Source organism: Chlorocebus sabaeus, chromosome 16, assembly GCF_047675955.1.
Source record: "Chlorocebus sabaeus isolate Y175 chromosome 16, mChlSab1.0.hap1, whole genome shotgun sequence".
NCBI lineage: Eukaryota > Metazoa > Chordata > Mammalia > Primates > Cercopithecidae > Chlorocebus > Chlorocebus sabaeus.
The window spans coordinates 19,145,110-19,287,406 of NC_132919.1; the positions used below are offsets into that span (position 1 = coordinate 19,145,110).

The 142,297-nt window shown below is 47.2% G+C and overlaps 3 protein-coding genes and 1 non-coding gene across 13 annotated transcripts; 2 read left to right on the forward strand and 2 right to left on the reverse strand.

The window, feature by feature from the left end:
• The first annotated feature begins 41,828 nt into the window (after positions 1-41,828).
• Positions 41,829-69,622, forward strand: ALDH3A2 (aldehyde dehydrogenase 3 family member A2). Of its 8 annotated transcripts, none has more exons than XM_008010628.3 (12): positions 41,829-41,942; positions 42,075-42,236; positions 44,359-44,590; positions 45,359-45,444; positions 47,976-48,184; positions 49,464-49,581; positions 52,834-52,975; positions 55,018-55,184; positions 56,615-56,714; positions 63,488-63,723; positions 65,270-65,394; positions 67,613-69,622. In XM_008010628.3, the coding sequence occupies exons 2-11, from the start codon at positions 42,084-42,086 to the stop codon at positions 65,351-65,353; spliced, it is 1,527 nt and encodes a 508-aa protein (XP_008008819.1). In that variant the 5' UTR covers positions 41,829-41,942; positions 42,075-42,083; the 3' UTR covers positions 65,354-65,394; positions 67,613-69,622. The 8 variants fall into 8 exon arrangements, with proteins under 8 accessions (XP_008008819.1, XP_072860862.1, XP_037843140.1 ...); XM_037987212.2 differs by having other exon boundaries at positions 41,841-41,942; positions 42,047-42,236; XM_037987213.2 differs by having other exon boundaries at positions 41,846-41,942; positions 42,065-42,236.
• LOC119620369 (small nucleolar RNA SNORA31) lies at positions 53,712-53,802 on the forward strand. The gene has a single exon (XR_005236902.2). It is a non-coding gene; the product is annotated as a small nucleolar RNA SNORA31 (small nucleolar RNA).
• On the reverse strand, positions 68,834-109,333 carry SLC47A2 (solute carrier family 47 member 2). Of its 3 annotated transcripts, none has more exons than XM_008010625.3 (17): positions 108,999-109,333; positions 107,371-107,472; positions 106,973-107,041; positions 106,078-106,226; positions 104,974-105,016; positions 102,801-102,845; positions 102,391-102,488; positions 101,837-101,934; positions 100,712-100,825; positions 99,543-99,610; positions 98,165-98,273; positions 97,198-97,273; positions 96,736-96,805; positions 73,277-73,409; positions 73,105-73,199; positions 71,990-72,080; positions 68,834-70,968 (listed from the first exon to the last, which is right to left on the reverse strand). In XM_008010625.3, the coding sequence occupies exons 1-17, from the start codon at positions 109,119-109,121 to the stop codon at positions 70,748-70,750; spliced, it is 1,704 nt and encodes a 567-aa protein (XP_008008816.3). In that variant the 5' UTR covers positions 109,122-109,333; the 3' UTR covers positions 68,834-70,747. The 3 variants fall into 3 exon arrangements, with proteins under 3 accessions (XP_008008816.3, XP_008008814.3, XP_072860855.1); XM_008010623.3 differs by lacking the exon at positions 108,999-109,333 and adding an exon at positions 107,590-108,980; XM_073004754.1 differs by lacking the exons at positions 106,973-107,041; positions 108,999-109,333 and adding an exon at positions 107,590-108,981.
• A 22,117-nt stretch (positions 109,334-131,450) lies between these two features.
• Positions 131,451-141,809, reverse strand: ALDH3A1 (aldehyde dehydrogenase 3 family member A1). The gene is made up of 11 exons (XM_008010632.3): positions 141,701-141,809; positions 138,350-138,516; positions 136,723-136,954; positions 136,038-136,123; positions 135,505-135,713; positions 134,594-134,711; positions 133,827-133,968; positions 132,999-133,165; positions 132,487-132,586; positions 131,794-131,924; positions 131,451-131,701 (listed from the first exon to the last, which is right to left on the reverse strand). Exons 2-11 carry the CDS (start codon positions 138,509-138,511, stop codon positions 131,687-131,689), a joined length of 1,362 nt encoding a protein of 453 aa, XP_008008823.1. The 5' UTR covers positions 138,512-138,516; positions 141,701-141,809; the 3' UTR covers positions 131,451-131,686.
• Between the last annotated feature and the right edge of the window lie 488 nt (positions 141,810-142,297).

The window sequence follows — 142,297 nt, forward strand, 5'->3', positions numbered from 1 at the left end:
AAAAAAAAAAAAAAAGGAAAGAAAAAATCAATTTGAATTGTATCATGTCTTATGCATCTTCGTTTACAGGTCTGGGACTGACCTGTGGCTTACCAATACCTGATTAGATTTGGAAGGAGCTTGTGTCAGTACTTAGAAAAGTGTAAAACTGAAAAACCTGCACTTTTTTCTATTATGAAATTAAATCAGCAGACTTTTAGGTAATTTAGGCTGTTTGCCATTAATTGGATTACACAGTGCATTCAGCTCCTACCCTTTTACCCTTGTGGAAAAGCCTCTCCCTTGGGTTGAAATCACGCCTCCTGGGACGTCTCATCCAGGCTTTCAGAGAACGTGGGAAACACTTCTGCTGGTGATGGTAGGCGGCTTTCCCCAGTCTCGGAAAATGTCCCCTGTGTCCCCGTGAGGTGGGAACACACCCTAAGAACACGGAGGGCCACCGGAGCTTCTCATTTGGCTTCATGGTAGAGAAGACCTTGCCAGGTGAAATCAGTCACATTTTATTTACAGGCCTGTTATTTGGTGAGCTAATTGGGTTAAGGGACATTTTTGCCTCCTTGGAAACTTTAGACTGGGGGTCTAGGAAGAGGCGCGAAGGCAGAGGAGATTCATATACATGGCTGGTGGGGACATTTCCTGCTGTGTCCCCGCAGGACCCAGGATTGGGGTCCAACTTTTCTGATCACTGCTTGCCAACCATCACTGCGCCCAGGGCGCTCCCTGGGTTCACTTCTGAGCCGTCTGTCACTCCTCCCTGTGGATGACGTCTAATGGCCAGCCAGCTGCCTCGTTCAAGAGGACTCAGCACCTGGGTGTCCATTCTTCTCCTCTCCCCGCCTCTGCTGTCATCCCTGGGGCGTGGGCCCGACCCTGTGGCCCACAGTTACAGCTTTCATTTTTGAAACGGTTCAAGACCATGTAATTGGCTGAAAATGTCCACATAGGTACAATGACCAGATAGCCACCTACACTTAACCTAGGATTGAGAAACTGGGGACTTCACCTGGAGACTTCGGGGTCTTGTTTTAAGAGCAGGAGGATGCGCTCGGTGTTGACGCAGTCGGCCCAGCAGGAAAAGCAGCACAGCATGAGGATGAGGACTCCTCTGCATATGATCCCCACGCACTTGAGGTTCTTGCCTCCAAAGGACTTGAGGAAACAAATGCGCTGCTAACAGCATATGCGGGGCAGGCCGAGGCTGGGGGCCCGCCCCACAAGCAGCCCCTCCCAGGGGTGCCCGCCTGCCGCCCCGGCAGCCCCGTTTCCCACCATCTGCTCCCGCCCTCCCCACCAACAGCTGACAGCATTGGGGGAGCTTTTGAGCCAGGGACAACCAGTGAGCCAGCTGGCCCCTGTGGCATTTGACACGTGTCCTGGGACAATGTGTCCCTGCTCCCAGGAGCTGGGACTGTTAGCATGGAGGGTATAGGCAGCAGAAACTGAAGATTAAAAGACAGTTTTCGACATTGGGGGAGACAGATGCTGCAGAAGAGCGTGTGCCGTGGTAGAAGGTGAAGTTGTAGGGGACTCTGAGGGCCAAGGATACTTGGGGGAGGGTGCAGAGGAAGAAAAGCACACACTGTAGGCTGAGAAGGGCGGCTAGGGAGGCCTCACGAATTATTTTGGGGGTTGGGAGGTCATGGAGGCCAAGGCAGTGCTCTAGAAAGCAGGGATGGCCAAGTGGATTAAGGACGGCCAAGGGCTCACCTGAGGATTTTGTCACAGGAGGCTGGGAAGAGGCCAGGCCCAGTGGGCTGGGCAGGAACAAACAAGGCATCAATGGGAGCTGAGTCAGGAGTGCAGGCCAGGCCTGAGTGCAAAGAACACCTTCAAGAAGCTTGGCTTGAAGGAGGCCAGCAGGGAAGGAGGGATGGTGGTGAGGGAGGGCGATTTTAGGGTATGGGAGACCAGTCTGGGAGGGAGGAACAAAGGACAAAATGCCCTTGAGCAGGTGGCCCCAGAGGACAGCACTAGTCAAGCTGACTCTGCTGTTTTTTTGTTTTTGTTTTTTTTTTTTTTTTGAGATAAGTCTCGCTCTGTCGCCCAGGCTGCAGTGGTGAGATCTTGGCTCACTGCAACCTCTGCCTCCCAGATTCAAGCGATTCTCCCAATGCAGCCTCCTGAAGAGCTGGGATTACAGGCGCCCACCACCATGCCTGGCTAAGTTTTGTATTTTTAGTAGAGACGGGGTTTCACCATGTTGGCCAAAATTGTCTCGACAACTTAGTTGAAATACCACCGCCCTTGGTCAAAGGCGGAGGAGTGCAGAGCCCCTTATACGGAATGGGCTACAGAAATTCCTGTGGTTAGGCTGGGCACAGTGGCTCACATCTGTAATCCCAGCACTTTGGGAGGTTGAGGCGGGCAGATCACCTGAAGTCAGGAGTTCGAGACCAGCCTGACCAACATGGCGAAACCCCGTCTCTACTAAAAATACAAAAATTAGCCGGGCGTGGTGGTGGGTGCCTGTAATCCCAACTACTTGTGAGGCTGAGGCAGGAGAATCTCTTGAACCCGATAGGCAGAGGTTGCAGTGAGATATTGTAGGCAGAGAATAGACTAATTTTTAAGATAACTGTGAAAACAAAATTTTTTACCTTTAGACAAATGTTCATAATATAAAAGGATTAACAAAAGTGTTTTTTTTTTAAATAAAAGAACATTTATTTATATTCCACCTTGTTCCACAAATAATTTGAACTAGTTTACACAAATACTTCCCTAAAAGAAGGATAAATAAATAGGTGTTAGAATTGGGTCAAAGAAACATGGGTGGAAAAGCCTGGAGCCGGGGGTGAGTTGGCATGGGATAGCCTGGAAATCGTGCTGAGGTTTTTTTTTTTTTTTTTTTTGAGACGGAGTCTCACTCTGTCGCCCAGCCTGGAGTGCAGTGGCCGGATCTCAGCTCACTGCAAGCTCCGCCTCCTGGGTTCACGCCATTCTCCTGCCTCAGCCTCCCGAGTAGCTGGGACTACAGGCGCCCGCCACCTCGCCCGGCTAGTTTTTTGTATTTTTTTTTTTTAGTAGAGACGGGGTTTCACCGTGTTAGCCACGATGGTCTCGATCTCCTGACCTCGTGATCCGCCCGTCTCGGCCTCTCAAAGTGCTGGGATTACAGGCTTGAGCCACCGCGCCTGGCCCGTGCTGAGGTTTGATGGAAGCCTTGATTCGGGGGAAGGGCAGGCCTGGGTACTGAGCCTCAGCCACATTCCCCTTGACCCTCAGAAGGCAGACACCACGACACGGAGCGTGGTATTCTGGGCAGCTTGCCGCCAGAGACAGAGTAGCAATTTTTGTTCCATCTTTTATAAAGTTATGTGTTGTAAGCAAGAGGTCTAACGTCAGAGCTCAGTTTGATAAAAGCTTGTGACAGCGGAAGCCGCAGGGCCCAAGGCCGTGGTCCTCCTTACATGGTTAGACTGAGTCCTGGGGGAGAGTAACACATTTCTCATTTCTTTGTGTTGGGAGTATTCAATATCTTCTTTTCTTTTATTTCTTTCTCTTTTTTTTTTTTTTTTTTTTTTTTTGAGACAGGATCTTGCTCTGTCACCCAGACTGGAGTGCAGTGGCGCAATCACAGCTCACTGCAGCCTCAAACTCCTGGGCTCAAGTGATTGTCCCACCTCAGCCTTCTAAGTAGCTAGAACCACAGTTGTGTGCTACCATGTCCAGCTAATTTTTTTTTTTTTTTTTTAAAGACAGAGTCTTGCTCTGTTATCGAGGCTGGAGTGCAGTGACTCACTGCAACCGCCATCTCCCGGATTCAAATGATTCTCCTGCCTCAGCCTCCTGAGTAGCTGGGACTACAGGCATGTGCCAACACACCCTGCTAATTTTTGTATTTTTAGTAGAGACAGGGTTTCACCGTATTGGCCAGGCTGGTCTCGAACTCCTGACCTCAGATGATCCACCTGCCTCGGCTTCCCAGAGTGCTGGGATTACAGGTGTGAGCCACAACACCCGGCCAATGTCCAGCTCATTTTTAAAAGTTTTGTAGAGATGGGGTCTGGTCATGTTGCTCAGGCTTCAGTATCCTTCCAGCTATTTGAAGCTATCTGTGATTGTTCACTGCAATCATCTTGCAGTGTGGTGAACACAGGCCTATTCCTTCTGTTTAACTGTAACTTTGTATCCTTTAACACATCTCTTCCTATCCCCTCCATCCCCCTTACCCTCCTATGTGACTTTTTTTTTTTTTATTGAGACAGAGTCTTGCTCTGTTGCCCAGGCTGGAGTGCAGGGGCACTGTCTCGGCTCACTGCAACCCCTGCCTCCCAGGTTCAAACAATTCTTGTGCCTCAGCTTCCTGAGTAGCTGGGACTACAGGTGCGTACCACCACTCCCAGCTAATTTTTGTAGTTTTAGTAGAGATGGGTTTTGCCATGTTGACTGGGCTGCTCTTGAATGCCTGGCCTCAAGTGATCTGCCCACCTCGGCTTCCCAAAGTGCTAGGATTACAGATGTGAGCCACTGTGCCCAGCTCTGTGTGACTTTTTAAAACACAAAACTTTTCATAAATGGGCATGCTTTACCTTTCTGTTTTCCTGGCAGTCTAAGGGGTTTGGGAGCTTTAGTCATGCCCCTCTCCCCTGGCTGGAATTCAGTGTCGCAGTGTGGGTGTATCCTCATTGTGCCACAGCCCTCCTGGGGCACGGTTAGATGGAGACCCTGGTCTCGTGGGGTCCCGCTGGGCAGTGTGTGTGTGGCCTGTCAGTTACATGGTGGGGGCTGGAGTTTGTGTTCACCAGGCCAGAGTTGTGGTCAGTGAAGAAGCTAACTCACATCACCACTAACCGTGAGACCCAGGACGCAAGCGAGGGTCTTTCAGCCCCTCACCCTGCGTGCCTCTTGTGCCCTACTTGCAGGCTACGCTATGTGGCATTGATTGTCAGGGACTGGGTGAAGTCTGGTCAAGAGGGTGACACAACTAATCCTGTTCCTCACTGGAGGACTAAAGCTTGGGATCCGGAACCAGACTTCCCAGACTCAGGTCACCATCTGAGTAACTTGGGCAAGGGACATACATACACTTTGTGTAACTCAGGGTACCCAAAACAAAAAATGAGATGAGTAGTCCTAGCACCATGTGCATGAGGGGCTTAGGGCAGTGCCTGGCACATAGTATGTGCTCAATAAAAGTTTGCTGTTATTATTACTAAATGCACATCCTACTGGCAGATCGGGGCATCAGCTTTAGATGTTAACCACAACCTAACTTTATTTATTTTTTATGTCTCACTCTGTCACCCAGGTTAGAGTGCAATGGCATGATCTTAGCTCACTGCAACCTTCACCTCCTGGGTTCAAGCGATTCTCCTGCTGCAGCTTCCCGAGTAACTGGGATTACAGGTGCCTGCCATCATGCCCAGCCAATTTTGTATTTTTAGTAGAGATGGGGTTTCACCATGTTGGTCAGGCTGGTCTCAAACTCCTGACCACAAGTGATCTACCTGCCTCGGCCTCCCAAAGTGCTGGGATTACAGGCATGAGCCACCGTACCCCGCCCACAACTTAACTGTAAATATAGAAATTATAATGTGCTATACTGTTTAAGAAAAACTAGGTTTCATATTTCCCCAGTTGACACAAGGTGGTTATCGTCCTTTAGTCAGAAGGTACATTTTTGTTCAATAATCAATAAGGATAGATGTAGACACCCATTTGATCTAAAATACAGCATACATTTAAAATACAGCCTTGGCCTCCATGACCTCCCGCCCCCCGAAGTTCTTTAGAGACAAGCTTGTTGAGGTTCCTCCATGAAGAGGGAGCTGTCTGATGTGACCCTGAACTGGCGTCGTCTCCAGAACATGGGCCACACCGGCTCTGTTGTTGCAGGTGGCGAAGGTTACTGGGATTGCAGTTGGCATCGGCCTAGCCTCAGCTCGTGACACCTTCACGTCTCAGGTGAGGACCACCCTCCCCCACATACCGTTTTTTGGCAGTTACCTTTCATAATAGAGACTTTCTAGGACCTTCCACCCTATGGGTTTTGTTGCATTTTATTTGTCAAATACAGATGGTCTCCGACTTCGATTTTTCAGCTTCACGATGGTACAACAGCGACACGCATTCAGTAGCCGCACTTCAAGCCCCATACAACCATTTTGCTTTCCACTTTCAGTACCCTCCAGTAGATTCCATGAGAGAGTCAACACTGTATCACAAATAGGCTTTATCTAAGATGATTTTACTCAGCTGTGGGCCAATGTAAGCGTTCTGAGCACGTTTAAAGTGGGCCAGTGATGTTTGGTAGGTTAGATGCATTCAATGCATTTTCAACTCATGATATTTCTAATTTACAGTTGTGAGGTAGCTAGGTAGCCCATTGTAAGTCATGGAGCATCTTTTTAAAACATTTTATTTTATTTTATTTTTTTTGAGATGGAGTCTCGCTCTGTTGCCCAGGCTGGAGTGCAGTGGCCGGATCTCAGCTCACTGCAAGTTCCGCCTCCCGGGTTCACGCCATTCTCCTGCCTCAGCCTCCCGAGTAGCTGGGACTACAGGCGCTCGCCACCTCGCCCGGCTAGATTTTTGTATTTTTTAGTAGAGACGGGGTTTCACCGGGTTAGCCAGGATGGTCTGGATCTCCTGACCTTGTGATCCACCCGTCTCGGCCTCCCAAAGTGCTGGGATTACAGGCTTGAGCCACCGCGCCTGGCCTAAAACATTTTATTTCTATTTTTGGAGGCAAGGTCTCCCTATGTTGCCCAGGCAGGTTGGACTTGAACTCCTGGGCTCAAGAGATCCTCCTGCCTCAGCCTCCCATGTAGCTGGGACTACTGGAGCAAACATCTGTTCCTGGCTGCAAATGACTGGAAATACAACCAGGGTTGGCCGGGTGCAGTGGCTCATGCCTGTAACCCCAGCCCTTTGGGATGCCGAGGTAGGCATATCTAACCTGAGTTCAGAAGTTCGAGACCAGCCTGGCCAACATGATGAAACTCCATCTCTACTAAAAATACAATGGTGGTGGGCGCCTGTAATCCCAGCTACTCAGGAGGCTGAGGTTGGAGAATCACTTGAATCTGGGAGGTGGAGGTTGCAGTGAGCCAAGATCGTGCCATTGCACTCCCTCCTGGGCAACAACAGAGAAACTCTGCCTCAGATAAATAAATAAATAAATAAATAAATAATTATTACCACTTACAACTTAGCTAAATTCCTTTAAATATTTTAACATGCATCTGTATGTTTAATAGATTAGGTTTGTTGTTGTTTTTCTTTTTCTTTTTTTTTTTTTTTTTGAGGCAGAGTCTCGCTCTGTGGCCCAGGCTGGAGTGCAGTGGCCAGATCTCAGCTCACTGCAAGCTCCGTCTCCCGGATTTACGCCATTCTCCTGCCTCAGCCTCCCGAGTAGCTGGGACTACAGGCGCCCGCCACCTCGCCCAGCTAGTTTTTTGTATTTTTTAGTAGAGACGGGGTTTCACCGTGTTAGCCAGGATGGTCTCGATCTCCTGACCTCGTGATCCGCCCGTCTCGGCCTCCCAAAGTGCTGGGATTACAGGCTGGAGCCACCGCGCCCGGCCTTGTTGTTGTTTTTCTATTTGTTCCAGCTTTATTGAGGTATAATTGACAATTAAAACTTGTATATATTTAAAGTGTACAACATGATGGGTTTTTGTTTTTTTCTTGAGTCATTTAGCTTCTGACAACATGTTGTTTTGATATGTGTGTACATTCTGAAATGATTACCACTATTAAGCTAATTAACATATCCATCACCTTGCATAGTTCCCCCCCCCTTTTTTTTTGAGATGGAGTCTTGCACTCTTGCCCAGGCTGGAGTTAAATGGCGTGATCTCGGCTCACTGCAACTTCTGCCTCGTGGGTTCAAGGAATTCTCCTGCCTCAGCCTCCCGAGTAGCTGGGATTACAGGTGCCCACCACCACACCTGGCTAATTTTTTGTAGTTTTAGTAGAGACAGGGTTTCATTATGTTGGCCAGGCAGGTCTTGAACTCCTGACCTCATGATCCGCCCGCCTCGGCCTCCCAAAGTGCTGGGATTACAGGTGTGAGCCACTGCACCCGACCTAGTTCCCCTTTCTTTGCACATGGTAAGAATACTTAAGATCTACTCCCTGAGCAAATTTCAAGTATCCAATACATTATCATTAATTGTGCTCACCGTGTTGTACATTAGTTCCCCAGAACTTATTCATCTTATAGCTGAAAGTTTGTACCCTTTGATTGACATGTCCGCATTTCTCCCACCCCCTAAGATAAGTGAGATCATACAGTATTTGTGTTTCTGAGCCTGCCTTATTTCACTTAGCATGATGGCTTCCAGGTTCTTCCATGTTGTTGCAAATGACAGGATTTCATTACTTTTTATGGCTGGATAATATTCCATTGTCTGCGTGCATGCGTGTGTGCACGCACATGCATGTGTGCACCACATTCTCTTTATTCCACTGGCCATGGACACTTAGGTCATTTCCTTATCTTGGCTAATGTGAATAATGCTGCAATGAACACAGGAGTGCAGCTCTCTCTTTGAGAAAGTAATTTCCTTTTGATATATGCCCAGAAGGATTACTGGATCATATGATTGTTATATTGTTACATTTTTGAGGAACCGCCATACTTTTTTCTATACTGGCTATACCAATTTACATTACTACCAAAATTTTACAAAAGTCCTCTTTTCTTCATACGTTTGTCAACACCTTCTTTTTGGTAATGGCTGTGCTAAGAGGTGTGAGGTGATAGATATCTCAGTGTGGTTTGGATTTCTATTTCTCTGATAATTTGTAATGTTGAACACCTTTTCATAGACCTGTTGGTCATTCGTATATCTTTTTTTTTTTTGAGACAGAGTCTTGCTCCGTCACCAGGTTGGAGTGCAGGCACAATCTTGGCTCACTACAACCTCTGCCTCCTGGGTTCAAGCGATTCTCCTGCCTCAGCCTCCCGTGTAGCTGGGATTACAGGCGCGCACCACCACACCCGGTTGTATTTTTACTAGAGACGGGGTTTCACCATGTTGACCAGGATGGTCTCGATCTCTTGACCTTGTGATCTGCCCGCCTTGGCCCCCCAAAGTGCTGGGATTACAGGCGTGAGCCACTGTGCCCGGCCTTTTTCCTTTAAGAGATAAGGTCTCGCTATGTCGCCTAGGCTGAGTGCAGTGGTGCAATCATAGCTCATTGCTGCCTTGACCTCCTGAGCTCAAGGGATCCTCCTGCTTCAGCTTCCCGAGTAGCTGGGACTACAGGCGTGCACCATGGCACCTGGCCCTGTATGCCTTCTTTTGATAAATGACTATTTAAAGCCTTTGTACATGGGTTGTTTTTTTTTTTTTTGCTGTTGAGTTGTATGAGTTCCTTATTTATTTTGGATATCAGCACATTATTGGATAAATGGTTTGCACATATCTTCTTCCATTCTGTACTTTACCTTTTAATTTTATTGACGATTTCCTTTGCTCTGCAGAAACGCTTTAGTTTTATGTAGTCCTACTTGTTATTTCTGTCTTTGTTGCCTATGCATTTGGTGTCATAGAAAAAAAGCATTGCCAAGACCGATGTCATGGAGCTTTTCCCCTGTTTTCTCTGGGAGTTTTATGGTTTCTGGTCATGTTTAAGTCTTTAATCCATTTTGAGTTGATTTTTGTGTATGATGTAAGAGTCCAATTTCTTTTCTTAATTTTTTTTCCAGCATGTGAATTTCTAGTTTTCTAACACCATCTGTTGAAGAGACTACTCCTCCCCAATTGTGTATTCTTGGAGCATTTGGTGATGATTCGTTGACTACGTATGTCTGGGTTTATTTCTGGGCTCTCTATTCTGTTCCATTGGTCTGTGTGCCTTCCATTGCTAGTACCATACTGTTTTTTGTTTTAAGAGATGGAGTCTCACTCTGTCACACAGGCTGGAGTATAGTGGTGCCATCATAGCTCATTGCAGCCTTGAACTCCTCAGCTCAAGTGATCCTCCTTCCTCAGCCTTCTAAGTAGCTGGGACTACAGGTGTGTACCACCATGCCTGGGTAATTTTTTAAAAATTTTTTGTAGAGATAGGATCTTGCTGTGTTGCCCAGGCTGGTCTCAAACTCCTGAGCTCAAGTGATCCTTCTGCCTCAGCCTCCCAAAATGTTGGGATTATAGGCATGAGCCACCACACCCAGCCACCATGCTGTTTTCATTATGATTATGATATAATTTGAAATCAGAATATGTGATGCTTCCAGCTTTTTCAATATTGCTTTGGCTAGTCGAGATCTTTTGTGGTCCTATGCTAATTTTTAGAATTGTTTTTCTATTCTGTAAAAAAAGTCTCTTGGAATTTTGATAAACATTGCATTGAATCTGTAGATCACTTTGGTAGTGTGAACATTTTGACAGTGTTGATTCTTTTGATTCATAAACGTGGGATATCTTTTCATTCATTTGTGTCTTCGATTTTTTTCATCAATGCTTTGTAGTTTTAAATATAAAGATCTCTCACCTGTTTGGTTACATTTTTTTCTAAGTATTTTATTCTTTTTGATTTAATTGTAAATGGATTTTTTTTTTTTCTTTTGGGACAGGGTCTCACTGTGTCGCCCAGGCTGGAGTGCAGTGGTGCTGGAGTGGAGTTGGCTCACTGCAACTTCTGCCTCCCAGGCTCAAGGGATCCTCTCACCTCAGCTTCCTGAGTAGCTGGGACTACAGGTGTGCACCACCATGCCCAGCTAATTTTTCAAATTTTTTTGTAGAGACGGGTTTTCACCATGTTGCCCAGGCTAGGGAATTGTTTTCTTAATTTTTTTTTTTCGGATTGTTCATTGTTACTATAAAGAAAAATAAACTATTTTTGTATATTGATTTTATATCTTGAAATGTCACTGAATTTTTAAATTAGTTCTAATAATTTTTTGGTGGAGTCTATAGGGTTTTCTCTATATACCATCATGACATCTGCAAACACAACATTTTACTTCTTTCTCTCTGATTTAGATGCCTTGTATTTCTTTTTCTTGCCTAACTGCTGTGGCTAGGACTTCTAGTACTATGGTGAAAAAAAGTAGTGAGAGTGAGCATTCCTTGTCTTTTTCCTGATCTTAGAGGAAAAGCTTTTACCTTTTTTTTTTTTTTTTTTTTTTTTTTTTTTTGAGACGGAGTCTCGCTCTGTCGCCCAGGCTGGAGTGCAGTGGCCAAGCTTTTACCTTTTTACCACTGAGTATGATGCTAGCTGTAGGCTTGTGATATATGGCCTTTATTGTGTTGCAGTACATTCCTTCTACACCTTACTTGTTGAGAGGAGTTTTGTTTGTTTGTTTTTGAGACAGGGTCTCGCTCTTCACCCAGGCTGGAGTGCAGACCTCCTAGGCCCTAGCAATCCTCCGACCCCAGCCTCCCAAGTAGCTCAGACTACAGGCACATGCCACCAAACCTGGCTAATTTTTTTTTTTTTTTTTAATTTTCTGAAGAGACAGGGTCTCACTTTTTTCCTCAAGCTGGTCTCAAACTCCTGGAGTCAAGCAGTCCTCCTTCCTCAGCCTCCCAAAGCGCTGAGATTACAGGTGTGAGCCACTGCTCCCAGCCTGCTCTCTTGAATGTTTCTCTTGAATATTGCTGGGTATAGAAATCTAAATGAAGCCCAGTGTGGTGGCTCACATCTGCAATCCCAACACTTTTATTTATATTTAAAACAGTTTATAATTTGAATAATTATATTTTTTGGTCTAAGATTTTACTCAGTTCTTTTCTCTCTCTCTTATTTTGAGACAGGGCCTCACTCTGTTGCCCAGGCTGGAGTACAGTGGTGTGATCTTGGCTCACTGCAACCTCCACCTCCCAGGCTCAAGCGATCCTCCCACCTCAGCCTCCCAAGTAGCTGGGACTACAAGTGTGTGCCACCACACCCAGCTAATTTTTGTATTTTTTTTGTAGAGATGGGGTCTTGCCATGTTGCCTAGGCTGATCTTGAACTCCTGACCTCAGGCAATCTACCAGCCTCAGCCTTCCAAAGTGTTGGGATTACAGGCCTGAGACACCATGCCCAGCCCCTTGGTTCTTTTTCATATCAGTTGATTCTTATTTCAAAACCTCCTGCCTTTGAACATTTTAAGAATGCTTATTTAAACATTTTTTTTCAGATTATCCTATTATTCCTACCTCACTGGGTATGAAATCTTTTGTGTGCTGGTTTTGTGAAGTTTCTTTCCTGGTATCAGATTCAATATCTGTTTATGTCTTGAGTCATGGAACGTACCTATACCTGTATTTGTTGATTCTAAGACTCGTAATTTTTCCATTTTAATGTCTTTAAAATTGGAATTCATCTTTCAATTGATGTCTTAAGATCTTATGTCACAGTTTAATTGTCAAACTCTTTTCGGCACATAATGACCTCATTGACATGATGAAATACAGTATTCGAGTTTACTCAGCAGTGTCAGATGGATGTCTGCCACCTGAGACTGTAGTTTTGACTGACTTCCTTATGGCTTTGTCTGTGCCCTTCTCTTTCGAGGGGGTTGTGTTCCTGTGTGTCGCATGTGTGCCCTGTCCGTTTTTTTAGGGTTGTATCTGCTCAGGTCTTGTGAAATATCCTTGCTCTAGAACCAGTGTCTTAGTTCAGGGTTTCCTCACTGTGACTGTGCTCTGGCTTCAGGCCTCTGTCCTGTGCACAGTGACCCTTTTGCTAGTGGCTTGGGATAGGCAGCGCGCTTGTGCCATGACTGCAGGCTGGCAGGCAGGTTTTCTGGTCCTCGTTTACACAAGGATGGGGGACACCGCTCTCCTGGCTCCTAAGTCCCTGCTCACTGGGACCTATGCTTTCCCTCGCTCTCATCTTCTCACCATTCGTAGCCATCACAGTGCATGTAGCTCATTCTCTATTGTTCTTCATGTTGTTCTTCCCTCAAACCTTCACTTCCAAGTCTGCAGTTATGGGGTGAGGGCCGGCTCTTCTTCTTTCCTAGAGCAGACCATATTGCTTCCCAATAAGGTAAGTTGCCGATTGGCTCTTGGTGCCTTCTTTGCTTTTATGTTGCAGAAATTCTCGGTGTTTTTCAATGCCTGACTCCTCCCTTCTCCCTCTCCCCCTCCAGTCCTGAACCTCAGATGCAAAGCACTGAATTTCTCATACTCACATTCATGGCATGCTGATGTCATCATTCTTTCCATTATCCCTGCGCCATTTTACCATTTTAGGGTATTTCTACCTTCATTTCAAAGTTCCCATTCTCCTCCCTCAAGGTACTCTGTGTTTTTATATATATATATTTATATATATATACACATACACATACATACACACACACACACACACACACACACATACACACGCACATTTTTTTGAGACAGGGTCTCGCTCTGTGGCCCAGGCTGGAGTGCAGTGGCACAATCTTGCTTCACTGAACTCTCCATATCCCAGGCTCAGGTGATTCTCCCACCTCAGCTGCCTGAGTAGCTAGGACTACAGGTGTGCACCACCACACCAGGATCATTTTTCTATTTTTAGTAGAGACAGGGTTTCACTATGTTGCCCCAGCTGGTCTTGAACTCCTGGCCTCGACTGATCCTCCTGCCTAAGCCTCCCAAAGTGCTGGGATTATAGGCATGAGCCACTGTGCCCAGCCAGTGACATATATCTTTTAATATGTATCTTTCAAAAATATGTTTTTTTTGTCTGTATATATATGTTTATATTTACCTAATATAGTGTTATAGTTTAGACTTCTTTTCCCTCCCCTCCCCTCCTTTCCCCTCCTCTTCTCTTCTTTTCTTTAGATTCTCGCTCTGTTGCCCAGGATGGAGTGTGGTGGCGTGATCTCAGTTCAATGCCACCTCCGCCTCCCAAGTTCAAGTGATTCTCCTGCCTCAGCCTCCAGAGTAGCTGGGATTACAGGCGTCCACTACCATGTCTGGCTAATTTTTGTATTTTTAGTACAGATGGGGTTTCCCCATGGCGGCCAGGCTGGTCTTGAACTCCTGGCCTCAAGTGATCTGTCCGCCTCAGCCTCCCAAAGTACTGGGATTACAGGCGTGAGCCACCACACTTGGCTAGACTTCTTTCTTTTTTTGTAAACCTTTTCACTTAGCACAGATGTTGGCAAACCCATGAACTTGCAGCCTGTTTTTCTTAAATAAAGTTTTACTGAAACACAGCCATGTGTAATCACTTACATGTTGCCCATGGCTGTTCTTAGGCTGCTAGAGCAAAGTTGAGTGGTTGCCACAGAGACCATTTGGCCTGCAAAGTAGAAAATATTTGCCATCTGGCCCTTTACAGAAAAAGTTTGTTAACCCCTGACTTTGCACATTGTTTTCTTTTTATATTTTTTCTAATTGTGGTAAAATATGCCTAACACAAAATTTATCATTTTAACCATTCTTATGTGTATGGTCGGTGGCATGAAGTCCATTCACATTGTTGTAAAGCCATCACCACCTCCCATCTCTAGAACTTTTGCAGTTTGCAAACCTGAAACTATGTGCTCATTATACAACTCCCCATTCCTCCCTGCCCCTGAACCCCTGGCAGCCACCATTTTACTTTTTGTTCTTATGAGTGTAACTATTCTTGATTCATCATATAATTGAAGGTCATACGGTATTTGTCGTTTTGTTACCCACCCACTCAGCATAATGTTCTCAAGATTCATCCCTGTTTAACACATTTCAGAATTCCCTTCCTTTTTAAGGCTGAATCGTATTCCATTGTATGTAGACACCACCTTTGTTTTATCCATTCATGCACTGATAGACACAAGGGTTGCTCCCAACCTATTGGTTTTTGTGAATAGTACTGCTTTGAACATGGGTGTTCAAATATCTCTTCAAGACCTTTCTTTTGATTCTTTGGAGCATATACTCAGAAGTGGAATTACTGGATCATATGGGGATTCTATTTTTAATTTTTTGAGGAATTATCATACTGTTTTTCCACATCAGCTGCACCATTCCCACCAACGGTGCACAAGGGGTCTAGTGCTCCACATCCTCACCAACAGTTGTTATTTTCTGGGTTTTTTGATAGTGGCCATCCTAATGGGTATGATGTGATGTCTCACTTGGGTTTTCATTTGCATTTCCTTCAGATTACTGATGTTGAGCATTTTTTCATATATTTGTTGACCATTTATATATCATCTTTGGAGAAATGTCTCTTCAAGTCTGTTGCCCTCCCTTTCTTAAACCAGGTTACTTCTTTTTTTGTTGTTGAGTGTAGGAATTTTGTTGCTGATGTTGTTGTTGTTTTTGTTTTGAGATGGAGTCCCGCTCTGTTGCCCAGGCTGGAGTGCAGTAGCGCGATTTCAGTTCACTGCAACCTCCACCTCCCATATTCAGGCGATTCTCCTGCCTCAGCCTCCTGAGTAGCTGGGATCACAGGCGCCCACTACCATGCCTGGCTAATTTTCTGTATTTTTAGTAGAGACAGGGCTTCACCATGTTGGCCAAGCTGGTCTTGAACTCCTGACTTCAGGTGATTCACCCGCCTTGGCCTCCCAAAGTGCTGGGATTACAGGCATGAGCCACTGCGCCTGGCCATAGAAATTTTTTTATGTATTCTGGACATTATGATATCCAGATGTCCTTATATGATTTGCAAATATTTTCTCCCATTCCATGGGTTGCCCTTTCACTCTGCTGATTGTGTCCTTTGATACACACACGTTTTTTATTTTGATGTAGTCCAATTTATCTATGTTTACTTTTGTTGCCTGTGAGCACTATATCCACATTGCTATATATACATCAATTTTGCTTTTTTTTTTTTGTTTGTTTTTTTTTTTTTTTTAGTAGAGACGGGGTTTCACCGTGTTAGCCAGGATGGTCTCCATCTCCTGACCTCGTGATCCGCCCGTCTCTGCCTCCCAAAGTGCTGGGATTACAGGCTTGAGCCATAATGTACATCGTATTTTACTCCTCTAGTTCCGTGTTGTCTCCCACACCCCTCAACTAACGTCTGCCACAGTGAATATTTTACATGTCTTTTTTTTTTTTTTTGAGAGGAGTTTCACCCTGTTGCCCAGGCTGGAATGCAGTGGTGCGATCTCAGCTCACTGAAACCTCCGCCTCCCGAGTTCAAGCGATTCTCCTGCCTCAGCCTCCTGAGTAGCTGGGATTTACAGGCGTGTGCCACCACACCCGGCTAATTTTTTGTATCTTTAGTATAGACGGGGTTTCACCATGTTGGCCAGGCTGGTCTTGAACTCCTGACCTTGTGATCCACCCACCTTGGCCTCCCAAAGTGCTGGGATTACAGGCGTGAGCCACCACGCCTGGCTTTCTACATGTCTTTTTACAGAGGTCTACAAAAATCCCTCTGCCATTCATACCCAGGAGTAGAATGTGTGGGTGAAAGGGCATCTACTGAGTCTTGCCAGCTTAGGGCCTGCCATCTCAACCCGTTTGGCATCTTTATACTTTGCTGGAGAACTGAGGTTGCACCTAGTCTCTGGCCATTTGCGGGGTATGGGTATGTGAAACAGAATTGTTGGTGCCAGAGACTGTTGAACAGCAAACGCGTTTTCTTTCCTGTTCCCTAGGTTGGACAAGGGAGTGCTTCCAGGAGTGGGGCTCCCACATCTGCCTGGTTATTTCCAGTATGTTCATGGTGTGCACTGAGCGGTGGACATTTGAGATCGGAAACTTCCTTGCAGGTTTGTCAGCAGTGCAGCCAAAAGCTGTCCTCAGCCCGGCCAGTCAGGTCTCCAGAGATTCCCAGGAAGCTCCAGCTTTGCTGCTTTGTCCTGCCTCATTTCATTAGGCTCTCATGGAGGTTTTCAATATAGGTTTAAGCCCTCATCCCATCGTTAGCAGACTCAGGTTGGGTGGGGTTTTGGCTCTACTGCAGCACCCGTCATTTTGTAAGTGAGGAAAGGGAAGCTGCTGGTCAGAGGTTTGCCAGAGGTCACGAACTGAAGGAACAAAAGCCGGACCCCAGGCCTCATGAAGTAGCTTGTGCCTCAGCTGACTTTGGCCAGGCATCAAGCCAAATTGCTTTTTAATTTTAATTTTAATTAATTAATTTTTTTGAGACAGAGACTAGCGCTGTCACCCAGGCTGGAGTACAGTGGCGTGATCTTGGCTCACTGCACCCTCCGCCTCCCTGGTTCAAATGATTCTCCTGCCTTAGCCTCCCAAGTAGCTGAGACTACAGGCATGCACTACCATGCCTGGCTAATTTTTGTATTTTTGGTAGAGATGGGGTTTCACCATGTTTGCCAGGCTGGTGTGGAACTCCTGACCTCGAGTGATCCACCTGCCTTGGCCTCCCAAAGTGCTGGGATTACAGGCATGAGCCGCCGCACCAGCCCAAGCCAAATTTCTAAGAGTTGTATGTACACACGGCGACTGATTCAGCCCTGTTTTAGCCACGGCCTGTGTTTCTGTTGGAACTGTAATCGTTTTTGCCGTAGATGTTTACCTTAGCCATTTCGTTATTAGTATAGTAACAAACAGTCGATGCAGAGGGTGACAGTGACGACGTTGCCATTTCTATGGACACTCGCACACATCAACAGTCCCATCAGCTATCTGTAGAGTTCTGCAGCCTCCGCCTCCCCTCCCACCATGTGACCCCAGGTCTCTCTAGGGAGTGACTTGCAACTCTAACAGCCTCACTTTCTTTTGCTTTTTTGGGGGTGGGGGTAGGGTCTCAGTCTGTCACCCAAGCTGGAGTGCAGTGGTGCCATCAGGGCTCACTACAGCCTTGACCTTCTGGGCTCAAGTGATCCTCCGGCCTCAGCCTCCTGAGTAGCTGGGACTACAGGAGTGTGCCACCATGCCCAGCTAATTTTTTGGGATTTTTTTTTTTTTTTGTAGAGATGGGGTTCTCACTATGTTGCTCAGGCTGGTCTCAAACTCCTGGGCTCAGGTGATCCTGCCACCTCAGCCTCCCAAAGTACTGGGATGACAGGTGTGAGCCACTGCACCTGGCCATTCTTTTTTCTACTTTGAACCTAATGTTTTGTTCCCTAGTGGAGTAGGGATTTGTAGAATGAGCCTGTGTTACATCTGAGCTGCCTGAGATCATGGTCATGGCAACTGCTCACGGCAGGATGTCTGGGCTTCTCAGCACACGTGGTGAATTCTGCCACCAGGTTATGCTTCTTGAGGGCATTCTTGGGTTCTCTTAAAATAAGTTCTAGTTTCATAAGGAAAATGTTTATATACTTTTTGAAATGTGTTTTGTGTGTGCTGACATTTCAGGACTGATTGACGTGATGAAGCTCGGCACCCAGGGCATCATCTATGAGCTGGCATTGGTGGCCTACATGGTAAGAACTCGGGTGAGACTTGGGACGAGACCTAGCACCTTCTCTGCTTAAACCTGCTGCGCCACTGTCATTGCGTTCACTCAGCAGATGTGCACCATGGGAAGGGAGGAACCAGGCAGCACAAGCGAGAGAGGACAGTGCAGTGGGGACAGCATAGACGGGGGCCAGACACACGGAACTGTCCTGGCCATGTCGTTCCCCAACTGTGTGACCTGGGCTTGTTACTTAACTTTTCCAAGCTTTAGTTTCCTCATATACAAAATGGGGGGTGGGGGGATAAAAAAACAACCTACTTTGCAGGTGAAGACTGAATGAGAATGCATATGCAACACTCACCACGACGCCTGGCACATATGTTCACGCGACGTGGAGTTGGTGCTAGGATGCAGTGGGGTGTGAGATGGGGTCAGCTCCTGCCCTCTGTGGCTCATGGCCCAATAGGGAGACAGAGACGAAGCAAGTACACGGATGAGTGAGAGCGTCGTAAATGTATGCGATAGGTAACATTTAAAAGCAAAAGCAGGGCCAGGTGCGGTGGCTCATGACTGTAATCCCAGCACTTTGGGAGGCTGAGGAGGGCAGATCACCTGAGGTCAGGAGTTCAAGACCAGCTGGACCAACATGGTGAAACCCTGTCTCTATTAAAAATACAAAAATTAGCTGGGTGTGGTGGTGCGCGCCTGTAATCCCAGCTACTCAGGAGTCTCGGCAGGAGAACTGCTTGAACCTGGGAAGTGGAGGTTGCAGTGAGCTGAGAGTGCGCCACTGCCCTCCAGCCTGGGTGACAAAAGTGAAACTCCATCTGAAAACAAAAACAAAAACAAAGCAAAAGTAGAACTGAGATGCATGAAAACCGAGATGACACCTTTTTGGCTTGGGTAGTCAGGAACAGTCTTTCTTCATTGCTGTTTAAGCTGAGACTTGAAGGATGAGAGGAGCCAGCTTGGGAGTCTGTGTGCAGGAGCCAACGGCTCAGCCTGGGCCAAGGCTCTGCAATGGGTCCAAGCACCTGGTGTGGAAGAGGTGAAGGGTTAGTGAGGAGGGTAAAGGGAGGCTGGAGGCAGCATGCAGGGCCTGTGGGCTCCAGAAGGAAACAGCCATTCTTGGTGCCACGTAGAAGTGGGCTTAGAGGGGCACAGGTGTGGGTGGGAGTTGGGAGGGCAGAAGGAGGCTGTGGGAATCGTCCAGGGGAACAAGCAGGAGGCTGCTGGTGGGGGAGGAGAGAAGGGGGTGGATCAGTTATGTGTAGAGGCAGAATCGACAGGTTATGATCAGGGTTTGGTTGTGGAATGCAAGACAGTGAAGGAGAAGGGTCACACACTGCAGAGTTTCTGGCCTGAGCAACTGTAGCAGTAATGCCTGTTTGCCTTTTGATGCTTTTTGAATGTCCCAACCCAGTGCAGATATCCCCTTTGTTTTGTTTGTTTCTTGTTTGTTTTGTTTTTAAAAGATCAACTGAGGCCATCTCAGCAGTAGAATTATGGGCCATTTTTGTGTGTGTGTGTGTATATATATGTATATGTACACATATATATGCTATATATACTATTATTGGCTATACAACAAAACCTAATCCATATGAATATTGATCCGTACTTTCTATTAAGAAATTTCTTTCTTAATATTGCATAGTGCATATATTCGTTCATTGGACATGGCATATTTCAGTCAAGAAATCCCTTGTCAACATGGATATCCCTGCCAGGTTTTGGTCTCTTAATCTACCAGCCTCCGAGAAATCATCATCCCGCTTGGGAGCGCTACCCTCCTCATTCCAGGCCCATAACACTTGGGGGCGACTGTCCTGAAACTATACCTGGCATCTGGTTCTTACTTCAGGGCCATAAAACTAAGATCGCCCACATGTTCCCCTTAAATAAGACATCTCGATGGACTAATGATTACCACCCTATTAACCAGTCACGGGAGCGCTGTCATGCATTTGGTATTTTTAACTTTGGGGGATGCTGTCACTCACCATTGCGTAAGGCCTAGTCCCCTCCGAATCCGCCATAGATGAACTTGGATTTGATTCCTGCTAAATCAATTGTAGAAGCTGAGCTTATATTGAATATTCCAGGCTGGTATAATAACCATAAGGTATCAATTAATTCATGCTTGAAAGACATAACAATTAATCAATAGGCATGTATGCTCATGCATGTCCACTCACTTTCAAGAACGATTTCCATTAAATCCGCAAAAACAAGAGACTAAAATGCAACCCAGTCAGAGCCCAGAAATCATATTTTAACCATGAATACCCCAACAGCCACCCCTCGATGGATGTCATTTTCCTAAAAATCTTAAGACCCTCCTACTAAATTAAGCCTCCATTTTATATAACAAATACAATAACTAAATTTCCACCCTAATACTGATATAATACCTCGAGCGTACCCCTCTGAAAGTGCTACCCCATACACCATACCCTAAATCAATTATGTCCGAATTATGAGTGGTCCTCTCAGCCAAACCTCTGCTAACTCAACTTTAAAGACCCTGAATTCCCAGAACTGTAAACGACTATTTATACTTACTTCTTTCCTTCTCATATTTTAATTTTACATAAGTATTTATGCAGTTAATGTAGCTTAATTATTCCAAGCAAGATACTGAAAATGTCTAGATGGGCCTGCACAACCCCATAAACACATAGGTTTGGTCCTGGCCTTTCTATTAGCTTTTAGTAAGATTACACATGCAAGCACCCACGCCCCAGTGAAAATGCCTTCTAGATCACCCAGAACAAAAGAAGCAGGTATCAAGCACGCATAAATGGAGCTCAAAACACTTTGCTCAACCACACTCCCATGGGAAACAGCAATGATAAATCATTACTAATAAGTGAAAGTTTATGCTGATATCTAGGGTTGGTCAATTTCATGCCAGCCACCGTGGCCATACGATTAACCCAAGTTAATAGAACTCTGCGAAAAGAGTGTTTAAGGTCTGGCCTCAATAAAGCTAAACTCCATCTAAGTTGTAAAAAACTCCAGCTGAAATAAAATATACTAGGAAAGTGGCTTTAATACCCTGAAGATACAATAGCTAAGACCCATGCTGGGATTAGATATCCCACTATGCTTAGCCCTAAACTCTAATAGTTACATTAACAAAACCATTCGCCAGAATACTACAAGCAACAGCTTAAAACTCAAAGGACTTGGTGGTGCTTTATATCCCTCTAGAGGAGCCTGTTCTATAATGGATAAACCCTGATACACCTCACCACTTCTTGCCCCCAGTCTGTATACCGCCATCTTGAGCAAACCCTAAAAAGGCTGTAGAGTAGGCCGGGCACGGTGGCTCACGCCTGTAATCCCAGCACTTTGGGAGGCCGAGATGGGCGGATCACGAGGTCAGGAGACCAAGACCATCCTGGGTAACATGGTGAAAGCCCGTCTCTACTAAAAATATAAAAAATTAGCCGGGCGTGCTGGCGAGTGCCTGTAGTCCCAGCTACTAGGGAGGCCGAGGCAGGAGAATGGCGTGAACCCAGGAGGCGGAGATTGCAGTGAGCTGAGATCCGGCCACTGCACACCAGCCTGGGCGACAGAGCGAGACTCCGTCTCAAAAAATAATAATAATAATAAAAATAAAAAATAAATAAATAAATAATACGAGCTTCTGACTTCTCCGCATCTCTTTCCTACTCTTACTTGCATCCTCAACAGTAGAAGCCAGTGCTGGAACTGGCTGAACAGTTGATCCCCTTTTAGCAGGAAACCTAACACATGCAGGAGACTCTGTAGATCTAACCATCATCTCATTCCACTTGGCAGGTGTTTCTTCTGTTTTAGGGGCCATTAATAGTAGATGTATGATAGTTAATTAAGGAATTTTCAGTATGTGCTTATATGTATGTGGACGACATACATATAATAGCCAGCCACCATGCCTGGCTAACTTGTGTATTTTTTTGTAGAGATGGGTTTCACCATGTTGCCCAGGCTGGTCTTGAACTCCTGAGCTCAAGTGATCCTCCCACTTCAGCCTCCCAAAGTGCTGGGATTACAGGCATGAGCCACTGCACTCGGCTTCCTTAACATTTTTTTTTTTTTTTTTTTGAGACAGAGTCTTGCTCTGTCTCCCAGGCCAGACTGCAGTGGTGTGATTTGGCTCACTGCAGCCTCTGCCTCCTGGGCTCAAGCAATTCTTCTGCTTCAGCCTCCCAAGTAGTTTGGATTACAGGCGCCTGCCACCACGCCCAGCTACTTTTTGTATATTTAGTAGAGATAGGGTTTTGCCATGTTGGCTAGACTGGTCTCAAACTCCTGACATCAGATGATCCACCTGCCTCGGCTTCCCAAAGTGCTGGGATTAAAGGCATGAGCCACCGTGCCTTGCCTCCTTAATCTTTTTTTTTTTTTTTTTTTTTTTTTGAGATGGAGTTTCGCTCTTGTTGCCCAGGCTGGAGTGCAATGGTGTGATCTCAGTTCACCGCAACCTCTACTTTCCGGGTTCAAGCAATTTTCCTGCGTCAGCCTCCCGAGTAGCTGGGATTACAAGCATGCACCACCACGCCTGGCTAATTTTGTATTTTTAGCAGAGACAGGGTTTCTCCATGTTGGTCAAGCTGGTCTCAAACTCCCGACCTCAGGCGATTCGCCCACTTCAACCTCCCAAAGTGCTGGGATTACAGGAGTGAGCCACGGCACCTGGCCTCCTCCTTAATCATTTTTAAGAGTACAGTTCAGTAGTGGTAACTGTATTCACATTGTTGTGCAACCAGTCTCCAGAACTTTTCATCTTGCAAAACTGAAATCGTGTACTCATTAAACAACTCTCATCTTCCTTCCCCAGACCCTGGTAACCACCTTCTACTTTCTGTTTCTTGTCACAGGCTGTTTTGTTAGAGACAGTGAGGCAACAATTCTTCATTATTCCCTAACACTAACAGCAACACCACTAACAGCTAAACAAGCCCTGTTAGTGGTGAGCTTACAGTAAAAATTAGAAAATGTAAAGAAGTAATCCACCATGAACAAGAGTCAACACATACAACTAACAGGAAAATTAAAGTTCAGAATTTGCAATAATGGTATCATAACCAGAAAGAGAATAGAAAATTATGTTTAAAATCATTAGACATAAAGGCTGGGCATGATGGCTCACGCCTGTAATCCCAGCAGTTTGGGAGGCTGAGGTGGGTGGATCACGAGGTCAGGAGTTCGAGACAAGCCTGACCAATATGAAACCCCATTTCTACCAAAAATACAAAAATTAGCCAGGCATGGTGGCAAGCGCCTGTAATCCCAGCTACCTGGGAGGCTGAGACAGGAGAATCCCTTGAACCCCAGAGATGGAGGTTGCAGCGAGCTGAGATCATGCCATTGCATTCCAGCCTGGGCAACAAAAGCAAAACTCATCTCAAAAAAAAAAAAAAAGAAAAAAATCATTAGACATAAAAGAAGGAATTGAAACCGAAAGAACAATAATGGAAAAAGGACCACAGAGAACCCAGAAGTAAAAAATATATCCATTGACATCTAATACTTGGTAGACTAAACTGCAGATTAGTTATAACCAAAAGAGTAAATAATGAACTTGACAGATTCGTGGAAATTCCCCAGAATAAAAGATATGTAAAGAGATGGAATGTATGCAGGATCTAGGTGTTTTCTTGTTGTTATTTATTTATTTATTTATTTTGAGACAGAGTTTCACTCTGTCGTCTAGGCTGAAGTGCAGTGGCGCAATCTTGGCTCACTGCAACTTCCGCCTCCCAGGATTAAGCAATTCTCCTGCCTCAGCCTCCTGAGTAGCTGGGATTACAGGCACCTGCCATCACTCCCAGCTAATTTTTGTATTTTTAATAGAGATGAAGTTTCACCATGTTGGCCAGGCTGGTCTCGAACGCCTGACCTCGGGTGGTCGCCCGCCTCAGCCTCCCAAAGTGCTGGGACTACAGGCATGAGTCACTGCACCCGACCTAGGTCATTATTTATCTGATAGAAATTCCAAGGAAAAGAGTAGGAAACTGGTGGAGATGTAGTATTCAGATATTTGACAAAAGACACTTGAAGTAAGGCATGAATCTTAATATTCACAGATCTAATGAGCATTGTACTGGAGATTCTATCCTGGGTGATTAGACAAGAAAAAGAAAGAAAAGACATCCAGCTTGTAAGGGAAGAAGTTAATCTATCCTATTTGAGTGTGACATGATCGTTCAATTATAAAACCCTAAGGAATCCATACATACTTACACAAAACTGAAACTACTAGAGCTAATAAATGAGTTCCGCAGGGTTGTAAGATACAAGATCAATACACAAAAATCAGTTGAATTTCTATCCACTAGCAATAGACAACCTGGAAATGAAATTAAGAAAACACTTCCATTCACAAAAGTATCAAAAAGAATAAAATACTTAGGAATAAATTCAACCAAAGGAGTGCAAGACTTGTCAGTATTAAAAGACATTAAAAACATAAATAAAGATTTCCCATGGTAGTGGACTGGAAGCTTTAAAATTGTTAAATATACCCTAAATTGATCTACAGATTCAGGGCAAGCCCTATCAAACTTTAAATAGGCCCCCTTCTTGCGGATTGGAAAATACATCCTAAAACTCATATGGAGATGCAAGGGACCCAGGATAGTCGGAACAATCTTGTGAAAGAAGAAAGTTGGAGGATTCACACATCAACAACAACAATAAAAACCAGAAGACAGTGAAATAATATCATCAAAATGCTGAGAGAATAATGTTACTCCTCATCCAGCTACACTATTGTTCTCAAAAGCGGGCACATTAAAAGACATTTTCCAGCAAATACTGAGAGGCATCACCATTTATTTATAGAGCATTCATGGAAAAAAAAACAAAAAACAAACACTGATGTCCAAATAATGGCAACGAAATTGGTAAATATGGATATATTGAAACTCGCTTTGAATTTAAATTTTAAAAAATAATAGGATAATTCACACAGTACAAAAATAAAGTAGAAATAAAATATGTACAGCAATAAAAGGTAAGATTGGGAGAAGGTTCTCTTAGTTAAAGCCATCTAGATATTATCAGGGAAGAGGGTAGGATATAGTGATTGACAAAGTTTTTAAGTTATGTATGCATGTTGCCATTTTAAGGGAATAACCAAAAGGGAAGAAATAGAATACATAATTTATAAATCAGTAGAAATCAAAAGGAAACTAAGAAAACAATCTAACATAAAGCAGTGAAAATGAAGATAAAAAGTAAAAAGAAGGCATTATAATAATACAAAATAAGACAGTAGAATTGAATCTCAAATATGTATAATCACACTAAAGGAAAATACACAAAATTTCCCAAAGATAGACTCTCAAATCTCCCCACCCTCACTTCCAATCTCTTTGCAGTGCTTGTTTTTGTCTCAGCTGTGTTCTGTTTTTTTACTTAACATTACCACACAAACATGTTTCTTATGTTTATAAAGGCACTTCCTGAAAATAATGTTAAAATCCAATTGTCTCTGTATAATCAGTACCTGATTGTCACACTGTTCACCTAATTACTTCATTGTCATTGGACTTTTCATGTGTCTAGTTTTTCACTATCACCTATAATTGATTCACTGAATATCTTTACACAGAATTTGATCCTTGAGACTAGAATCCTAAATCAGAAACAAGTATTTCAAAAAATCTTTGCTAGCTCAGTATATGAAAAATGAGTACTTAATTTCAATTTTTTTTATTAGTGAGGTTGACTATATTTGACTAGTTTTTCTTTTAATTATCTTTTATCTGTTTATATCTGTTGCCTGTTTATCAGTCTGGGGTTTATTTTTCTTTTCAATTTATATGAGTTCTTTATAACTAGAAGTTTATTAGTTTTCTATCAGTTGTGACTGTGACAAATTTTTCCATTTTATTTTAAAATTTTATGTATTCTTAAAAATGTTTTATTATAAAAGTTCTGTTCTTTGATACAGAACTTAACTGTATCAAAGCTCAAGTGTATTTAAAATAGTACAAGAATATGTAGTACCCAACAAAGTAAAATCACAATGTCTGGCATACAATTAATAATTACCAGGCATACAAAGAAACAACAAACTAAGATCCATAATAAAGAGAAACATCAATCAATAGAAACTGACCCAGAAATGAACAGATAGAATTACTACTCAGGAATATTAAATGGTTTCTATAATTTTGTTTAATCTTTAAGAAAACAGAGAATAACATGGAGTATGTTAAAATGAGACATCAAATTTACAAAAAGAAACCAAATTGAATTGCCAGAGATGAAACAAAAAGTCTGAGATGAAAATACATTGGTTGACATTAACAGCAGATTAGACACTCTAGAAGAAAAGATTAGTGAATTTAAAGATACAGCAATGGTAAACATCCTAAATAAAATGTAGAGAGAAAAAAGACTGAAAAAAATGAAAATGAGCAATCTGTGAGTGGCCTAAAAAGCATATAATCGTAGTTCCCAAAGCAGAGGAGAAAGAAGAGGGGCAGAATAATTTTTTTAAAAGAAATAATGACAAAAAACTTTCCACATTTAATAAAATCTTCATTATTAAAGGGGTCTAAAAGAGTATTTGATGTAATCACCAATCTGACCTTGGGATTTCTCCAGAACATCCTTGCCAGGCTGTCCAGTTTATACTTAATTACCTCACTGATGAGGAACTTGCTACCTCCCAATGCAGCTTTGATTCTCAGAACACTTTTCTTTTGAACTGAAACCTACCTTTCCTACCCATAACTTTCACCCACTGATACCAGCTGTTGGGCTTATGATCCTGTAGGAGAGTCTGTCCGTTTTTCAGTTACTGCCCTACAGGTGCTTTTATGATGGCTCATGCTCCACAGGATCTTCATGGTAAACATTTGTAATTTCTTCAGTCATTTTTCATGGAATGTGATTTCGAGTCTCTACTCTCTTCATCTTGAATTCACGCAAGCATGAAGGCAGTGTCCATAGTACAAACAGAACCACTTAGAGCAGAACCATTTCCATTAGAGCAGAACCTGTTAGACTTTTAGGGAAGTACTAAGTTTTTGATGGCTATACCACATGACCTGGCAGTGTGTCACTGACCAGCCACAGCATCACCACCCTCCCTTTGTGTGGTTGTCCTCCTGAGCCCAAGTGCAGGATTCTACATTTGGACCCATTGTTTTTTTCTTATTTTTCAGTCATCTTAATATTTTTGGTGTCTAATTTTTCCAGTGACAGTATTTCCTATCCTTTCCAGCTAGTGGCCCCTGTACATGTGATATACACTTTTATATCTTCATTTCCTCCTCTCTTATGTAAAACTCTAGCACCTTCATACAGTCTTTCTAACCCCAAGTCTTACCAGCACCCTGTGTGAACTCAGCATCCATAGAGATGAAGACATTCAATGCCCCAGTCCCTCACCTCAATTCCCCAGTCCTCACTCCAGTAACTTTCTCTGCCCTACCTCAGGCACACACTCCATAATCATACTTTGGGCTTTTTCATTGCATATAACTGTTCTACCTTCAGCCCTTTAACTGGCCACATCTCTAATCCTTCCAGCATACTTTCATTGCTGTATCTACTTAAGAGATTTCTTCAATCACTTGGGCCTCCCAGTCAGTTGACAACTCTTTCTCAATCCACTACATTCCTGCCTTTACTTCCTTCCTTATGTAGCTTCGTCAGTATGTTTCATCATTTTAGTAACTCTTTTGCTAGTACCTGAATTCTTTTGACCCTTCTACATGACAGAACTCCATCCTGGAGGAACCCAGTTGCACATTTTCTGTACTAATAGCTGATCACTTCATATTGGTTACACTAGAAACTTATGACCATTAACCATAATTAAACCCTCAGCACCCTGCCCTGCCTTTGTTTAGTCATGTCACTGTCCATCTCTGCAACCCATGTTAAACCTTCTCCACTCTTTTTTTTTTTTTTTTTTTTTTGAGACGGAGTCTCGCTCTGTGCCCCAGGCTGGAGTGCAGTGGCGCGACTGTGGCTCACTGCAAGCTCTGCCTCCCAGGTTCATGCCATTCTCCTGCCTCAGCCTCCCGAGTAGCTGGGACTACAGGCGCCCACCACCACGCCCGGCTAATTTTTTTGTGCTTTTAGTAGAGACGGGGTTTCACCGTGTTAGCCAGGATGGTCTTGATCTCCTAATCTCGTGATCCGCCCGCCTTGGCCTCCCTAAGTGCTGGGATTACAGGCTTGAGCCACCTCGCCCAGCTCTCCACTCTTTTAAAACCACTGACCCCTCCCTACCACCTTCCACCATCACAGTCAGCAAATGACCTTGTCCCTCCTCAAATTCACCCTACTTGGTGTTTGTTGGGCTTCTTGAATATGTAGATTCATGTCTTTCATCAAATTTGGGACGTTTTCAGTTATTCTTTCTTCAAATATTTTTATGTTTTTTTCTTTCTCTCCTCACCTCTGAGACTTCCATTATTTGTATGTTGGTATACTTGATTGTGTTTCCTAGGTCCCTACATCTGTATTCACTTTTCTTACCTTTTTTTTCTGTTCCTCAGACTAATCTCAATTATCCTATCTTTAAGTTTGCTGATTCTTTCTTTTGCCAGCTCAAATCTACTCTTGAGCCCTCTAGTGAATTTTTTCACTTCAGTTATGGTACTTTTCAACTCCATAGGGTTTTTTTTTTTTTTTTTTTTTTTTGAGACACAGTCTGGCTCTGTCACCCAGGCTGAAGTGCAGTGGCACGATCTCAGTTCACTGCAACTTCCGCCTCCTGGGTTCAAGCAATTCTCCTGCCTCAGCCTCCTGAGTAGCTGGGACTACAGGTGTGTGCCACCATGCCCGGCTCATTTTTGTATTTTTAGTAGAGACGGGGTTTCACCATGTTGGTCAGGCTGGTCTTGAACTCCTGACCTCGTGATCCGCCCACCTCAGCCTCCCAAAGTGCTGGGATTACAGGTGTGAGCTACCGCGCCCGGCCTGTGATTCCTCTATGTTGCAGCATGTCTCTCAAAACTTGATTCCTTTTCCTGGCTGAATAGTTTATTGTGTGATATGCCACATGGTGTTTACTAATTAGTTGATAGACTTTTAGATTGTTTCTACTTTTTGGCTATTGCGAATAATGCTGCAGTAAATACTCATGTACAAGTTTTTGTTTGAACACCTGTTTTCACTTCTTTTCAGTCTATACCTAGGAGTGGAATTACTGGGTTATATGATAATTCTGTTTTTTTTTTGAGGAACTGCCAAAATGTTTCCCATGGTGGCTGCACCATTCTTCATTGCCACCAGCAGTGTATGAGGTTTCCAGTTTCTCCACATCCTTGCTAACGCTTGGGATTTTCTTTTTGTTTTTAGTTATACCATAGTTGTGGGTGGGAAGTGGTGTCTCATTGTGGTTACTAGAGATCACATACTACTAATGATGCCACATCTATTTTCTGAAATACTTCAGAAACTCAGATACACATAAAGAAAGGAATTATGTATTAGTAAAGGAATAAATGAAGGTAAAATATTTTATCTTTCTTATTTTTAATTGATAAAAATTACATGAAAATAATAGCCACAATGTATTTGGTTACTACAGTTTGTGCATAGCTAAAATGAATGACAGCAGTGTTATAAGGGTCAAGAGGGAGGAACTGAGAATATTCTAAGGCACTTGCACTACCCATGAAGAAGGACAGTGTTATTCAAAAGTGGAATTAGGTTAGTTGTAAATGTATATTGCAAACTCTAGGGCAACAAATGGAAAAGCTTTTAAAAACTAATATAATCAATATACTAAGAGAAGAAAGAAAATAGAATCTCATAAAATGCTCAGTTAAAGCCACAATGGAAGAAAAAAAAAAGCAAGGACATCAAATAGAAAAGGTAACATATATAGATACTAATCTCGCTATACCAAAATTGATACCTTTTCTTTGAAAAATAAAAACACTTAATAAAGTGAGAATAGAAAGAAAGTTCCTCAAAATGATAAAAGCCATATATGACAAACCTCCAGCTAAGATCATACTTAATGATGAAAGACTAAAAGCTTTTCCCCTAAGATCAGGAACAAGACAAAAATGTCTGCTTTCCCCACTTATATTCACAATACTATTGAAAGTTTAAGATGGTGCAATTAGGCAACAAAAAGAATAAAAGGTATTTACATTGGAAAGGAAGGAGTAAAATTACCTGTGTTCAAAAATAACATGATCTTATATGTATAAAACCCATGACATTCCCAAAACCATTATGCCCAATTAACAAATTCAGAAGTCACAGGATGCAAATCACAACACAGAAAATGAGTTGCATTTCTATACACTAGCAATGAATGATCCCAAAAAGAAATTAAGAAAACAATTCCATTTTTAATAGCATCAAAAAGAATCAAACGCACAGGAATAAATTTACCAAGGAGGCAACAGACTTGTACACTAAAAACTATAAAACATCATTGAAAGAAATTAAAGAAGACATAAATAAACGGAAAGACAACCCACTCTCACGCATATGAAGACTTAATACTGTTAAGATAACAATATTACCAAAAGTGATTTAAAGATTCAGTGCAATCTCTATCAAAATCCCTAAGACATATTGCAGAAATAGAAAAATCCACCCTAAAATACATACGGAATCTTAATGGGCCCCAATAGCCAAAAATGTCTCGACAAAGAAGAACAAAGTGGAAGGACTCAGACTGCTTGATTCCAAAACAAACTACAAAGCTACATAATCAAAACAGTGTGGTATTGGCATAAAGACACGCCTATGGACAGAATTGGGAATGCAGAAATGAACTCTTGCATATATGGTCAAATGACTTCAACAAGGGTGCCAATACCATTAAATGGGAAAAGGAAAGTCTTTTCATCAAATTGTGCTGGGAAAACTGGATATCCACATAGAAAGAATGAAGTTGATCCCCTATTTATCATATAAAATATTAACTCAAAAGTGATCAGTCTGGGTACAGTGGCTCACACCTATAATCCCAGCACTTCGGAAGGCCAAGGTGGGCTGACTGCTTGAGCCCAGGAGTTCAAGACCAGCCTGAGCAATATGGCAAAACCCTGTCTCTACAAAAAATACACACACACACACACACACACACACAGTGTGGTGATGTGTGCCTGTAGACCCAGCTACTCAGGAGGCTGAGGTGGGAGGATCACCTGAGCCTGGGAGGTGAAGGCTGCAGCAAGCTCTGATTGCACCACTGTACTCCAGGGTGACCGAGTGAGACCCTAGCTCAAAAAAAAAAAAAAAAAAAAAAAAGTGATCAAAGACCTAAACGTAAGAGCAAACACTAAGCCTTCCAGAAGAAAACATAAGGGGAAATCTGGATTTGGCAGTGACTACTTAGATATGCACAAGCAACAACAACAAAACAGATAAATAGGACTTCAGTGAAATTAGAAATTTTGTGCATAAAAGAACACTATCAATAATATAAACAGGTAACCTTCTGAATGGCAAAAGGCATTTGCATAGCATATATCTGATAAGTGATTTATGTTCTGGACATAAATTCTTAACAACTCAGCAACAACAAAATATACAAACAGCCTAATTCAAAACTAGGCATATCGCTGGGCATGGTGGCTCACGCCTGTAATCCCAGCACTTTGGGAGGCCGAGGCAGGTGGATCACTTGAGGTCAGGAGTTCAAGACCAGCCTGGCCAACATGGTGAAACCCATCTCTATTAAAAATATAAAAATTAGCTCGGCATGGTGGCAGGCAGCCTCAGGAGGCTGAGGCAGGGGAATCACTTAAACCTGAGAGGCAGAGGTTGCAGTGAGCCAAGATCACGCCACTGCACTCCAGCCTGGGTGACAGAGTGAGACTCTGTCTCAAAAAAAAAAACAAAAAAAACAAAAACTAGGCATAGAACTTGAACAGACATTTCTCCGAAGAAGATAAATAGCTATTCAGGGCATGAAAACATTCTCTCTACATCACTAGTCATCAGGGAAATGCAAATAAAAACCACAATGAGACATCACTTTATACCTATTACAGGGGTCATTACAGAAAGAAAACAGAAAGCAAGTTTTAGTGAGAATGTGGAGAAATTGGAACTATTGTACATTGCTGCTGGGAATGTAAAATGGTGCAACCACTATAGAAAATGGTATGTGAGATCTTTAACAAATATAGAATTACGATATGCTGCAGGGACTCAAACAGATATTTGTATACCAGTGTTCACAGCAGCATTATTCACAATAGCCAAAAGGTAGAGTCAACCCAAATGTCCATTCTATAAATGGATAAACAAAATGTGGTATACTTACAATGGGATATTATTCAACCTTAAAAAGAAACGAAATTCTGATATATGCTATAACATGGATGAACCTTAAAAACATTGTGCTAGGGCTGGTGGTGTTGTGGCTCTTGCCTATAATCCCAGAACTTTGGGAGACGGAGGCAGGAGGATCCCTTGAACTCAGGAGTTTGAGACCAACCTGGGCAAAATGGCGAGACCCTGTCTCTACAAAAAAAATTAAAATTAGCTGCGTATGGTGGCACATGCTTGTGGTCCCAGCTACTCAGGAGGCTGAGGTGGGAAGATCACTTGTGCCTGGGAGGTTGAGGCTGCAGTAAGCCATGTTTATGCCACTGCGCTCCAGCCAGGGCAACAGAGCAAGACCCTGTTTCCCCCTAAAAAGAAAACATTGTGCTAAGGAAAATAAGCCATATGTAGGCCTATTATACAAGGACGCTTGTACAAGTATGCAAGGACACATATTGTATGATTACACTTATGTGAGGTACCTAGAATAGTCAAAATCATATAGTAATAGAGGTTATTAGGCAACTGAAAGAGGACAAGAGGGGAATTATTATTTATGGGTACAATTTCTGTTTGGGATGATGAAAATGTTCTAAAAGTGAATGATATTGATGGTTGTTGCAGAATGTTGTGCATGTACTTAATGTCACTGAATTGTGCATCTTAATGGTTAAAATAGTAAGTTTTATTTATCTATTTTATTTCAAGAATAAAAATGCCTCACTTGGATCACAAACATCTACAAAATTCTACAGATAACATATTAGTCAAAAGAAGCTGCATGCCTTCCTGCTAATATTAGGAAGAAAGCAAGGATGTCCCCTCTCACCACTGATTTTCAACATTGTAACTGGTTTTAGCTAATGTAATAAGACAAATAAAGGAAATGTATACATATTAGGAAGAAAGAAATTAAGCTGACTTTGTTCACAGATAACATGATTATCTAGGTAGAACATCCCGAATAATCAACAAAAAAGGTTTCTGGAACTAGTAAGTGATTATAGCATAGTATCAGGATGAAAGTTACTAGACAAAAGTCAATTATTTTACTATACAATAGCAATGAACACCTTGGATTTGAAATTAAAATTAAAAACACCACTTACATTAGCACCAAAGACGGGGGGAAATACTTATATATAAATCTAAATACATACAAGACCTATATGAGGAAAACTACAAAAGTCTGATGTAAGAAACCAAAGGAGATGTAAATAATAAATGAAGAGACAGTCTATGCTCATGGAAATGAAGAGTTGAAGTTGAAAAGATGCCAGTTCTTCTCAACTTGATCCATGGATTAAACACTCCCAATCAAAATCTAGCAGGTTATTTTGTGGATATTGACAAACTTAATTCTAAAGACGACATGGAAAAGCAAAAATCCAGAATAGCCAACACAATGTTGAAGAACAAAGTTGGTAGACTGACACTACCAACTACAGGATTTACCATAAAGGTGGAGTAAACACAATAATGTGGCACCGATGACTGAATACACAAATAAATCAATAGAATAGAATACAAAACTGAAAAATGGATTCACACTAATACAGTCAACTGAGGTTTGCCAAAGAAACAAAAGCAATTCAATGGAGAAAGGACAGCCTGTTTGACAAATGGTACTGAAACAACTAGACATCCACATGCCAGAAAACAAAACAAAACCAGAACCTAGAGAAAGATCTTAGACCTTTCTTTTCTTCCTGACATGCATCACTATAAAACTCCTAGGATAACATAGGAGAACATCTAGGTGGCCTTGAGTTTGGCAATGACTTTTCAGATACAAAACCAAAAGCACAATTCATGAAAGAAAAAATTCATAAATTGGACTTCATTAAAATTTAAAACTTGCTCTGTAAAAACACACTGTTAATAGAATGAAAAGACGAGCCAAGAATTATGAGAAAAATCTTTGTAAAAACATACCTGATATAAAGGCTATTTATCTAAAATACACAAGTAACTCTTTAAACTCAACAATAAAAAAGCAACCCAATTAAAAATGGTCTAAACAGATACGTCACTGAAGAATCTATACAGATGGCAAATAAAGATGTGTAAAGATACTCAACATTATGTGTCATCAGGGAATTGGCAATAAAACAATGAGTTACCACTACCCACCTATGAGAATGGCTAAAACCCAAAGCACTTACACCACCAAATGCTGGCAAGGATGTGGCGCAGCAGGAACTCTCATATATTGGTAGGAACGCATGATGAATGGTACAGTCACTTTGGAAGAGTTTTGCAGTTTCTTACAAAGCTAAGCATAGCTCTCCAATAAGCACACACCAGCTCTTTACCCGAATGAGTTGAAAACTGACATCCACATGTTTTATGCATTTTTTTGTATCTTTTATGTATATTTTACCATTTTAATCATTTTAAAGTGAACAATTCAGTGGCATTAAGTACATTCACAATGTTGTGCAGTATTCACCTCCAGAACTTTCTCATCATTCCAAATGGAAACTCTGTCTCCATCAAGCAGTAGCTCCGTTACCGTAACCGCTTCCCTTGCCCCCTGCCCCAGCCCTGAGTAACCATGGTTCTACTTTTTGTTTCTATGAATTTGACTACTCTAAGTATACCATGTAAGTGGAATCATTTGTCTCTTCATTTTATGTAATTTTGTCAAACTGCTCTTTTTGTCTCTCTTACCTTTTGTTCTCATGTGACTTTCATCTCTATCAAGGTGTGCTTTTCTCTTCTCTTTGTTTCCTGAGTTTCAGTTTGAGTTTACCCTCTCCTATTTTCTTATAATCTATTATGTAATCCCCCACAGCCTTCCTTTGGGCTAACTCTTCCGCTCCCGCCCCCAAAGACCATGTTTCAGTGTCTTAATAGATTGTGAGAATTACACATCAGAATGCTTCATCTTTTGTAAAGGTATCTCCTTTTTCCTTAGAGTCATATGCACGTGTGCACGTGTGTAGTGTCTATGGACCTGTGTTTGTTCTTTTCTATTACTGATCTTGAACACAAGCATTTATATTGGCATTTGCTGAAGAAGAGTGTGTTGAAAGTTAGGAAAGGTGTCCAAGGCAGTCTGAGGCTTCAGTTCAGGTCTGCTATCTTAAACACCTTTCATAAAATCTGCTATTCCTAGCTATGGAAATATGTGCAAATAGTCAATACACATGAAAAGGTGCCCATCATGATTAGTCACTAGGGAAATGCAAGTCAACATCACCAGGAGTTATCACTACAAGCTGGGTGCAGTGGCTCACACCTGTAACCCCAGCACTTTGGGAGGCCAAGGTGGGTGGATCTCTTGAGCTCAGGAGTTCGAGATCAGCCTGGGCAACATGGCAAAACCCTGTCTCTACTAAAAATATAAAAATTAGCCAGGCATGGTGGCATGCACCTGTAATGCGAGCAACTAGGGAGGCTAAAGTGAGAGGATCCCTTGAGCCCAGGAAGCAGAGGTTGCTGTGAGCTGAGATGACACCACTGCACTCCTTTTTTTTTTTGAGACTCTGTCAAAAAAAAAAAAAAAAAAAAAAAAAAAATCACTATGCATCCACCAGAATGGGTAATTTTTTTAAAATCCAGTTTTAGAAAGGAGCTGCTAGACGGTGTCGCACATCACTGGCGGGGAATATAAATTGGTATAAACACGCTGAAAAATTATTTGGCCTCTGAAGTTAAACATGTATTTACTTTCACCCAGAAGTTCTGTAGTGGTGACTGGGTAGGGGCCTAAGAGGAATGCTGGTAATGTTCTGGGTCGTAGACCCAGGTAAGTAGACTCTGTAATAATTTACTGTAGGCACTGTTTTGTATTTATGTAGTATCCAATGAAAATGTAATGAAATTTGGGCCAGAAGGCAGAAAAAACTCCTGGGTACACACTCATTACCTCAGTCCTCCTGAGGTTTAAATAATTAAAAGTGTCTGTTTCATCCCTGCCTTTAAGAAAACTCTCTCTGCCGACAACTGAGGAGATCAAAGATCTAAAGGTTGTGGTGGACAAGGGTCATGGAGTAGATAACCCACAATAAAAACAAAAACAAAAACTCGTTTTTTTAAGCTGAAAAAAGAGGATGGAAAAGTATAATGGGCAGGCATACTAAAATCACTACAGTCTAGTGCATTCCTGAAAGGAGTAGCCTGTGAGGACTCACCCCTTACCCCTATATCCCGTTGTGGTGATTTCATTACCCATAGCTACTTAAATCAATGAGTGTATTATATTCAAAAGCTGAAGGGAGAATATTTCAGCTTGGGAGTGTAGTAAAAGAATTCCCAGTCCTCTCTTTGGTTCCATAAATGTATCTCCTCGTTCTGTTAAAGCACTTGGATGTGATTTTTAAATATGCCCAACAAAATGCCATCAGTTGATTTTTCTAACTAATAAAGAAAATGTTCAAGAGTTGGTAGAAACTCTTGGTGATTATGCCATTAAAATCAGAGTACCTCGTTTGTAAGACATCCTCCGCCGGGTATAGTGGCTCATTCCTGCAATCCCAGCACTTTGGGAGGCTGAGGTGGTGGATCATGAGATCAGGAGTTTGAGACCAGCCTGACCAACGTGGTGAAACCTCACCTCTACTAAAAATACGAAAGTTAGCTGGGCATGGTGGCGGGCGCCTGTAATCCAGCTACTCAGGAGCTTGAGGCAGGAGAATCGCTTGAACCCGGGAGGCGGAGGTTGCAGTGAGCTGAGATTGCACCACTGCACTCCAGCCTGGGCAACAGAGTGAGACAAAGAGAAGACGGGAGGGGAGGGGAGGGGAGGGGAGGGAAGGGAGGGGAGGGGAGGGGAGGGGAAGGGAGGGGAGGGGAAGGGAGAGAAGACAAGGGAATAAATTCTCACATCTTATCCTCAGCAAAAGCAGCAGCTCTTTGCTACTCAGTGATTAATTTGCCCTAGGTAAAGCCGATTCCTGTTCTAATTCCACACTGGAATTCTGTTCATTATTTACCTTTTTTTTTTTTTTTTTTTGAGATGGAATTTCGCTCTTTTTGCCCAGGCTGGAGTGGAATGGTGTGATCTCGGCTCAGCGCAACCTCCGCCTCCTGGCTTCAAGCGATTCCCCTGCCTCAGCCTCCTGAGTAGCTGGGACTACAGGTATGCGCCACCACCCCGGCTAATTTTGTATTTTTAGTAGAGATGGGGTTTCTCCATATTGGTCAGGCCGGTCTTGAACTCCCGACCTCAGGTGATCCACCTGCCTTGGCCTCCCAAAGTGCTGGGATTACAGGCGTGAGCCACTGCACCCAGCCCATTATTTACATTTTTTTAAAAATGGAAGCATGATTTATATCTCAATTTACCTAGTTCCTTACACAATATTTATTATCTCAGCATTTAGAACCGGTTACTCTTTCAGATCAGATAAACAAGGATTATTGGGTACACTCTGTGGCAGACTTTGAGCTGATTTAAACATTGCTGCTACACGGTTCTAGATACTGATATTGGTTGGCTGGCTTCCTATATACAAGCACTCCTGAGTTATTTACATAATTGAATTAAACACTCTGCATATGTTGGAGGCTACTGCTTTTCTTTGTTATGTAAGCCTGCTTGCCTTCTCATCTACTGTCTCCCAACTTTAACCATGGTATTTCCAGATGGGCTGGATTTTTTTGTATTTGTCCAAAGCAGGCAAGTGAGAAGTAGAAGTGAAGAGTTTGATGGTCTTGCTAATTTCCTTGCTTTATCATGAATCTCCTTAAGCTTCGAGTTACAGGCTGTTGAGAAAGCCGCAAAAGTAAACAGTGCCAAGACACTAAGACTAGAGTACGTAAGAGTGTAGCATGCATTCATTCATTCATTCAGTAAACACTTACTGAGCACCTACTGTGGGCCAGATTCTATTCAAGGTACTAACATTACAATGAACATGAACAACAAAGACCCTGACTTTACAAGACATTCCAGTGAGGAAGACACATTAAAAAAAAACAAACAAATAAATACATTTATATTAAGAAAAATAAAACAGGGTCAGGGACAGAAAGTAGCAGAGACTGATATTTTCGACATGGTGGTCAGGGAAGGCTTCTTTAGGGAGGTAATATTGAAGCAGCAATTGAATGAAGTGAGAATGATAGCTGGACACTACAGGCAAAGGAAACGGAATGCAAAAGCCCTGGGCTAGGAACGTGTTTAGAGTGCTCAGTAGTGTACAGCAAGGGAGGCACTCTGGCTGGAACTAAGTGGGAGAATCCTACAAAAAGAGGATGAAGATGTAGTCAGGGGCCAGGGCATTTAGGCCTTGTAGAATATGTATAGAAAATTCACGTTCTGAATTTTATTCTAAACATGAGGGGAGGCTGTTGGAAAGTTTTCAGCAGTGAATTAACATGATCAGGGTACCTTCGGACACCAACGCTAGGTGGAAAACAGCCTACAGCAAAGTGTTATCAGAGTCCAGTCATGAAAGAGAAACTAGTTAATTCATGCAGAGGGAATTTTAAGAGTAATAGATGTCAAAAAGAATAATGGGGTGACATTATAGATTAAAAAAAAAAGCAGCTGAAAATACCCTTAGCTGGAACCCATGGAACTGCACCAGCTACTGTGCCATTTGGAGACACTATCACTTTCATCCTCTGTCTACTAGAGAGGTGCCACCTTGACCATGGAAGGAATTTCTAAAGAATAATCCCTCCTCCACTTTCACTATAGAAATGGGCAGCAATTGCCACACGATTGAATCCAGAAGCAGTAAGTTACTATCTCCTGCCTTCTGATTTCCTTGTAGTGCCCCTACTGGCAGAAGCCAGCTGGCATGAGAGCCTGGGAAATGGGGTTCACACACTCTAGGCCCCCACAGTAGAGTATAAAAGGGCAAGTGTAGAACTGAAAAATAACCACCTCAAGAGTCAAGGGTAGAAGCAGGGGGCTGGCGAGGTGGCTCACATCTGTAATTCCAGCACTTCGGGAGATTGAGGGAGGTGGATCGCTTGAGCCCAGGAGTCGGAGACCAGCCTGGGCAACATAGCAAGTCCCCATCCCTACAAAAAATACAAAAAAATTTAGCCAGGCGTGGTGGCACATACCTGTAGTCCCGACTACTTGGGAAGCTGAGGTGGGATGATCACTTGAGCCTGGGAGTTGGAGGCTGCAGTGAGTCATGATCATGGCCACTGCACTCCAGCCTGGGTGACAAGAGTGACACATAGTCTTAAAACAAACAAACAAAAAAACCCAAAAGGGTAGGAGCAGGGAAACCATGAGGATGCCCAGCCTGTTTTTTCTTTTTCTTTTTTTCCCCCTCATCTGTGGTAATTTAGCCAATTCAAAGGCCTTATTCTCCATAATTTCAACTTTCCTTCAGATTTGACCAAGTCAGGTATAGCTGGTCAAGCCCAATGGGAAAAAGACCAAAACAACAACAGAAACAAACAAACTGTTAAGCAAAATAAACAATCGCACAATTTGTATTATTGAGCGCTCTAATGGTAAGGAGAAATTAAGACCAGTTGGTTGTTAATGTTAACTTTAGTCACTAAGGTGAGTTTCCAAGACAAAACTCCAATTCAGGTGCTTACCTAGGAATAGGGCCCAGGCTCAAGACTGCTCTTTACCATTTTAGAAGGAGGAAAACAACTCAGACTCACCTTCCCTGCTGGAAGCCAGATGAAATTCCAGAAAGGAGTTGCCTGCTCTCCATCGTCCTGGAAGCAGGCAACTCGCCCTCCTTGTTGGGAGTTAAATACAACTGCAGAAAAGAGGTGTACAGCAAAAGAAACCATATATCTCAACCAAATTTTGGGAGATCAGGGATTCTCTGGAGTGCGGAGCTCCCAGATGTCAGCAAATTGTCGTGTTCGAGTAATAAAAATAGCCCAAGCTGGTATCAAGCACTGATAGATTTGTCAAAGGTCAGGGCTACCTCCACTCCGAGTCACTTCCTTTGGCTGCCAGTTTGTAAACCAAAACCAGCTCTCAATCAGTTTGGAAGTTCATTTTGCCAAGGTAAAGGACATGCTTGGGAGGGAGGTCTATGCCTTTATGTAAATATGATTTTGAGGGCTTCAATATTTAAAAGGGAGGAACGGGCTGGAGGGGAAAGGGGGAGAACATGGTCATTACTGAATCCACACATTGCACAAATAGAAAAAGGAACAGGCAGGGGAATAGTCAATTACATATTTGCCTCCCGCTCTGTAAATCAGCACTTCACTAAGGTGAGGACAGAGCAGCGACCTGTGGGGACATTTAACCTTTTATCTGTGGCTATCTACTTTGGAACAAACAGAAAGGCAGTTTCTTGCATGACTCAGCTTTCTGCTTAATTTTTTCCTTCTGGCATAGTGAATTGGGCTCCCACGGTTTTTGTTGTTTTGTGTATAAGTGGGGAGTTCATTTGGGCCAGGGCCCGGAGTTATTTTCTGTTCACAAATATACCCTCTGGAGTTCAGAGGAAAGGCTGGGATTAGAACTTTCTGTGAGCACCATCCATGGGATTACACGAGGAAGTGGCTGTGAAAAGATAAGACGACCTCGTACTAAGTCCTGGGCACCCGAACACCTAAGAGGTCAGGAAGGGGAGAAAAATCCAGCAAAGGAAAACCCAGAGGACCCGGCCAGTGAGCTAAAAAGAAAAGTGCAGAAGAGTGCAGGAAAATGGTAAAGAAAAGAAAGCTTTCCACAAGACAGGACCGATCAGCTGAGCCAACTGCTGCTGAGTAGTGATAAGAGCTGAAGTCTCTCGCCCGAAAGGCAGTAAGGCGGGAGGGGGAAACCGGAGGGCGCGGGTTCTCTCTCGGGAGCAGGTACATGGAAGGGTGTGCAGCGGGGCAAATGCAGCCCGGGGAGCTCTGAGTAACCGACGTGCGAGGATGATGCTTGTGCACGAAGGAAATGACCGCTGTCCGGGCTCCGCGGGAGATGAACCCGGGCTTCCCGCCCTCAGGGACTAGCTCTCCAGGGAACCCGGACGGTCAGTGCCGGTCAAGTCGAGGCAGCTCCTCGCTGAAGGAAGGAGCACGGGACAGGGAAGCAGAAAAGGGAGCGCTAGGCCTCCAACTCCGTCCCTCTGGCCACGTTTGAAGATCCACAAAATGGAGGAGGGAACCCCTCTGAGCGTGCCGGAGCGGAGACGGCTCTCCGTTGCAGTCCGGACGCTTCCGGCCGGGCGCCCACTGCCAGCCGCGCGCCCTCCGCCTGCTCCTCCAGGATTCCTCTTAGCCCCCTCTGGGGCCGCCCCGGGGCGCTCTCAGCAGGATGGCCAACACTTTCCCTCCATCCCTACACCCCTCCGCTCCCGGGCCCGTGGCAGCGCTCCGCTCCCGCACTGCGCACTCCACCACCTACATCCTAGCCAGCTGCCAGAACCCGGGAGAGAGCGGGGGCCGCGTGGGCGAGGCCGGCGTCCGGCCGGCGGCTGTCACGTGGGCCTCCCGGACCAATAGGCGCGAGGCTTTGGGTCAAGCTCAGTCAGCCCCGCGGCAACTGGGTCTGGCAGTGGGACTAGGTGGGCCCGGAGGCCGCGGCTGAGGGAGCGAGCCCTCGGCAAGTGAGTTGTGGCTGCGGGTCGGCGGTGGGGACAACCCCCGGAGGGAGGCGGAGAGAGGGGAGGCAAGGCCCGCACCTGCCTGCATCCCGCTTTCCACGCCCCAGCGCCCTCCGACCGTGCAGTTCTCGGCAGGACCAGGCCATGGAGCGCGAAGTACAGCGGGCCCGCCAGGCATTCCTGTCCGGACGGTCGCGACCCCTGCGGTTTCGGCTGCAGCAGCTGGAGGCCCTGCGGAGGATGGTGCAGGAGCGCGAGAAGGACATCCTGGCGGCCATCGCTGCCGACCTGTGCAAGGTACGCACGCGAGCGGCGGAGCGCGGGGAAGCTGGCCCCAGCAGCGCACTTGCGGGCCGGAGCTTCTGCTGGGTTTTGTTTTTGCTTTTACATTTCGGATTACTCCAGCGCTGGAAGTATGATCTCCAGCAATACAGATAAAGCCAAAGTTCCCTCTGACTTTCCCTGTCCTCTAGCACTCAGAAGGGCATATGTTGTTACCTGGCTTCTGTGGTTCCTTTTCTGCCTTTTCTATTGTTGTCCATTTTTCTGTGACATTTGTGATTCTTTTCCTTATGATGTGTAGGAACTCTTTGTATATTCTGAATTTCAGTAATTTGTCAGTTTACCGTATTGTAGATACTTTCTTTGGGTTTCTTTCTTTCTTTTAAAGCCAGTAAAATTTAGCAGTGGGAGAGTTGTATACCAACTTTAGTGACAGTAATATTTAATAAGTTCTGAATAATCCATTACCCTCAGACCAGTCTCTGGGTCTATTTCTTGCCTTTTAGCTTTGTTTATGGTTTCTTTTGTAGACAGAGTTTTGTTTTTAAGTTATAGTTGCACTCAAATTTTTCTTCATCACTTTGTGTGTTATTAGGTCAGTTCTACTCAAATTTTAATGCACTAACAGACACCTGGGGATCTTGTTAAAATGCAAATTATTGTTCAGTACGTCGGGGTGGGATCTGAGATTCCAAGTTTCTAACAAGGTCCCCAGTGATATCATATGCCTCTTTTGGAAACACGCTTTGTGTAGCAAAGTTTTTATTGTTTTGATGTGTGTGTGTGTGTGTGTTTGTATGTTTGCTTGTTGTTTTGTTTCGCTTTTAAGACAGAGTCTCACTGTGTCTCCCAGGCGTGAGTGCAGTAGTGCGATCTCGGCTCACTGCAACCTCCACCTCTCCGGTTCAAGCGATTCTCTTGCCTTGGCCTCCTCAGTAGCTGGGATTACAGGCGTGCGCCACCATGCCTGGCTAATTTTTGTATTTTTAGTAGAGATGGAGTTTCACCTGTTGACCAAGCTGGTCCTGAACTCCTGGCCTCAAGTGATCCGCCTGCCTGGGCCTGCCAAAGTGCTAGGAATACAGGTGTGAGCCACCTGTATATACCCCTGGCCTGTGGTAGCAGAGTTTTAAGTAATGTTTTAGGGTGTAAGTATATTCCTCTATGTTTTCTGATAATAGTTACTTTTTTTTTTTTTTTTTTAAAGAGACGAGGTCTCCTTTTGTTACCCAGGCTGAAGTGCAGTGACTCAATCATAACTCACTGCAGCCTCCAGCTCCTAGGCTCAAGCAGTCCTCCTGCCCCAGCCTCCCAGATACTAGGACTACAGGCATGAGGCCGTCATCTTGTTTTTACTTTTTATCTGCATTACATGTGTAGCAGAGCTTTACTCTAGGTTTGTGATTTTTCCCTTCCCCACAATCCCCTCAAAGGTTATTTTAATAAGTCATAACAGTAGTAGTACTAGTAGCAACTATAAAATTTAGAGTACTTTTGGTGGAAAGGGGCTGTGATATTAAATAAACAAGATGGGATAATTAAGATTCCAAAAAGACTGTGTCATTTAATCATTCTTGAAGAACTAAATGTTTGTGTGAGTATGTGTATATATAGGATGACTCAAGAAATACAATAAGTTCCCTGTCCCCAAGAGTTTTAAACTTGGTTGGGAAACAGAGCATACACAGATAAAATGTGAGTAATAGTTATAAACCAGTGCGTTAAGGGTAAAATATTAAGATGCAGGTCAATGTCAATAGCATAATTACTGTGATATAGAAAGTTTGATCACAGCAGACCTTTATTACTCAAGGAAATCTTCCTGAAAGAGGTAATATTTAAGCCTGGCTTTTAAAGGGTGTGGATTAGTAAAGAAGGATTTACTAGTGGTACTACTACTACTACTAGTGTTACTACTCCCTGAAATAATCTTTGATTTTTTTTTTTAATATATTAGAGAATTAGCAAGCCCTTATCAAGGGCGTGAAGGGTACAAAAGGAGTCTGGATGGCAAACCAGCCAGTCTGATAATGCCAGTTGTTGTCACTGCATGTGTACCTGGCTTGAGTGTTTTGACATTCAGGGCGAAGTGTATCATACTTACTCTGCAAGATTAACTGTGATTCTCTTATACCAGAGTGAACTCAATGCGTACAGTCAGGAAGTCATTACTGTCCTTGGGGAAATTGATTTTATGCTTGAGAATCTTCCTGAATGGGTTACTGCTAAACCAGTTAAGAAGAACCTGCTCACCATGATGGATGAGGCCTATATTCAGCCACAGCCTCTGGGAGTGGTGCTGATAATCGGAGCTTGGAACTACCCCTTTGTTCTCATCATTCAGCCACTGATAGGAGCCATCGCTGCAGGTCTGGTGCCAGCTTATGTCTATATACCTTTTTAGGGAGGCTTATTTTGTCATATTCATTGTAAATTAAGGATAGTGGCTAATTAAATGCATTTACTTTGGTGGTTTGCCTTTGTTTACACCACCAGTGTACTGAGAATTCATACATATCATACATATTTTTCAATGAGCTGCTGAGGAGATTTGTGTGGCTATGTTTTGAAGCACGTGGAATGAACCTGTGGGAGTGTAAAGGTGTCTGAGTCAATAGACCCAGGAGTTTGGAGTCAGGCATCTGTATTCTAATATGGTTTCAGTTGCTGGCTCTGGCTTTGGATGAACCATTTGATTCTGTCTGACCAGTTTCTTCATTCAAATAAAGGCTATGAGAGTGATGCTAGCCTGGGTATATAGCAAATGCCAGGAGATTAATTTCTCACTTTGCAGGATCCAGATAGAGATCTGTATGTTGAAATCGCTCATTTGCCCAATAATTCCCCGGGCAGAGAGGACAATCTAGGGGCAGAAGTGGGAGAAAAGTGATAGAAAGTTGGAGGAGTGGGAAAGGCTGATGGAACCCATTGACAGTGACCTGAAGATGATGACAGCTAAGGAGTTAGCCTTTGAAGAGAAAGTGAGGTGAGCTCTTATGCTCATTTTGAGGATGTGCAGCATTGAGAGCTGCAGAAATAATTGGGAGTACCTAGCCTGTACCTCCCACTGAGCGCCATTTTGGTAGCTATTACAGTTAAGTTTTAGATGATACTGTTCTACTTTTTACTTTGTTTAGGAAATGCTGTGATTATCAAGCCTTCTGAACTGAGTGAAAATACAGCCAAGATCGTAGCTAAGCTTCTCCCTCAGTATTTGGACCAGGTAAGAATTTCTTGACCCATCTTCAACATACGTGTTTACTGTGGAAAACACACATTTGATTTTCTTGCTATTGCATGTTATTGCTGGCCAGGGACCCGATTGCAGTTTCTTTAAGCCTTCAGCAATTGGCTTAGTAAAAGGAGTTCAGTTCCAAAGTACATTGTGGAGTCACCTGGCTGTGGAGGTTACACAATATATGTAGGCCCATGACTTCATGTGTATGTACTACTGCTGTTGACAGATTGTCTCTGTTTGGCATTTTGGAATAATCTTTATTTGAGCTAACGTGATTTTAGGTGTTTTCATTTAATGGATTATTTAATGAGGGACTGGTACTGTGCTGGGTGCTAACATATTTCTGTTACTAATAATTTCTTTTGTTCTAACAAAATGTACTTTTATATGATTGTATAAGAGTACTCTTTTTTGTTGTTTTTTGAGATGGAATCTTGCTTTCTCACCCAGGCTGTAGTGCTGTGGTGGGATCTCGGCTCACTGCAACCTCCGCCTCCTGGGTCCAAGTGATTCTCCTGCCTCAGCCTCCCAAGTAGCTGGGATTACAGACATGTGCCACCACGCCCAGCCAGTTTTTGTATTTTTGGTAGAGATGGGGTTTCACCATGTTGGCCAGGCTGGTCTTGAGCTCCTGACCTCAGGTGATCCGTCCACCTTGGCCTCCCAAAGTGCTGGGATTACAGGTGTGAGCCACTGCACCCAGCCTATAAGAGTACTTCTGCTTTCAAAAAAGACATGTCGGCCGGGCGCGGTGGCTCAAGCCTGTAATCCCAGCACTTTGGGAGGCTGAGACGGGCGGATCACAAGGTCAGGAGATCGAGACCATCCTGGCTAACACGGTGAAACCCCGTCTCCACTAAAAAAAATACAAAAAACTAGCCGGGCGATGTGGCGGGCGCCTGTAGTCCCAGCTACTCGGGAGGCTGAGGCAGGAGAATGGCGTAAACCCGGGAGGCGGAGCTTGCAGTGAGCTGAGATCCGGCCACTGCACTCCAACCTGGGTGACAGAGCGAGACTCCGTCTCAAAAAAAAAAAAAAAAAAAAAAGACATGTCTATGGCATGAAAACATGCCACACACACACACAAAAAGTGCCCTCCTGAATTAGAGGATGTATCTTCACACTGACTTAACATGCTGGCATTTAAGAACATCAAGAACTGAATAAAGAAAATGATCTGCTCAACTGCGGGGTAGTTCATCTGTCTGAGTCAGAGGTTCTTATGCCCTCCTGGGAAGTTAATGATGCCACGAAGAAATGGGCACTGCTGAGTTCTACATGAGTTGCTGCAGAGAGGAGTCTTCATTTAGCTTTCATTGAAAGACAGCTTAAAAATATCTTAACCTGTATTCTGTACATCAACTTGTAATGGCTTGAGGCCAGTTCTGGTTCTTGGAATGCTATTGTTCTCTTTGTTAGAACCATTTTGTTCTAATAGCTGTAATGATCCAATCAAGAAAGATGAAATGGAAGACAGTGAGATGTCAAGGATTGAATAGGACTTAGAACCAGAAGATGGAGGTTGAAGGTACTGCTTTGCCCCTGACCAGGGGTAAATTATTCAATAACTGACTGTCCGGATAAGGAGGATAATAATGCCCTACGAGCTTCAGTTACTGTGTTACGGGGTTAATAATATATGCTATATAGATTAAGTCATAGAAAAGTTAAAGCTTGAAACATTTGTTGGGCAGCTGAACTATGAAGTGAATGAAACTAATTCGCCTTCAGAACAGGAGATCAAGTGGAAACATGAGATCCACAAGCCAACTTTTACTTCACACTTCCACCTTGGAGTCTTGAATACCTCTCTGTCTTGCTTGGTTGCCATCTGTTCTCTTACTTTTCATGCTGTTATTGTCTAAGGTGTTATCTCTTAGAACAGCTGGTAATGATAGCACAATGCGTACGTAGATGGGCTCAGTCCACAGAAGCTACGTGAATTCTCCCAGTGCCAGATGAGGAAATTGAGGCTCAGAGGTGTTCGGTAGCTTGCCTAAAGTCAAATAAGCTGGTGAGTGGCAGAGCCCAGATTCAAACCAGATACACTTCAAAAGCAAGCGCGCTCAGCTACTGTGCCGGGTATACCATTCAGAAGAGCATGGGCTGAGCCTACTCTGTTGTGAGACAGAGAACATTCAGACTAAGATATGCAGCTGGGACCTGTCCTGTGGGAGCCATTCTTCACCAGAGTCACTTCTGCATACACCCACATCTCATGCATTTTCCCTGATCAAGTTCAACCATTTGTTCTCCTTAGTGTCTTTGTTGCTGAGCTCATGTAAAAAACCGAGTCTCCAGGTTGGTTCTATGTGGGTTCATGCTTCCCAGATGCCAGCGAACTGTGTGTTCTCCTCTTGTCCTTGGTCAGCGCCCTCTCCCATCCCTCACAGGGACTGGTCTTGACACTCTCTGGGTTTTACTGAGTGTTACATGTTTATGTTGAAGAGATTGCTGATGTTAAGATGTTAGGATTAATTTGGCAGTACAAGAGTTTGTGTTTCTCTTTCTTTGAGGACCTCTATATTGTTATTAATGGTGGTGTTGAGGAAACCACGGAGCTCCTGAAGCAGCGATTTGACCACGTTTTCTATACGGGAAACACTGCGGTTGGCAAAATTGTCATGGAAGCTGCTGCCAAGCATCTGACCCCTGTGACTCTTGAACTGGGAGGGAAAAGTCCATGTTATATTGATAAAGATTGTGACCTGGACATTGCTTGCAGGTGAGTCTGGCTGTCTGATTTTCTGCGGTTTTCCCAGCACAGTGGAGACTTTTCCTGACAATGTTACTCTGCATTTGAACCCCATACCTTATGGCTCCAAGATATATCGTTAAACTTTGGTGGTCGATGTCATCAAGAGTAACAGGAGTCTTTCACTGTCTCTTGGTGACACTGTCAAAAATGGTGAGCTGTAAGTCCTGACATTGTGTGGTTGTCCTTAGGAATTTTGAAAAAGTTATTTCTGTCCTCAAGATTACAGCTAGATCTAGCAAGAAATTTAATGTTCTTTTGGCCCGTGATCTGTGAAGTACATAATCCAAAGTATTGTGTGCGCCAAATAAAATCTTTAAATTCCCATTTGAGAGGGTATTATGCTGATCTCTTAACTGAGATCCTTTGTGGACAAAACGAGTGTTCCTCATTTTTTAACTGTGAATAACATCTTGCATTTGAACATCAGAAAATAAGAGGTTTCAGGTTCTCTCTGCTAAATCCGGTTTAGCTACTAAGAAGTGCCAAATCATAGAACTGACTCTGCTCTGGGTGGCGTGGCTTTCTCTCCCCTTCTTGACTCTGTGCCCAGGGTGGCGTGGCTTTCTCTCCCCTTCATGACTCTGTGCCCGGGGTGGCGTGGCTTTCTCTCCCCTTCATGACTCTGTGCCCTGGGTAGCGTGGCTTTCTCTCCCCTTCAGAGATGCCAGGTCAGGGTTCCAGGTTGGCTTCCTAAGTAGAAATCTTGTTGCCAAAATCGGACACCCTCAGTTAGTGAATGTTCAGGGCGTGGGTTTCTGTCCATGCATGGGAAAGGTCTTCCCAAGTGGGGCAGGGCTCCACAAAGAGGAGGGTGGCCTTGAAGTCTGGCTGCCATCCTGCTTTATACCTGAACATCTTGCCAGCAGATCCAAAAGCCACAACCAGGAGAGTCTGTACCAAACTCCTGTCATCCAGGACTTTCCTTTGGCTGGACTGGGAGAGGGGAAAGGACATTGGGAGGCTGTTTCTCCTCTTTTCCTGCTGCAGGCAATGGCATCACTGTTTACCAAGTACTGTTTCCCATGAGCTGGCGTGAGAATTCCCTGCTATGTAAAATATTCTACCTCATTTGGAAAATACATTCTAAATTCCAACCAACTGATTTAGAAATGAGTTTTTAACTTTTTAATAAAAATTGCCAGATAAATATATGAATCTATTTTAGTTGCAAAACATTCGAACAACACAATGTAACAATTGAAAATTTGACTGAATTATATAGCTGTTCTGGATTTTTTCCTCTCAGACGCATAACCTGGGGAAAATACATGAATTGTGGCCAAACCTGCATTGCACCTGATTATATTCTCTGTGAAGCATCCCTCCAAAGTCAAATTGTGTGGAAGATTAAGGAAACGGTGAAGGTTTGTATTTAAAACATCTGATTCCACTGATTTTAATAAGATAAAGAGTCAAATTAACTATTCACAGGCAGCATCCCCATTTGTTTCTCCCTTCAGGAAAATTTTAAAAGCGTATGTGATTCAATGAGCTTTCTGACTAATATGAAAATGCTCTGTGTACCTTTCATAGGATATCTGCTGGGAGCAAGGTTGCCTTGGTGTTAAATCTACTTAAGTTGTCTAGTTGATTTGTTGATGATTAGTTGTGTCATATACTTTTTTAAAAAAAGTTAAATAATTGTGTGTCCATAGTTTTGAGGGAATGTTGCCAACCCTTTAGGTATAATCAGAGAGACCCTGTGGCATATTGGCCATTACTGATGAAGGTTATCAGTTTTTGTGTATGTAGAGGGCCTAGAGTGGCCAGTAGTTTGGAGGAGTGACTTAATTAAATAACTACTTACAGTGTACCCTTTGTATAGTTAGCAATCTTTCAGGGTGTTTAAAGTAAATATCTACAGTGAGGGAACCAAGGAAGACTGCATGGTAGAGTCCCAAGCCAAGACTTGAAGGAAATGTAGAATTTAGGTTGGTAGAAAGGAATGGGGGCTGGGCATGGTGGCTCATGCCTGTAATCCCAGCACTTTGGGGGGCCGAGGTGGGCAGATCACTTGAGGTCAGAAGTTCAAGACTAGCCTGGCCAATGTGATGAAACCCCATCTCTACTAATTAGCCAGGGGTGGTAGCGCATGTCTGTAATTCCAGCTACTCAGGAGGCTAAGGCACGAGATTCACTTGAACCCTGACGAGAATTGCTTGAACCCGGGAGGCAAAGGTTGCAGTGAGCCAGGATCATGCCACTGCACTCCTGGGTGACAGAGCAAGATTCTGTCTTAAATAAATAATAAGAGTGGGATGACCAGTGTGACTGAGTTCAGCAGTGGGTGAGGGTCATTAACCCCTCAGATGAAAGAAATTATTGGAGTAGTCAGTGTTTACTCGACAGATGTTAATTGGCACTAAAAGGAAGGATCAGAAACACCAAAGAGTAGTGCATGTGATCTGAAAATGAGAGTTGTTGGCCGGACATGGTGGCTCACGCCTGCAATCCCAGCACTTTGGGAGGCCGAGGCAGGTTGATCACTTGAGGTGAGGAGTTGCAGACCTGCTTGGCCAACATGGCAAAACCCATCTCTACTAAAAATACAAAAATTAGCCGGGCATGGTGGCATGCACCTATAATTCTAGCTATTTGGGAGGCTGAGGCACAAGAATTGCTTGAACCCAGGAGGTGGGGGTTACAGTGAGCCAAGTTCATGCTACCGCACTCCAGCCTGGGTAATGGTATGAGATTTTGTCTCAAAAAATTTAAAAAAAAAAGAAAATGAAAATTGTTGCCGGTTGCAGTGGCTCAGTCCTGTAATCCGAGCACTTTGGGAGGCTAAGGCAGGAAGATCGCTTGAGCCCAGGAGTTCAAAACCAGCCTGGTCAACATAACGAGACCATGTCTCTACAAAAGAGAAAAAGGTTAGCTGCGCATGGTAGCACATGCCTATAGTCCCAGCTACTCAGGAGACTGCAGCCAAAAGGATCACTTGAGCCCAGGAGTTCAAGGCTGCGATGAGCCATTATAGCACTACTGTGCTCCGGCCTGAGTGACAACGTATGATTCTGTCTCAAAAAAAAAAAAAAGAAAGAGAAAGAAAATTGCCTGGGCACGGTGGCTCACTCCTGTAATCCCAGCACTTTGGAAGGTCAAGGCAGACAGATTGCTTGAGGCCAGGAATTCAAGACCAGCTGGGCAACGTAGCAAAATCTTGTCTCTACAAGAAATACAAAAATTATCCAGGTGTAGTGGCTTGTACCTGTGGTCCCAGCTACTTGGCAGGCTGAGGGAGGAGGATCGCTTGATCCTCCTGGGAGGCGGAGGCTGCAGTGAGCCAAGAGTGTGCCGCTGTACTCCAGCCTAGGTGACAGAGTGAGACCCTGTCTCAAAAAAAGAAAAAAAGAAAGAAAATTGTGTACCAGGAAGTTCAGGGCAATAGTTCACCATGTGTTCCAGGCAGAGTAACTTCGGGGATGAGGTGCTAGGGCCTTGATATGGGTATTGGACTATCATTTTTAGTGATAGGACTAAAAATGGATCCAGATGAGCACGTGAAGGAAGAGTTGCCCAGATTCAGGGTACGTGGGCAGAGAGAGTGGTTAAAAGATACTTGTGAGATTGAAAATATTTGGGAATTGGAGAAATGCTTAGTTGAGTGTGGTGATGAATTCAATTTCAAAGGAATAAGGGCCTCTGCCTCCCTTTGAGGCATTTATACTCTTAACACAGTGGTTCTCAAGCTACATGTTAGAACCATTAGGGAACCATTTAAAAACAAGTTTGCAAGCCTTACCCTCCAAAGATTCAGCTTGTCTGAGGCCTCCAGGTAATTCTGTGATGCACTCAGCACTGAAAGCTACTGTTGGTGACTCTGGAGTCAGAGCTGAGGCACATGCATTTTAGCAAGCTGCACCAGGGATTCCAACCACCCAGACTTGAGAGTTGCTCTTGGTAGAGGTTGGATGAACAATGTTCATTTTGATTTGGGATTAAATTGAGAACTCTCCCAAGGCTTTGAAGTGATGCAGCAATTCAGTGATTTTGTTTTACAAAGTAAGTGTTGATTGCATGATTATTGAGGTTCTTTTACCTTGGTAATTTCCCAAAGCTGTATGTTGATCCTTCGAGTGGTTTCACCATCACGTGTAAGTGGTGGAAATACCAGTTCAAAGAAGACCAAAACAGCAAAATGGAGCAAAGATTGGCAACTGTTTTCTGTAAAGGGCTAGGTGGCAAATATTTCAGACTCTGCAGATCTTTGGGTCTCTGCTGTAACTACCGAACTTACTGTAGGGGGAGAGCAGGCACAGCCAATGTGTGAACACATAGGCAACCCTGATGCAGAACAAGACTTACCCCAGCCTGCTCCCACTGTCAGCCGCAGGAGGTGAAGGCCCGTGGGTGGGCTGTAAGATCCGTAAGAGCCTTTGGAACTATGGACAGTGATAGATGTCTTCTGTGTGTGCGCGCTCTTTATTTTCTAGTCCTCGACCTGCCAGAAAGCTGAAATGTACTATCGTACTACTGTCAAATTACTTGAGGGGTGGGGAGTTAGCTTCTGTGAGGGTATAAAACCAGATTGATTTTGGGCATGGCTGGATTTTGTACTCACTGAAATTGAATTGTGGGTCTTTGTGACATTTATATACTCCTGTTGTTTTAAATAGGAATTTTATGGAGAAAATATAAAAGAGTCTCCTGATTATGAAAGGATCATCAATCTTCGTCATTTTAAGAGGATACTAAGTTTGCTTGAAGGACAAAAGATAGCTTTTGGTGGGGAGACTGATGAGGCCACACGCTACATAGGTAATGGAAATTCTCCCTTCCTATGGGAAGATGGCAATTTGGCAGTTTTTGCTGGCACTACTTATTAACACTAAATAAACTATTAAATATATAGCTTTTAATTGTTGAAGTACTAAATCCTGCTTTCTGGTATACTGTAGCTTTTGTTATAAACTATTTAAAATGTCTACGTTTCTGTGTATTGAATGATGCCACCAGCATTGTTCCAGTTCATATTTACATGTAACTACTTTTTTCTTCATAACAGTCCTGAGAAGCAGAATAGAACTTGATGTAATTATCTTTAGTTCATGGATGGGAAAACAGCACAAAGAAGGAAATAGCTTGGTCACTATTCCACAATTAACCAGTGACGGTACCATCCCAGAAATAATGTTTTGGTCCACCAGTGATGGTACCTTATTATTTGTGTACCTTCTTTGTGCTTTTTCTTCTTTGCCTTGAATATATATTACTTTGAATGTTAAGCACATTTTTCTAAATTAACATATAAGGTGACAGAAAAATTAGACACGTTTGGACTTGGCTGGCAAAGAAGCTGTACCACGTAGCTTTACTTATCCCCTTTATCAGATAAGATGCTACAAGTTACCAAAAAAAAAAAAAAAAAATCAACTTTAAAAAAACAAAATTTAAAAATGAAATAATAAGCAGAAATTGATTCTCTTGTAATTAGCAGTCCCGAGGTTCTGCTGAGCTGTATAATTCAGTGGCTTCATGATACCATCAAAAAACCCTGATTCTTTGTACTAGGATGCAAAAGAAAACAATCCTTGTGCCTTCTGTCTCTCTTGGTGGCGGCCCAGATCGAACTGGGGAATACATCTGTAGAAAAAAGAGAAAACGGACTCTACTTCTTTCACCTCTCTGTTCTCCCATCCTCAGCGTGTCCACATTGCCCGTTTCTAGGCTAATGAATGGCAAAGGGAAGGGGCTATCCTGATTAGTTGATAGACTAATTAGGACTTTCCCCTGACTTCGAGCTGGGATCATTTTACCTGAGCGCGGCTATGCAGAGGAAGTAGACACTCAGCCCAAATTGGTTCTCTGACCTGAGGAAGATGTGGGCAATGGATTTGGGATCTGGAAGTGGTGCTGCAAGAAGCTGTCCACAGCCACATTGCCAAGATAATCTATTAGAAACTAGGGGTAAAGGAAAAGCGCCGACTTGTTATTGTCAGATGACTTCTCTTTTGGATGACGATCCAGTTTCTTATTTACAGAGTCTTCTGGAGTACTGCTCGTTGGTGACTTACATTGGCAGCAGATGCTGGGACACTTTGCATAGCCTCCCCAGCATCTGTTTCACCCTCCTTTTTTGTGCCTCTTCCCTGTGGTAGATGGGACACTGAACTAAGGCTTAGGGAATTTTGACCATTTAACTCTGTTTTCTTAATCTGTCTAACAGAGTTGTAATAAAGGTTAATGAGATAATATATATGAAAGCTCTCGAGTTAAGAAAAAATAGTATTGATTTGATTCATGGTTGAGCTGTCTTTGCTCCTAGAAAGACCTGTCCGTTCAAGACCAGCCTGACCAACATGGAGAAACCCCATCTCTACTAAAAATACAAAAGTTAGCTGGGCGTGGTGGTGTGTGCCTATAATCCCAGCTACTCGGGAGGCTGAGACAGGAGAATCACTTGAACTCGGGAGGCGGAGGTTGCGGTGAGCTGAGATGGCACCGTTGCACTCCAGCCTGGGCAACAAGGGCGGAACTCCGTCTCAAAAAAAAAAAAAAAACACTGTGCACAGAAAAATGTTAAATATAATCTACAGTTAAATGTATGCATGGCTGTGAACAGAGTTCAATGTGAAAAAGATAGATTTGCACAAGTGTCCACAGGCTTGTGATTCACAGGCTTTGGAGACATTGAGTATTTGCACAGCTCATCCACCTGCTCAGGATTTTTCAATAGATATGACTTGCGGGGGAGAGGGAAAGGGAGGGATAGGTGACCCAAGGAAAGAGATACAAGATGAGAGTTGTACATTTTTGTCTAATAAGTATTTTCATTTTCATTTTGTTTATTTTCTTTTTAGCCCCAACAGTACTTACTGATGTTGATCCTAAAACCAAGGTGATGCAAGAAGAAATTTTTGGACCAGTTCTTCCAATAGTGCCTGTGAAAAATGTCGATGAGGCCATAGATTTCATAAATGAACGTGAAAAGCCTCTGGCTCTCTATGTATTTTCGCATAACCATAAGGTAAGCTTTAGTGAGAACAGCTCACTAGCATAAGCGACTATCAAGAGTTATGTGCCTTCTTTGCTGTAAAACAATGCGGAAAACAATGTGAAACAATGATGGTTTCTTCTGTCATATCAGAGTCCACTAAGTGAAGTTGTGTTCCTAGGTTGCTCTCTTGGTTTATGAGGCTCTGGGGTTATCACAGCATCCGTTTCCCTCCTCCCTCAGGTTAGATCTGAGTCTGCAGGGTTGAGCGTCGCAAGGTTTTTGATTCACAAACACCTCCTGTATAATTGGAAGACTTATATGTGCCAGCATTAAGTGCTTTTCTGATGTTAATCCACAGGGCATTGTCGAGTAAGAGCCTGCACAAAATGGCATTCGCACCCACTGTGTGGGACGGAGACCCCGACACTGTCACATAAATGGTTGTGATATGATGGATTTTAGTTTCTCACATGACGCTAGCTTCTTGTTAGAGTGGTGGAACCGCATCACCTGGTTGAGCAGTTCTGCCACTTTCTGCATGGCTCACTCATCCATGTCACTAGGGGACTAGCTGCTACTAAGAGACAGTGGCCCAGATGTTTTCGGGAGAACTTCTGATGGTAACGTGTAGATAGTCATGTGACAGCTTTTGGAGCTTGTGAGGCTATTGAGATACAGATAGCTACAGGTATTTGAAGTGAGACCAAATGTGTGGGGCTCAGTAAAGACTGGGTTATTAACAAAACAATGGTTTGACATTTAAAACCATGGATAACGTGGGCAGGAAGGAACCCTGAAGCCAAAAGTTGGCTGGCCGGGGTCAAGTCAGGTGTGGAGCACTTCCCAGCAGTGGGTCACCTGAGGTCACTACAGTCCAGACATGAAGAACTGTCAAGGGCTTGCTGGCACCCAAGGGAAATGATATTTACTAGTCAAGTGTTCTTGTGCTTTTCTGGGCCTTAGGCCAAACAACCATTTATTTCTTAAAAAATAGGATGCTAAATCTAAAGTCTTAAATATTTTTACATTTCATAAAGACTAAATAATACCTATTAATCATGTGTTATAATGTAGAGCAGAGATAAGAAAGAAATAATAACAGTGTTTAAAGCTGGAATATAGTCTAAGCTGTTCCCTTACAAAGAGCCTTTTGCTGCTGTGTTGGGGAGTACACCTCTAGGTTGTGGCTGAGTCGGCCCAGAGGTTTGGAGCTGCCTCCCTTTGTGCACTGGATGTGTCTGAGAGGTTGGGTATCAGTCACTTTGCTAAATTAACCACAGTTGAGATTGTTTGTCTATCTGGCATGGTGTCCCCAAACTCAAGAATTTTCACTGACACAAAGCCAGAATGTGCATGCTTTGAACTCGTAACTCTGAGCACACAGCCCTCTGTGTGGTGGGGCCATGAGTGTTCCCTGAGGGGCAACTTCACTGACCTGGATGCCTTTGGTCTGTCCTTAGCTCATCAAACGGATGATTGATGAGACATCCAGCGGAGGTGTCACAGGCAATGACGTCATTATGCACTTCACGCTCAACTCTTTCCCCTTTGGAGGAGTGGGTGAGTCTTATTTTCTCCTGCTCATAGTAGATACTTCTTTTTTTTTTTTTTTTTTTTTTTTCCATAGTAGATATTTCAAAAGCACCACCATTTCATGAGTGGATTGTGCGGGCTGTTGAATTAGCCAGCTGTTGCATACCCTGAGTGTCCTGTCCTGAGGGAGGCCTTTCCTGGTCACCCAGTTGACTGGTTTTCCTGCTTCCCTACCCACCCCTGCAGCACAGGGTGAATGTCCTGTCACTCTTTCTGTCAGCAGCACTGACTGACCGCAGCTGTAATCATTACTTTGTTCACTTCATTGATTTTGTTTATTGTCCTGCCACATTTAGGAGATTTGGGAACCAAGAGTCAGGTCTCAAATTAAGAAGGTCTCTCTTTGTGTTTTTTTTTTTTAAATGCGATAACTAATGAAAGGTTCGGAATACCAGAAACAGACAGAAGGTAGAAGGTTTTCTAATGCGCCCTTGTTTTCTGCTCAGTTCTTACCTGCATTTGTTCCCTGGCCCTTTGTTTGGAAGAGCAGCCTCTCCTGGAATTGTTTTGTGATTTGAGTAAAATGAGACTCCCCCTGTTCTAGAGAGGATGGGCAGAAAGAAATTCATTCCAAGGGAAGCTTTGTGGACATAGCCTGATCCTTGCTGTTCCCTTTAGAACGTGACCTGCCTCCCTCTCCCACACGTGAGATGACCGACTCAGTGTTTTATTTCTCCTTTGGGACCTAGGCTAGGTGGGCTTTTCTACTATTTTCTACTATCTGATAGAGATATTACAAAATAGCCAATGTGTAAACATTCTCATAACAAAAACCCAACCATAAAAGCCACTGTCTTAAAGCCCCGTTCTATCCTCTCCCTTTGTAATACCGGAAGTCAGTTGCTCCATGGGATGCGATGGCCCAGCTAGGCAGGACCGTCTGTTTCTGGTTAAGGAAACCTTGTCCTATGACCAAGGAGCCTTGACCTGCAGCCACAGGTCCTTGTCTAGGAGGTAAATATATTGCCAGCACCCAGCACAGTGACTGACATGGGTGAGGGACAGGCGGGAAGAGGCCAAATCGGTAGGTATTGCCAGATCCAAATTGGAAATGGTGGTGGCTTGTAGAGGGTGGTGGCAGGGGAGGTAGTGGAAAGGGAAGGGGTTATTTTTGGGATCAAGCAGCAGGATTTGCTGATGGAGTGAATGCTGGAGGAGGGGGTGAATGAAAGAGGATGACTCCTGGGATTTTGGCTGGAGTAACCAATAGTTTTGTAGCCCAGATGCTTAAAAGATTGGACTCCATTGTCTCTAGTTCCTCAGCTCACCGCATAGGATCCTGGCATCCACTGTGCTAGTGCAGTAATCAACTCGGTAATTGTTCCATATGGTGTCTCCAGTGCCTTCTAATTGCAAATCTAAGTGACTTGGGTTCAGTCCCTGTCCCTACTTGACCAGGTAGCCTGTGGCATCATTGACTATACCATCTTATTTAAAACAAAACATAACTGGGCGCAGTGGCTCATGCCTGTAATCCCAGCACTTTGGGAGGCCGAAGTGGGCAGATCACTTGAGGTCAGGAGTTCCAGACCAGCCTGGCCAACATGGTGAAACCCTGTCTCTACTAAAAATACAAATGTTAACTAGGTGTGGTGGCATGTGCCTGTAGTCCGAGCTACTAGGGAGGCTGAGGCAGGAGAATCGCTTGAACCCGGGAGACGGAGGTTGCAGTGAGCCGCAGTTGCGCCACTGCACTCCAACCTGGGTGACAGAGCAAGACTTCATCTAAAAAAAAAAAAAAAAAAAGGGTAGGCATGGTGGCTCATGCCTGTAATCCCAACACTTTGGGAGGCCGAGGTAGGAGAATCATAAGGTCACAAGATCAAGACCATCCTGGCCAAAAAGGTGAAACCCTGTCTCTACTGAAAATACAAAAATTAGCTGGGTGTGCTGGCACACACCTGTAGTCCCAGCTACTCAGGAGGCTGAGGCAGGAGAATCGCTTGAACCCGGGAGGCGGAGATTGCAGTGAGCTAAGATTGCACCACTGCACTCCAGCCAGATGACAGAGCAAGACTCTGTCTCAAAAAATAAAATAAAATAAGTAAATAAATAACAAAATAAAATAAGCAACCTAGTATATACCCACAAAAGTTAAAAATGCAAAAAGAAGATGCAAAAGGAAAAAAAACAGGTTTACTGTCTTAGCAAATTTCAGGCATATAATACATTATTATAGTGGCCATGCTGTAAAAAAATAAAAATAAGACAAGCCTTGACCCCCAAATGTAAAAGGAATACAGGCTTTTTGAGAAAAGTTGGAAAAGATAGAAGAGCCCAAAGAATAAACATTTACATTACCCATAACCCCACTATGTAAAGATAACTGGTATATGTCTTGCACATATATGCACACGTATGTACACAGACACCTGAATATTCTATTCAAAAAGGTATCATACATTGTTCTCTACCCTGTATGTGACAGGATGGTGTGACACTTTTCCTATGTCGATATTCTTGCATGTGATAATTTTAGTAACTGCATACTTTTCCATCATATGAATGTGGCATATTTATGTAACCAGTTCCCAGTATTAGATTTTTGTGATTTCAATTTTTTTGGGATTATGATTCTTGTATAATGTATCTTTAGGCACTCTCTGATTAGTTCTTTAGGAAAAATGTCTACAAGTGTAATTACTCTGTTAAAAGGGCTTATACAATTTTCCAAATTGAAAAAAATGTCTTTTTCTTCTAATTCTCAAAGTAATACAGACACAGCGGCAAAAAGTCTAAACAGTCAGACTTTAAGGAAAAATGTAATAATCTCCCAGGCATAAATACTATTAATATTTTGGCATATAGTTTAGATTTTTCTTTTTCTTTTTTCTTTTTTTTTTTTTGAAACTAAGTCTCCCTCTGTCACCTAAGCTGGAGTGCGGTGGTGTGATCTCAGCTCATTGCAACTACAGGTGTGTGCCACCATGCCCAGCTAATTTTTGTATTTTTGGTAGAGACAGGGTTTTGCCGTGTTAGCCAGCCTGGTCTCAAACTTCTGGGCTCAAGAGATCCACTTGCCTTGGCCTCCCACAGTGCTGGGATTACAGGCGTGAGCCATCGCACCCAGCTTAGGTTTTTCTTTAGAAGTGCTTACCTTTAAGGCTTTTGATACATATTTCAAGTGTCTTTGCAGATTTCTGCCACTTTATATTCCCATGAACATTATATGAGTGTTTACTTCCTTATATCCCCAGTTCTGGATTATTCCATTATTAAATTTCTAGACAGAAAGCGTCTCATTTCAATTTGTACTCCTTTGATTATTAGTGAGTTTGAATTTTTTTTAGCACTCCCATTAATTTTCTGTTTATGTCCTTTGATATTTTTGCTGTGTTCACATCTTCCTTATTAGCCTTTAAATAGCCTTTTTTATAAGTAAGAAAATCCTCAGTCCTATCTGTAACACATATCCCTTTCCAGATTTTAATTTTTCTTTTAATTTTATCTATGATTTGAAGCATTTATTTATTTAGAGACGGAGTCTCACTCTGTCACCCAGGCTGGAGTGCAGTGGCGCGATCTTGGTTCACTGTAACCTCTGCCTCCTCGCTTCAAGCAATTCTCCTGCCCCAGCCTCCCAAGTAGCTGGGATTACAGGCACCAAACACCACTCCTGCCTAATTTTTGTATTTTTAGTAGAGATTGGGTCTCACCGTGTTGGCCAGACTGGTCCCCAACTCCTGGTCTCAGGTAATCCACCTGCCTCAGCCTCCCAAAGTGCTGGGATTACAGGCGTGAGCCGCCACGCCTCGCCTAAGCCTGTGTGGCTTTTTGGTTTTTGGTTTCTGATTTGGAAAGTAGGCTTAGAAAAGCTTTCCCTATTTCAGTATTACATAAATATCATCTGCAGGCTGGGCGCAACGGCACACACCTGTAATCCCAGTACTTTGGGAGGCCAAGGCATCTGGCTAACATGGTGAAACCCTGTCTCTACTAAAAATACAAAAAATTAGCCGGGTTTTGCGGCACCATCTGTAATCCCAGCTCCTCAGGAGGCTGAGGCAGGAGAATCACTTGAACCCTGGAGGCAGAGGTTGCAGTGAGCAGAGATTGCACCACTGCACTCCAGCTTGGGCAACAGAGCGAGACTCTGTCTCAAAAAAATAAGAATAAAATAAATAAATAAATAAATAAATAAATAAATATCTGTAGTTTCCCTCCCTCCCTCCCTCCCTTCCGTCCTTCCTTCCTTTTAACCGTGGAGTTGGCCAGTCGTGGTGGCTAACACCTATAATCGCAGCATTTTGGGAGGCCCAGGCAGGGGGATCACTTGAGGTCAGAATCTTGAGACCAGCCTGGCCAAACGTGGTGAAAACCCATCTCCACTAAAAATACAAAAAAAATTAGCTGGGCATTGTGGCATGCACGTGTAGTCCCAGCTGCTTGGGAGGCTGAGGCAGTAGAATCGTTTGAACCTGGGAGGCAGAGGCTTCAGTGAGCCAAGATCATGCCACTGCACTCCAGCCTGGGCAACAGAGTGAGACACTGTCTCAAAACAAAAACAAAAACACACCATGGATTTCACTTTAGAATGCCGCATGATGTAATAATTTGCCTTTTTTTTTTTTTTCAAAGAGTAAACTAGTTATGCTGGCACCATTTTTTGAAATTATCATCCTCATACCATCAGTACTCAATAAAAACACGTTTAGGTCATTCTTAGGGTTTTTTCATTGGTTGCATTATCTTTCTGGTTTGTTTTTTCTGTGGGCCAGTACCACAGTTTCAATTACAGTAGTTGTACAGTCAGCTTTACAAGTGACATTTAGTAAGTGCTTATTATATGCCAGGTACTGCGGTTGAATCCATGCCTTTTCTTTTCTTTTTTGAGATGGGGTCTTTGAAATGTCATCCAGGCTAGTACAGTGGTACAATCACGGCTCACTGCAGCCTCAACCTCTTGGGCTCAAACAATCTTCCCGCCCTAGCCTACTGAGTAGCTGGGACTACAGGGGTGAACCACCATGCCTGGCTAATTAAATTTTTTTGTATAGAGACTGGGTCTCACTATGTTGCCCAGGCTGGTCTTGAATTCCTGGGCTCAAGCAGTCCTCCCACCTCAGCCTCCCAGTGTGCTGGGATTACGGGTGTGAGCCACTGCGACTGGCCAAATGCACGCATTTTAGAGACAGACAGCTAATAAGTAGTAAGCCAAGAAATGAGCCAAAGTTGTCTGGCTCCAGAACCCACATATTCAATCCAGTAGCTTGCTTTTTAGGACACAGTACTATTTCAAAATCTAAAAGTAAAAGCTCCTCATTTTTATTGCTTTTCAGTGTTTTCTTGCTTGTTCTTATCTAAATTTATTTTTCCAGATCTTTGGAATCACTACCTCCTCCTACTTAAAAAAAACAAAAACAAAACATAACAAAAACAAAACAACCTTCTGAAATCCCCTGAGATTTTGATTAAAATTGATTTAAACTTAAATTATTTTGGGAAGAATTTATATCTTTAAAATGTGGAGTCTTCATGGGAATATGTTATATCATCTCTTCATTTATATAACCCTTTTATATCTTTGGATAAAACTACCTTGGTTATGTCTTTGGCTCACCCCTCCCTCATTCTTTTTTTTTTTTTTTTTGAGGCGGAGTCTCGCTCTCACCCAAGTTGGAGTGCAGTGGCGCGACCTCAGCTCACTGCCACCTCCACCTCCTGGGTTCAAGCAATTCTCCTGCCTTAGCTTCCAAAGTAGCTGGGACTACAGGCGTGTACCACCATGTCTAACTAATTTTTGTATTTTTAGTAGAGACAGGATTTCACCATGTTGGCCAGGATGGTCTCGATCTCTTAACCTTGTGATCCGCCCACCTTGGCCTCCCAAAGTGCTGGGATTACAGGCGTGAGCCACTGCGCCCAGTCCCCTCCCTCATTCTTTACCCTCCCTCAGTGTCAGGTTTTCTCAAGGTCTTGTCCTTGGGTCTCTTCTCACGCCAGGCCTGCTTCATGAATGATTCTTTCCTGCATCCTGGCCTTGGTAAACTGCTCCCTGGCCTCTGGTCACCTGTGTCTTACATCACACATGCCATTCCCTCTGCCCAGCTCACACTGCTCCCCTTTGTGCCTGTCAGTCTGTTGTACACACAGAGTTAGAGAAATGAAAACTGTCACAGAGCATGGCTTCGTGGAGGGCAGAGATTTACACTTGCTTGTTATCACCCAGCTGTGCAACCCTGCCGCCCTGTCTTACTTTCTACAGCCTTAGAGAAAGCAAGTGGATGAGTGGGGCCATGGATGACTGAAGCCATGTGAAGGGATGCTGGGAATGAAGGGATGGTGGGAAGAGAGCACATGTAGCATTTAGAGTCTGATCCAGGTTCGGGTTCTGGCTTTGCCACTTACCAGCCATGTGACCCTGGGCAGGTTAACTGACCCCGTAAGCTTCCTTTCCCTCTCTGGAAATGAGGCTGCTGATAATTCAGCAGGTGGGATTGTGGTGAGAATTATCTTAAGAGAATGATTTAAACTCTTAGCACAGTCCCTGGCATAAATGAGAGCCACAGCTCTAGAAGAGGTGCAAGTCCTTGTCTTGCTTGTGGAAAGCATCCTGTTTGACAAGGACATTGACTTTTCCAGGGAAGTTGGTAAGGACTTCCTGAAAAGAGATACTTCGGCTGGCAGAGTTCAGTGGGGGCTCCCAGGCAGCAGGGAGTGCACGTGAGCTTTGGCTGTTAGACAGAAGTAGCTTGCATCATCTACAATGAAGCTTGTTTTGTCTGTTCCCTTTATCTCAGGTTCCAGTGGGATGGGAGCTTATCACGGAAAACATAGTTTCGATACTTTTTCTCATCAGCGTCCCTGTTTATTAAAAAGTTTGAAGAGAGAAGGTGCTAACAAACTCAGATATCCTCCCAACAGCCAGTCAAAGGTGGATTGGGGAAAATTTTTTCTCTTGAAACGGTTCAACAAAGAAAAACTCGGTCTCCTGTTGTTCACTTTCCTGGGCATTGTAGCCGCCGTGCTGGTCAAGGTGAGTCCCTATTACCCATGAGTGCCATTCTGTCTGGTCCTGGCCCAATGGCTGCCAGATGCGTATTCTAGCAGGACTCTACATTAACTTGTAGAGTGTAAGACAGGGTCAGTGAACCACAGCCTGCTGGCCAGCTACCTCTTTTTGTCACTAAAGTTATTAGAACACAGCCACACCCACTTGTTTACTAATCATCCACAGCTGCTTTCATGGGATGGTGACAGAGCTGAGTAGTTGCAACAGAGGCTGAAAGGCCCTTAAAGCCTAAATTATTACAGAAAAGTTTGCTAATCTCTGGTCTAAGAGGTTAAAACAGTGTAGAACTTGATTGCAGAATTCTGAGCTATCTGATCAAAGGGTTAGCCCTTTGATCCTTCTGGTATTGGACTTCCCTTGTCACTTACAGCTTTGTTCTTTTTTTTTTTTTTTTTTCCCCTTTGAGGAGTCTCACTCTTTTGCCCAGGCTGGAGTGCAATGGTGCAATCTTGGCTCACTGCAACCTCTGCCTCCCGGGTTCAAGCAATTCTCCTGCCTCAGCTTGCTAAGTAGTGGGGACTACAGGTGCCTGCCAGCCTCAGCTTCCCTAGTAGCTGGGAGTACAGGCGCCAGCCACCACGCCCAACTAATTTTTGTATTTTTAGTAAAGACGGAGTTTCACTACACTGGCCAGGCTGGTCTCGAACTCCTGACCTCAGGTGATCCACTTGGGCCTCCCAAAGTGCTGGGATTACAGGCATGAGCCACCACGCCTGGCCAGCTTTGTTCTTGAATGTGCATGAAATCAGCTTGCCACGGAGATGGAGGCAAGAACTCTGGTGCAACAGCTTTGGTGAGGGATATTTTATTAGGCTTGAGTGTTTTTCCTCCAAAGTTGACTACCTGATAAAGTTTATCTTTTGTGATTAATCATTATAGAGATGGGCTTGCAAAGAGGCCCTCATGATAGCTGCCTTCTCAAAGCAGTTTGCATATTTTGAGGTGAAAGAGGAAATCCATAATTAAAGTTAAGATGGAATGACGAACACAGTTGTGTCTGTGGCGCCCTCAGCCGTTCAGCTGAGGATGTAACGTTGAAAATATTGACCATATCAGGGAAGAATGGGCTTGGAAAAGGCAATGGTAATAGCTGTGTTTATATTTTGTTTAAAATTTGAAAGGGGACTGGGTGCAGTGGCTCACGCCTGTAATCCCAACACTTCAGGAGGCTGAGGCGGGTGAATCATGAGGTCAGCAGTTCAAGACCAGCCTGACCAATATGGTGAAACCCCGTCTCTGCCAAAAATACAAAAAATTAGCCGGGCACGGTGGTGCGCAACTGTAGTCCCAGCTACTTGGGAGGCTGAGGCAGGAGAATCACTTGAACCTGGGAGGCGGAGGTTGCAGTGAGCCGAGATAGCGTCACTGCACTCCAGCCTGGGTGACAGAGCGAGACTCCATCCCAAAAAAAAAAAAAAAATTTGAAAGGGGATTGGCTCGTCTTACAGTATCCTAGCTTTAGTGGAGTTGGAGATACCAGTTGCATTTGAAATCGTTTGGGTTTTCTCAGAAATACCAAGCTGTGCTGAGGAGAAAGGCCCTGTTGATTTTTCTGGTAGTTCACAGACTGCGTTGGTCCAGTAAGCAGAGATGAACACCAGATTTCAAAACCCAGCCCTGTCTGTTAAGAGTGAGGTAGGAACTTTTTGTTTTCTTTCTATATGTAAGGTGGGCCAAGTTGGGGTATGTTTTCTAGGGTTTTTTTTGTTTTGTTTTGTTTTTTGCTACAGTTGGAGGCTTAGGGGTTATTGAAAAAAGAATGGGCCGGATGCAGTGGCTCACGCCTGTAATCCTAGCACTTTGGGAGGCCGAGGCCTGAGTTTAGGAGTTTGAGAACAGTCTGGCAACACAGTGAAACCCCGTCTCTACTTAAAAAAATTAGTTGGGCATGGCGGCGTGCGCTTGTAGTCCCAGCTACTCGGGAGGCTGAGGCAGGAGAATTGCTTGAACCCAGGAGGCGGAGATTGCAGTGAGCCAAGATTGTGCCACTGCACTCCACCCTGGGTGACAGAGCGAGACTCCGTCTCCAAAAAAAAAAAAGAGAGAGGAATGTTTAACTTACTTATCTCTAGACATTTTGGACCTGGGCTCAGAGTGTCAGGGTGTTAAAACTCCACTTATCCACAGTTTTAAAAGGGCGAGGCAACTTGCTAGGAATCTAAGATAAATGTGCAGAGGCAATGGCTTAGCTGCGTCCGGGTGAAGCATACATCATCTCTAGGAAAAGGGCAGCCAAGTGTGAGCCTCATTTCTCTTCCCCTTCTACTCAGCTCTCCTGGGGGAAGTGCCAGCTGACTAATTCAGACTTGTCACCATCTAGGCGCTGAACTCTTTGTGTCATAATTTAAGAATATTTTTTAAATCAAGTGTAGTTGTGATTTGTTTTCATTTTTAAAAAAGGTTTGACTTTGGAATTCATGGCAGCAAATGTCGTGAAATCAAGGTGTAGTATACAATTTAGGGGCTGCTTTCTTCTCTGCCTTCCTGAGGCTGGAGGTGTGGTCGGAAGCTTACTTGGGTCTCTGGTCAATATCTGCCTCTTTTGTTCTTTTCCCAAGACCTTGGTTCCTCAGCCTGATAATGCGACTTGGTTGGGATAGAATATTTTAGCCTCATGGAAAATACGGAGGCCCAGGCTGAGTCTGCATTCTCCACGCTTACCAAACCCCCAAGAAGCCTCCCTCAGGTGCAGTGCACTCTGCCAGGCAGGTTCGAGTTCCCAAAGGGTTTCTCTGTGAGGATCTAGAGAAGCAGCAATATATAAAAGAAGCAGCAATATATAAAATCTTTAGCAGGAACAAGAAAATGTGATTTGATTCTTGGCTTAATGACCTTGAGCAAGGCCTTTTCTGAGCTCTTCCTTTGGCCTCAGCTTGCTCATCTACAGGATGAGGGAGTAGGTGTCAGTGATTCTCCAGGCCACTTTCAACCCTCCCTCTCAATTCTCATTACTATTAGTTGTTAATATTTCTTCGGATTCAATCTGGAACTAGGTAGAGATTTGGTTTTCTTTTCTGCTTTGCTGCTTTTCTGCTCCTCTCTGAGCTTTTAATCCTCTTTTTATCAAATTGCCTTTTATTTTAAATAAATGACTTTGAATCTGTACTGTATATTTACCTGAAGAGTCTATTTATTGTAATTACATTTTTCTGAAATGGTTTTTATGTACTTAATAGTTTCCTTATTTTGTTTCACCCTTGGATTTTATTTTATTAACTACCTTACTGGAATTAGAAGGGATTTAGAGCGTAAGTACTGTACACAAAGTAAAGTTCCAATAAAGCTTATAAGCTACAGAAGGCATTATGGGAGATGTGAGTTTTAAAAGATTGAGAAACATAGGAGGTTAATATTGATAAATTTCATTAGGCCTTTGACAACTAAATATGACATTTGAACCTTGAGATTGCAGCAGCCCTTCCTCAGTCTTCAATAGGAAGGATTAAATTCAGTACCACTTTTGAATTTTAGAAACAAAATTGTTTACCAGTTTTTGAATTCCATGTAGAGACTTTAGCTTCCTACTGAAAATGCCGGGATAGGAAGTTAGTACTCTCATCTTCTGTCTCTACTCTAACATTAGCTAATTGACAGTGGACAGAATATAGCCTCCATTATCACGTAGTCTCGCTATTATTGTTATTTTTGTTTTTTGAGGAAGGGCGTAATCCTTTAGCCCAAACCACGCTTCCTAGGCTTCCTAGGGATATGCAGTCATTTTTTGTACAATGCCTGTAGAGTCTCTTCAGACAGGAGGTATCTGAGTCCCAGTGCTGAGCTTGTGTTGCAAGGCTGATTGTGGGTAGGTTTTTAAAGCAGCTGAGTAAACTGGATCCCTTTTTCCTCTCTCCAGGCTGGATATTACTGAAGAATGATCCTGTTCAACCTCCTAGTGCCTCTACTGAATTATTCCTCTTTTAAATGGTTAATGAACCAATAATTTTTAAATCCTACCAAAAATAGTAAGAAAATATGCAAACACACTGTGATCAAACTCAAAAGTCATTGCCATTCATCATTAATAAAACTTGCCATTTCAACCAAATCCCAACATTCCCTAATAGGGTATTCAGGGAACCTGCCTTAAATTGTGAGTATCTAAATCTTGGAGCTTTGAGCTAGGGGAGGACTAAATACAAACTTTAAGGAAGTCTCAGAACCTACTCAGTGAATCCTTCCCTCCAGTTAATGGCACTGCCCACCTCCTGCCCCTGCTACCACCATCACTGTATGAAGCTTTCAAGAGCCTGGTGCTTCCCAGGGCTACCAGCAGTCCTCTGTAGTCAGAGAGGTGAGGTCAGATGGTCTCGGTTCCCTGTGAGATTTCAGGCACTAAAACCCTATGTGGGGGAGGGAGGGGTTACTCTTCCTCCAATGGGACTCAAGGACTTGACCTCCAGGAGTCAGGCCCCTGGTCAGAAGTGCCATCTCACCAGTGGTCTTCATTCTCCCTCATTCATGCTCCATCATCCTGTGTTCTGTTTAGTTGCAACAATCTCTTGTGACTAATATCACTCAAAGCATCTTGTAAATCCTAGGGCTTCCTGGAAGTTAGTTGCCAAAGTCATACAAGCATCACCTGTCATTCTTGTGTTGGAGTTATAGAATTCTACATCTTATAAAACCTAACTGGCATTTTAAAAATACTGTAGCCGGACATGGTGGCTCATGCCTGTAATCCCAGCACTTTGGGAGGCCGAGGCGGGAGGATTGCTTGAGTCCAGGAATTTGAGACCTGCCTGGACCACATAGTGAGACCTCATCTCTACCAAAAAGTAAAAATAAGCTAGATGTGGTGGCATGAGCCTGTGCTCAGGAGGCTGAAGCATGAGGATCGATTGAGCCTGCGAGGCCAAGGCTGCGGTGGGCTGTGATTGCACCACTGCACTTCAGCTTGGGCAACAGAGCAAGACCCTGTCTCCCAAACAAACAAAAAAATACTGTAATAAAAGTACTTATACTAATCCTCTCTCAGGACCCTAAGGTTGCAGGTTAGTAGGCCTTCAAGGACAAATCTGTAAGTTTCTTATTTCTGTAGCACAATGCAAGTAAAATTTCACTTTTTTAAACTACAGAGAGATCCCTTTCTGAATAGCCTGCAGAACTGAAAGTGAGGGAGCCATTGCCTCTCGCAGACAAAGAGGCCTTGGATATTAGGACTTTGGGGTTTGAGAGCTTCATGGGGCAGACAGTTGGTGGATGGTCTGGACATGAAGTGAGTAAGCCACTGCAATTGGTCATACTGAAGGGGATGGATGGCAAAAGGATCCCCTGAGCAAGTGAGAAGTTACTCTCATCAGTCGTCCATGGCCACAGCCTGAGGTACTCAGCTGAGTGGGCAAGGCTGAAGAAGAGGCCTGTCGAACGCAGCGTTACCTGCTGGACAGGGCAGGGCAGGCAGTGCTATGCCTTGGAGCTCCTGACTGCAGAGACTCCGTCCCCACACTCAAAAAGACTCAGCTCACTCAATGAGAGAATGTAATTTACTTTATAGAATGTATAATCAACTTTGTTGAATAATTTGTTCTATTAAGGCTGTCTAAAGTATGTGATGTCTTCATCATAGTATGAAGTGTCGAGAATTAATAACTAGCCCAGTTTAGGAAAAAGCTGCTTAAAACTGGCTCTAAGAGAGTAATCATAAAATACCTTAGATAAAATCGCATTATGGAATTTTCATTGAGTATGTTTACATTACTGGCTTGTCTACTAATATATATCTGCTTCAAAATGAACATCTTTCATAAAATTGGCATCAATTTTAATGACGTTCCTGGTGTGGAACCTCAGATGTTCCCTATTGGAGATAATCCTTGGGTTATAAATTCTCCCCAACTATAAATCTTTTTATGTCTTTATCATAGATGGTGTTTGTCAACTTTTTTTGTCATGCTTTCTCATTTTAAAATTCTTAGCCGAGAAGATTTTCTCAAACTTCATGGTTCTGCTGTGTGTGTTGGGGGTGGTGGTTAGTAGCTGTAGTAAATAGATTTTTCCAATGGTGTCCTCTTACCCCCAGTTGCTGATCTAGAACAAGTGTTTCTGTAAGCATATTTGTAGAACACTAATCCCGCAAGATTTTACACACAAAAATGATCCTGCCGCAGGTCCTGTATACCACTGGCTTGTAAAGCACGTCAGCAAACTAAAGGACACAGGTCCTTCGGAACCTCTGAAGTGCTAGTGTGTGCAGTTCCCAGACTTCCTTGACCGTGGAGCCGTTTACCTTAACCCCTGTTAACCGTGAACCACACTTGGGCAAACAGTGCCTTAGAGTCTGGAATTGCTTCCATGATGACTTTGCTGTGCTCTGTTCCTACTTGTTTTCTGCCCTTATTTATATCACGTCACTACTAGAAGAAAAAGTACAGTAAGAACAAGTGTTTCTTAATGTCTGTGATAAATGAAAACACTGATGGAATGAAAGAACTGGAGAAAAGGGGAAGAAGGGTATATGGACAGCCACCGCCCTGGTCAGGGTCTCACAGCACCTGTATCAGCTGGTTTATCTGTATCACCTGTATCTGCTGGGGGCACACAGGAGTTGCCTGGACAGAACCCACTGGCCCCGTTCTCAGAGCTTCACAGAGGCTTTATGACAGACTTGAGCAGCAGGCTGTGCCTAGGAAATGTGTCATCTATTATTAATGTAACAGTGGTTTTGGTGATTGTATCTGTAGTCTCCCATTTGAAGCCATTTACATTATTAATAATAGTGGCAGTCCCTGGACTCTGACTCGTGCAGTTGGCTGATGTCTTCTGTGGAGCAATCCAGGCCAGAGAAGAAAACTCCAGCTTGACCAGAACAGAATAGTGAAGTGTGCTCTGTTCAGACTCCTCTGAGTGTCACCGCCAAAGTCGTTTTTTTGAGGAGTCGTTCAAAGTGTCCTCCTGCACTGGACCCCATTGGTGCTTTTGCAGGGCAGACCGTGGTGTGTTTGGGTACCGGGGACAGCCACTCCTGGCTTTCTGTTTCCAAGCTGCTTTGCTAGTGCCTGGTGGCTAGGATCCTGACCGCGAGCCCCACCAGCAGTGTGGCTGACGCCGCCCCCAGGGCAGCCCCACGGCGGATGACCAGCTGTTTCACTGACAGTCTGCTGGCAGGAGCTGAAAGGGTGTGGGCCTCCTCTGGAGTCCTGAAGAGGTCCACGTGGCAATCAGACCTTGAATACGTTGTCAGGGTAATGCCAGGGGAACTCCCTGTAGCCACTGTGGAAGCAAACAGGAGCAAACTCAGCAGGTCAGTGGTCAGAGGGAGAGCTTTGGCCTTGGAATCGGGAAACCTAGATTAACCATCTGGCTGTGTTTGTTAACACCTCACAAGGGACAATGCCTATACAATAGAAAAATACCTGCTTTATCTGCTTTACAAGCAAGATCAGAGGAGGGGATATGCAGGCAAGCGTCTTAAACGGAATTTCACATGCAGATAATGCTTACTACTGAGATCTGGTGAGGAGTGTTCTTGTCGGCGCTTGGCCCTGTGATGATCTGTGGCTTCAGAAGCACATGGGAAACACAATCGTGTCTTACTGTATTCTCTCATGACACCTGACACTCCCAGAGTTTTAGCTGCCTCACTACTGCCCTGATCAAGGATTAGCCCAGGATGGATGAGGTCACGGAGACATCATCTTCCTGAGCTTTGGGCCATTTGCACACACGCCTGGCACTCAGGACCAGCCCTGGGGCAGAGCTGGGGCCATCACTTCATGACATGGACATTGGGCGTAAACCAGAGAGAGGCTTGTCTGCCTGAGGGGGTGGAGAGCGGTAGGTAGCAGGTGCCCCCCAAAGCTGGTGAGTCAGCCGGACTCCCCGGAGGTTAAAAGCTGGCTTTCCATCTTGAGCAGAGTTCAGTGGGGGAGATCATGAGCTTTAAGAGTCCGACAGGTTGATGCTCAGATCTTACGTCTGGCCTTTACAAGTTGTGGGATGAGGGAGGAAATACCTGAGTTCTTTCAGCCTCACTTCCTCATCTGAAAATGGGCATACATCTAGTTGCCTCTCAAGGCCAAAGACTTGACGTAGGGCCTGGTACTTGCATGCCTGCTAGACAATAAATGATGATGTTGTCTTCCTGGTGCTTAGGACATCATTTTCATGATGGAAGAAAAATAGCTTTGGCTTGTACAGTTTCCAGTTGCATGAGGCACAGAGGGCAGACAGGAGCAACATGCCACTGACATTTCTGTGTGTACCAAAGTAGCAGCAGCCGTGACAGCATTACCTGAAGATAGGACTGCTTTCTCAGGCCCAGGTCTGGGTGCAGTGCTCTCTGCTCTCTGCTGCTGCTGCTGCTGGCCTGAGTGTTTCTTCGCCTAAAGGAGAAAGAACTCGCCTGGGTCAACTGCCAGCTCAGCAGTTCACGCCTTCACCGCTGGCCTCGCATTCACTGTTTTTAAAGCATTGCAAGCTGAAGCAGCACATGTGCATGTATTCATAGTTGGTGGGGCTTTTAGAAAGTATCATTTTAAGGCTGGGCGTGGTGGCTCACACCTGTAATCCCAGCACTTTGGGAGGCCGAGGCGGTGGATCGCTTGAGCTCAGGAGTTCAAGGCCAGCCTGGGCAATATAGTGAAACCTGTCTCTACCAAAAATACTAAAAAAGTAGCTGTGTGTGGTGGCGCATGTCTGTAGTCCTAGCTACTCAGGAGGCTGAGGCAGGAGAATCTCAGCCCTGAGAGGCAGAGGTTGCATTGAGCCGAGATCGCACCACTGCACTCCATCCTGGGCAACAGAGCGATACTCCGTCTCAAATAAATACATGTATCATTTTAAATATCTGTTTATCCAGCATCTTAAGTGTCAGGATGACCTTTTCTGTGCACAAAGGCAATCCACATGCTGATGGTATTCAGGGTCTTTGAGAGAACACTGCTTCCGTGCTCTGCTTGCAGACTGAGTTGTGCCTTCGCTGTGCCTGAGATGCAAAGGCTGCCCTGCCCTGTTTAAAAAGGACATCAAAGAGGATGGTGGGTAGGGTGGTTTTATTACCCCTTCCAAAGTCAAGGCACACGCTCGGGGGTTCATCCGGGTTCAGACTAGTTTGAATTCTTTGTGTGTGTTTGGTTTTCCACAGATGGGGCCGTCTAAGGAAGGTTTTTGGTTTTGTTTCTGTGTATAACCGCAGCGCGTGCTGCTTATCCTGGCCAACTACAGTGACAGGAGCCACTGTTGAGGCTCAGGTGGCCCCTGTGTAATCCCCCACAAAACACCTGCAGCTTATACCACACTGCTGCCAAGTTCTCGTGTGTTCTGGGCATTTCTGACTGAGTAGTCACTCTACCTGCTGGGGTCAGGTGCAGGATGTGTCCTGTGGCCAGGGGCAGCCGACCCACTCACCTCCTCTGCGGCAAGCTTCCAGTCCAGCTGGGCAGTATAGGCAACAAAGGCAGCAGTTGCCAGGAAGACACAGGCCAGCATGCCCAGCCAGAGGCCTGGAGGAGACAAGCGATGATGGCAACAGGGTCCGACCGACCACCCAGGCCCCTCCCGACTTCCTCACACCACATACCCATGATTCTCATTCTGACCAGAAAGGTCAGAAGGATGCCCAGTGGTAGGCCGATGATGTAGTAGGTGATGGCATTCACAGCGGCACCAAAGGCCTGCTTCCCAGTTCCTCTTAGGACTCCGCCATAGACACACTAGGAGGGGAGACAGAAATGGGCAAGAGGGTCGTGATGATGCGACTTTAAGAGCAGATGTCATGCAGCAGGCACTCTGCTAAGCCGTTCGCATGGCATTGCTTCACTGAGTTCTCAGCGCTGGATGGGCGCCCTTATCTCCCTTTCTTCGCCGAGGGTGGCTGTCCAAGACGGGTCGGATCACTTGTCCGTGTTACACAGAAGTAGCTGTGTTTTGAACACAACCCCACAGCACCCAGGCTTCACCACCATACCATATGGCTTCCCTAGAAAATAAAGGTAGAATTGGTGGCCAGCAACCAGTTGGTCTGGGAGACTGGACTACACATGGTATAGGGGTGGTGTGTTGGTTTCCTGTGGCTATGTAGCAAATTACTGCAAACGTAGTGGCTTAAAGTAACATAAATTTGGGTCGGGCACGGTGGCTCATGCCTGTAATCCCAGCACTTTAGGAGGCCGAGGAGGGCAGATCACTTGAGGTCAGGAGTTCAAGACCAGCCTGGCCAACATGGTGAAACCCCGTCTCTAAAAATACAAAAATTAGCCAGGCAAGGTGGCGCTGTAATCTCAGCTACTTGGGAGGCTGAGGCATGAGAACTGCTTGAACCTAGGATGTGCCACTGCACTCTAGCCTAGGGGACAGAGCGAGACTTGGTCACACACACACACACACACACACACACACGCAAATTTATTCTTTTACAGTTCTGGAGGTTAGAAGTTTGAATTGGGTCTCACTGTGCCAAAATCAAGAGCTGGTTCCTTCCGAAGGCCCTAGCTGAGAATGTTTCTCTGCTTTTTCTAGCTTCTAGAATTCCTTCTGTATTCATTGGCTGGTGGTCCCACATCACTCCAACGTCTGCTTCCAGCCTCACATCTCCTCTGACCCTCCTGCCTCCCTCTTCTAAGGACCCTTGTATTTACATTGGGCCCACTTGGATGACCCCGGATAATCCCCCATCTCCAGATTCTTAATCGCACCTGCAAAGTCCCATTTGCCGTGAAACACTCACAGGTTCTGGGGATTATGATGTGGACTTTGAAACTTGGGGGCCATTATTTTGCCTAGCACGCATGGCAGACAGTGGTGGTTAGCTCATTCCATATGAGACAAGCAGCCCTCACAAACTGCAGTCTGTGATTATGTCTCATCTGGAAGATGAGAACTGCTCTGGAAAAGGTACTGTTTATTTCATTAGTCTCATTTTCCCAACATGATTCCAGATCTTCTGAACTACAGGCACAGCTCATCCTCAGTCAGGATTATTGGCCAATAGATACTTAGTTATCTTAATTTTGTTCCCATGAGAGGTGCGGAGTATTTTGTGGTTTGTACATATTTGAACAAAGAGGTAATGCACTGGCGTTAGGAGATGTATGCCTCTTTACTTTGAAATATGGTATGTTTATTTCTGGTTATTATATGTCATGGCGTGATCTTTTTTGGCTAAAGAAAGACTTCTCCCAAATTATGACTGATGTACCCTGGACCAGTGTTTCTCAAATGGGGATGGCAATTTCTGGGATGTCTTTGTTGTAACAACTCTGGGGGTGTGGTGGGGGGAAAGGTTACCGTATCTAGTGGGTAGAGACCAGGGATGCTGCTAAACCTCCTGCAATGCTCAGGGGACCGCCCCCCCCCACCCCCCAAACAAAGAATTATCTGGTCTAAAGTGCCAGTAGTGCTGAGGTTGAGAAACTCTGATTTACAGCACTGGGAATTGAAGTGGCAATTTCAGTGGCAGGAAGGGCCAGTGGCTTTGCTAGCCTGAGGTTGTGGGCCTGTTTGGGAGAAACCATCAACCAGTGGACTAGGCAGGGATTTAAGAGGGAGTTTGATGAGATAAAACAGCCAAGGGAGTGGGGAGGTACTGATAAGGTCTCTACATATCCCAAGCCGACCAGAGGCTGTGCATACGGCATAGCAGAGACCAAGCCTCCCACATGTTCCCGGACAGTGGAGCCTGCCCACACGGGTGAAGAGACCAAGAGTACCCAGAAGAAAGGACTCACTTGAAAACAGCTGGAACTCTGAATGTGTCTCTAGCCCACACATGTATCTGTCAGCAGAGAATGGAAGCCTTGCTAGCTATCAGAGGTGTTGAGCACAATCTCTGACCAGTAATTGGCTTGAACACTGACCTCTGCAGACATTTTTAAGCCTAGAAAGATAGAACATTTTAAACTAGAGAGCTAGTCTTAAAAATAAGAACAAGGGGAAAAAACTGGGCAAGAAAGATCAGCAGCTGTACATTGTAGAGGAGACGGGAGTCACAGAATTAGTCTGTGCAAGTTACTTAACCAACACAATGACATTCCTTGGGTGTAAATCCCAAGGAATGCAGCATTCTCCAGGATAGACCTGTGGTAGGCCACCAAACAAGTCTCAGTAAACTAAAACAAATTTTTTTAAGAGATGGAGTCTTGCTATGTTACCCTGGCTGGTCTTGAACTCCTAGGCTCAAGCAATGCTCTCATCTCAGGCTCCTGAGTACCTGGGACTACAGGCACATGCCATCGTGCCTAGCAAATTTTGAAAGACTGAATTCATACAAAGTATGTTCTCTGGCCACAACAGAATTAAATTAGAGATGCTGATCAGAAATAAAACCCCAAATATTTGGAAATTAAATGCACTTCTAAACCATAAGTCAAAGAATAAATCACAAGAGAAATTTTAAAAGATTTTGAACTTGAAAGTTTTAATGAACATCAAAATTTATTAGATGCAACTAAGGCAACGCTTAGAGGGAAATGTACAGCTTCAAATGCCTGTATCAGAAAAGGAGAAAGGTCTCAAATCAATGACCTAATATTCTACCCTAAGAAGCTAGTAAAGAAGAAAAACTATACCTAAATAAAGTCAAAGGATAAGAATATAAAAGATTAGTGTGGGCCAGGCATGGTGGCTCACACGTGTAATCCCAGCACTTTGGGAAGCCAAGACAGAAGGATTGCTTGAGGCCAGGCGTTAAGAGACCAGCTTGGGCGATATAGCAATACTGTGTCTCTTTAAAAAAAAAAAAAAAAAAAAAAAAGTTAAAAAATAAATAGACAAAAGATTAGCATGAAATCATTGAAATAAACAACAGAAGACTAAAAGATGCATCTGTTTAAAAAACTACTTTTCAAGACAGTGTAAGATATAAATAGAAACAACAAAGTTAAGAAACAGCAGGGGATGAAGTTAAAGTTTTAATTTATTTTATCTGCTTGTTTTTGCAATCAGTATTTAGTTGTCATTAGTTTAAAAGTAATGGATTATTAGCCAGGCACAGTGGCTCAGGTCTATAATCCCAGCACTTTGGGAGGCCAAAGCTGGTGGCTCACCTGAGGTCAGGAGTTCAAGACCAGCTTAGCCAACATGGTGAAACCCGTCTCTACTAATAATACAAAAATTAGCCAGGCATGGTGGCGAGCACCTGTAGTCCCAGCTACTTGGGAGGCTGAGATAGCAGAATAGCATGAACCGGGAGACGGAGCTTGCAGTGAGCCGAGATCACACCATTGCATTCCAGCCTGGGCTACAAGAGCAAGACCCTGTCTCAAATAAATAATATTGCAAGCCTCATGGTAACCTCAAAAACCTACAAAAGATACACAAAAAATAAAAAGTATACCACCAGAGAAAACCACCTTCACAAAAAGGAAGACAGGAAGGAAGGAAGAGAAGACCACCAAACCAGAAAATAAATAACAAAATGGCAGGACTAAGTCCTAACTTATCAATAATCACATTGAATGTAAATGAACTAAACTCTCTAGTTAAAAGACATAGAATGGCTCAGTGGATAAAAAACAAAACCCAATGTTCTGTTGCCTACAAGAAGCACACTTCACCTACAGAGACACACATGGACTGAAAATAAAGAAATGGAAAAAGATACTGCATACAAATTGAAACCAGAAGGGATCAGGAGTAGCTTATACTTAGACAAAATAGATTTCAAGACAAAAACTATAAAAAGGGACAAGATCATTAGATAATGATAAAGGGGTCAATTCAGCAAGAGATTATAACATTTATAAATATATATGTACCTAACACTGGAGCACCCAGATATATAAAGCAGATGTTATTAGAACTAAAGAGAGAGAGATATTTCAATACAATAATAGCTAGAGATTTCAACATCCCACTTGCAGCACTGGACAGATCATCCAGACAGAAAGTCAACAAAGAAACATTGGACCTAATCTGCCCTATAGACCACATAGACCTAATAGATATTTACAAAAGATTTCGTTCAAGTGCTGCAGATACACATTCTTCTCCTCAGCATAGGGATCATTCTCAAGGACAGACCACATTTGAGTCACAAAACAAGTCTTAAAAATTTCAGAAAAAATTGAAATCATATCAGGTATTTTCTCTGGCCACAGTGAAATAAAACTAGAAATCAATAAAAAGGAACTTTGGAAACTATACAAAAACATGGAAATTAATATGTTCCTGAATGATCAGTGGGTCAATGAAGAAATTAAGGAAATTTTTAAAATTTCTTGAAACAAATCATAATGGAAACAACATATCAAAACCTATGTGATACAATGAAAGCAGTACTAAGAGAGTTTATAGGAATAAGCACCTACATCAAAAAGTGGAAAAACATCAAATAAATAACCTAATGATGCATCTTAAAGAACTAGAAAAGCAAGAGCAAACCAAACCCAAAATTAGCAGGAGAAAAGAAAGAATAAAGGTCAGAGCAGAAATAAGTTAAATTGAAACAAACAGATCAAAAAAATACAAAAGATCAATGAAATGAAAAGTGGTTGTTTTGAAAAAATAAAATAGGCAAACCTTTAGCCAAAGGAAAAAAAGAGAAAAGATCAAAAATAAATAAAATCAGAAGGGAAAAAGGAGACATAACTAATACCAAGAAATGCAAAGGATCATTAAAGACTACTATGAGCAACTATATACCAATACATTGGAAAACCTAGAAGAAATGGATAAATTCCTAAACACATACAACCCACCAAAATGCTACCGTGAACAAATCTGAAACCTGAACAGACCAATAACAAATCATGAGATTGAAGCTGTAATGATAAGTCTCCTATCGCTTCTTGGCCTTTTGGCTAAGATCAAGTGTAATAGTAAGTCTCCTAGCAAAAAAAGGCCCAGAACCCAATGACGTCACTGCTGAATTTTACTAAACATAGGACCAATACCAGTCCTATTCAAATACAGGAGGGAGGACTATTTCCAAACTCATTCTATAATGAGGCCAGTATTCATACCAAAACTGGACAAAAACACATCAAAAAAAGAAAACTACAGACCAGTATCCCTGATAAACATTGATATAAAAATCCTCAACAAAAATACTAGCGTACCGAATTCATCATGACCAGGTGGGATTTATCTCTGGGATGTAAAGATGGTTCATCACATGCAAACCAATCAATACGATATATCATAACAAGAGAATGAAGGACAAAAACCATATGATCATTTCAATTGCTGAAAAGCATTTGATGAAATTCAACATCACTTCATGGTAAGAAAGAAAAAAAAAACCCTCAAAAAAACTGGGTATAGGAGGAACATTAACACAATAAAAGCCTTATACAACGGACCCACAGCTAGTATCATACCAAACGGGAAAATTGGAAACCTTTCCTCCTAAGATCTGGAACAGGACAAGGATACTCACTTTCACCACTGTTATTCAAAATAGTACTGGAAGTCCTAGCTAGAGAAATAAAGTGCATCCAGATTGAAAAGGAAATCAAATTATCCTTGTTTGCAGGTGATACCATCCTTTTTTTTTTTTTGAGACGGAGTTTCACTCTGTTGCCCAACCTGGAGGGTTCAGGCACTTCTCCTCTGTCTCAGCCTCCCAAGTAGCTGGGATCACAGGCCTGCACCACAAAGCCCAGCTAATTTTTGTATCTTTTTAGTAGAAACGGGGTTTCACCATGTTGACCAGGCTAGTCTTGAACTCCTGACTTCAAATGATCTGCCCACCTCGGCCTCCCCAAAATGTTGGGATTACAGGCAGGAGTCACTGTGCCCAGCTGGTGATATCACCTTTTAATTTATTTATTTTAAGAGACAGGGTCTCGCTGTGTCATCCAGGCTGGAGTGCAGTGGTGCATTCACAGCTCACTGCAGCAGCCTTGACCTCTTGAGCTCAAGCAATCCTCCCACCTTAGCCTCTCAAGTAGTTAGGACTACAGGCGTGCACCACCACACCCGGTTACTTTTTTATTTTAGTAGAGATGTACCACCATTCCTGGCTAAGGGTTCTCACTATGTTGCCCAGGCTGGTCTCAAACTCTTGGCCTCAAACAGTCCTCTTGCCTCAGCCTCCCAAAATGCTGGGATTACAGTTGTGAGCTACCATGTCTGGCCCAGATGATAGGATCTTATCTTTGGAAAAACCTGAAGACCTCCACCAAACAACTGTTAGAACTGGTAAATCCAATAGTTACAGTCAACATACAAAAATAAGTGGCATTTCTATATGCCAACAGTGAACGATCTGAAAAATCAAGAAAGTATTCTCATTTACAATAGCTACAAGTAAAATACTGAGGAACAAACTTAACCAAAGAAATGAAAGATGACCAGGCACAGTGGCAGCTTATGCCTGTAATCCTAGCACTTTGGGAGTCCAAGGTGAGTGGATCTCTTGAGGTTAGGAGTTCAAGACCAGCCTGGGCAATATGGCAAAACCCTATCGCTACAAAATACATAAAAATTAGCTGGGTGTGGTGGCGTGCATCCGTAGTCCCAGCTACTTGGGAGGCTGAAGTGAGAGGATCACCTGAGCCCAAAAAGAACAAAACTGTCACACCTGTAATCCCAGCACTTTGGGAGGCCAAGGTGGGCGGATCACAAAGTCGGGAGATCAAGACCATTCTGGCTAACAGGGTGAAACCCTGTCTCTACTTAAAAAAAAAAAAGCCAGGCGCCTGGCGGCCTGTGGTGCCAGACACCTGTAGTCCCAGATACTCAGGAGGCTGAGGCAGGAGAATGGCGTGAGCCTGGGAGGCGGAGCTTGCAGTGAGCCGAGATCACACCACTGCACTCCAGCCTGGGTGACAGAGCAAGACTCCATCTCAAAAAAAAAAAAAAAAAAAGAACAAAACTGGAGGAATCACATTACCTAACTTCAATTTATACTACAGAGCTGTAGTAACCAAAACAGCATAGTACTAGCATAAAAACAGACAGACTAATGGAATGAAATAGAGAACCCAGAAGTAAATCCATGCATCTACAGTGAACTCATTTTTGACAAAGGTGCCAAGAGCATACATGGGGGAAAAGGACAGTCTCTTCAATAAATAGTGCCAGGAAAACTGGATATTCATATGTAGAAGAATGAAGCTAGACCCCTCTCTCTCACCATATACAAAAATCAATTCAAAATGGACTAAAGACTTGAACTGAAGACCTCAAACCATGAAACTACTAGAAGAACAACTTTGGGAAAACTCCCCAGGAAATTGATCTGGGCCAAGATTTCTTGAATAATATCCTCAAAGCACAGGCAGCCAAGGCAAAAATGGACAAATGAGATCACATCAAGTTAGAAAGCTTCTGTACAGCAAAGGAAACAATCAACAAAGTGAACAGACAACCCACAGAATGGGAGAAGTTATTTTTTCATCTATCAATCTGATGAGAGATTAATAGCCAGAATATATAAGGAGCTCAAACGAATATATAAGGAGCTCAAACAACTCTATAGAAAAAAATCTAATCCAATTTAAAAATGGACAGAAATAGAAAAAATAATCCCAAAATGTATAAGATCTGAATAGACATTTCTCAAAAGAAGACATGCAAATGGCAAACAGATATATGAAAATATGCCCAACATCACTGATCATTAGAGAAATGCACATCAAAACTACAATGAGATATCATCTCACCCCGATTAAAATGGCTTCTATTCAAAAGGCAGGCAATAACGGATGCTAGGGAGGACATGAAGAAATGGGAACCCGTTGGTGGGGCGCAGTGGCTCACGCCTGTAATCCCAGCACTTTGGGAGGCCCAGGTGGGCGGATCACCTGAGGTCAGGAGTTGGAGACCAGCCTGACCAACATGGAGAAACCCCATCTCTACTAAAAAAAAAAAAAATACAAAATTAGCCGGGCATGGTAGTGCATGCCTATAATCCCAGCTACTCGGGAAGGCTGAGGCAGGAGAATCGCTTGAACCTGGGAGGCGGAGGTTGCAGTGAGCCGAGATCGTGCCATGGTACTCCAGCCTGGGTGATAAGAGCGAAACTCCATCTCAAAGAAAAAGGGAACCCTTGTACATTGTTTGTGGGAATGTAAATTAGTACAGCCACTGTAGAGAACAGTATGGAAGTTGCTCACAAAACTAAGAACTACCACGTGATCCAGCAATCCTACTGCTAGGTAGATACTCAAAAGAAAGGAAATTAGTGTAGCGAAGAGATACCTGCACCCCTATGTTTATTGCACTGTTCACAATAGCCAAGATTTGGAAGCAACCTAAGTATCCATGAACAGATGAATGAAGAAAATGTGGCACGTATATACAATGGAGTACTATTCAGCCATAGAAAGGAATGGGATCCTGTCATTTGCAACAACATGCATGGACCTGGAGGAAATTATGTTAGGTGAAATAAGCGAGGCACAGAAAGTCAGACTTTGTACGTTCTCACTCATTTGTAGGAGACATAAATTAAAACAATTGAACTCATGGAGATAGTGAATAGAATGATGGTTACTGGAGGCTGGGATGGATAGTGGGAGAGGGAGTGGGGATGGTTAATGGGTACAAATATATAGTTAGATAGAATGAGTAAGATCTAGTATTTGACAGCACAACGGGGTAATTATAGGCAACAATAATTTATTATGCATTTTAAAATAAAAGTATAATTGGATTGATTGTAGCATAAAGAAATGATTAATGCTTGAGGTAATGAAAACCCCATTTATCCTGATTATTAGGCATTGCATGCCTTATCAAAATATCTCATGTATCCTATAAATATATACATCTAATATGTACCTATTAAGATAAAGAAATAACCAGAGAAAATTAATAAAAACAAAAGTTAGTTCTTTCTTAAGATCCATAAAATTGGCCGGGCACGGTGGCTTACGCCTGTAATCCCAGCACTTTGGGAGGCCCAGGCGGGCAGATCATAAGGTCAGGAGTTCGAGACCAACCTGGCCAACATGGTGAAACACCGTCTCTACCACAAATATAAAAATTAGCCGGGCGTGGTGGCGGGCGCCTGTAGTCCCAGCTATTCGGGGCTGACGCAGGAGAATCACTTGAACCCAGGAGGCAGAGGTTGCAGTGAACCGAGATTGTGCCACTGCACTCCAGCCTGGGCAACAGAGTGAGACTCCATCTCAAAAAAAAAAAAAAAAAACAGAAAAAGAAAAGATCCATAAAATTGACCCAAACTTACCAAGGATCTGAGCTTGGTAAAATAAAACCAAAAAATAAAGAGCGTTAGACATAGATTACCAAAATCAGAAATGAAAATGAGAGCATCACTGCTGACCACAAAGAGGAAAATTAAAGGAAATATGAAGAGCAACTTCCTGCAAAAGAATTAGACAATTAGGGTCAAGTGAATAAATTCCTAGAAAGGCACAAATTACTAAAACTAACTTAACAAGAAACGGAAAATCTAAATTAGACCTCTACCAAGTAAATAGATTGAATTTATAATTTAAACTCTTCTGACAAAAGCCCAAGCCCACATGACTTTACCAATGAATTGTATTCAATATTTAAATAAGAAATAATGCCAATTCTTCACAAACTCTTTTAGAAAGTACCAGAGGAGAGAATACTTCCAAACTCATTCTGTAGAGTCAGTGTTACCCTTATACAAAAGCCAGATCAAGATAACAAGGAAAAAATAAAAATTACAAGTATTCCTCATGAACACAGGCTCAGAATTTTTAACAAAATATTAGCAAACCAAATTTAGTAATATACAGAAAATATATACACCATGATCAAGAGAGGTTTATCTGGGCCGGGCGCAGCAGCTCACGCCTCTAATCCCAGCAATTTGGGAGACTGAGGCAGGCGGATCACGAGGTCAGGAAATTGAGACTATCCTGGCCAACATGGTGAAACCCCGCCTCTACTACAAATACAAAAATTAGCTGGGCATGGTGGTGCGCGCCTGTAATCCCAGCTACTCAGGAGGACGAGGCAGGAGAATTGCTTGAACCCAAGAGGCAGAGATTGCAGTGAGCCGAGATTGTGCCAGTGCACTCCAGCCTGGCAACAGAGTGAGACTCCATCTCAAAAAAAAAAAAAAAAAAAAAAAAGAGGTTTATCCCAGAAATGCAATGTATAACACCTGAAAATCAATTAATGCAAAACACCATATTAATAAAGAACAATTAATGCAAAACACCATATTAATAAAGAACAAAACTACATGATTATTTCAATAGAAGCAGAAAAAGCATTCCACAAAATCTAGCACCCAATCATGAGATGTCTCAACAAACTAGGAATAGAAGGGATCTTTCTCAACCTGAAAAAGGGCATTTAGGAAAATCCTACAGATAACATTTAACACAGAAAGACTGAATACTTTGAATACTTTCCCCTTAATAGTGGAATCAAGGCACAGATGTATGCTCTTTACACTTCAATTCAACATTGTACTGGAGAGCTGGGCACAGTGGCTTACACCTGTAATCCCAGCACTTTGGGAGGCCAAGGAGGTCTGGAGTTGGAGGTCAGGAGTTCGAGACCACCCTAGGCAACATGATGAAACCCTGTCTCTACTAAAACATAATAATAAATAGGCCGGGCGCGGTGGCTCAAGCCTGTAATCCCAGCACTTTGGGAGGCCGAGACGGGCGGATCACGAGGTCAGAAGATCGAGACCATCCTGGCTACCATAGTGAAACCCCGTCTCTACTAAAAAACACAAAAAAACTAGCCAGGCGAGGTGGCGGGCGCCTGTAGTCCCAGCTACTCGGGAGGCTGAGGCAGGAAAATGGCGTAAACCCGGGAGGCGGAGCTTGTAGTGAGCCGAGATCCAGCTACTGCACTCCAGCCTGGGCAACAGAGCGAGACTCTGTCTCAAAATAAATAAATAAATAAAATAATAATAATAATAATAATAATAAATAAATAAATAAAAATTAGCCAGGCACGGAGGTGCATGCCTGTAGTTCCAGCTACTTGGGAGGTTGAGGCAGGAGACTTGCTTGAACTTGGGAGGCAGAGCTTGCAGTGAGCTGAGATCGCACCATTGCACTCCAGCCTGGGCGACAGAGCGAGACTCCGTCCCAGAACAAAACAAAACAACATTATACTGGAGGTTCTCCCCAATTTGGAAAGCAGAAGTAAAACTGTCTATTCACAGATGACATGATCCTACATGTAGAAAATCTTAAGGAGCTCAGACACACAAAATATTAGAACAAGGTCACAGGATAAAGGATCAATAACCAAAAAATCAATTTTTTTAATAAATATGAAATTAAGAAAACAATTTCATTCACAGTAGCATCCAAAGAATAAAATTCTTTGGGATAAATTTAACATAAGAAGTATAAGATTTGTCCGTTGAAGATTATGAAACATTGCTGAGATAAAGAAGTTCTTTTTTTTTTTTTTTTTTTTTGAGACAGAGTCTTGCTCTGTCGCCCAGGCTGGAGTGCAGTGGCACGATCTCAGCTCACTGCAAGCTCCGCCTCCCGGGTTCACGCCATTCTTCTGCCTCAGCCTCCCGAGTAGCTGGAACTACAGGCACTCGCCACCTCGCCCGGCTAGTTTTTTTGTATTTTTTTAGTAGAGACGGGGTTTCACCGTGTAGGCCAGGATGGTCTCGATCTCCTGACCTCGTGATCCGCCCGTCTCGGCCTCCCAAAGTGCTGGGATTACAGGCTTGAGCCACCGCGCCCGGCCTGGAAGTTCTATTTTAAATAGAGACATTCTTTTTTTTTTTTTTTTGAGACGGAGTCTCGCTCTGTCGCCCAGGCTGGAGTGCAGTGGCGCAATCTCGGCTCACTGCAAGCTCCGCCTCCCGGGTTCACGCCATTCTCCTACCTCAGCCTCCCCAGTAGCTGGGACTACAGGCGCCCGCCACTGGGCCCGGCTAATTTTTTTCTATTTTTTAGTAGAGACGGGGTTTCACCATGGTCTCGATCTCCTGACCTTGTGATGCCCTCCTCGGCCTCCCAAAGTGCTGGGATTACAGGCGTGAGCCACCGCGCCCGGCCAATAGAGACATTCTGTGCCAATGAATCCATTGGAGGCCTCAATATTGTTAAGATGACACTTCTCTCCAAATTGATCTATAGATTCAACACAATTCTTTTCAAAATCCTAGCATGCTTTTTAGTAGGAATTGATAAGCTGATTCTAAAATACATACAAAAAAGCAAAGGACGTAGAAGAGTCAAAGCAGTTTGGGGACAGAAAAGAACAGTTGGCATATCAATAGTACCTGATTACAAAACTCCCTATAAAGCTACAGTAATTAAGACTGTCACGGCCAGGCGCGGTGGCTCAAGCCTGTAATCCCAGCACTTTGGGAGGCCGAGGCGGGCGGATCACGAGGTCAGGAGATCGAGACCATCCTGGCTAACACGGTGAAACCCCGTCTCTACTAAAAAATACAAAAAACTAGCCGGGCGAGGTGGCGGGCGCCTGTAGTCCCAGCTACTCGGGAGGCTGAGGCAGGAGAATGACCGGAACCCGGGAGGCGGAGCTTGCAGTGAGCTGAGATCCGGCCACTGCACTCCAGCCTGGGCGACAGAGCGAGACTCTGTCTCAAAAAAAAAAAAAAAAAAAAAAAAAAGACTGTCACAATAGCATAGCATAGACATAAATCAATGGAACGGAATTGTGAATTCAGAAGTAAAACACTACATTTATGGTCAGTTGATTTTCAACTGTGTTTCCAAGAAAATTTACTGGAGAAATGAGTCTTTCATGTGCTAACAAATGGTGCCAGGACAATTGGATATCCATATGTAAAAACTGAATTTAAACCCTTACTTCATACACAAAAACGAACGAAAAATGGATCATAGGCTAGGTGCGATGGCTCACACCTGTAATCCCAGCACTCTGGGAGGCCAAGGCGGGTGGATCATGAGGTCAGGAGTTTGAAACCAGCCTGGCCAACATAGTGAAACCCCATCTCTACTAAAAATACAAAAATTAGCCGGGCGAGGTGGCACACACCTGTAGTCCCAGCTACTCAGGAGGCTGAGGCAGAAGAATCACTTGAACCTGGGAGGCAGAGGTTGCAGTGAGCCGAGATTGTACCACTGCACTCCAGCCTGGGCAAAAGAGTGAGACTCCATCTCAAAAAAAAAAAAAAAAAAGGATCATAAACCTAAGTGTAAGAAAGACTTAAAATTAAAACTTTTGAAAGAAAACAGAGGAGAAAATCTTTGTGACCTTAAGTTAGGCAGAGTTCTTATATATAAAATAGCAAAAGCATGAGCCATAAAAGAAATTAAGGAATTGGACTACATTAAAAGTGAAAACCTTTGCAGCTCAAAAGATACCATTAAGAAAATGATTCAGTTAGGCCGGGCGTGGTGGCTCACGCCTGTAATCCCAGCACTTTGGGAGGCCGAGATGGGTGGATCATGAGGTCAGAAGATCGAGACCATCCTGGCTAACATAGTGAAACCCTGTCTCTACTAAAAATACAAAAAATTAGCCAGGCGCAGGGCACAGTGGCGGGCGCTTGTAGTCCCAGCTACTCCGGAGGCTGAGGCAGGAGAATGGCGTGAACCCGGGAGGCGAAGCTTGCAGTGGTCGAGATCGTGCCACTGCACCCCAGCCTGGGCGACAGAGCGAGACTCCGTCTCAAAAAAAAAAAAAGAAAAAAGAAAATGATTCAGTTAGGAAGAAAAAGTTCAAGAGACCTATTGTACAATATGATAACTATTGTATACTTGAAAATTGCTAAGAGTATATTTTAAGTGTTCCCACCACAAGAAAATTAGAATTACGTAAGGTAATGTGTATGTTAATTAGCTTGATTTAGCCATTTCACAATGTCTAAACATAGTGAAATGTTTACATATACACAAACATAGTGGCTGGGCGCATTGGCTCACGCTTGTAATCCCAGCACTTTGGGAGGCCGAGGTGGGAGAATGGCTTGAGCCCAGGAGTTCTGTAGTGAGCTAATGATGGTGCCACTGCACTCCAGCCTGGGCAAGAGAGTGAGACCTGTCTTAAAACAAAAAAAAGCCGGGCGCGGTGGCTCAAGCCTGTAATCCCAGCACTTTGGGAGGCCGAGGCGGACGGATCACGAGGTCAGGAGATCGAGACCATCTTGGCTAACACAGTGAAACCCCGTCTCTACTAAAAATACAAGAAAATTAGCCGGGCGTGGTGGCAGGCGCCTGTAGTCCCAGCTACCCGGGAGGCTGAGGCAGGAGAATGGCGTAAACTCGGGAGGCGGAGCTTGCAGTGAGCCGAGATCGCTCCACTGCACTCCAGCCTGGGGCACAGAGCAAGACTCCCTCTCAAAAAAAAAAAAAAAAAAAAAGAAAAGAAAAAAATGTATACCATAAATATATTTATCTGTGAATTTAAAAAATAAAATTTAATTTAAAAAGACAAGCCACAGCCTGGGTTTGCAAATCATAAAGCTTGATAAAGGACTTGTATCTAGAATATATAAAGAACACTTATAACTAATAATAAATGTTATGCATTGAATTGTGCCTCTCACAAAAGATACTGAAATTCCTTTTTTTTTTTTTTGAGATGGAGTTTCGCTCTTGTCACCCAGGCTAGTGTACGGTGGTACGACCTTGGCTCACTGCAACCTCCACCTCCTGGGCTCAAGCAATTTTCCTGCCTCAGCCTCCTGAGTAGCTGGGATTACAGGTGTGTGCCATCATGCCCAGCTAATTTTTGTATTATTGGTAGAGATGGGTTTCACCACGTTGGCCAGGCTGGTCTTGAACTCCTGACCTCAGGTGATCTGCCCACCTCAGCCTCCCTAAGTGCTGGGATTACAGGTGTGAGCCACTGTGTCCGGCCAAAAGATGTTGACATTCTAACTCTCAGTGCCTATGAATGTTATTTTATCTGGAAATGAAGCCTTTGCTGATGATCAAGTTAAGATGAAGTCATTAAGGCCCTAATCCAATATGACTGGTGTCCTTATTAAAAGAGGGAATTTGGGCCTGGTATGGTGGCTCACACCTGTCATCCCAGCACTTTGGGAGGCCGAGGCGGGCAGATCATGAGGTCAGGAGATCAAGACCATCCTGGCCAACATGGTGAAACCACGTCTCTACTAAAATACAAAAAAAAAAATTAGCCAGGTGTACTGGTGTGCGCCTGTCATCCCAGCTACTTGAGAGACTGAGGCAGGAGAATTGCTTGAACCCGGGAGGTGGAGGTTGTAGCGAGTCCAGATTTCAGTACTGCACTCCAGCCTGGCAACACAGCAAGACTCCGTCTCAAAAAAAAAAAAAAAAAAGGGAATTTAGACAGAGACACACATGGAAGGAACACATGAAGAGACAGGGAAAAGATGACCATCTACAATCCAAGAAACCCCTGAGGCTGCCACAGCTAGAAGAGAGGCCCAGAACAGATCCTCCCTTAGTGCCTTCAAAGGAAGTTTAAGTATGACCCTGCTGACACCTTGATTTAGGATATCTGGTCTCCAGAACTGTAAGACAGTAAATTTCTGTTATGTAAGCCATCCAATTTTTGGTACTTTGTTATGGGAGTGCTAGTGTCTTAGTCTATTTTGTGTTGCTGTGACGTAATACCATAGACTGGGTAATTTATAATGAACAGAAATTTATTTGGCTCACAGTTCTGGAGGCTGGGAAGTCCCAGATCAAGGGACATCTGGTGAGTGCCTTCTTGCTGTATCATCCCAAGGCCTGAAGGGTAAAAGAGCACACAAGAAAGAGGGGAAGGGGGCCAGACTCATCCTTTTGTCAGGAACCCACTCTTGAAATAATTAACCCACTCTTAAGATAATGACTAATCCATCTCTTAAAGGGCCCACCTTGACAGGGCACACTTTGGGAGACTGAGGTAGGAGGGTTTCTTGAGGCCAGCAGTTCAAGACCAGCCTGGGCAACATCATGAGACCTTGTCTCAAAAAAAAAAAACAAAACAAAAAAAGCGACCAAAAAAAGTTCTATCTCTCAACACTGTTACATGAACATATGAACTTCGGGGGACACATTCAAACCAAAGCACTTAGCAAGCGAATACAACCAGCTACCAAATATTATATTTTCACATTTAAAAAATTTGTTTTATTTTATTTATTTTGTATATTGAGACAGGGTCTTGCTCTGTCACCCAGCCCAGAGTGCAGTGGTGCAGTCATAGCTCATTGCAGCCTTGAACTTCTGGAAACAAGCCATCCTCCCATCTCAGCCTCCCTAGTAGCTGGGACTGCAGATATGCACCACTATGCCCAGCTTTTTTTTTTTTTTTTTTTAATGTTTTGTAGAGATGGTATCTTGCCATGTCATCAAGGCTGGTCTTAACCTTCTGGGCTCAAGCCAACCTCTTTGTTTAGCCTCCCAAAGTGCTGGTTTTATAAACTTGAGTCTTCACACCTGGCCTATTTACTTTTTAAATGGGCAAAAGACTGAAATAGAAATTTCACTGAAGGCTACATATGAATGAATAGTAAGCACACAAAAAAGGGCGCATCATTAGAGAAATGCACACTGAGACCACAGTGACATAATAGCATATACCCGCGGGGATGGCTGCAACAAGAGAGGAAAAGCCATCCCAGCAGCTTGTTTTGTAGATATTGACAAACTGATTCTAAAGCTTATGTGGAAAGGGAAAAAAACTCAAAACACAACATTTACAAAGAAAAGCGATGTTGGAGGAGTGATACTATCCAATTTCAAGAATTACTATGAATCTACAGTAATTAACACAGCATGGTAAAGTTGGCCACACTGTCTTGTCTGTTGCATTATAGTCAACCCTAATGTCTATTAAATGGCTATTGTGTTTCAGACACTTTCATACATGTTAGCTCAGTTACTTCTCGTATCAATACTTTTTTAAATTATTATTATTTTTTTGAGACAGATGCTCTGTCATCCAAGCTGGAGTACAGTGGCGCAATCTTGGCTCATTGCAACCTCCACCTCCCAGGTTCAAGCGATTCTCGTGCCTCAGCCACTGGAGTAGCTGGGATTACAGGCCCGCCACCAAGCCCAGCTAATTTTTGTATTTTTTGTAGAGACAGGGTTTCACCATGTTGGCCAGGCTGGTCTCGAACTCCTGACCTCAAGTGATCTGCCTGCCTCGGTCTCCCAAAGTCCTGAGATTACAGGCATGAGCCACTGCACCCAGCCTTGTATCAATACTTTATGTCAGGGTTGATTTAAAGAAATTCTTTTAATTGTGATAAAATACACATAAAATGTGCTGTCTTAGCTGTTTTTAAGTGTACAGCTCAGCAGTGGTAAGTATACAGCCAGCCTTCCATACCCACACATTCTGCATCCATGGATTCAACCAGCCATGGATCAAAAATATTTGAAAAACAATAATACAACAATTAAAAAAAGACAGCATAGCAACTGTTTACATAGCTTTTACATTGTATTAGGTATTATAAGTAATCCAGAGATGATTTAAACTCATAGGAGGATGGGCATAGGTGATATGCAAATTCTGAGCCATTTTATATCAGGAACTTGAGCATCAGTGGATTTGGGTACCTTGTGGGGTCCTGGAACCAGTTGCCCAAGGATACCTAGGAATGACTGGATTGGTGAAAGAATAGACAGAAAGATCAGTGGAAGGGAAGAGAGAGCCCAGAAACAGACTCATACAAATACAGTCAACTGATTTTGACAAAGGAGCAAAGGCAACTGGAGAAAGCCTAGTTTTTTCAGGAAATGGTACTGGAACTAGACATCCACATACAAAATAATGAATTTAGATATCCTGTTTTACAAAAGTTAAAACCACAGACCTAAAAGCAACATGCAAAACTATAAAACTCCTACAAAATAATAGAAAGTTTAGATGAATTTGGGTTACACGGTGACTTTTTAAAAATTTTTATTTTACTTTATTGTTAGAGGTGGGGGTCTCACTCTGTTGCCCAGGCTGGAGTGCAGTGGTACAATCATAGCAGACTATAACCTTGAACTCTTGGGCTCAAGCAATCCTCCTGCCTCAGCCTCCCAAGTAGTGAAGACTATAGGTGTGCACCAACTGCCGCCCCCCGTCCCCCAGCTAATTTTTAAAAACTTTTGTAGAGATAGGGTCTCCCTGTGTTGCTCAGGCTGGTCTTGAACTTCTGGCCTCAAGCAGTCCTCCACCCACAACCTCCCAAAGTGCTGAGATTACAGGCATGAGCCACCACCCAGCCTGACTTTTTAGATACAATACCAAAAGCATGATCATGAAAGAAAAAACTGTTAAGTTGAACTTCGTTAAAATTAAGAACTTCTGGCTGGGCACGTGGTGGCTCACGCCTGTAATCCCAGCACTTTGGGAGGCCGAGACGGGCGGATCACGAGGTCAGGAGATCGAGACCATCCTGTCTAACACGGTGAAACCCCGTCTCTACTAAAAATACAAGAAAATTAGGCGGGCGTGGTGGTGGGCGCCTGTAGTCCCAGCTACTCAGGAGGCTGAGGCAGGAGAATAGCGTGAACCCGGGAGGCGGAGCTTGCAGTGAGCTGAGATCATGCCACTGCACTCCAGCCTGGGCGACAGAGCGAGACTCCGTCTCAAAAAAAAAAAAAAAAAAAACCTTCTGCTCTCCAAAAGATGATGGTAAGAGAATGAAAAGCCATGGGCTGGAAAATAATATCTGCAAAGCACATATCCAATAAAGAACTGATATCCAAAATGTGCCAAAAAAAAAATCCATTCTTCAATCTCAACAATAACAACCCAATTAAAAAATGGGCAAAAGATCTAGGCAGACACCTCTTCAGAGAAGACCTCTACAGTTGACAAATAAGCATATGAAAAGATGCTTAACGTCTTAAGGCATTGGGGAATAGCACATGAAAACAGTGAGATTCGGCCAGGTGCGGTGGCTCACGCCTGTCATCCTGGCACTTTGGAAGGCCGAGGTGGGTGGATCACTTACGCCCAGGAGTTTGAGAGCAGCCTGGCCAACATGGTAAAACCCCACCTCTACTAAAAGTACAAAAAAAAAGTAGCCGAGTGTGGTGGCGCGTGCCTGTAGTCCGAGCTACTTGAGAGGCTGAGGCACAAGAATTGCTTAAACCCAGGAGGTGGAGGTTGCAGTGAGCTAAGATCATACCACTGTACTCCAGCCTGGATGACAGAGCAAGACTGTGTCTTCAAAATGAAGAAACAGAAATACAGCTGCCACTATACCCATTAGAGGGGCTAAAATCCCAAACACTAACAATATGAAATGCTAGCGAGGATGTGCAATGACAAGGATTCTCAAACAGCGCTGGTGGGAATGCAAAATGGTACAGCTACTTTGGAAAGCAACTTGGCACTTTCTTCGAAAGCTTCCATAGTCTTACCATGCTCTCTAACAATCATGTTCCCAGATACTTACTCAAATGAGTTGAAAACATGGCTACACAAAAACCTGCACGTGAATGTTTAGAGTAGCTTTATTGATAAATTGCGAAAACTTGGAGCAAACTAAGATGGCTTTCAATCAGTGGGTGGATACACAAACCGTGGTACATCCCTACAATGGGGTATGATTCAGTGATAAAAAGAAATAAGCTATCAAGCCACAAAAGACATGGAGGAACCTTAAATGAGCATTGCTATGTGAAACAAGCCAGTCTGGAAAGGCCACATACTACATGATTCCAACTCAGTGACATTCTGGCAAAGGCCAAACTATAGAGACAGTTAAAAATAGTGGTTGCCGGGGGTTCCAGAAGGGGGTGGGGAGAGGCTAAGGGATGAACAGGTCGTGCACAGGGGCTTGTTAGGGCAGTGAAACTGCTCTGTGTGATGCTGTGACAGTAGATACATGTCACACATTTGTCAAAGCCCGTAAGATGCACCCTAATACCAAGAATTGGCAAGGAAGTAAGGAAACTGAAATCCTCATATATTGCTGGTGGGGATGTAAAATTGTACAACCACTTTAGAAAACAGATCGACAGTTTCTCTCCTCTCCCCTCCCCTCCCTCCCCTCCCCTCCCTTCTCCTTTTCTAACAGGATCTTTCTCTTTCACCCAGGCTGGAGTGCAGTGGCATGATCACAGCTCATTGCAGCCTGGACCACCTGGACTCAAGTAATCCTCCTACCTCAGCCTCCTGACTAGTTGGGACCACAGGTGTGCACTACCATGCCCAGCTAAGTTTTAAATTTTTTATAGAGACGGGGTCTCCCTATGTTGCCCAGGCTGGTCTCAAACTCCTTGGTTGAAGTGATCCTCCCACCTCAGCCTCCCCAAAGTGCTGGGATTAGCAGCACTGGTATGCTGGCATGAGCTACCACACCCGGCTGGCTGTTTCTTAAAAAGCTAAAAATAAAATTATCATTTGACCCAATAGTCCAACTCCCAGGACTCTACTAAAAGAAATGGAAACAAATCCACACAAAGACTTCCACGTGAACATTCTAAACAGCATTATTGATGATAGCAAAAACTAGAAACAACCCAAATGTCCATCCGCTGATGAATTGAATGGATAAACAAAGGCGGTATTTCCATACAATGGAACTACTCAGTTTAATAAAAGGAGTGAAGCACTGACGCATGCCACAGCATTGATGAACCTCAAAAACAGTATGCTAAGGAGAAGCAGCCAGACACAGTACTGCAATCATATGACCCTAGTTACATGAAATTGTTCATCCAGACAGAAAGCAATGCAGTGGATTGCCCAGGGCAGGAGGTGGGAGCAGGGATTAACTACAAAACAGTCTCCAGGAAATTCTGGGGGGTGATGTAAAACTAGTTGGTGGTGATGGTTACATAACTCTAAATTCATTTAAAATCACTGAGTTATATACTTATATATGAATTTTATCATATGTAAATTATAACTCACTCAAAGTTTACAAAATATAAAAATAAGGCTCATGGAAAATGTAAATTAAGAAAAAAATGACTAGCCAGGAGGAAAAATGATGGGCCGCACATACACAGGCCCTCAGGCCCCGGTAACTGTTCTCTGTAACCCTGACTCGGAGTTTCTTGGTAGCCAAGTGACTAGAGAAGTACTACCCCCTGGAAGGGGAGGCCTACTTAATTTCTTCAGAAGTGCTGGGCCAGTTGCCATGGCTCATGCCTGCAATCCCAGCACTTTGGGAGGCCAAGGCAGGAGGACTGCTTGAGCCCAGGAGCTCAAGACCAGCCTAGACAACGTGGCAAGATTCCATCTCTACAAAACTTTAAAAAGAAAATGAGCCGGGCATGGTAGTGTGCACCTGTAGTCCTAGCTACTCAGGAGGCTGAGGTAGGAGGATTGTTTGGGCCCAGGAGGTCAAGGCTGCAGTAAGTTGAGATGGCACTGCTGCACTCCAGCCTGGGTGACAGAGTGAGACCTGTCTCAAAAAAAAAAAAAAAAAAAAAAAAGCAAAGCTATTCTTAGCTTTCAATTTCAAGAACGATTTCTCAGGTGTGGTCTCACCTAGACACTAGAGAAAAAGTGTGAATAGTGTCTTTTAACAGTATCCAGGCCGGGCGAGATGGCTCACACCTGTAATCCCAGCACTTTGGGAAACCGAGGCGGGTGGGTCACCTGGAGCAAACTACTGAGGTCAGGAGTTTGAGACCAGCCTGGCCAACATGGTGAAACCCCGTCTCTACTGAAATATAAAAATTAGCCAGGCGTAGGGGTGCAGGCCTGTAATCCCACCTACTCGGGAGGCTGAGGCATGAGAATAACTTGAACCCAGGAAGTGGAGGTTGCAGTGAACCAAGATCGCACCACTGCACTCCAGCCTGGGAGACAGAATGAGACTCTGTCTCAAAAAAAAAAAAAAGTATCCTATGACAAAAGCAATAACGGGCTCCATAAAGTAGTTTCGTTTCATGTTCCTTGATAAAGGCCACAAATATGATGTCAGAACACAGCCCAGAGAAGGCATTTCTGCCGAGGCTAAGAACATGTGACCCAAGCTTGTCGCTTTCTGAATGCCCAGCTGTATTCACAAATAAATCCTACAATAGCTAGTGAACTGGATGGAGTGCACAGAGGCCTTTGGAAAAATCCTCCATAAATATGATTTATTACAGTAGATTTGCAATGAGTGGGTAATTATTATGCGAGTGTTTTTTCCCCGGGTGGGGAAAGAGCTGGAGTGTGCCAGGGTTCCGTGGTGCTAATTAAGGGCATATCCCTCTGCAGAGCTATGGGAATGTATGCAAGGGGTGTGTTCCTGAAGAATTCACAGAACTTGAGATGCGAAGTCGGAGAGCTGTGAGTTCCAGTTCTGCTTATTAAGCAAGAGTTTGGTGTTTTGGGTTTTGTTGTTTTCTCTTGTTTTTAAAAAATCATAGCTGGGTGCCGTAGTTCATGCCTATAATCCCAGCACTTTGGGAGGCTGATACGGGAGGATGACTCGAGCCCAGGAGTTAGAGACCACCCAGGGCTTGGAAGATAAACCCGGCAGCTCCCGAGGCCAGCCCTGCCTCCACTGTGCCGGTCTTCCTCCGGCCCAGGCTGGTGACTCAGGCCAGCGTTGGAAGGCCCACCAGGAGCGGACTCCACCTACCACAGTGTGACCCTGTCTCTACAAAAAACACAAAAATTTAAAAATTAGCTGGATGTGGTGGCATGCACCTGTAGTCCCAGCGACTCCGGAGGCTGAGGCGAGAGGATCACTTGAGCCCAGGTGGTTGAGGCTGCAGTGAGCCATGATCGCACCACTGCACTCCAGCCTGGGCGACAAAGCGAGACCTTGTCTCAAAAAAAAAAAAAAAAAAAATCACATAATTCAAATCTATGTTAAATAACACCTGTCCTTTAGTGATCGATGAAGCAGAAAGTCCAGGTCCGTCTGTGTTCTGGGTGGGCTCGTTCTCTTGTAGAAATGTCCCTCTGTGCTGGCAACAGGATATGGTTGCCATTCAGCTCCTGGCCCGCATGGGGCATAGGTCAATGTCATGGATTTGTGGCTTTACACTGCTGCAATTTTTCAGTTCTTTGCTAATCTGCATTCGCTTTTGAGCTGTGTAAATTGCAGAAGAGGGAAGTCGTCGTTTGAAATAAGAATGGAACTATTATCAGCAAATACTTTGGGCACGTACTATACAGTTAGCCCTTCACGCGTATTAACAAGTTCATCCTCACAGCCCTGCGAGGTCTTGGGGAGGGCACAAGTACATAAATCCTGTGGCGGGGAGTCAGGCTTTGGATCAAAGTGGTACTTACACAGATGGCCTCAAACACGTGAAAGACGCTATAAACCGGCAAGACCTGGCTCACCAGGGCAATGACATCTCTGCAGAAGAAATGAGAAAGCATTAAGACAGACGTATCCTTTGAGACCCGTTTACATCCCTTCTATTCCACACCCCACCCCCATAAGAAAAAGCTTGGGAATAGAGGTAGATCCCACACACAAATGTTTTCTGTGTCTGTGGGTCACACCTAAACCTTCAGCAAAGCCCCCACAATTTTGGACTGCCCTTCAGTTAGCCTCTTGTCTGTGGACAGGCACTAAAGGCCTAGGGTGGACAGACAGAGGTTGACTTCCTCTCAGTGACAGCCAAGCCTGGGCTCCTCCTGCTTCCTTTGGGCCTAGCACTGAGCCAGGCCTGTGAAAAATCTGAGGACAGGCTGGGAACCACTTTGACATTTTCCAAAAGTCAGCATAGAAAACTGATTACCTACTCATCACTGGTAAAAATACGCCCCAGCTGATTTTTCAGGATGCTTATCACGGTGCCCAGGAGCACGGAAATGCCAACTGGAAGAGATAAAAAGTGCAGCAGTGACAGACCCCGAGCCAGGAAGCACCCCTGCTCAGATCAGCAAAGGGCTGGCCCCTCCATCAGGGCCAGTCAGCCCAGCCCTCTGCAACCAGGTGCCTTTTGTCACGGGCCCTGATGTCCTCTGCATCCGAGGCGTTCATTTGGGCTAGACGGTCTTATAGGAAGGGCAGAGTGGAAGATGCTTCCACTCCAGTGGTTCTCAGAGTGGGCGGCACACTGATCCAGCAGCAACGTCACCCGGGAACTTGCTAGAAACAGATTCTCAGACCCTGCCTCCGACCTACTGAATCAAAGCCTGCTGGTGAGGCCCAGCAATCCGTGACCAGCCCTCTCGGGGATTCCGGCGCAGGCTACAGCCTGAGAACCACTACAGGGAAGCCCGTCTGAGCCTTCCAGCCTCAGAAAGCACAGCCACGATGTCGGAAGACACGAGTGGCTCCTTCTCAAGAGTGGGTTGGCAGCTGCCGGGCTCATGGGGGTGCTGGGAGGGCCAGGCTTGCAGAAGGACTCTGGACAGCTGGAAGGAGAGTGCTGGGCGGGAAGGGCCTTCAAAGAGTCAGGCTTTTCTCTAAGGTAAGTGGTAGAAGCCAGCTGTCTCCAGAAGAGTCCCACAATCACAGCGGCAGGGAAGGAGTGAGTGGGGATGGGGAGAAGGTGGTGGGAGGATCGCTTGCTGCTCAGAGGGAGGCAGCTGTCAGCTTAGCAGCAGAGGCTGGCCTGGGTCAGATGGCAGGTCCAGCAGGCTTGGAAGATAAACCTGGCAGCTCCCAAGGCCAGCCCTGCCTCTACCATGCCAGCCTTCTTCTGGTCCAGGCTGGTGACTCAGGCCAATGTTCAAAGGCCTACCAGGAGAGGATTCCACCTACCTATGCAGAGCACGCCCGAGACGGCCGAGCGCTTGGCCTGCACAGTGTCCGCAGCCCCCAGAGCCATCCCCACTCGGACACAGACCCCGATGCTGAGCCCCAAGGGAATCTGGGATCAAAGATAAGAAAGCACTGTCAGTGGGCCCACCCTCCAACCCCTGAAGTCCTGAGCCAGCCTGGGCCAAGAGGGACGGGAGCGGGAAGGCAGGGCAGATCTCAGGCATGCAGCATAAGAGGTGTGTCACATTCTTGCTGCTGACGATAAGGCCGGGAGAGCTGGGGCTGGGAGAAGGGTGGGGGTAACCCCCACCATGAGCCAACCAGTCCCACCACCAGCTGTGCCATCAGAGGCAGCACAGGCAGGCGGGCCTTGCAACCGAAATCACTGTGTTGTCAAAAGCAAATGAGTAAACAGATTTTAAAGAGGCGACTGTGGTCTTAGTCCCGGAAAAGCTCCCTGTAAGAAAAAAGAGATTTCAGCAGAAACCATTTGTAAAAATAAGAATCTCTAAATTGGTTTTGTAATGTAGATGTTTGTGACTCCTTTGCTTAACGCTGGGGTCAAGGATAACGTGCAGATGCGTACCGGAGTGACGTGGGCTGCATAAGCAAGATGATGGCTGTGTCTCTGTGGGGAGTAGAGGGGAGGTGGGGGCTGTGGTGGAGGAGAGCCCATGGCCCTGGTGGGGACGCTGTCACCCAGCTCTGGCCAACTGCAGGGTGCAGGAATCTGGGCCACTGCTCAATGGAATGTGCCCTTTTTTTGTTTTTTTTTTGTTTTTGAGACAGAGTCTCACTCTGTTGCCCAGGCTTGAGTGCAGGGGCACGATCTCGGCTCACTGCAACCTCCACCTCCTGGGTTAAAGCGAATCTCTTGCCTCAACCTCCCAAGTGGCTGGGACTGCAGGCCTGTGCCACCACACCCGGCTAACTTTTTATATTTTTAGTAGAGATGGGGTTTCACCATATTGGCCAGGCTGGTCTTGAACTCCTGGCCTTGTGATCTGCCCCACCTCAGCCTCCCAAAGTACTGGGATTACAGGCACGAGCCACCGTACCCGGCCTGGAATGTGCATTTTTTAAAGAAAATTCAAAAATAAGATTCTGATGTGAAATCTCCCAATTTAAAAATAATGCTAATTACTTTTTAAAATTCCAACATCTGTGGGTGAAATATCACCCTTGGTGGACAGGTTGTGGGCACCTGTGTGTGAGCCCTGGCGTACGCTGAGCAGGGCCTGGACCTGGTGGGCACGAGAGGCCCTGGGTGGTCCCTTAGGAGACAGAGACAGCCTCAGGTGACAGCCTGCCCCCCTCCTATGACACCTCCAGCCGTCAGGTGGGAGATCTGGGGAAGGCACCCCTTCAGGAGCCTTACCATGTAGGACACAGTGGCCACCTCGTAGATGACAGCCTGGGCGGAGAGATCCACCACGCTGAGCAGCCCTAGAGGAGAGGCCTGCCGTGAGCCCAGCCCGCAGCCCCAGACACCCAGACCCTGCGCCAACAGGACGCTGCTCCGCTTTGGGGACTCGTGCAATTTTTGTTTTTTTTCCTTGAGACAGGGTCTCACTCTGTAGCCCAAGCTGGAGTGCGATGGTGCAATTACAGCTCACTGCAGCCTCCACCTCCTGGCTTAGGTGATCCTCCCACCTCAGGCCCCCAGGTCACTGAGACTACAGGTGGTGCCATCACACCCAGCTAATTTTTGTATTTTTTGTAGAAACAGAGTTCCACCATGTTGTCCAGGCTGGTCTCAAACTCCTGGCCTCAAGTGATCCACCCGCCTCGGCCTTTCAAAGTGTTGGGATTACCGGCGTGAGTCACTGAGTCCGGCTGATTTTGAAGGGCAGATTGGTAACAATGACAACAAAAAGACATTCCTGCCTGGCCTTTAGCCTGTTAGGAAAATTCTGCCCAGTGCCCCGGAGGCCCCTGCAGGCTTCCCTGTGTGGTCTGTCTGTTCAGATGAACTCAGGGTGAGGGAGGAGACAGAGCGTGGGACCAGGGTCCAGCAACTCGAGTTCGGTTCTCGGCCCTCCCACTGATTTTCTATTTGTGGAGTTGCTCTGTTCTTGCGCCCCATTTTCTCATCTGCAAACATGGGGCAGGGCAGGGCAAGGGTTCTCATATTCAGGCTGCCTGGAGTCCTCACTTCGCCAAGTGCTCTAATGAGCACGCACGAGGCAGCGGGTGGGAGCCTCATGCTGGCAAGCCCGGGCCTCTGCTCACACCCGCAAACCAGCTCAATCTGTCACTCCTCTGTGCCTTGGACACCTCCCACGGGCACCTACTCCGCCTGGCCCATGCTGGGATTCAGGTACGAAAGGCCCAGGCCTGCCTCCTGGACGCTCACAGCCTAATGGAGAGGCAGACCAGCAACAGACGGATCAGCCCCGCTGGGCAGTGGTGCTCTCTGGGTCCATGCCTGAGGGCCTGGCCAGTGAAGTCGGAAGGGGGCTGGTGAGCTGCCATCCTGGGGAGGGGGCTTCTGGGCTGGGTGAGCCGCCCTCACGCCATTGCGCCCCCCCATGCTCTCCCACGTACCCATGAGGAAGCTCCCGATCTCATAGGCCCACCACTCAACACAGATCATGAGCATGCTGGGGACAGCCAGGGAGAAGAAGGGGCCCCAGTCCTGCAGGCACTGGCTGGACCAACCTGGAAACAGAGGCCCCATGAGCTGACATCCTGCCCTGTTTGCCCACCCCATTCCTGCTCCCCACAGCCAGGAGGCCCCTAAACAGCTTTGGCTCTTCCTGCTCTGGGGCTTAGCAGGCCCAGGCACTGCGTGTTTTGTAGAGGGAATGCGGCTGGTCTAGAGCTGGTGTTGGGGCCCGTGGAGGAGGAGGATGCAGGAACAGGGCACCAGGCTCACCTGGCCGGTCCACGGGATGGCCCCAGGGCCCAGGGCGTGGATGTTGGTCCCCACTCCACCCTCAACAGTGTGGGATCTTGAGCAACTACCCACCACTCCGCAGGCTCCATTTCCACCTGAAAACCCCAGGCCTTATATCTGCTCTGCCTCCCTGGGGAGTTTTCAGGGGCGGCATGAAATCAAGGATACTGAAGGGAAACACACCGCAGGTGCGCCGGGCAAGCTTGGAAAGGGCTCAGCCAAGGGCCCTGCCCCACGTGAGGCCCCAGGGGCCTGCAGAGCTGTTCCTGAAATGTCTGGCAAGAGGAGGCCCTTGTTGTATGGGATTGGCTCTCAAGAGGCAGAAAAGCACGGGCAGGCCCCTACACGCCTGGTGTTTCAGCAAATTACTTAACCTCCGTCTGTCATAATCTCCTCTTTGTAAGATGGGGCTAATGAGGTGGGGTGAGGTTTAAATGAATTCAGGAATGTCGGGCACCCCACGCACTGCTGACGCCTGGTATTCCATGGGTGTCAGTGCTCTCACCGCCATCCCGAGAGCTGGGGCTGGGCAAGAAAGCTCCCTGGGCCAGGCTTCTGTGACGCAGCAGGGGTCTGCATCGTGACACCTTGGATGGAGGGACTCCGGGCCCTTGGGGCTGGGGAAGCAAAGGGGGAGGAGGGGGCCGTGCAGGGTCCTGCACCTCCTCCAACAGGCTCCACTGCACCCTCTGCCTGCCGACCGCCCTGTCCCAAGGCCTGGGCAGCTGTGCCGCTGGCCTGCTCAGCCTCCCAGAGCAGGCCAGGCCTCCCACCTGCCCACGTCTCCAGGTGCAGCTTCTTCAGCACAATATAGAGAAGGAGGAAGACGGTCTGCGCGAACTGGGAGATGATGTTGGCATAGGCAGAGCCCCTGGGAAAGGAGAGAGAACAGGGCTGGGACTGATGCCAACTCTGCCACTGCCCTGCCTGAGAGAGAGGTTGCTCTGGTGGCCAACCCGTGTGGGGCAGGCATGGCTCTGCTCTACTCCCATCCTGGGATCAGACTCAACCAGGGCCCACAGGCACCTCTGGCCATGGTGGCTCTACCCAGGCAGCCGCGACTACAGTGTCCTGGGGGCCACCCTGCCAGTGCCCACTTCGCCTCTGCTGGTGGGCTTGGGCAGGAGTGGGGAGTGGCTGTCCTCTCACCTGATCAGGCCTCAAACTGAGGTCCCAAAGGGACCATCAGGCCCCTCCAACTCCCCATAACCCTCCACTTTAGGATGACACAGGCAGGGCCAGGATGGTGACTGACCTGTCTCCAGCATGGGTGGGGAACTCGGTGGGCAGTGTCCCCTGACTAGGCCCCACCAAACCCCGGGCTCACCTGATCCCCAGGTTCAGCACGGAAACCAGGACATAGTTGGCCACACCGTTGACACAGTTGCCCACCACACCACTGAGGACTTGGGGCCAGGTGATCTTCTGAAAATAAATGAAAACTGGCCCTGCTGAGGTGTGAGTGGGATGGATGGAGGATGGACAAACCCAGGGTTTGGAATGGGGACTCCTCCTCCTGCCCCTTCAGCCATCCCTGTTCGGGAGTTGGCAGAGGCTGGGACGCACAGCCTCTCACCTGCCTCTGTGCGGGAGGTCAGGACGTGGCAGGTGGGTTGGAAGCAACCCCTTTCAGAAGCCGGTTCACAGAGGGTGGAGAGAGGGGGAAAGCCCCAGGCCCCCTCCCACTGGAATAGGGCAGTGTGCTGGAAGAAGGGCCTCCCCGCACACCAAATGTACCTGATTTTGCAAATATTTTGCCAGCAGATTGTAAAGAAAAATCACCTGTATGAAGAGCAAGCCCAAACAAATCAACAACAACGACCAAAACCCACCAAATGAGCATTCACAGACATTCCTTTCCAGGACGTAGTACCCTAGATTGGGGCAATGACTTCATCGAAGTATGTCTGGGGCCTCTCAGGTGCGGCCAAAGCCTACCCAGCCACCTGGACTCGTGCTTGGGCCCGGCCTATGGGAGAGGCCCCCTCAGGGCTCCCTTCTGCCACGGGGGAGATGAGCAGGCGTGCTTTGGCTCTGAGAGAGTACCCTTTGCACACATGCTCATGGTGCACAGTGCCTGGTAGGCCTTCCGGCTGCTAAGCCAGGCCTCCATCAGCTTAGGAAGGTGAGAAGTGACCCAAGGGCCTGTTCACAGAAGGGCCTACTTTGGCTCTGGCCTTAGAGACAGGATTTGAAGTCGTGACCTCGGACGAGGGAATGGCAGGTACTGAGACATGCTAGCTGCGAGCTGCCTATGCTAAGCAGGTTCAAGACCCTACGGGGGTGACGGGGGTGGCAGGCCCTTCCCTGGCCGGGGAGGACCGCAGGGGAGTGTGCGTGGCAGTGTGTGTGCTGGGGGCACTTTATCTACCCTTTCTCTCCTTTCTTAAGGGGAATAGAATGGGCATCAACTGAAACCTAACCCAGGGCCCTGTCCCATTCCTTCCTGTAGCTCTCCACTTCTTTTCAGCATAGTGTACTGATACGAGTACAGAGCTGGAATAGACCGGGTTCGATTCCTGGCTCTGCCTCTCCAGAGATGTGTGATCTTGGGCAAGTTACTTAACCTCACACTTACAGATGAGTTTGTCTCCTCCTCTGTAATAGGGATAATAATAGTGCGTGTGTGTATTTAATACACACTTAATATTTTACATACATAAATATTGCAAAGTTAATATTGCAAAGTGCTTACAAAATGATACATGGGACATTTTAAGCATTCCAAGTGTTAGCCACGCCCTGTGTTAGTCTTATTAGTCACTATCATTGGCAGTTAACTTTTGCAGCTGCATTTTATGGAAGGACCTTGGCTTGCTGACAAAGAAGACACCACAGTGACATCTGTATAGGGCATTTCCCCCTGACCCAGCCCCAGTAGTCCTGGTTGACAACATGCCATCACCGTTGTCCGAAAAGCCAAAGTATGGATTATATGGAAGACTGAGAGAAGAGCAGTCCTATAAGGGGGTTTCCATCAACCGGAAGAAATCTGTAACCAACTGGGCCCCAAAAGGGTCATGGCACTGGCCTGGCAGAGAGGTGGGCGTGGCTGGGTCTGCTGGGACTGCACGCTGTTCGGGCATCCCACCTTCACCCTGACCTCTTCCCTGCCCAGCTCCCTTGCCCACAGCTCTCTGCCTGGTGCCATGGAGGCTACACTGTCAGAAAGTGAGCTCAGCCTGGTAGGGCCGTCCAGCACACAGAACTGCCAGTCGTAACAGGCATCACCAACCTGCAAGTCAAACAGTGAAGCATTGGAGACATTGAGATCTCCAATGCTCTTCTCCAAGCATTGCAGAAGAGACATAGAGATCCCCGGGTCGCTGGACATACAGACACTGACCCAGATAGATGCACTGTTGATTAATTTAGTATTTAACAAATCAATGCAGAAACGAGAGAATATGCAATAAATGGTGTTCAAAACATTTTTAGTTGGATTAATATCTTAAATGTAAAAATAGAAACCCTGGAAGGGTTCAAAAAAGTATAAGCAAATGTGTATATAATCTTGCAGTGGGTTAAGTATTTTTATTTATTTATTTTTTTTGAGACAGAGTTTCACTCTTGTCACCCAGGCTAGAGGGTAGTGACATGATCTCGGCTCACTGCAACCTCCACCTCCCGGAGGTTGAAATGGGATCAATATGTGTATATTGGGTTATAATATGCTTTCTCCCTTTAAAATATGTCATTAGTCTCTTTATAGGACTAAATAACCTTCCACAATATCAATTCCAAAGGTTATCTGGTACCCATAGTTAGGCCATACTTCTCTTCTGTCAATCATCCTCATGGCGCAGCAGGAAGTCACAGCAGGATAGGACGGGAAAGCAAAAAGCCAGAATTTAGGAGAATGTGATTCCATGCTCAGCAAACAGGGCACCTCAGCAAACAGGGCACCTACCGGAAGTCCTGGAATGAAAATCATGACATAGTCCTCGGTCAACCTGCAAGAGAGGGAGAAGCTCCGGAGCTGACCAGGCTGTGGCCTGGGGAGACAGGGCCCTCTCCCCTGTGTCCTCCAGGACAGGGTGCTCAGCCGCTGTCCCAGGGTCTCGCCGGGACTGTGAAACCTAGCATCAGGGACTGCTGCTTCCAGATGCTAAACAGGTGCCAGGAGGGGCAGCTGAAGCACCCAGACACCCAGGCCTCAGGACTAGGGAACTTCAATTCAGAATAACGTGGTTTGTAAGAAAAAACGGTTATATCTTAAAAAGCAATAATCAAATGAAAGGTACATTATATAAATGAACAAGGCATCCCTATGAGAGGGCATCTCTAAATTTAATAGTAAACTATAGGCCGGGCGCGGTAGCTCACGCCTGTAATCCCAGCATTTTGGGAGGCCGAGGCGGGTGGATCACGAGGTCAAGAGATCAAAACCATCCTGGCCAACATGGTGAAACCCCGTTTCTACTAAAAATACAAAAATTAGCCGGGTGTGGTGGCGCATGCCTGTAGTCCCAGCTACTCAGCAGGCGGAGGCAGGAGAATCACTTGAACCCGAGAGGCGGAGGTTGCAGTGAGTCAAGATCGCACCACTGCACTCCAGCCTGGGCGACAGAGCCAGACTGTCTCAAATCATCATCATCATCATCTATAATTCATCAGAAAGTGATTGTCATCTTTCTCCTTTTTGGAATATGGGAAAACGCACACACTTCATTTCTTCAAAAGCATCAGTAAAGCTCCAACTGTGTCCCGGGCACACAAATGCAAATAAAATGCAAATCCCAAATTGTTTCTCGCCTTGCCTCCTTAATTAAAACTGAGCGTTTGTCCACCTCTGTCCCCTGCTGGTCACTGCTGGAACTGCAGCCGTGGGGAGAATCTCCAAACCAAAGCCTGGAAGGTACCCACAGGCCCAGTGCACTGTGAGCACTGGTGGCCTAGAGAAGCATGGGGTCTGAGGGCTGGGCTGCTTCAGGGTTTCCCTCGGCGGCCCGGGTTTTCCAGGAGCCGCTGGGTCTCTGGCAAGCCCTATCTCCCCAGCCGGAGCCCAGCGCACCTGGACACGTCCGGGTCCTGCCTGAAGAGCAGCAGGATGTGCCCGGTGTTGAGGAAGAGCGCCCAGCAAGGGAGGCAGCAGAGGAGCAGGACCAGCGCGCCCCGCTGCAGGATCACGCCCACGTGCTTCTTGTTCGGGCTGCCGAAGCTCTGCAAAACAGCCCGCCCCGCGTCAGCCCTTTCCACTGCCCCGGCCATTCCTAAACCCCGCGCGGGGAGCGGACTGTCAGCAGCGCCAGCGGTGTGTGACGGAGCCTGCGGCCTCTGGTGACCGCAGCCTGGCGCCCGCAGCCTGTAAGGGCACAGGGGCCTTCCTGAGCCTGGGCCCCACACTGTCTCCACTGTTCTTCCAAAGTTCCAAGGAGGACGAAGTCATGGGGGGCTTCATCATATGTTGCGGAGGGATAAGTGGAGCCAGGACCAAGCCCAGGTCCACCGTGAGGCTAGAACCCCCAGGGAGAAGTGAGGCCTTGCCGCTTTGTGACCCCACGGCCACCTGGGCAGCCCCTGCTGGACTGCAGGCCCCTGCAAGCAGGGAGGTTCCTTCTGTGTCCCCTTGGCCTTTGACACACGCCTGCATGTAGGCAGCCGAACTTAGGAGTGAGGCTGGGGAACTGGTTGTCTTTCTCTACTTGGTGACCTCCTCTGGGGACAAGAGGTCAGAGAACTGTCTCCACCATCTCCACCCCTTTCTCCTGGCCCAGACTCTTTCAAAGGGGAAGGTCTGTTTCCCTGACAGCCTGTGGTCCTTGGAGGTGGGGCAAGGGCAGCTGACCCCAGGGCCCATCACTCCCAGATCACCTGGGTACATCCCTTCCACCTGCCATCTCCATGGCACCTGTGGGATTGGCTCTGCCCTTGCCTGGCTCCCTGCCCAGCTCCGGGAGGCCACGCACCTGAGACATCAAGGTGTCACATGCCGAAGACAAACCAACTCCTACAGAAACTCCGCAGACATTGACAAACTGGTGCCACACACAGGAGGAAACAAGAGCTTGTCAGGCGAGGCCTGAAGACAGGCCCCTGCACCTGGGCTGAGCCGGGGTGGGGAAATGCTGCCCATCAGGCCGCGGTGGCAGAGGTGGCTCTGCTCCGCAGCCTCACGTGCTGTGTGCCCCAGGGCCAGACTGCCTCCATCTCCGGCCCTCAGTTTCCACCTGTGAAGGCAGCTGTCCAGCCACGTGGGCTGTGTCTTCCCATCCCTGACCAGCCACCCAAGACGGGCCCACCCGGGAACCCGGTGGAAAAGCCTGGGGAGAGAATGTCCCCGCTCTGGGCCAAGCTGGGTACTCACGGCCACCGCAAGGGTCACCGATGCCAGCTCCACCTTGCCCAGGTGCCCACAGAACACAGTGCTCACGATGTAGATCATGAAAGTCAGCATCTGGAACAGGAACTGGAGGATAGCGGCCGGGTCAGACCTGGGGCCACAGGTGCCCACACAGCCCAGCCCTGCAAGACAGACCTCTCCAGCTTTGAGGGCCCCGCACCAGTGCCCCGAGAGGTCACCTACGCCCGGGAAAGCCAGGGCCGGCGGTCGGGTGGCTTGAGCCCAGCTCCCATTATGTCTTCTGCAGCCGCAGTCACCCCTGGCCTCCACGTTCCTTCCCAGAAGGGTCAGTGCACGAGAGACACCCAGCGCAGTGCCTGTTGCCCTGAGCTTGACCCAAGTGTCTGATACTGATACTGCCATTCCTATTATAACAATAATTTGGGCCGGGCGCGGTGGCTCAAGCCTGTAATCCCAGCACTTTGGGAGGCCGAGACGGGTGGATCACGAGGTCAGGAGATCGAGACCATCCTGGCTAACACGGTGAAACCCCGTCTCTACTAAAAAGTACAAAAAACTAGCTGGGCGAGGTGGCGGGCGCCTGTAGTCCCAGCTACACGGGAGGCTGAGGCAGGAGAATGGCGTAAACCTGGGAGGCGGAGCTTGCAGTGAGCTGAGACCCGGCCACTGCACTCCAGCCCTGGCGACAGAGCAAGACTCTGTCTCAAAAAAAAAAAAAACAAAAAAAACAAAAAAACAATAATTTGGTCAGGCCGCACAACCCAAAAAAGGAGGAGAATTAAATACACCAAAATCTTTAGTAATGGCTATTTCCAAGCACTAGGATTTGAGTTAAACTTCTTTCTTCTTTATAACTTTCAGTTTTTTCTGAAAGTTTTACAGGAAGTGCAAATCCATTACTCCTTTCTTTTTTTTTTTTGAGATATAGTTTCGCCCTTGTTGCCCAGGCTGGAGTGCAGTGGCGCGATCTCGGCTCGCTGCAACCTACCCGTCCTGGGTTCAAGCGATTCTCCTGCCTCTCTCTCCCGAGTAGCTGGAATTACAGGCGCCCGCCACCATGCCTGGTTAATTTTTGTATTTTTAGTAGAGTCAGGGGTTTCTCCATGTTGGCCAGGCTGGTCTCCAACTCCTGACCTCAGGTGATCCTCCCTCCTCGGCCTCCCAAAGTGCTTAGATAACAGGCATGAGGCACCACGCCCAGTCCATTACTCTTCATGGTCAGAAAAAAAAAAAATGTATATAAAACAATTTCCCCTTTGGAAATGAAATGGGTAGCCGGCCCCTTCTTCCCCCTGCAAAGGTGCTGCAGGCTTCATGCATCTCCGGGCTGCATTTGTCCTGGAGCCATCTTCCAACTCAGGCTTTTGTGGGTTTCCAGCTGAGGCACACCCACCGCTTCTGTCTGGGGGCTGCCTGCTGCTGAGCAATGTCAGGCCCCACTGCCACTGGGGATTGTCCAGGGACAGCCTCCAGGAGCCGTCCTGCTGTCCCCAGACTCTACACCTGGCAGTCAGCATGAGCAGTTTCTGGAGAAAATGTGAGCACATTTCTGGATCCTGCCTGCAAGGCAGACACCCTCAGCCTCTCAGCTTCCTCCACTCCCTGCCTGCCCCCCAGCTCCTCCTCCTTACCAGGGGTCCAGAAAGGGCAAAGAGAGTCCACATCTCAGCCCCAAAGCCTCTGGGAACCAGCCTGCTGAGGGCAGGACAGCAGCCCCCGTGGTGCGGGGGCACTGTGTCCTGGAGGCTATCCATTCCTGGCCGGGGCGTTGGCCACCCTGCACGCGTGAGCGCCCGCACGGCCAGCTTTGTCCAGCAAGTTGTCCCCTGCCTGGGCAACCCGTGTCAGTACAGCTTGGCTAATGAGTAAGGGGCAGAAGGAGGGGCCACCATGGCAACTTGTGGGATGAGCCCTGCCTCCCAGGGCACTGAGGCCCTGCTGCCCAGCCCACTGCCCCAGCCACTGGGGAGGACAGGATAGAGGCCTGGGCTCCTGGGAGTCACCCAGACGCTGCCTGTTGTGTCTGGTCTCCCAGAGGGATTGGCAGTAAGGCCTCAGCAGGAGAAGGTCCAGGGCTGCCTGCAGTGGCTGTGGGAGGTGTGCTGAGGCCAGGACAGAGCAGCCTGGCTGGGGCAGCTGAGCCACTGGGCGCCCTGTACCCAGGTGTGATGGTGCCCACAATGACTCCCATTTTTCAGAGGAATTGGTGGCCTGCCCGAAGTCACAGAGCAGGTAGTGGCAGAGCCTGAACAGCCCCCAGCCCTGCCTTTCCCTGGGAGAGGGCGGCTTCCCAAGAGACAAGGGCCTGGCAAACCCCGTGGCAGTGTGGTCCCTAGCCTTTCCTGCTGGAGGGGCCTGGGCCTGTGCCTGGGGATGGGGATGGCAGTTAGGACACCTCGGCAGAGTCCCAACCCCCCCACTGCCCGTCACCCCTTTCAGCAGCATATCTGAGAGCTGGGGGTGGCATTGCTTGGGAAAGCAGCTCACTATGCACGCCAGTCACTGTGCCCAGCAAGGCTGTGACTCGGCATCCCACCAGGGTCCTCCGTCACCCTCCCAAACAGCCCTCTCTGCTTTTCCTTGCTTAGATGGCCTGTGACTCCCCCCTCAACCTGCCCCAAGACCGCAGGGCAGTGGGAACCAAGAGAGGCATCTAAGGATTGCACTGGTCACCTAGCACAGTCCTGGATCAGGCTTTTGGGTGTGGGTTCAGCCCAGGAGAAGTGAGCGAAGGGGCAAGGGGGGCAGGAAGATGGCAGGCAGGCCAGCGGCTGTGGGAGGCCTGAAGATACCCCAAAGGCCCCACTTGGTTCCCATGTCCATCCCTGTATCGGAGGAGTGACCGGTGGGATTCTGAGATGCAGCCCCCAGAGCCACGAGGAGGAAGGAGCAGACCCTGAAGGAGAGGAGGCAAGACAAATACAAAAAAAAGGGGTGCACTACACCCATGGGCCACCCCGAACGTAGGCACAGCCCCACCCCAGTCAACACGCAGTCTTCTTTTTTGACACAGAATTCTGAAACGCTCCACTGGAAGCACCTGCATCAGGATCACCTCGGAGGTCACGTTCCTGCCCTTGTTCTGATGGCTCCTATCACGGCACTCTCCAACCTGTGCACCAGATAGTACCTTTACCACCTGCCTAGAGGAGAGAAGACATTTGATCACCATCGTGATTGTGATGATGACACCAAACGGGAGGAAGTACAGGTGAAAGCTACAGCTCCGCAGGCCAGGCTATAGTTAGTATGTCTGACTTCCCTCCTCCAACACCTTCTCCACATCCTTCTCACCTTTGGCCAGTTCTCACGGTCAGCCTACCTCTTCCAAAAGGGTGGCCATAAATCCTCCTACATCCAGGGGACCTGGGCCTGGGGTCTCTGTTATGTGAAACCAGCTGCTTCCAGCTGACAGGGCCTCTGGGGAGAGCAGTCACTTGTTGGCCTTGGCCTGTCACCTCCTGTCACAGCATTGCAGTGAGCCCTGCGGCCAGAAACAATACTTCCTGGGAGCCCATGGTGATGGAGGTGTTCGGGAGCCCATGTGTGGAGGTGTAGGCAGAAGAGTCCATCTCACTCCAGGTCGCTTTTAATGAGGACAGCTGGCTCCGCTGCCCCCACCAAGCTGGAAGGTGTTCAGTGCAGACGCCCCGCCATCAGCTTGGCGACATCAGGCTTTACCCAGAGCTGACCGGCGTTCAGCACTCAGTTGCACAGGACAACGGTTGGATCATCTTCCCAAGGGCCAGTCCTAGGCCGAGCATCTCCAAAAGCCCTTCTCAGGAACATTCCCAGGATTGTTGTGATAGAAGCCAATGCATTCCCACATTCTCTCTGGGGACAGTCCCCTCCCACCTCCTCTCAGAATTTCAATCCCCAGGCCCCAGTGGGTTTGATCCCGGGGAGGGGCAAGGGCAATTACTGACTCCACTGCCATGCATTGGCCACCCCAGGCAAAGGGGGTGCAGGCGGAGTGTGGGGTGGGGGGCGCCACCTCCTCCAGGTGTGGGGTGTCAGAGCTCCACGAGTCCTCCACATTCTCCCGGCAATGCCTTCAGGCCCGCCTTTTGTGGTGGTAACTGCAGACTCAGCAGCACCGCCCTGCAGCCACCTGCAGACTCAGCTCCCAGTTGGGTTTTCCGGGATTCCGCCCTGGAACCTGAGATACTCTGAGCGGAGCTGCAGATGGCCCCTGTGCGCCATCCTGTGGCTGGGAGGGCAGATCTCCGAGACTGCGGCCTCTGCCCTCTCCAGAGCTTCCAATGCTGTCAGGAGCAACACGCCACCCTTCAGTCCTGCACCTTCTGTGGTCCCAGATACTGCACACAAGAGACGGATCAGCAACTCACTCTTGGGAACAGGGCTGCCAATCCCCTAGAATATGCAAGCAAGTCCCAGCAACGCTGGACCCTTTCCCTTCTCAGCTGATCACTTGTTTCCAAGGCCCTTATTTCCTGAGGCACGTGGCCTATGACATCCTCCTGATGCCGGTTGCTGGGTCAGCCACGGTTCTCTGATGGAAACAGTAGAAACGAACTGGGATCGTGCCAGCAGATGGAGGAAGGGAGGAAGCGGGAGAGGGGATTGTTATTGCCAGGTGATACAGAAGAGGGCTGAGCCGCTGGCCTTGAGAAGGGAGAATCATGCAGCCCCGGACTCTCAGGGTGATTCAGGGAAAGCTGACTCAGCCCCAACGCCTTCAGTCCCAGAGACAAATTCCTGGAAGACTGGGGCAAGAGCCAACCTGAACAAGAATGGAGGCGGAAAGGGGTGGGAAGGAGGGACGCTGAGAGCTACCTGAAGTGGGGCAGGGGGCCGCCCAGAGGGTAGGATGCTATGAAAGTAAAGACGTGCCTACACACCCTGCCTTATTTATCTATTACTGCACCACCCATGCCCCCCAAAATTGGTGTCTTAAAACCATTATCATCTGTGTCATGAGTCTGCGAGGTGAGTTGGGTGGTCCTTCTGCCTCCCCCTGTCCAGCTGTGTCTGCAGTCACCGGGGACTGGCCCAGGCTGGCCTGTCCTCCAGGCTCATGTCCAGGCCACGGTGGGTGCCTGCTATCAACTGAGACTGTTAGTCGGAGCATCTCCACCTCCCCTCATAGGACCTCCCCACGCACCACGGGCATCTCAGCATGGAGCGACCTCCCCACGCACCACGGGCATCTCAGCGTGGAGCGACCTCCCCACGCACCACGGGCATCTCAGCGTGGAGCGACCTCCCCACGCACCACGGGCATCTCAGCGTGGAGCGACCTCCCCACGCACCACGGGCATCTCAGCGTGGAGCGACCTCCCCACGCACCACGGGCATCTCAGCGTGGAGCGACCTTCCCACGCACCACGGGCATCTCAGCGTGGAGCGACCTTCCCACGCACCACGGGCATCTCAGCGTGGAGCGACTTTCCCACGCACCACGGGCATCTCAGCGTGGAGCGACCTCCCCACACACCATGGGCATCTCATCATGGAGCTGGAGCAGAAGACAGGACATTTGATGGTGCAAGTGGAAGCTGCATACAGGTCAACAGCCAGCCTGGGAGGTCTCCATGCCCCTCTGCCTCATCCTGTTGACCACGGCTAATCATGGACTCTCCCAAATTTCACAGGAGAGGGAACAGCCTCCACTTCTAGGTGGGAGCGGCCGAGAGGCCATGCCTTCTTTAACCAGCACCCTCCTCTTCGTCCTTTCTATTCCTCCCTCTCCATTCTCTCTTCTGCTCTCTCCTGTGCTACCCACTGTCCACACTTGGCCCCGAACAAGGGCAAACAGATAAAGAGCAAAAGTGGCGAGGGGACTCCTGCATATCCAGGACCTCTCTGGGGAAGGAGGACCCAAAGTTACAAAATCCTGGGAGTGGCAGGAGGCAGGGGGAGGGCCAAGGGAGTGGAGAGTCCTGGCAAGCCCCCAGCACACACCCTGGATTAGGGAGACTCCCAACCAGCGAGGGGAAGCTTGACCCAGGGGGAGCTGGCCCCGCAGCCCCAGCAGCCTCACTGAGGCAGAGCCACGAGGCATGTGGGCATGCCAGGAAGTCCTCCTCACTTGAGGGCTCAGCTCCTGCAGGCTCAGGGCTTGCTGGGGACAAAGGCCAGGTCCCTGGGCTCTGCCTTCACCTGACTAATTTCCTGGAGTCCTGCCAAGTACAGTCTGGGTTCAGGGCCTCTGTTAACCTTTCCTCACTCGGTTACACCTCACTGGGCCCAAAGGTGTTGCATTTGCCCTTTGGCTCCCAGACACATGCACCCCAAGGGCCGTGGACCAATGTCCTTTCCTCCAACCCCTCTCCACTGCCTCGTGACTGCAAAACACCCATTCCTCCCCTGGCAGGGTGGGAACTCTGGCTGATGGCTCAACCCCACATTCAGGGCAAAGGACAGGTGGGGAGGACTAAGCTGTCCGGCCCCTGCCTCTTCCCCCAGGTCTCCCACTGGACAGTGACCAACACCTGCTAAATCCCTGAGACTCCCCTCCCCCACTCCTCCTCAACCATCTCATAGATTTTGGCAGCTGCCTCTCTCTCTCTGCCTCCACCTAGTTCCCCCTCCCTCCATCCCTCACCCCTTCCTATCTTCCTCTCTCCCTCCTCCCACAAGGTCTCCCTGGGCACCTTCCAGGCCCAGGTGCTGCATCCCTAGAAATGGCCAGGGCTCAGTCCTTGAGCTGACGTCAGCCCTCCCAATTCTCAGGCCAGGGGAGAGACAGAGCCAGCTGGCAAAGCCCTCAGCAAGTGGCAGCAAGACCCCCAGAAGACACTGCCAAGTGCTGGAAGATGGTGGGCCTTTCCATCTGGAGAAAAGTTACAAGAAATAAAAATAAATGTTACTCATCGATAAAAAGAAATGAGCTATCAAGCCACAAAAAGGCATGAAGCAACCTCAGATGCATATTGCCAATCTAATTGGAAGAAGCCAGTCTGAAAAGCCTGCATACTGTACAATTCCAACTCCATGACATTCTGCAAAAGGCAAAACTGTAGAAACAGTAAGATCAGTGGTTGCTGTGGGGATTCGGGATGAACAGGAGTACAGAGGAATTTTAGGGCAGAGAAACTATTCTGTAGGATCCTGTAATGGTGGATGCCTCGCATTATTTCTGCAAACCCATAGGATGTAGGACACCACTAGTGAACTCTAATGTAAATTATGGACTTTAGTTCATAATAATGTATCAATATTGGTTAATCAGTGGTAACAGACATACTATCCTCATGCAAGATGTCAATAGGGGAAACTGGTGGGGAGGTGGGGTGGAGGTAACGAGGTCACTGAAAACTCTGTTCTTTCTTTTAGATTTGCAATTCTGTAAATCTAAACCTGCTCTAAAACAGAAAGTCTGTTTTTTAAGATGGTACACAAAATAATAACAACGGGGCATTTCTTGAGGTCTCTAGGGAACACGTCCTCCTCTTGCCCACGCATTTCATGTTGGCTCCAGAATGCAGCAGCCGCACTTTTCACAATTGCCAAAAACTAGGACAAGCTCAAATGTCCATGCACTGATTAAAGGAATACCAAGATGTGGAATATCCAATAATGGAATATTATTCAGCCATGAAAAGGAATGAAGTATTGATCCACTAAAAACACGGATGAACTTTGAAAACATGATACTGTGTAAAGGAGCCAATCACAAAAGGTCAGAAAGTGTGTGATTCCATTTCTATGAAATGCCCAGAACAGGCAAATCCATAGAGACAGAAAGTAGATGAGTGATTTCCAGAGGCTGGCAGGGAGCGGGTGGCGGGGCGTGTGGGGCACATAGAGTGACAGCTAAGTGGATATGGGGTTTCTTTGGGGGTCATGAAAATGTTCTAAAATTGATTGTGATGCTGGTTGCACATCTCTGTGAATATACTAAAAGCCATGGCATTGTATACTTTAAAAAGGTGCATATGGCGGCAGGGCGCGGTGGCTCACGCCTGTAATCCCAGCACTTTGGGAGGCCGAGACGGGCGGATCACGAGGTCAGGAGATCGAGACCATCCTGGCTAACACGGTGAAACCCCGTCTCTACTAAAAATACAAAAAAAAATTAGCCGGGCGTGGTGGCGGGTGCTTGTAGTACCAGCTACTCGGGAGGCTGAGGCAGGAGAATGGCGTGAACCCGGGAGGCGGAGCTTGCAGTGAGCCGAAATCATGCCACTGCACTCCAGCCTGGGCGACAGAGTGAGATTCCGTCTCCCAAAAAAAAAAGGTGCATATGGCATGTGACTTTTATCTGAACGAAGCTATTTATAGGTGTGGGGGGAGGGATGCTGTAGGCTCTTTACACACCAAAGTTACATATGTGTAGGGACAGTGAATAAATTGCATGTGCAGAGATAGATTTTTACATTTTGGGGAAATGTATAAAAGAGGCTGGAGGCTCACCTGCAAGGCGGCCAGGATGGCGGCAAGAGAGGTTGTCCGTTCAGCCTTGTCATATTTGTGGGGCGGTGCCACCCCAAGCCCTGGACCCTGGCACATCTCCAGCAGGTGTCCCAGAGCCTGAACCTTGCGCTGAAAGAAACTGCATCACCTCATCCAAATGAGAGCCTGAGAGCTTTGGCAGCAACTCTGGGGGGCAAATTTGGGTTTAAACCAGCAGTGCCCATCCTTGGCTGCACTTCATCATCACTTAGGAAGCTTTCACCCCCCACCCCCAAAACAACAACAACGACAACAACAAACACCACTATCCAGGGGCCGCCCCAGACATTCTGATCCAAAATTGGCCCAGACAGCTGGGTTTTTTTTCCCTGATTTCTTTAACTTCTTATTGAAGTATATCATTTATACAGAAAACTGTGTACTTACACAGCTCCTTGGATTTTCATAAAATAAATGCACTTGAGTAACCAGCAGACAGATCAAGAAACAGAACTTTAGTGGCTTCCAAGCCCCCTGGTTTCCCCTTCCAGTCACTGTCCCTTACCAAAGATAGCCACTGCCTTGACTTTGGGCACCAGAGAATTATTTGCCAGGCATTCTTCTAAACCTCCCTCTCTGATGTGCAGCTGGCGCTGAGAGCCACGGGTCTGGACACATTCACCCCCTGGGCTGGGGAAGGGCCCAGCTTCTCAGCCTGTTGCTGCCAGATTTGATCCTAATGAGTGTCCTTGGCAAAGATGGAGGGGTGCAGTGCCATTGTGCTCAGTGGTTACTTCTCAGATTAGCAGGTGCATGTCCTGACTCTCTTAGGACTGCCTGATGTGGGTAGGCTACTGAGCCTGGCTACTGTCGGCTCTACACCTATTTGTCCCTGAGATTACCCTTCCAGGTACTGCCAGGGCTGTCAGGGCTCCGTGACTTGAGACTGCTTATCCCCGCCATCCCCTCCTAACTTGGTCAGCCCCCGCCAAGGGGAGGATTCGGGGTCTGTGAAGCCAGCCTGGGTATGGTCCAGGGGGCAGGCGCTGGGGACTTGGGCGCCCAGCCGCAGGGATCCCTCTTAACTCCACTGTCCTCATCGGGTGGAGACCGGCTGGCCTGAAACACTGGGCTTTTGAGGTCAAAGCGAGGCTTCGCCCACGCACGTGACACCGCCGGGGCGCGCACACAGGAAGCCCGAGCCCCGGCTGCAGGCGTTGGCACCGCAGCGCTCCACGGGCCTCTCTCTAACCGCAGGCCCTAACTCAGAGCAGCCTCCGGCGCGGGTGGCCCGGATACCGAGGCCTGCGGGGGAAATCCGCCGCCTGGAACGCCCTGCCCGGTCAGCCAGCCCCGCAGGGCGGCGCGCGCTCACCCACTGCCCGTGGACCCTGCCCTCGGGGGCTGCGCAGGGGGCCCCAGGACGCGTGGCCCCCACACTGGACCCCCGGAGGGGCCCCGCCCACGGCTTGGAAGGCGTGGTCCTGTGTGCCACGTGACAGCCTCCCCGCAGGCCACAGGGGGTTGGACACCTCTCCCAGGACGGACCAATCTTTCTTTTTTTTTTTTTTTTTTTAAGTTGAGACGGTTTGAATGGCATCTGTTCCTCCTAACCCGTGACCCCTGACTGTGTGAGGCCTGTCGGGACGTCTGCACTTCGCTATCTCCCCATCCACAACCTCAGTGTCTTCACACTGACCCCACTGAACAAAGCCTGGCTTTACTGTCCTTCCTCATGGGCCTTGCTAGGAGCCAAACCCCTAGCGCCAGGGCCAGGGGAGCTTCCAGACCACCCAGCAGGCCATTTCTTGACCCATCAGACCTATGTCAGCCTGCGGGGAAAGAGGACGTCCCCACCCGCTCCTCATACCTGCACACCCTTGGTTGAGGTTGTTTGTTTAACCCAACTGGAATGAGAGAAAGGAAAGACGTAATTTAAGCTCACTTCAGATAGACTTGGGTTACTTTCTGATTCTGCCACTTTTTCGTTGTGTTGACCTTGGGCGAGTCATTTATTCTCTTTAGTTTGTTCCTTCCTTGTAATAAAATCATGACCGTATAATCCAGCAACTCCATTTCCATAAATACCCTAAAGAACTGAAAGCAGAGACTCAAACAGGTATTTGTGCACCCATGTTCACAGCAGCATTATTCGCTACAGCCAGTGTTGGAAGCAGCCCTAGTGTCCATCAGCAGATGCGTGGGTCACCAAAGTGCGGTACGTGTATATGATGGAATACTACTCTACAATAAAAGGAAGGAAAATCTGACAGATGCCACATATAATGTGGATGAACTTTGAGGACATTATGCTGAATGAAATAAGCCAGACACAAAGGGACAAACACTGTGATTCCACTTACATGAGGGACTTAGAGTCATCAAATTCAAAGAGACGGAGAGTAGAATGGTGGTTGTCAGCGGCTGGAGAGAAGGTGGGAGCAGGTGGGAGCTGTTTAAAGTCTAAATTGTTTCAATTTTGTAAGATGAAAAGAGTTCTGGAGACTGCTTGCACGGCAATGTGAAGGTATTTAACACTATTGAACTGTACACTTAAAATTGGATAAAATGGTAATTTTTTTGAGACGGAGTCTGGCTCTGTTGCCCAGTCTGGAGTGCAATGGCCTGATTTCCGCTCACTGCAACCTCCGCCTCCCAGGTTCAATCGATCCTTCTGCCTCAGCCTCCCAAGTAGCTGGGATTACAGGCATTCACCACCATACCCAGCTAATTTTTGTATTTTTAGTAGAGACAGGGTTTCACCATGTTGGCCAGGCTGGTCTTGAACTCCTGACCTCAAATGATCCACCCCCACTCGGCCTCCCAAAGTGCTGGGATTATAGGCGTGAGCCACCTCTCCCAGTCAAGATGGTAAATTTTATGTTGTGTGTATTTTATCACGATTAAAATAAAAATAAAAACAAACTTGACATAGAGTATTGGTACAAGAAGGAGATAGGCTAACATAGATGTAAGTGTCTGGGACCTAGAAGACATTTATCCAATGTTCTGGTCCTTTTTTCTTTCTTTCTAAAATTCTGGGTCCTTGGCTCCTGATGTTTTAAAGACATAGACTAGATGAAACTCATTTGTAAGTAACCCAAACATTACTTATATATCAATGAACACTGTAAAAGTTCTCAGGTTTCTTTTCTTAAGTAGGTTAAATAATCTGCATAACACATTTTGTTACATAACAAATCTTTTTGAAGAAGGAGTAAGAGGAGGAGAACAAGAAGGAGGAGGGCGGAGAAGGAGAAGAAAAAGAAAACTTTGGCTTGGGGCTTAGCATTTTCATTTCTGCAAATTCCCCGCAGAATACATCTGAATGGTATGTAGGAGCGTATGTGATGATGTAATGATATATGTAGGGATAGGTGTCTCCATTATGTGCTAATTGTGCAGCACGAGACACATCTCATTTAATCTCATTTAATGTCAACCTTTTCAGGCAGATATGCTTATTTCCATTTTACAAATGACAGTATTGAAGCTCAGAGAAAGAAAGTACTTGCCCAAGGTCACACTGCTAGAAAGTGGCAGAGTCAGAATATGAGGCTGGGTCTGTCTCCTATCCAAGTTCACATCCTTTCTACTTCATCTAGGATGACAAATAGCTTTTCTCCAGTCTGTCAGTTCTACTCTGTTGTACTGCATTGCTATATTGTGAACTTCAGATGATTCAGCAAAGCAAACAAGAGTGCGGTGATCAACTTGTAATGTCTGCCATGGGCACTGGATAGAGGAGTAACAGTATGTGTGCTGTGCAAGGACATCTCCAACTTACCTCACAGTGAGCTCAGGTTTAGGAGCAGAACTAGAAAGAAAAATATTTTTTTCTGTCTGTCTAGCAACTGTTGGCCTGAAAAAGAACTCAGTGTCAGAATGCTCAGGAAGGCCCAGCCTTCCTACTGTCAGGACATGTAGCTGGGGCTGGGTCTTCTCTGTCCTCACCCCTTTGCCTTCCCAAGGTAAGCAAGGTGTAGAAACTCCAGCTGGGAATTTCTGGTAGAAACTTCTACCCCTGTTGCCAATTTCTACCAGTCCCCAACCCTGTAAACTTCTATCAGGCATACAAGCCTTGGGAAACAGAGAGCTCTTGTCTTTCTCAAGCACAAGTTACCAGCAACAAACATTTGTTTCCCAGCAGGTCACATGAGGACTTGTGAGATCATTTCTGGCCCTGGCTCAAATGGAAGATGTTCCATTAAAGCAGTTCCCAGGGAGCAGGCCTGGGCAACGTTCCTAGGATGGGCAAGGCAGTTGTTTGGGAGCTTGGCACCTGTGCAGCCCCATTGTTGTGTGAGGAAACAAAGGGTAAAGCTTTCCCCCACCTGTCCACTTAGAAGCGTGGGTCAAAGCAGAGACAAGGGGACATCTCCTTCCCACCTGCCCTTGTCGTCCCTCCCCACCCAGGCTGAGGTGCTGCCTACTCCCCTTGCGCTGCTAAGAGGCTGAGGTCTGTCCGAGCCATTGGCAGAACCCTCGAAGGTGCTCCCAGGTCATCCCAGGCCTCCAGAGTCAAGGTCTGGCAGGGTGGAGAGCTGCCATCATGGCAGAGAACTTCAGCACCAGGCAGGGAAACCAAAGCAGGGCCCAATGAGTGTGGATGAAAGCCGAACATCCAAAAGTACACGGCTGCCCCCAGGCACCGCATATCCTGGGCCTGAGCGACGAGAGTGCCTGACCTCACGATTGCCAGCAGCCGCCTGTCCTGTAAGGCCTGGCCCTTCGCCAGGGCAGCTGCTTTGCGTGTGGCTGCCTCGCCTGCCCAAACAATTTCTGTTGCCTTTAGGAATGAAGGAGCTCAGGCCAAGCCCAGTTGGTGTTTCAAAATTTCCTGTAAACAAAGGAAAAGATGAAGCTTATATAACACGCTTGGCTGGAGAGTCAGCGGATGCTTGGCATAGCTGAGAGAGAGGCCTGGGCGCAGACAGCGGTGTGTCCAGGCAGGCATGGGCCTGGGTCATCCCTCTCAGGACTATTCTTTCTGAACCTTCTGCAAACTCTCCATTGACCTCCGGGGCCCATTTCAGAGGTGTGAGCAGCTCAGGCTTGGAGAACCACAGAGCTAGAAGGAGGAAGTATTGGAAATAATAAGAACTAATATTAGCCCCTGATTAGGCATAAGTGCTTTACCTGCACAATCTCATTTAATCCACACCAACCCTAGGAGGCAAACACTGATGTAACCAATTAGTAACTGAAAGATAGGCCCGGAGAGGGCGGCCAGCCACCCACGTTCACACGGTTGGGTATGATCGATCACTTGACTGTCAGCTTCCCTTCCACCTCCTGCTCGCAGCTTTCTACGCAGCAGCAGCTAAAACCCACATTTCCCAGACTCCCCTGGGGCAGGGTTCCAGGGAAGAATAAAGTTCTGCGCTTGCTTTAGATGCACTTGCGTGAGAGTTGGCTGCTTCAAACTGGGTGCGGTGTCTCATGCCTGTAATCCCAGCACTTTGGGAGGCCGAGGAGGGCAGATCATGAGGTCAGGAGCTCAAGACCAGCCTGACCAACATGCTGAAACCCTGTCTCTACTAAAAATACAAAAAAAAATTAGCCAGGTGTGGTGGTGGGTGCCTGTAATCCCAGCTGCTGAGGAGGCTTAGGCAGTAGAATCGCTTGAACCTGGGAGGTGGAGATTGCAGTGAGTAGAGATCGAGCCACTGTACTCCAGCCTGGGTGACAGAGGGAGACTCCGTCTCAAAAAAAAAAAGAGAGTTGGCTGCTTTGGTTGACAAGGGCGTGGAGATGCTGGGTTTCCTGCACTAGTGATCTCTTATCCAGCAGCTGCTTCTGTAGATGTCAAGAAGCAGTTACAGTGGTGATGGCAGTGCCAGCTTCCCAGTCCCAGCTTCCCTTGGATTGAGCCCATGACTTTTTTTTTTTTTTTAAAGATGAAGTTTTGCTCTTGTTGCCCAGGCTGGAGAGCAATGGCAAGATCTCGGCTCATTGCAACCTCCACCTCCCAGGTTCAAGTGATACTCCTGCCTCAGCCTCCCAAATAGCTGGGACTACAGGTGCGCACCACCACACCCAGCTAAATTTGTATTCTTAGTAGAGATGGGATTTCACCATGTTGGCCAGGCTGGTCTCAAACTCCTGACCTCAAGTGATCCACCTGCCTCGGCCTCCCAAAGTGCTGGTGTTACAGGCATGAGCCACCACGCCCGGCCGACAGGGAGTTCTGCCAGGGAGTTCTTGACCTTCACAGTTGCAGGGTGGCCTCAGGTGGGTGGTGTGGATGTGTCCTGACAGCCATTCCTGGAGGCCCAGCCTCGATCCTGCTCCTCCAGCTCTTCCATTGATTTTGCAGAGACCTAATTCCCTTTATTGAATATTATCTGTTGAAATTGCCTACATTACTTTGTGTGTCCTGTACTGACCTGGCTGATCCAGCCCCGGAGCACATAAACACAAATTTGGGACCAACACCTGGGTCTCCTGCCTCCACACACCCTCTGCCACTTCTTCTGTCCCTCAGAGGAGGGAGTTTGGGGGCAGCAGGGATCTGCGCAAGGACTGGCACGCGCGGGCGTTTACAGTCTGGAGGCCCTGCTGACGCCCTGCAGGTCTAGGTGGGAAGAGACCTGGAGGGAGGAGGTGCTGGGAGGTCTAAGCAGAAGTCTCAGGGGAACAAGCCAGCCCTGTTCAGGAGACACTGGAACAAGGAGTGGACCAAGAGGTAAGAGGAGGAGAGATAAGATGCTCTCAGACGTAAGTAATGGGAAACCCTTCAAAATGGCAAAATGGCTTGAGGAAAGGACAATTTGTTAAACGGAAGGCAGCTCCAGCAGCTCGCTCACATCCCGGAGTAGCCCGGGTGCATCATCTCCCTACCGAGCTGGTCTCAGCCAGCCGGCTTCACCGCAGGGCTGTCCTCATGGCCACAAGATGGCTCTGCATTCCAAGTTCACAACAAGATATGCCACCTGTGGTGAGACAGGGGTCGCCCTTTCTCGTGCTTTTTGTTTTTATTGGTGCCACGATCTGAATGTTTGTGCCCCCCTAAACATTCAGGTGTTGAAATCCTTGTCCCCAATGTGATGGTTTTAGGAGTTTGGGGCCTTTGGGAGGTGATTAGTGCCCTTACAAAAAAGGCCTGAGGGGCTGGGCAGGTGCGGTGGCTCAGCCTGTAATCCCAGCACTTTGAGAGGCTGAGGCAGGCAGATCACTTGAGGTCAGGAGTTTAAGACCAGCCTGGACAACATGGTGAAACCCCATCTCTACTAAAAATATAAAAATTAGCTGGGCGTGTTGGTGCACGACTGTAATCCCAGTACTCTGAGAGGCCATGGTGAGTGGATCACTGGAGGCCAAGAGTTCGAAACCAGCCTGGCCAACATGATGAAACCCTACCTCTACTAAAATTACAAAAATTAGCTGGGCGTGGTGGCACACGCCTGTAATCCCAGCTACTCGGGAGGCTGAGGCAGGAGAATCACTTGAACCTGGGAGGTGAAGGTTGCAGTGAGCTGAGATCGTGCCACTGCACTCCAGCCTGGTCAACAGAGTGAGACTCCGTCTAAAATAAAATAAAATAACCCAAACGTAGTGATGGCCTGGCTCCATCCCAGAACATAAAATGAAAATCTCAGGATCCTAGGCATCATCATTTTTAAAGAAATTTTCAAAACTGAATTCTGTTAACAATGAGGGAGGGGGAACGGATTTGCACAGGCAACAGCAGTGTTTGCCACGTTTGCTCAGTCCAGGCAGTGAGTCCAGCCACTCAAGGTGACTCCAGAGACGTTCTGAGAAAGAAGGGGACTCAGAGAAGAAGCCACTCTGCTGTCCCCCGGGGAGGGCTGGCCCACCGCAGAGGCGGAGCTGAGTCCAAGCCTGGCACCAGCTCTCCCTGCAGCCTTCTGGAGTGTGAGCTGGTGGAGTTCCTTTTTAAACTTTTTGAATCTTAGTTTGCTGCTATTTCAACATCATCCTGACAGATTAGGATCCGGGAAATGTCACCCGCTCAGCTCTGAGCACCCCAGCGTGGGGTGAGCAGAGAGGTGGCCAGGGAATGGAGGGGACTCCCTGGAGAGTGGTGAGGGCTCTGGAGCCGGGGGCCCCACATTCAAGGCAGATGGTGTGGGGACTGCCTGGATGGCAGCAGTTGGGAGAGAGGGGACAAGAGTCATTGCAGGTCAGGGTTGGAGCGCAGGGGCCCCGTGCCCTACCTTTCCCTCAGGCAAGTCCTCAACCAATGGTCTCTAAACCACCAGCACATCCCTCGTGACCGGCAGGCGCTGCCTGGCTTTGTAGGTAGTTCTTGTGTCCCTTTATTCTTGCATTTAATGTCTTTATCTGTCTGTGCAGCAGGGACATTTGCTGCTCAACAAATGACGACTGCTCCTCCACAGTCCCCAGAACCCTTTCAGCTCTGGGCTGCGGTCCTGGCCAACGGGCTGTGATCTGGAGTGGCCTCTCCAGTTCTCCCTTCCCTGCTTGGGTGAACCTCTAGCCCTGCACTGAGATGGTGAAGCCTCCATCAGCTCCTCTCTGCCTGACCTTGTGGAGCAGAGCTCCCCCGACCTCCTCTGTAGCCACCGCCCTTCTGAGGTTATCTTCTTCCCGCCGCATAACCCTGCAGGTCCTGCCTAAGACACTCCCATCAAGGTGAGCTCCTAGAGTGTAGTCCACGCCATGACTGCCCGCTAGAGGAACACATGGCTGGGCGCCATCTTCCCTTCTGCTCTAGAACATCAGGAGACAGACGGCATCAACAATGCAACAGAGATGGAAGCCTTTGGCTGGAGACTTTGCCTTTTAGTTTCTCATTTGGGAGAGACTCTGATTACATTTTTTTTGTTTTGTTTGGGTTTTTTTGTTTGTTTGTTTGTTTTGAGACAGAGTCTCACTCTGTCACCCAAGCTGGAGTGCAGAAAAGCGACCTCGGCTCACTGCAACCTCCACCTCCTAGGTTCAAGCGATTCTCCTGCCTCAACCTCCCGAGTAGCTGGATTACAGGCGTCCACCACCACACCCGGCTAATTTTTGTATTTTAGGAGAGATGGGAGTTTCACCATGTTGGTCAGGCTGGTCTCAAACTCCTGACCTCAAATGATCTGCCCGCCTCAGCCTCCCAAAGTGCTGGGATTACATACATTTTTTTTTTTTTAATCTGAGAATCTAAACACCAGGAGCCACCAATGGACTCAACAGTGGTGCTATGGCTGTGGCTCCTCCGCAGAAGTAGGTCCCCTTCTGTGTACTGTGCACAGCGTGGCATGGATTGCAATGTGCAACCCAGAAATATCACCTGCTCTCCTTGGTGACACGGGAGTTGCGATTATCCTTGGTCTTTATGTTTTGGACAATAGCAACTGTGTGGAAAGGTTGAATCATAATTGGGCAAATATTTTTTTTTCCGAGCCCATTCCTTAATCCATGTCATAGAAAGAAAGAACAGCAGATGAAATCATGGTGTTGGGACTACACCAATTTTTTTTTAAATTGCTGTTTTATTTTAAATTGAGATCTAACTTGGAAATAGAATTAGTTCAGAAAAGTTCAGACTTGGGGCATTATGAATAAATAGGTAATACTGTACATTGTAAGTGTCGTACTAACAACACACAGAAAAAGGAGATGGAAGAGGACGAGAAGAAGAGGAAGAGGAGAAAGAGGTGATTATGATTCCCACCCATCTGCTCTAATTCTTCAGTTTGGAAAACACAGATAATGTCCTTGGAAGCCCTCAGCTTTCTCTCCTCCATTCTGAATGTTTCCGACTGTGTCAACAGCTCCTGATGCAAAGGTTTTGAGGAGCGTCTGTGATGTCAGAGAAGACCAGATGTCCCAGAGCTGTGGCACCTGTGGCTGGCACCGGAGACCTGGGCTAGTGACACTGCTTCCTGAACCTCAGGTTCCTAATCTATAAATGAGGTCAGTGTGGTGGCTCACACCTGTAATCTCAGCACTTTGGGAGGCTTAGGCAGGTGGATCAATTGAGGCCAGGAGTTCAAGACCAGCCTGGGCAACATAGTGAAACTCTGTCTCTACAAAAATGTAAAAATTAGCTGGGAATGGTGGTGCACACCTGTAGTCCCAGCTACTGGGGAGGTTGAGGGGGGAGAATTGCTTAAGTCCAGGAGTTCGAGGCTACAGTGAGCCGTGTTTGCACCGCTGCACTCCAGCAACAGAAATCTGAAGGGGTGGCCAGCCCCTCCACAAGTGTGGGCGTTTCTCGTCAGGTGGGACTAGAGACTGAGAAAAGAAAGAGACAGAAAGTATAGAGAAAGAAAAGTGGGCCCAGGGAACTGGCACTCAGGAGGACCCACACCCCCACTGGCACTGGTCTCTGGGTTCCTTCAGTATTTATTGATCATTATCTCTACCATCTCGGAAAGGGGGATGTGGTAGGACAATAGGGTAATAGTGGGGAGAGGGTCAGCAGGAAAACATGTGAACATAGATCTCTGTGTCATAAATAAGTTTAAGGAAAGGTGCTGTGCCTTGATGTGCGTGTACACAAACATCCCTGGCCTTAAAGAGCAGTATTGACGCTAGCATGTCTCACCTCCAGCCCTAGGGTGATTTTCTCCTATCTCAGTAAATAGAACATACAATCGGGTTTTACACCAAGACATTCTATTCCCAGGGAGGAGCAGGAGAGGGATGCTTTCCTCTTATCTCAACTGCAAAGAGGCCTTCCTCTTCTACTTCCTCAGCACAGACCCTTGATGGGTGTCGGGCTGGGGGAAGGTCAGGTCTCTCCCTTCCCCAGAGACCATATCTCAGGCTATCACTTGGGGAGAAACCCTGGACAATACCTGGCTTTCCTAGGCAGAGGTCCCTGCGGCCTTCTGCAGTGTATTGTGTGCCTGGGTACTTGAGATTAGAGAATGGTGATGACTTTCCCCACAAGATCCTGTCTGTAAAATAAAAAATAAAAATAAATAAATTTTAACAAATGGGCTCACACCCTCACTGCACAGGGCCATTGTGGGGTGAAGGTGAAGGTCAGAAGGCAGCGTGTGCCAGCCAAGCCTTCCTCTTCCTCCCACCTTCAGCTGGGGACAACTGTCATTTATCAGAGCATTGCCTGTGGGGCCCTTACCTGGGATGCGTGAGGACAACAGGACACACTGTCTTTGATTAGGATGTTGTCTTTGTGGTTAATATGGTTTAAAACCTCTGGGTTGTTTTATCCCACAGTGGGATCGTATGAAGCTTGTTCAGGTAATTTCAGGCTGGGCACAGTGGCTCATGCCTATAATCCCAGCATTTTAGGAGGCCGAGGTGAGTGGATCATTTGAGGTCAGGAGTTCGAGACCAGCCTGGCCAACATGGTGAAACCCCGCCTCTACTAAAAATACAAAAATTAGCCTGATGTGGTGGTGGACACCGGTAGTCCCAGCTACTCGGGAGGCTGAGGCAGGAGAATTGCTTGAACTCGGGGAGGTGGAGGTTGCAGTGAGCCAAGATCGCACCACTGCACTCCAGCCTGGGTGACAGAGCAAGCGAGACTCTGTCTCAAAATAAATAAATAAATAATAAAATCAGGTAATATCAGATGAGATGATGGTGCGGGATGGGGGGATTTAGAGCAACAAAACACCAATGACGTCTTCGAAACTCACTCATTTTTTCATTTACTCAACAAATATTTACATAGCCCCTTCTATGTATAGGCCACTGCTCTAGCCTCTAGAGATCTAGAGTGAATACAATGGACAAAGGTCAGCACTTGTCTTGAGTGGGGAAGGACAGGCAATAAACAGATGCACAGACAAGACAAAGACTAAGGCAGGTGAGTGAGAGTGAATAGGGAAAGGAGATGAGGTTTGAGCTGGCAGAGGCTGATGAGAAGGATCCAGGAGAAGAAGGAACAGTCCTGAGGAAGGGAAAGGCTTGCAGGAAGCTGTGGGTGTTGAACCAGGAAGTTCGTGGCAGAGGTCAGAGAATAAGGCAGGGCCCAGAGCACATGGCGCTTTGCAAGGCAATTTACAGATCCTCAGGTGCAATGGGAAGCCATCATAACATTTTATGTATTTGTTTATTTATTTGTTTTTAGAGCTGGAGTCTCACTCTGTCGCCTGTGCTTCAGTGTAGTGGCATGATCATAGCTCGCTGCAGCCTTGATCTCCTGGGCTCAAGTGATCCCCTTGTCTCAGCCTCCTAAGTTGGGACTACAGGTGTGCACCATCACGCCTGGCTAATTTTCTCACATTTTGTAGAGATGGGGTTTCACCATGTTGCCCGGGCTGATCTTGAACTCCTGGCTTCAAATGATGCTACCACTTTGGCTTCCTAAGGTGCTAGGATTGCCGGTGTAAGCCACTGTGCCTGACCTGCTAATTGGCTCTATCCAGAAAACAAACCTCTCATATCTTTATGACAGGAGGTAATTTTGCAACTTGGACAGACATGACCACTGGAAGTTAGGCTTCTTCCCTCTCACAGGAATTAGAATTTGGGGGTGCATTTCAAAGAGATGACACCCCAGCCCTTGAGAAACATGTCTGGCTCGTAAAGCTGACAAGAGTCTTATTTATTATAGCTCCTGAAAAGACTTACACACATTTCAAAGAGACAGAACTTATAATGACATGTTTTCCAAAGTAGGTGCTCTAAAACAAAGGAGGGGAGAGAAATCTTTTATTTTCAACAGAGAGAATTAAGGCTCTTTTTTCTATTTTTTGAGACAGAGTCTTCTTCCCTCTCACAGGAATTAGAATTTGGGGGTGCATTTCAAAGAGATGACACCCCAGCCCTTGAGAAACATGTCTGGCTCGTAAAGCTGACAAGAGTCTTATTTAGTATAGCTCCTGAAAAGACTTACACACATTTCAAAGAGACAGAACTTATAATGACATGTTTTCCAAAGTAGGTGCTCTAAAACAAAGGAGGGGAGAGAAATCTTTTATTTTCAACAGAGAGAATTAAGGCTCTTTTTTCTATTTTTTGAGACAGAGTCTTGTTCTGTTGCCTAGGCTGGAGTGCAGTGGTATCAACACAGCTCACTGCAGCCTCAAACTCCTGGGCTTAAGCGATCCTCCCACCTCAGCCTCCGAAGTAGCTGGGACCACAGGCATGTACCACCATGACCAGCTAATTTTCTTATATTTGTAAAATATAAGATGGCGTCTCTCTCTGTTGCCCAGGCTGGTCTTGAACTCCTGGATTCAAGTGATCCTCCTGCCTTGGCCCCCCAAAGCACTGGGATTAGAGGCATGTGCCACTGTGCCTGGCATGCTTCTTATTTTTGCATTTTTAACTTTGCCCTAACGGAGATTTTCGTATTGGGAATATCATCTGGGTGCACAGAGAAGAATGAACCACAGGGAAGCAAGAGTGGAGGACAGAAGGCCACTTAGGAGGCATTTGCTGGTGCTCAGGCCAGGGGCATGCGGGTGAAAATGCAGAGTTCGACACGTTTTTGTGACAGTTGAAGGTGTTCCCCTGGGGGCTTGCGGAAGTCTTGGACATGAAGGAAAGCTGGGGAGTAAAGGCTGACTCCTGGGTTTTGGCCTCAGCCACTCTGCAGGGTGACACGCATTGGGAAAGAACGGCTTAGGCCGGGCATGGTGGATCACGCCTGTAATCCCAACACTTTGAGAGGCCGAGGCAGGCGGATCATGAGGTCAGGAGTTTGAGACCAGCCTGGTCAATATGGTGAAACCCCATCTCTACTAAAAATATAAAAATTAGCTGGGTGTGCTGGCACGCTCCTGTAGTCCCAGCTACTCGGGAGGCTGAGGCAGAAGAATCTCTTGAAACCGGGAGGCAGAGGTTGCAGTGAGCCCAGATCGCACCACTGCACTCCAGCCTGGGCAACAGAGAGAGACTCTGCCTCAAAAAAAAAAGAAAAAAAAAAAGTGGCTTAGAGGGGAAAATCAAGAGTTCTCTTTTGAGCATGGAAGTGTTAATTTCCTATTGAGACTCCAAGTTCACAGGTCAAGTTGGTTGTTTGTTGTCAGATATATGAGTCAGGAGCTCAAGGTCAGGAGGGATGGAGACTAACTTGGGAACATAAGCTGGTGAGGAAGGAGAACTGGAGCTTGTGGGGTCCAGGAACCCAGAGAACAGAGTGCTCGAGGGAGGGTGGGGTCGGATGGAAGGACGTGGCAGGGCAGTGGAGACACCCAAAGTGGCTGCGAGACCCTGGGGATCTGCCCACACGAGATTGTGCCTGCCTGGTCAAGAGCCAGAGGTTCCCCATAGGACAGAGGTGAGGGAGGGTCACCTGGGCAAGCGGAAGTGAGTGGGGGCAGGAAGCGCTGTTTGAGAACACCCATTGAGATGAGTCTTGCTGGGAAGGAGCGTAGAGGGATGAGGCAGTCGTCGGTTAGGAGAAAATATTATTTTGTTTTCTTCTTGGCTTTGGGTTTTAAAATTTTTTTAGAAACAGAGTCTCACTCTGGCATCCAGACTGGAGTGCAGTGGCACCTCATAGCTCACTACAGCCTCGAACTCCTGGGCTCAAGTGATCCTCCTGCCTCAGCCTCTCTAGCAGCTGAGACTACAGGCACACACCATCGCACCCAGCTAATTTTTTATTTTTAGTAGAGACAGGGTCTCTATTACCTAGGCTGGTATTGAACTCCTGGACTCAAGGCATCCTCCCACTTTGACCTCCCAAAGTACTGAGATTATAGGCATGAGCCACCACTCCCAGCCAAGGTTTAGTTTGACTCAATTCTCTGGGTATACTGTAAGTCACAGGTCCATGCGGGAAACATCCAAACAAAACAAAAGTTTCCTCTCTGTCCCAGCTCCCACCCCCTCGCTGGAGGGAAGGAAGCACAGGTAACAGTTAACGACTTTTCTGGTTGCATCTGGGGTCTGGGGGACTTGGAATAAGGCGCAAGACACTAGAAAATAGGAGGGGTCCAGGACAGAAGGGAAGACTGAAGACGCAGGGGAGAGAGGAAGGTCAGGAGTGGGAAGGGGGTGGTGGTGGCAGGCCACGGACCAGGTGGAGGGTGGGCTTTTATTGGGAGCAGCCAAGTGGCCGGCGGCAGGCGAGGGTCCCAGGCGGGGCCGGGCACACCTGGTGGTGACAGCACAAAACTCTATGTTTTCACAAGGAAATCTCAGCAAAAGCTGGGAGGGTTTTGCTGCGTGATACCAGGAGAGTCTGTGTAGAGGACCCAGAGGGACTGGCCCAGCCTCAGCAGGTCTCCCCCAGCAGCCTCCCCTTACCTGCCAGGCCCAGGCTGGGAAGCTTCCTGGCTCTGGGTCTCACCAGCCCCCACAACACCCAGCTCAGACTCGCCTTGCCGGACCCTGTCCTGGCTCCTCAGGCCTCTGGGGCGGGACTCTGGGCCAGCTGCTGTCCGACGCCACGCCGTGGAGGCACCGTGGGTGCTGGTGCTGCCTGGCCTCGGGTCCTTTGCCCCCATGAGCAGCACTATGCCATAACCAAGGCGTTTTGTGTTGACCACTGCATCGTCTCACAAAGTGACCCCTGCCTGAGATAGTGAAGCGAGTCTGGGAAGAGCGAGCATCAGCTCTCCGTATCTGAACCACTGTGCCGACAAGGCTCAGCCTCCTCAGGCTCTCCTTGGCTGGACACACCAGAGATGGAGCTGACCTCCCCAAGTCTAAAAGGAAGATGAGTGTCACCCTGACACTGTACATGGCTTCCTGGCACAAGGCCCCACCAGCTGATGAGAGGCCTTTGCTGGCACGTCAGTGACCACACTGCGTGGGGCAGTGGGATCAGGCGGGACAGGTCGGTGGGTTCAGTGCTGCATAAGAAGCGCCATATGCCTGCATTTGCTGAGTTAGAAAATTGTATTCATCTCTTTATTGGTCTAGAATGGGGTGGGACTTGGAGTGGGGAGGCCTGGGCCCATGTGGGAGTGGGGTGTGCACAGGACAGCAGGTCAGCAGAGGAGCGCGGCTGGGCTGGGGCTGCAGGAGTGACTCTTCCAGGGCCAGGAGAGCCAGCGAGGGTGGTCCGCACTCTGATGGGACACAGTGTGGCCAGGCCAGGTGGAGCAGCCCCTCCTCAGTGCCAGGTCATCTGTGAAAGGGACACGGATCAGGCAGTGATCCCCAGGCCCTGGTCCCATGCAGCCTGGTCTCCCCCCACCCACAGCCCCTTCCCCCTCTCACCTTGGCCGGGCTCGGGGGGTATCTGACTTTCAGGGCTTCATCATTCATCAGAGACCTCACCAGGCAAGAGCGGCGGTGAGAGAAGGTCTCAAAGCTCTTCTTGCCGTGGTAGGACCCCATGCCACTGTTCCCTGCGGAGGAGAAGTCAGTTCAGGGCTCAGCATCCTGCCCCCAGGATGCCCCAGGCTTCCCTCTCCACCTTGTTGGGTGTATCCCAGAACCACAGGGACAGAGAGGCAGAGCCCCAGCCATCATCACCCATCCTTCCCTCAAATCCTGGGGCCCTCAGCACCCAGCCCCAGGTTGTGGCCCTTTTCTGGGCCTCATGAAGGTGGCCAATGTCCAGGGTGTCCCCAGGGCATCCACGCCGGGGACAACAGTGGGAGTGCCCAGCAAGGGTCTAATCCCAGGTCTGCCACTAAATGGCTGTGTGACCTTTGGCCTGGGTCACCTTTCTCAGGCCTCCATGAAACAGGCCGGTGCACCAGGTGACCTCTAGGACCCTCTAGACTCCCAGGTTAAGTGTGTCTGACGGATGGCAGGCAGAGGCCAAGGCCCAAAAGGAAGAGGTTAGTGGGAAGCTGCGGCCTGGGCCACAGGAGGCGGCCCCTCCTGAATTTGCTGGGTGAGTGTACCCAGCCCTGGGGGCCCCAGAGGGAGGCAGGGAGGCAGCAAGCTCAGCCCCAGACTCACCCACTCCTCCGAAGGGCAGAGAGTGCAAGGTGATGTGGACGATGACATCGTTGGCCGTCACCCCACCGCTGGATGTCTCTGCAATCATCTTCTTAATCACCTGCACCAGGACCCAGCCACTGACCTCAGTCTCCTGTCCACAGGATGCCACAGCCCCCCACCCCACCCTGCCTGGGTACAGCCTGGAGCCACAGGGACAGGAGCAGGTGGAGGCAGAGCCCTAGCCACCGTCTCCCGCTCTTCCCACAGACCGCGTGGCCCTCAGCACCACACGAGCAAAGAGCGACAGCAGCTGCCCCCACGCCTGTGTGCAGGGCCCTGGGCAAGGATCGCTCATTCAGTGCCCTCAGGTGATGCTGCTGTCCTGATCTTAGAGATGAGGTGAAAGGAGCTCAGAAAGATCCAGTGACTTGCCCAAGGTCACACAGCCAGAGAACAGTGAAGCTGCAGTTTGAACCCAGGTCTGTGGGCCCCAGGACCCTGGAGGAGGGCACCCCAGGCCCACTGCCCACCTTGTCGTTGCTGGAGAACACGTAGAGGGCCAGGGGCTTCTCGCGCTGGTTGATGAACTGGATGGCCTCCTCCAGGCTGCGCACGCACACGATGGGCAGCACAGGCCCGAAGATCTCCTCCTGCATCACCGGGGACTGGGGGTCCACGTCCGTGAGGATGGTGGGGGCTGAGGCAGGAAACAAGTCAGAGTTGGATGGCACAGAGACCCCCACGCGGTCAGAAAGTGCAAGCACCTAGACCCCTGCTCCAACCCTTTTCCAGGTGAAGCTGCCCAGGCTTGGAAAAGGGCAGGGACGAGGCCCCAGAGAGGTGCCCCAGGCACCTGTGTCCCGGGTGCCATCTGGGCAGACCACTGGGGACAACTACAGGTTAACCTGTATGGAAGGACCCGAGATCTGTCTCCAGGAGCAGGCACTGCACCCGCCGGCCACCCGATGCCCTGCCAGAATTCTCTTGTCTCTTTGACAAACTCGGGGCCAAGTGGGCCCCATGTAGTGACCCACAGCCTGGGTGCTGGGGGCTCCTCACGGCTTGGCACACCTGGGGCTCCTATGGCCTCTGCTGTCCCTGCTCCTGCTGCCACAGAGGGGCGGGGAGATGAGGCCCCTCTTTCTGGGCCTTTGTTGGGAGCGGGGATTCTGAGGCTGGAGCAGGGGCTGTCCTCAGTCCCTGCCTGCTAGAGTCTACCCCAGGCTCCCTGGTGAAAGCAGTTTATACCCAGCCCGAGGTCATGTCTGCTTATCAAGTATCTGTGCCCACTTGCTGTGAACTTGCTGGGGACCCCTGCAGCCTGGGCAGGTGGGCTGTGCCCTTCAGGGGTCACGCACCTATGTAGCGAGTGGCCGCATCCCCGGTGCCCCCATAAGCCACCTTCTGGCCCTCAATCAGGCCCATCACCCTCTGGAAGTGCCGGGCACTAATGATTCTTCCATAGTCCCGGGACTTCTTGGCATCTTCCCCATAGAACTCCTGTGGAGAAGAGGTGGGGGCTTCGGGTGAGGACGCAGACCCTCGTCATGGCCAAAAGCTGCACAGACACAGGCCAGCAGTGGCTGTCTTTGGGTGGTGGGATTCTGGGTAGATTTTTTTCTTCTTCTTTATGCTTTTTAATCTTTTCCAAATGATCTCTAGTGAGTGTGCATTACCTTTTTTTTTTTTTTTTTTTTTCTTAGAGACAGGGTCTTGCTCTGTTGCCCAGGCTGGAGTGCAGTGGTGCAATCATAGCTCACTGCCGCCTCGAACTCCTGGACCCAACCAATCCTCCAGCCTCACCGCAGCCTTCCAAGTAGCTGAGACAACAGGCATGCACCACCCATCCACCATGGTTGGCTAATTTAAAAACATTTTTTGCAAAGACAGGATCTTGCTATGTTACCCAGACTGGTCTCAAACTTCTGGCCTCAAGTGATCCTCCAGCCTCCACCTCCCAAAGTGCGGGATTATGGGTGTGAGCCACCATGCCTAGCTTGCATTATATTTATATTAGAAGAAAATAAATCCAGTGTTTCCAAATCCCTAGAAGTTAGTTAAGGGGCCAGGCCCACCTTGTGATGGGAGGCTTCCCATCCCACCCCGCCAAGGGTCCAATACTCACTTTCAGTGACTTCTTGAGTTTCTCCACAATTTGGTTCTGGATCGAGGGGTCACAGAGGATGTAGTCGGGGGCCACGCAGGTCTGGCCACTGTTCATGAATTTCCCCCAGGCGATGCGTCTGTGAAAGTCCCAGACTGGACTAAATCCAAAAGGTTCCCCAAGAGCTGCACCTCGTTTTGCAGACCCTTGAGCTCCCTGGTCAGCAGAAGCCATCGGCTGTGACCTTGCCACCAGTGAGTCCTCCCAAGCGGTCTGCTTACTTCTAGACACTGGACCAGGAAGACCCAATGCCCCTGATCGTGTTCACCGGGGACTGGTAGGGAATTTCTAGAGGACGTCTGTTGGGGGCAGCCTCCGTGCTCTCTGATCACGCCCTTGCCCTGCACAGCCAGATGTCACTGCTACACTGGCACCCCTACATCTCTGGGGACCACAGATGTGGGATAGGGAGGTGGCCAGAGCCCTGGCTAGGGTCGGGAGGTGCAGATACGGGATCTTCCCCAGACCCCGAGCGGCGGTGGCTCTTCTCCCCTCTGGACCTGCTCTCCAGAACTCAGATTGCCCTGCCCCAGCAGAGGGCTGGACCCGGTACAGCTCCTTGTGTCCTGAACATCCCACAGTTGCTTTATCTGCAGCCTCTGCTTGGAGTACCACTTCCCCAGTGATGCCCACTCAGCGAACAGAGCTCAGCCTGGACCTCTCCCCCTCCAGGAAGCCTTCTGGGACTCCCCATGCATCTTCTGTGCACGTGGTCCCCACCCCTACCCCCATGTAACTTGCTGCCAGGACCACTGCTCCGTGAGGCAGGGAGTGTCTGTGCTACTCAGAGTGGACCCACATCGTGAGGTGCAGTCAGGTGTGCTGGAAGGCAGAGTAAGGGCCGCTGCAGCCAGCAGGCCAGAGCCTCTCACCGGCAGGCCACGTCCAGGCCACAGTTCTTGTCCACGTAGCAGGGGCTCTTCCCTCCCAGCTCCAGCGTGACAGGGGTCAGGTGCTGGGCAGCAGCCGTCATGACGATCTTCCCCACGCCCGTGCTGCCCGTGTACAGGATGTGGTCGAACCTCTCCTTGAGCAGCTCCGTGGTCTCAGGGACACCCCCATTGATGACTGGGTACAGATCCTTCCAAACAAGGAGGGGGGGGGGCTCAGCGAACTCCAAGCCCCTCCTCGCTCTCGCAAGGGTGGATGGGCAGTGGCCGAGACCAGCAGCCCCGAAGCCCAGCACCCCACCTTGGGGGCGGGGGGTGGTAACCGGCAGTAGACCCCCTTTCTTGGCCCAGGGCCTCTGTTCACCCCAATGAGAGAAGGCAGCTGCTAAGGACCATCTTCAGCGCCACCAGCTTGGTCCCTTGCTGCAAGAATTCACTCTTTCTCATCCCCCAAAGACCTGACCCCAGCTCAGTCATGAGGCCATGGAGTTATGAGGCCCCGGAGGGCACCTCACCTTGTCCAGGTACTGGGGGATGATGGTAGCCAGCAGGCTCGCCATGTTCTCACTCAGCTCCGAGGGCTTGAGGACCACCGCGTTTCCTACAGAGCACACAGAGCCAGGCCTATGCCCAGGGTACCTCACCCAGAGGCGCTGCCCTCCCAAGGACCACACCTGAAGCCTCCCCTCCATCGTGTGTCGTCGGGAGAGTGGATGGGAGAGTTATTGGCACACAAGCACATGCCACGGGGCACACCCAGGAGCACACATGGGCACATGACAGAGGGACACGCACAGGCACACGCTGGCCACAGTTGCACCACCTGGCCCTCTGAGTTGCTGAGATGTTGGAGGAAAAGCAGAAAGGGGAGAGAGGCTCTGGGGGCCTGGATGGTAGAACAGCGCTGGCCCCTTCTAGCAAGGAAGCCCTGGTGCATATTAGGTGACAGAAGCTCCAGCCCCCCAAGGGTGGGGGAAGCCAGGCCCTCTCTCCATCATCAGGTGTGGACACCTGAGCCTGACTGGACCTCAGGCACCAAGAGGCCTGGCTAAATAGCGTGGTCCCCACAGCCTCCTGTGACAGACCCAGCAAACCCTTATCTGACCCTAGGACTCTTCACACAGGCCTGAGCCCGTCCTGGCTCGGCTCCGTGGTGGTGGACGGTGCTCCCCCAGCTTCCCTTCCCACAGGGCCATGCACCTGCAGCGATGGCGCCCACCATGGGCTGGATGGTGAGGTTGAAGGGGTAGTTCCAGGTGCCGATGACGAGGACCACGCCCAGAGGCTCCGAGTGGATGTAGAGCTCATCCTGCTGAGTCTGGGGTGTCTTCTCCACGGGCTCATCCGCAGCCCACTCGGGGAGCTTCTGGATCATGTACTCTATCTCCTCCAGGACGTACACCACCTCCTCATAGTAGGCATTCCATTCGTTCTGCAGGGACAGAGCCCCCGTGAGCTTCCAGGGCCAGGGCCCGCCTGCAGCTGGGGCGAGTGGGGAGCCCCACTGCTCAGCTGCCAGGGTGATGGGGGCCGCTCACTCAGCCCAGGGTGGGGGCAGCCGCAGAAGGCCCCCGGGGGAAGCAGAGCCAGGATTACCCACTTGGACCTATGGGTCTGAGAAGGCCCCTTTCTGCCAGAGGAGGGCCCAGGTAGGTTTGGATGTGTGGGGCCCCAGGGGAGAGGGTGGGTGAAGGGGCCAGGCATGGGCAAGAGGATGGATCCAGGTAGGGGGAATAGAGCTGGGCAGGGGAGAGTAGATCCAGGCAGTGGGGATGGATCCGTGGAGGCGGGGATGGATCTGGGGACGGGGGATAGATCCGGGCACTGGGAGATGGATCTGGGCAGGGTGGACGGACCCAGGCCCTTCAGATGTCTGGAGGGGGATGCAGGACCAAAGGCTGCTGGGCGCTCAGGGCCTCCTGCGGGGAGCAGGGGTGAGAAGAGGGGATGCAGACGGCGGAAAACGTCTCTGTTTTATAAACTTGGGCTGTGAAGAGCAACACAGAAGCTGTAAAGTCAACGGAGTGGGTTTCGTTATTGTTTCTGGTTTAAGCCGAGAACTCCTCCTGAGGAACTCCTGAGGTCAGGAGTTCAAGACCAGCCTGTCCAACATGGCGAAACCCCGTCTCTACTAAAAACACAAAATTAGCCGGGCATGGTGGTGCACGCCTGTTGTCCCAGCTACTCGGGAGGCTGAGGCAGGAGAATTGCCTGAACCCGGGAGGCGGAGCTTGCAGTGAGCCGAGATCGTGCCATTACACTCCAGCCTGGGTGACAGAGTGAGACTCCATCTCAAATAAATAAATGAAATAAAATAAAAATAAAAGTGCAGGAGCAAAGAGGGTGGTCGGTGGGAGGATGGGCTCCGGAGCGCGGGACCCCAGGCAGGAAGTGGGGACAGCAGGGGTCTGCAGATGCGGGGGCGTCTGATCTTGCTCAGGGCGAGGGACGGAACAGCCCCTGTGAGGACTGGGAGCGAGAGAAGAGCCCCCCATGCCCTCCGGGGTGCCAAGCTGCTCTGGTTCCTAGTGTGGAGAACCAGGTGGTCCTGCGTGGGGCTGAGGAATGGCGGGGACCAAAAGTTCGGGGTGTCGGGGCAGCAGGAGGGTTGAAATGGGGGACGCTGCGGGCGGGATGCGGAGACCAGGCCAGGAGTAAAAGGCCAGAGGGCGAAAGGCGGCGGGGAGGCGGGGTGGGGGGGCGCGGGGCCCGGCGGCCCAGGTGGCCCCAAGTTCTTCCTGACCCTCTCCGGGCCGCACTGCCCCCAGCCCCCCGCCCCGCCGCGAGGCCCGGACACTGGCAGACGGCGGCCGCCCAGCCCGAGCACCTTGTGCAGGTCTGCGGCCAGCGCGCCCACCAGCTCCTGCTCGCGCTCCTGGATCAGGCGCCGCAGCGCCTCCAGCTGCTGAATCCGGAACTGCAGCGGACGGGTCCTCCCCGAGCTGAAGGCGGCGCGGGCGCGCTTCACGGTCTCACTGATCTTGCTCATGGTGCCTGGGGACAGAGAGCACCTGCAGCTGGCGGAGGGGCACGAGCGCACCCCGCCTCCCACCCCGCCTGAATGCTATAGGAAGGGACTTCCCTGGGCCCGGGCTCGGCCTTGGGGAAAACGGCCTTCCCACTGGAAGGTCCGCTTTCTGCCTGGCCTCCTCTCCCGCGCCTCACTCAGACGCCTGGGCCCCTGGCTGCCTTGCTAGCCCCTGAGAAGGTGACACCCGCAGCAACACGCGTCCTAAGCAGAACTGCTGCTGGGGGCTCTTGGCAGCGTGCTGGGGCAGGGCCTTTCCCGGCCTCTCCCGCTCCGATACTTGCTTGCAAAGCTGGTGGCACAGTCCCAGATCAACACCCCCAGAGCTCTGCACACACAGTCAGCCACTCTCCAGATCAGATTGGAGGGACACACTCAAGCCGATAAAGGAAAACCCAGCACCACCCTCCTGGCTAAGCCATTGTTCTAAAAAGCGCTGGTTTCTTGGCAGAGCTGAACCGGGCTTGGTGTGTAAACCCATGCGTGCCACACCTGGGAGACCCACGCCCATGCCTGCCAAGGATTCAAAGAGCTGCAGATTTCCACAAAGAGGTGTGAAGGTGATTCCTGCTACCAATACACGAAACCATAGTGGCAAATTGGGATGGCCCTTCTGGGGGCAATTTGGCAATATGTGGCAAAAGTTTTTCAAACGTATATCTCTGTGACAAAGAAGTCCTACGACCTTTCCTAAACATTCACGAATAAGAAAGTCATCACTGTTTTCTATAACAGGGAAATATTGGAAACACCCCAAAGGTCCGAAAGAGGAGACGGTTTAAATGACTCCTGTCACACCCACGTGAGGGATTACTGTGTAGTGTTTAGGGATTAGGTGGAGCAGGCTATTCAGAGCATGTTTGTAGGGGCTCTCTCTACACCAGGGGTGTCCCAGGCACTGAGGATAAGAAAGAAAACAGGTTCCAGGCTGGGCGCGGTGGCTCACGCCTATAATCCTAGCAAACACTTTGGGAGGCTGAGGTGGGTGGGTCATCTGAGGTCAGAAGTTCAAAACCAGCCTGGCCAACATGGTGAAACTCCGTCTCTGCTAAAACTACAAAAATTAGCCGTGAGTGGTGGCAGGCACCTGTAGTACCAGCTACTTGGGAGGCTGAGGCAGGAGAAGTGCTTGAACCAAGCCGGGAGGAGGAGGTTGCAATGGGCTGAGATTGCGCCATTGTACTACAGCATTTTGACCAGGAGAATGGAGACATAATCACAGAGGTCTCCTATTAGATTAGTGGTAGGAGATAAGGCAAGGTTAGTGAGATTTGCTAGAAGTCAAGAGGCTATCAGTGGAAGCTGTATTTGAATGCTTCGGGTAAGTAATATAATTACTTTTAGCAAGACTTCATCAAGAAAGAAAAGAAAAGAAAAAAGAAAAAAAAGAAAGGAGGTTATGGAACAACTCCACCAAGAAAGAAAGAAAGGGAAGGGAAGGGGAGGGGAGGGGAGGGGAGGGGAGGGGAGGGGAGGGGAGGAGAGGGGAGGGAAGGGAAGGGAAGGGAAGGGAAGGGAAGGGAAGGGAAGGGAAGGGAAGGGAAGGGAAGGGAAGCGGGTTATGGAACAACAGACGTACTAGGCGTGTGTGTGTGTGCGTGCATGTGTGTGTTCTAACATGCAAGAAAGTACTAGAACAGTAGCCCCCAACGTGATGGGACAACTGATGGGGGTGGAATCATTGATGATCTGTTTTTCTCTTATGCAATGTTTGACTTTTTACGATGAGCTTGTATTTTTTAAATTTTGGTGCGTTTTAAGATAGGCAATACATGCTCATGAAACAAAATGTAAAATATAGCAAACGGACACAGAAAACGGTCCACCGCCCTCGTCCCTGCTCCATCAGCTGTCAGGTGCTGCCCCACAGAGGGGCGACTGCTACCAGTTCCTGACTCCCCTTCCAGAGATACTCAGCCCACTTGCAGACCGGCATAACTTTTGACATCAGCAGAAATAGAGTATTTCCATTAAAAAAAAAAAAAACCCTATATATCATAAGCAATATATAATTACATTGTATATAGATATATGGTCCTGCCTACATTCCAGCGAGTGGCTTCTGATCCTTTCTCTGCCTCCCCTCCCCATAGGCTGACCCCTAGCCCCAGGCTTTCTGCACAGGGAGGAGGGACCTGCTGGCTTCGAGGGTGCTCTAAGCCTGGCCCTTCCATGGCCCCTCCCTGTGATCTGATAGGAGGCTGGGGAAGCCCCCTCTCTGGGACCTTCTCAGTTCCATGGGCCAGGCCCCTCCTGCTGACCACAACCCCAGCCCTGCAGGAAGGTCCTGCTTCTCTCCCCAGCCTTGTACGGTCAAAGCAGGGCAGCAGCCTTAGGCACCAGCCACCAAGGCAGGCCGCCCAGGTGGGAAGAGTCTGGTGAGCGTGGGACGGGACTGGTCTTGCACCCCAGCATCGTCACTCGGAACTGTGGTCTCTGGGCAGGACAGCCTTCCCAGGCCTTCCCCGAGAGACAGGTTAACAAAGATGCCACTTCACAGAGATGAGTGGAGACCACCAGGTTGCAGCTGCACCCAAATGGGAGCTGCCGCTGCATGCACTGGGGGCCTCCCCAGAACCCGTCGCCTCACACCCCACGTTCCTGCACCCCGCTCCTCTCACCTGTGCCGGTGTTGACTTTGCCCCCCAGTGGCACCCCCTCCCTTCCTCACTGCCTTCTGTGCTCACAAAAGCTCTAGAGTGGCGCCTATGAAGAAGGAACAATGATGAGTGCGTTTTACAGATGAGGAAAGGGAGACTGAGAAACGCTCAGTGCTCTGTCTGGTCTCACAGGTAGCAAATGGCACGTCGGGGCTTGAACCCGCATCCATCTCTGTTGGCAGCTCATGCCTTTACCACTTGGCTCTGCTGCCTTCCCTCCAGTGATGGAGTCTGACGGCCCATCAAGGCCTCTCACCCCACGGCCACCTTGGTGCCTCTGCTCCATGGATTCCTGGGACCTCCGCCTCCGGGTTTGGGGGATGGCAAAGCTGCCAGAGGTCCAGGAGAATGCTCCAGAGATGATGGTCCCGGAGGCAGGGACCAGCCCCCTGGGAGATGATGTAGGACTCTTAACACTTAGGGCCCCCGCTCCGAGGGCAGGCGCCACCTAGACAAGAGAAAAAATAAGGTAAGCAGGGAAGAGGATTACCTTTGACACAGCCTCTCCTGGTAACTGGGGCTCCTGGAACAGCAACAGCCAAGAGGGGACGTATTTAAGGACCCTCCTTCCTGCCCACTGAGCCCTTGGAGTTCCTGCCCAGGAAGTTTGCGTGACAAGAAAAAAAAAATATTCAAATGTGGGGTGTGGCGTCCTCTGGACCTCTGCTCCCTACAGCCCTGGTTTTGGGGATTAGGTCCCGGGCTGTCTGCTTTTGTTCGCTTCTGAAATGCCAGAATGTTTCTGAAGGCTTGGGCAGGGCACACATCTGATCTTCAAAACAGTCTGTGTTCGCCCTGGGCATGGGGGCTGCTGATTGATTCAGCCTGGCGTGGAGCTCTTCCAGCTTTCCAGACTTGCCACTGCCAGATGCGATTCTCCGAGTTCTCTGGTTACATAAGATCGGCAGGGGTCAGCCACGAGCCACGGTGAGAGCATGGCCCCCTCCCAGCCAGCGCTGCCCCGGGCCCTTCACATCCCCCAGTGTGCACAGGGCCCCACTGAGGCAGAGACCCTAGCCCTGGGGAACCACAGGCTGGGGGCTTTTTTTTTTTTTTTTTGAGACGGAGTCTCACTGTGTCACCCAAA

Excerpts from the sequence above, each read along its gene's own strand:
- ALDH3A2 (XM_008010628.3), top strand. The coding sequence starts at position 42,084 with ATGGAGCGCGAAGTACAGCGGGCCCGCCAGGCATTCCTGTCCGGACGG. Across the intron at positions 49,582-52,833 it reads AGATTAAGGAAACGGTGAAG|GAATTTTATGGAGAAAATAT; the intron begins GTTTGTATTTAA and ends TGTTTTAAATAG. Across the intron at positions 52,976-55,017 it reads TGAGGCCACACGCTACATAG|CCCCAACAGTACTTACTGAT; the intron begins GTAATGGAAATT and ends TTTTCTTTTTAG.
- SLC47A2 (XM_008010623.3), bottom strand. The coding sequence starts at position 107,769 with ATGGCAGTATCAGTATCAGACACTTGGGTCAAGCTCAGGGCAACAGGC. Across the intron at positions 73,200-73,276 it reads GGTCAGAATGAGAATCATGG|GCCTCTGGCTGGGCATGCTG; the intron begins GTATGTGGTGTG and ends TGTCTCCTCCAG. Across the intron at positions 70,969-71,989 it reads GAAAGCAGTCCTATCTTCAG|TGGCTACAGGGAGTTCCCCT; the intron begins GTAATGCTGTCA and ends TTGCTTCCACAG.
- ALDH3A1 (XM_008010632.3), bottom strand. The coding sequence starts at position 138,511 with ATGAGCAAGATCAGTGAGACCGTGAAGCGCGCCCGCGCCGCCTTCAGC. Across the intron at positions 136,955-138,349 it reads TGGCCGCAGACCTGCACAAG|AACGAATGGAATGCCTACTA; the intron begins GTGCTCGGGCTG and ends CTGTCCCTGCAG. Across the intron at positions 136,124-136,722 it reads GGTGGGCGCCATCGCTGCAG|GAAACGCGGTGGTCCTCAAG; the intron begins GTGCATGGCCCT and ends TGTGCTCTGTAG.